Below are 128910 nucleotides of genomic sequence, written 5' to 3' on the forward strand. Positions count from 1 at the left end.
GAATGCCTCTGGGATCTGTTTGGGCCAATTGGTGTTCTTTTTTGTGGGGGGCTGCTTTCATGTCAGTTGACTATATTGCTCCCCATCTCAGTAGAGCTTCTTCCCTCATCACATAGTTTTTTGCACGTCAATTGAAAATCCTACATATCTCTCAGAAGTTAGAGAACTTCTGGAATAACCTGTAGACTGATGCAAAAATGGGCCAAAATGAATGTAGATTCACAAAATGAGAAAGAATATCTGGGAGCAACTACATTGATACAACTGTATTTTCCAATGCTTAAATTATTTTTTTATTGCATACTGTATTTCTCACGTATTCCAGAGCTTGCAGCTTCCCTTTCATACCAAATAGTAACTTTCCCTTTTAGTCTTTGACACATCTTTGACAAATCTGTAATTATTGAATGGGGCTCTGAAGGTCAGGTTCTCTGTTCTAAGATTTAAGAACTAAAATGAAATTTAAGACAATTCTGTAAGACGCAAATCAGGAGCTCATGCCACTAGCAAAGGTCCAAAATTTAAATAGTCTGTGTGGTGCAGCCTCGTAAAAATTTTAGTTGGATAATATCCTCTGCCCAACCGGAGGAACTGAAACAGCTGTTTATTTTTCTTTTCTAAAATGCAGGAACTCCTATTGCACTTTTAATTTCATGTTAAGTTTGCAGACCTAAATACCCTTGATAATAATACTAGTTAAAATAAGTAGGACGAACTTATGAACAAATATTTTAGCAAGTCTGTGGACTGGATTGAAAATTATCTATAATCAGATTCCAGAGAAAGGAAAAGGTACATGGACAAGGTGCTGAAAACAAAAAGGCACTGTTGTTTTCTGTTTTAATATAACAATCCTTAGTGCTGAAGAGAAAAAACACTACTCTTCAGTTTTAAAAATAGTTTGGAAACAGCTGGAAGAAAATTAGCAGGAAAAGCTTTATGTGTACATATAATTCTCTCCCACATCAACTAAGGGAAAATCCACAATGGTAATTCATCAGAAAAAAATTAAGATAGTTTACAAGCTTAACTTGTAAAATACATTAATCTTTTTTTTTAATAAGACAAAAGCTGCAGAACTGCCTGTGTTCAGTTTTATCTAACTGAATTAATCTGTCTAAGCCTGCATCTATAAGCAAGCAAGTCCTCCATGTCAATTGTTTTTCAATTGGATTGCTTTAATTCTTACCACAGCACTGCAGTTTAAAATTATTGTTTGAAATTTTCTAGCCCATGAGTTCTTAAACTTTGCTGTAGTGTGACCCCATGAAATGAAAAATGAAATCGCGTGAAACTAAATGCTGTTGGCCAAAAGGCCCGTGACTCGGTGCGAGTTGTCACCCAATAAACCACACCGAGGCAGGAAGGTCCTTTTATTTCTGTGCACAGCAAAAAGAGAGGTCTCTTGCTAAAGTGCAAGAGCCCTGAACCACACACTTGGCTTTTCTTTTATACATGTTCTAGAGAGGAGATAAAGGCAATAAATCTCTTTATTGGCTGATTCTTCTAGCACTTGCACAGTAACTCTACATGCTGCATGCTATCCCATAATATCCCTATGTTTTCTAAAACCCCCACCTTAGGGGTGTGTGTTTTACTATGCTAATTAGCCCTTAGGTCGCAGCTAGGTCAGCTAGTGATTTCATATCTCCCCTCTTTCCAGGTTCAACAGTTCAGCAGTGGGGGGGGAGCAGGCTGCCTGAAAAATCACCAGCACCTGTGCTGCCTCCCTCCCTCCTACTTTAAACCTCCTCTCAGCATCAAGAGGGCAGAGCAATTGATAAGAAGCTTCAGCTTTGTAACAGCTGGGGAGAGAGGAGGGGGAGAGGCCTTGTTAGCAAGCATTAAACAATAATTTCCTTCAGGATGCCCAGGCCCTCACTGATAAAGAAACAACTAAATAATAAATAAAAGTGCTGAGACTGATGGACATTTTGGACAGATAGCTGTCCCATGGATTTAGCCATCTCTCAAAACTCATCTAGACTTTGCTTTACCTGCACAAACTGCTGGGGGCTTGACCAAGCAAAGCAGGCATGCGTTCTAAGTTTAGAGAGGGCATGATCCAGATCCCTTCATACAGTGTCATCTTGTTGGACCCCAGAGCCTTCTCAGTGGCCAAGCCTGCCTTATGGAACAGCATCCCCCAGGGATAGCCCAACCGTGTTAGCCTTTCCTAAGGCACCAAAGGCCTGGCTGTTTCCTGAGGAATTTGGTGTTGATGATGCACATTTTTCTTTTTTCTGGGAGTGGGGTTATTGCTTATCCTTGGGTGCCTGGGGTAATATGTTGTGGGAGTTTTGTGTGCTTCTAATCCTTGTATGCCACTCAGAGTCACTTGTGTGAGATTGGCAGTTCTATCAATCTTGTAATTAAATAAATAATAAAAGTTTTAAGCACTATCCCCAGTTTCTTCTTTTTTTAAAAGGTATGGTCCCATTTGCTTGTGATCCCCTTGAAGTTGCAACCCCAACCCACAGAGAATCTCTTTTCTTGATGTTGTTCCCCTGCAATGTCTTAGTCATAGCCTTTGCCACCATCTGGTGGTTGATTGGACGTTTACAAGTCAGGTATGTAGCTGGCCTGTACGTTTCTTCTTCCATTCACGTTATTTTCCATTATTTTTTCTCCATTAAGTCATTAGCATGCCATGACTGCTAAGCATATTCGGTCCCTATCGGTCTCTTGGGATTTCCTTCGTCTTCATTGTTCCTCTTCCCTTAAAGATCTGGGGTTACCTCAGGCCTGCTAGTATCGTCTGAGTTCCTAAGTGCCATAAAGGAACAAATGGGAGCTACAATATGATGTTACACTCTGGTGAACTCTTCTCAATTATTTATTCTCACAAAAAAGAAAAGGTGCCAGTTTTCATCTAATTCAGCATACTGGGTCCTCACTTTCATTTTCCCCCTATCCAATGGAGAGGCAGGGTTCTGTGTCTCAGAAAACTGGAGCGAAAGGGATCATAGTTGGTTTGGGGAAAAGCTGAAAAGGGGAAGTTCAGGTCTAAAAAAGGAGCTGAGGTGAAAATGTCCATTAAATATCCTCCCATGTATCCTCATGAGCAAGGCAGCTGGGCAGTGGCTCCCAAGGATGCTGACTCCTCCATTCTAAGCATCCTCTCCCTGATCACATGACCTACAATGAGAGCCTACGCAGACTGCCCTGAGTTTCCCAGGGCACAAGCCAGTACATACACAGGCACAAAGCATGGGGGAAAGGAGAAAGGTAGAGATGTTCTGCATGCCTTCCTGACCTCCTTTAATAAAGCAGGCTCACCCCTTGATTTTTTAAATATATATTATTTTTTAGTAACATCGTTTGTACTGTACTGCTGTCTCTTACCAAAGAGTAATGGACACAAGATGGATTATTCCCCATCACTGAGAACTCGCACAATCAGCCTACTCTTCCTGTATGCAGAAAATTAGCCTTTCACGGAGCAAAGCTGGGCAAACCTTCTCTAGATACATGGCTAGGCTGATGAACCAATCAAGGCGAGACCCTCCCCCCCACAGCGTCGTCCAGGAGACCCGCGGAACCCCGCCCAGCTCCCTGGGCGGCGGTCGCCTTTCCCTCCGGATGGGCCCCGCCCACCAGGGGCCCCGCCCTTTGTTCGCGCCGCCGTAGTGGCTGCTCTGGCTATTAGCCATTCCGTTACCCGGCCAGCTCCTCCCTCGCGATCCGTCTAGGCCTCGAGGCGGCGTGTTGCCGTTGCCAGCCCAGGCCGTGCCCTTGGCCCGCCCGCGAGAAAAGCCAGAGCAGTGCGTCCCGGTAAGAGCTTCACCCCTCGGGTTTGAGAGCCGTCGCTCTCCCGGGGCCTTTTGAAGGCCCTCGGCTGGTCGTGGGCCCGGCTCCCGCTGCACTCCATGCCTGCTGGCCTTTTTCCTCTTCTTCTCGCTGCATCACGTAATTCAGCAGTAGGAAGTGGAGGGGGGGCCATTCTGACAGCCTTCCTCTGCCCTCTCTCCCTGGGCGGCTCGGAGGGAACTTGAAAGGCTGCTGGAGAGGCCGCAGAGCCTTCCTCGCTGCCTCTCGCCCCCTTTGCCTCTCCGGCCCCTCCCCGTGGAAAGCCGCCGCCGGGCAGTAAGAGGGTGGCATCCGGTGGGCCTCGCTTGCGTCCGATGCAGATGCTTCCTGGCTTTCCCCAGTGCGCCCGGGGTTGGCGGCTATCCAGAGCGGAAGGGTCTGGCTTACTTCGCGGAATGGGGAGGGGGAAGAGCAAGAGGCTCGTCTCCTGTTGCGTCCGGTAGTGGCTGCTGGGCTACAAGCTTTTTTAAGGGGGTGAAAGGCTGCTCTCGAGAAGATGGGAAGCCTCTGGTGTTTTTTCTTGAACCAGTCGCTGAACTCTTTGAGTTTCTTCAGCGGGCAGTTCTGACGACTTAGAATATCTTCACTGGATGGAAGGAAACTTGTTTCCAAATGTCTGTCTGTGTGTATTATGTGCACACGCTTGATAGGAAGCTGAAACCAAGAATATATTTCATTCAGTGGTACCCCTTTGTTTTTATTTGCTAGACTAAAGCTTTCCTTTTATAACTGGACATCTAAACATCTAATACTGCAAAAGATTAAGGACTTACATCTAAACTTTTTACATTAAATTGCTGTGAAGTTTGGATCACAAAACTAACAGTACAGGTGTTGCCCCAAAGATGTCAGAATACAGTTGTAAGGAAGCTCTTCTTAAGGAAGATAAATATGTATGTAACACAATTTCAAGGCAGTCTTCATCCTAAAATTAATGGTATACATAAATTCTGACTTTCTTTGTGAAACAAGCAGGCCAACAAATCAAATTATTTTCTCATATTTATATAGTTACGTTTAATGAGAACACCATAATTTAGGCCTGCAAAACTTTAATATGCTTTCTGCCTATCAGTTGTTTGTTTGAGAGATGGATAGAAATAAATAATGACTTCGTGAGGATAGGCTACTACTTTAGTGGGTATAAAAGAATATTTTTTGCAGTACCACAGAGGCAGCAATGAGGCAGCACTCATTACCAAAAAGCCTGCTGTCCCCTAGATAATATTAATAAAATCACCAAATCTCATGATATTTCAAGTGAGAATGCCTGAGAGTTCTTGAAATTTGGTTGCCAACTTATGTAGTAGCCTTTGCTATTTGTACAGTACAATGAGATCTAGCAAAGGTTTCCCATAGTCAACTTTGAAATTGAAATTTATTTATTTACTTATTTATTGTAGTGTTAAAAATTAACCCAAATTTACTACTGGGGTATATCAAGTTTGTGGATGGGCTGTTATCTAGTGACAGTCTTGGGGAGAGCAGAGTCTGATGCTATGGATGTATAGGCTCTGAGCTGTAATCAGAAGGGACATATTTGTAGATTTCTAGGTAATTCAGTTTATCAGCCAGAATTGTCATCTTTTGACAATAAAAAGTGATTCATTTCCCAAATAACACTTCTGCAATAAAGAATGTTTAGTGAGGTCCACAGATCAGAAGTGGGTTTTTGTGTGGAAGGGCTGTTAAGAACTGGGTGATTTTAAAAAAAAATGGAACAAATTCCTGATCTCAGAGTTCTTTGAATTTGATTGCATATCTTTTGTAACTGACTCTGGTCCATCTTGGAGTTCTAATAAGCTTGCTTTCTGCATATTTAATCCCCTGCCTACTTAGCTAGGGTCAATCATGAAAAAGGAGTTTCCTTCTGAATAGACAAATATAGGTTTGTGTTTTATTAAGTCTTAAATTTATACTACTGTAGTTATTATATGCAAAATATGATTAATTACTCTTTTAAAAAAACAACGTTTAGCAGCTCAGGAGTAAACATTTTTCTGTGAACAAGATTAACCATACTACTGTAATACTAGCTTATGCCTTAAAGTTAGTAGAGAAGTAACTTTGATAGGATGCAACCTCAATCTATAGTCCTTTGTATTCTTTTCTAGTACATCTCACAGCCATAGTGGAATGTATGGCTAAATAAATAAGCTTATGTGGATAGCTCATGTAAACTCTCTGTTGTTTGGGAAGAGAGGTTATTGATTTTATTTTTAAATACCGAAAATGAACTAACTTGCCAATATCACAGTTGGGATTTAGACTTGAACATTAGAGATAGGAAAACAACTTAAAGTAAATTATTGATACTGGCAATCAAAGTACAGGTTTGGAATTTCTGTATATTAAACCTTCCTATATATATATCGTGTTTGCTGTCTTTGGTTTGAGAAAAGAAATGAGTTCAGCGCTCTTTACTTAGGATGATAACAGCACTATTGGTCACATCCATTGTGGTGGATTAGTAGTGTTTGATTTACTAGTGCTTCCAGTATTAATTCTTGGTTGTTTTTTTAAATGTATGTTCTGTCTTTTCCAATTGTGAATAGCAGATTGAAGACGTGAAGAAGTATACTATCTAGCACTATTAAATGCAGAATGCCAGGTGGGGTTAGTTTTAGTTTCAGTTGTAGTTATCTATTAGACTATTCTGTTGATTTTAAGAAATAAGACTGTGGCAGGAATCAATGGTGTTTTGATGTTTGCTTTCAGTAGTTCAAGAAACTATAATATTGCAACCTGAATTTTTATCTTCATCTCTAGTTGGTTAATTCAGAACATTGGATCCAGGTTTTGGTCTATGCAGTTGAGTTGGCAGCTTTAACTGCTCTTCTGTCTTTGATACAAAGGATCAGAAGGTCTTCCTAAAAAGGATAAGATGGGGTACAAGAGAAATGGGAGATTCTCCTAAATGGAGCAAGGAATATTACAAGGGCAACTTTCATTCTTAGAAGGTGTTCCCACTCAGTTTTCCAGGAGTTGTTATTTCCTTTCAGTCTTTCATATTATAACCTATTCTTTTTATTAGAGTCACAGATTTCTGTATAACATTTTTAGGTTTTAAGCATTGCTGTGGGAAAAAAGAGGAAAAAGAAGCCTGTTTCAATCCACTGGCCTACTTGTGAATGCCTAAATTCTGATCCAGTCTTGATGTCAAAAGGATTGTTAAATAATTTTTTGTTTGTTTTAATAGTGGAAGAACTATGACATGAAAATTGTCTAAAATGAGTCACTGAAATAATATGTTACAATTACTGATTTTGTACTCATGACATATTCACTGCATTCATGAGTGTCACTTGCAACAGTGATAGTATGTATTCATAGGAATTGTACATTTGCAGTTCCTTGCAACATAAAGGGATATCACAAGTAGCTATCAGTTTGCTGTGTAATGAGAACTTATGGACAACTCCACAGTTGGTAATGATTACAAAATATTAAGTACTGTTATATTATCTTTGAGAATGCACATCCTGTATGCTACCCAAAGTTGTCAAGAAGTTGGGTGGCTTTAGAAATGTGAAAAATAAATAAATGAAGCAGGCTAACTTACTACTTGCACATCAGCAGTTATGGTGTGATAAGAATCATATTGTGCCATTAGATTTTATGTCTCTATTGAAAAATGATACCTATTTCAACTACATTTTTAATATTTTAATGGGTCCGGTTTTATGAGATTTTAACATTTCTGATTGGAGTTTGATTTTATTGTAAACCGCCCAGAGTCCCTCTTTTGGGGGAGATGGGCAGTAATTAAATTTGAATAATAATAATAATAATGACAGAAGTCAAAACTGGCTGTGGCTTCAGGTTGAGTTTAGTTAGAAATACGTATTATTCATTGGATAGTACGTTATTTCTACAATACTTAGCTCTTTTCCAGATGTCTTAGAATATCCTCTGGACTAATGAATTCTGCATGACACAACAAGGATTAATATGAATATGTTGTAAGAAGGATGAACATGAATGCTGACTGGTAGTTTAAAGCAGATGAAAGCTTTGACAAAATACCTATTTCTAGAATGGTTCTGTAGGCTGTATAGAATATGTAGAGAACATATTTACATGAATGCAAATTGCATTCAGTATATGTCACAAACCATGTGTGACTTGTATTTGAAAATAAATAATAGAATATTGAGTACATGGATGTATTGGCTATACTCTTAGTTCACATATTGGAGTCATCTGATAGAGAAGCTTTCTGCCCATTAAAAAGGGAGACTATGCATTCTGTTGGACACTTTGGGGAATTTTATTATGCTTTTTTCCTGCATTTTGGAGGTATTTTGTACTTCTGAACCTGAGTTTCAAAAGCTTTCTAATATCTTATTGTGCATTTATTTATCAGTTTAGTTTTGCTGCAAATATTGTAACAGAAGCTGATGATCTAATAATCTTTTAGAGGAGATCAATTTGTGCCCATCTTCCTTTCAGTCAAATATGATGACTGTGATTCCTTGAAAAGAAGGGAAAATGTGCAGTTGAATACAATTTTCAGTTGCTAAGTACTTTCTGCTTGAATATGAATCTTTATGGCTGGGCAGGCTATTGTTACAGCATTCTATGGAAACAAGCAATCAAGTTATAATAGCGTGTGAAGAACATCTTCCATGTTTTTTTAATGAAATCTGTAAAATCTGTTTCTACTCTAGATTTGAGTGGTTGCAGTTGAAAAGAGATTATTTTCTGCTTCTCAATTGACACAGAAAATTAACTTTTTTGTGGGAATAGTTAATGTAAGAAAACCTACGTTGTTGTAAATGTTTCATTGTGTCATCTCTTGCTTAAATGCTTCTGAGAGAGCTAGTTGAAAAGCATTGCTTTAGTAATAAGTGGAAGAAATTTAACATGCAGAAATTTGCTCTATCCTTCAATCTGAATGTGCTACTTTGGCTTGTTGGTATATTGTTCTAGTGGTACTTGCTAATAAAAAAATGAATGAATAATGTATACCACATTTCCTTTCTTGTATTCCATTTGAGAAGACTTTTTAAAAAAAATAATTTCCATTATTTTTAATGTAAATGTTCTACCCATTTGCCAGTTACATTATTCAGATTTTCTACTGTATTAATTTCCTGACAGCTGGTAATACTGTTATTCAGAAATTCTGGGTTGTTGGATAGAAGAGGAATTAGAGAACTATTGGACAGATGTGTGTTGCTCATCTTCTCCCTTGCTCTGTTATTTCAAACCAAATAAGATGCCATACTGGGGAACAGAAATGGTGTTGGTGAGATAAAAGGTAGTGGAAAATGGAGAGAAGCAACTTCAACAATCCAGTCTTTTCCTTTGTAATAGTTTGCACTCTGTTTTGCCCTGGGAGAGAAGACATGATTACATAGTAGAGTAGATTTGAACAAGAAATTTGGCTATCCTGATTTTTCAGTCTGTTTGATTTCTGTTTTCTTAGACCTCCCTTTTGTCTAACTTTTAATCTGTAATTATTTACATTATTTATATCATTACATTGCCGTTCTCACTTACCCACAGTTTTTCTAGCCTACAGTATGAGATTGTATTGCCATTAGCTGGGCAATTTTTAAGATGTTTATAAACACCAAAATGAAAGCAAAAAACAACTGTTCTCACGTGAACTTGCCTTGTAGATCAATATCCACATAAAATCCTAATGTTTGCTTTTTTTTTTTTTTATGTGTAATTCTGTCCTGGAGACTCAAAAATTGTATTGATTTAGATCTAGAATGCCTTTTCAAGACAATGTTACTCTAGAACTTTCTAGGCTATGCTCTTAATATTATCTAGGTATTTGATTTCTTCTCTCTGTTTTCTAGATTCAGAGATAAAATATTCCATTTATTGAAGTAATCCCCTCTACCTCTGCCATCTCTGGCAATATGAGCTGCTACTTTATTTTTTGATTCCTTCATTTCATTTCTATACAGATAAGAACCTGGTTATGTAGATATATCACATCAGATAATTCTCAACAAAGTGCCATCGACATTTACTTGTCATGGTGCCTGAGAAAATTGAGGGGCATAGTCCAAACAGCTAGAAGACATTGGTTTGGGGGTTGTTATATTGCATGATTAAGTTTTAATAGCAAAGAATAGACTAACATGATTAATTATGGAATTTCTTTTGTAGAGAAATCTTCAAAATGGATTAATCGAGTAGTAATGTTGAAGCTGAAACAAAGCTGCTGTAACCAAAGACAGGATGAGTTGGATGTCAGGCGATCAAGAAAATGCCCAGGGCAGCAGTCTGGGCTCTCATCCTTCTTTAAGGGATGTTCATTCCATCAACCCGGCACAGCTAATGGCAAGAATTGAGTCCTATGAAACCAGGGAGAAAAAAGGCATCTCTGATGTTCGAAGGACTTTCTGTTTATTTGTCACATTTGACTTGCTGTTTATAACCTTGCTGTGGATAATAGAATTAAATGTGAGTTCCTTTTAAAGTATATTTTGCTTTAAGAGTTTGTAGTACCAGAATAGTGAACACTGTTTCTTTCATTAAATTAGACTACAATCCTGTGCCTACTGAATGTGAACATAATTTGGGGCACTCTTCCAAGAACACATACAGCATCGAGCTATTCAGAACAGTTTATAGATAACTACCTGTGTAACAGAATGAACCAGTTAGTTTAGCAGTGTTTGCATCATGTAAAAATATTAAGAAAAGATAGCACTGAGATAGCAATTTGATTTTTTGTAGATACTTGAATCTCAGTCCAGATCAGATATCCATACAAAGAAAAGTTTATATTCACCTATTAAGATAATTGGAAAAAAAAGTGATTTATATTATTATTTTACAAATCAGCTGCAGTTTTAGACTGGAGACTTCTGACTCTGAAAATGGAGCTGTCACTTTAAACCTCATAAAATAATCTCATACAATTGTTCCTCTTAAGGAGGAACTATGCAGTAGAAAAAAAAGCAATACTAGCCAGTTTGGTCTAGTGGTTAAGGCACCAGGCTAGAGACCAGGAGACTGAGGGTTTTAGTCCCGCCTTAGGCATGAAAGCCAGCTGGGTGACCTCTCTCAGCCCAACTCACCTCACAGGGTTGTTGTCCTGGGGAAAATAGGAGGAGGAAGGAGTATTAGGTATGATTGCTGCCTTGAGTTATTTATAAAAATAATAAAGGCAGGTAGAAAATAAATAATAGTAGCAATATAATTGCAAAACAAATGTAGGTACTGTTCAAAGTCTGCTTGGAAAGAGGCTTTGCTTGTAGGTTTTGTTGGTATAGTATAATGCTGATTGAGTGATCTGGAGAACTAGTTTGGATGCAAAAAAAACCCCAACTGAATCAGTGGTTACTTGTCACCTCTACTGTTGTTCCATGAAAAGCTGATTTGGGGGTTGGGAATTCTGGAAAAATTGATTTGAGGTTTGATTGGGGATTCTGGGAATAATTTTGTTGTGTACAGATTAGATGAATTCTTGGGACTTGTACTTATATATGCTTTGCACACACTCACATACGCACACAAACATACATTGTAAACATAAAGGGAGCTAAAATAATGAAAATTCCATTGTAGATCACTCTCATCCTCACATTTCAGTGTTACACAGCTTCAACTGAGAAGACTTTTCCTTCCCCATTATTCAGATTTATTTGCTTAATTGTCTTTTAAGGATTAGTTGACTATAAATTCACAAAAATCATAAATAAGGTAATTAAAATAAGTTGAGTCATTCATGCAAAAATGATGACATGAATTATTGGAAAATCTGCTCTGTTAATTTCTTAAAATTATATGCAAGAAAAAGATACTGATTTTGGTGAAAGATACTGATTTTGTTCATTTGGAGGATGAATTAGTAGAATAACTTGTGAGGAAGAAATATCAATAGTCATAGTAGCATATTCATAGTTTGTGACTAGTGATTAATTGTGGCATTTAATAAGATGTGCAAAGAAGGAACTTCTTTATGTTAATTAAGGCTTACTATAAATATACACTATAAATATTTATTTGGGAAAACAACCCATTGAATTACTCATGTGCTTTGAGTAACTAAGATCATCATGCAGGTAGTTATTTAAATTACACTTCTGTACTAAAGATTAACTAAATGCATTTATTTGCTTTTTTAAAACAAAACAATTGGATAATTTGTTATCTTCTATATATGCACATTTTCCCTAATGAAGGAAATAATAGGAAGAAGATTATCCTTCCCACTTTATCTCCAACTCTATAGTTTGTTTTTACAAGCATGTATAGAAATAGGAATTCTGATCCTTGGATCCAGCATCTCATCCAGCTTGGTTCTAGTTCATAAAATTTCAGCAAGTTTTTTTTTGTGTAAGTAAAGTTCAGGAAGCATAGTTCTTCTTTAGTAATGCTTAACATGTTTGTGGTGTTTTAGAATGTTTGAAGTGCTTCTTAAGTATACTTTGCATTGTAATAATTAACAGGTTCATAGAACTGTTGTGTCATTACTATATTGTAGAAGTGGCTGAAGGTGTGACTTGCCCAGAGATGTGAAGATATGGAAAAAAATTAAGGATTGGGTTTTTCAAAAGTCTTTTTTTCATGAAGAAATTGGAAGAAAGGATTATGGATGATTTCCTAATAACTTAATTTGAAATTATACATTAGACAGTTAATAAAATGTTACGTATTGCTACTCAGCTGTTACTGCCAGAAATGCTTTCTAAAAGCAGATTTAGTATCAAATCATTAAAGTGTTGTACAGTGAGGAAGAGCTATATAAGAAAATTCCCAAATGCAAGGGCATGAGTGCATTTCTTCCTTCAGAGAGGAATTTTCACAAGAGGAAGAGGGGCTCATTCCTTTTGTGCTGGTATCTTGCTTTTGCATGTTGATTTTTGACCTAGAGTTTGGTGGTTATTATATACAGTACTTGATTTATATGGTCACCCAACTCACAACAACTCCACTGTTTGTGACTCTGGACAGATAACATTGGGTTAAAACAAATTTTAAAAAATAACCAAGAATAAAACAAGAATACATCCAAGGCCAACCACAATCTTTTCTAAAAACCATCACAAAACAGGCTCATCTAGCACTCTGGCCCAATGCCTGGGTGAAGAGCCAGGTTTTCAAGGCCTTATGAAAGGTCATTCAAATCTCAAGGGTATACTGGTCTGTAAGGCAGGCACCACAGCAGAGAAGGCATATCTCCTAGGTGCCCTACATGATACTGTTTCATAGAGGGGACCCAGAGCATGCCCAGCCTGTTGGATCTTATGGGACATGCAGAAATAATCAGAGATAATTCAGCCAGTGTAGCTCATGAAGTAGTGGTGTTGTATGAGTATACCGTGGGGGCGTGCTGCTCTATCCAGAACTAAAGATGGTAAATCTTTATATCCAGGGGTTGCTAAAATCTACAGCCACTTCATCTTGCTAGGGTTAGTCCTTTCCGATCCAGACTCCCATGGCCTCCAGACACTTCAAAAGCACCTTGAAGGCATCATTTGGTTGGCCCAAAGTAGAGATGTATAGCTGGACATCATCAGTGTTATGATGGAATTTACCCGGTAACTTACCCAACTTACCCAGTGGATTCATGTACATGTTAAATAGGAATGAAAAGAATAGAAAGCCCCGAGGAACCCACAAAGCACAGTTCTATGGTCAGCCCTCACTCCCCACCACCCCAGTGCCAGCTAGAACCAGCCCTGTAGGGTGAAGAAGGATCACTGCTAGTCTGCGTCTCATGAAGCTGCCCCTAACTTCTGAAGCTGGTTCAGAAGGATACCATGATTGATGGTATTGAAGGTCACTGAGAAAGCAAGGAGAGCCAGTATGGATGTACCACCTCCATGATGGTCCTGCCAGAGATCATCAAGTACAATTAATGCTGTCTCAGTACTGTACCCCAGTCTGAAACTTGACTGACAAGGGTCTAGATAATCCACATCTTCGAGGGCCATCTGAAGCTGTACCCTGACCATCTTCTCAATAATCTTACATAAAAATGGAAAGTTTTTATCTAGTACTGTTGGATCCGGTGATAGTTTCTTGAGGAAGACTACCCTTTCTCTCCAGAATGTGTCTTCCATCACCTGGATCCAACCATGTATCATTTCCCAAGAGGCCTTAACCAACCAGGTGTTACACAAATCTAATGCACAGGTGGCCACTCTTATACTTCAGAGTACTCTAACCTCTTCCTCAGACTCTTCCCAGATAACCAAGCCAGAGGCCTTATACTGTACTTTAAAAATCAAAAAGTTATACACACTGTATTTTGTAAAGTAGTGAACTGTCTGTGGGGTATTAAAAAAGTTGCATATATTTCTATTTTCCCCAAAATGTTGTTACATTCTGCCACTCCCCCAGTAATCTATTTTTTCCATCTGTGGTGCTTCAAAATTTCTGAAGACTACTTTTATAGGCTTACTAGTAGATACCTGAATTTATAGAGATGGCTTAGAAGTTGTTTGATTGGAGAAGTCTCACTTGGGTTTTTACTATGTTGTTTACAGTTCTGATATTTGAATATTTGCATATATTTTCTATTGAATATTATCAGAGCTTCATGGAAGTTCTGTTGATACATTAAAAATTGTGAGGGAACAGATAATACCATTTGGTACATGTTTTATTTATTTCATAAAGTCATGCAACATGCAGTGTGCCATCCAACATGCCCAAAAAAGTAATCACTCTCCTAGTTCAGTCAATTCAATTAACCAAGGCCAATTGTGAGAGTAGTTCATTAAATAATTAGGGCTGATTGGAACCAACTTCACCCTATTTAAATCTTACAAACTTTGGCTCACCTCATCATAATGAAGCTTTCACTATACAAGTTTGAGACATGCACATGCCCCACTGGAAAGAAATCTCTGAAGACCTCCATAAAAAAGTCATTGATGTCTTTCATTCTAGAAAAGTTACAGCACCATTTCTTAAATGGAGTACCATTGATCCACAGTTAGAAACATAATCTTGAAATGGAGAAGATTTAAGACAATAGTGAATCTTCCTAAGGGCACCGTCCTGTCAGAATCACTTCAAGAGCACAGCATAAAAACATCCAAGAACTCAAACCCAGAACAACATCCAGGGATCTTCAGGCCTCACTCAAAAGAAATCTCTGAAGACCTCCACAAATTCTGTGTGGTATTAAGTATTAATTACTTTGCACTCTATTTTTAGAATTATGTAATAACTATTTTAAATCAAATTTCAACTTACTACTGTAAAACAAAACACATTACTAATATGTGGCTGGACAGATATAATGTTAATGACTAGTATAATTATTTCTTTAGGTAAATGGTGGCATTGAGAAAACACTAGAAAAAGAAGTTCTGCATTATGACTACCATTATTCATATTTTGATATATTTGTAAGTATTTGTTTCTTGTATTTTCTTTTTGTTGCTTGACCCACATTAAATTAAATATAACAAATCTTAAAATAGATAATTACTGTAAATTTTAAAAAACTGATTTTCAGAAGTATAGGCACAGAAACTCATACTCAAAATTTCTATGTCTGCTGTATATAGAGGACTCTTAACTGCATTTTGTTGGCAATTTACCATTAAGGTTTTATTTTGAGTGAGCAAAACCTGGTATCTAACAAAGCTTTCCATTCATTCCAAACACTTAAAAAAATCCTATGAAGGATTTTTTTCCCCCCAGATTTCCAGTACTGGACAAATTAAAAATAAAAGTGAGGGAGAACAAGCGTGGAAGAGATGGGATCTGAATCTCCTTCCACCTCCCATGGGTTTTCAGTTCTAGGAGATCTATAGTATTTTAACAAGATTTTCTGACTGCTAGTTAATTAAGTAAAAGAAAATACTCCTTTGAGTCAAACTTGACTTTTGGGGACTTCATGGGTATGTCCATATAGTTTTCTTGGCAACAGTGCAAAAGTGGATTGGCGTTGCCTAACTCCAGGATTTTCTTGACATCCCTACAGCCTTGTGATAAATTAATAACATCAGAATTACTCCTTCTCTAAATTATGTTGCTGAAAAGAAGACTTCAAAGTTGAATCAAGAGGACTTGAAGTAATCAAGAGCAGATTTTATTTGAATATGGAGGAAAACCTGAATTTTGTTTGGTTTTCATATTCACAACACAGCACAGAAACTGTCATTTTAAGCATCTCTTTTGTGTCAGCGTCTGATTGATAGATCAGAAGTTTTAGTAAAAAAAAAAACCCTAAGCTTGTGGTGCACAATTTGAGAACATAGAGCTAGGAAACCTGGTGGCTGACAGAAGGATAAGCATTGAACTTAACATTAACAATGCCAAGTTAATGGACAAAAGGAAGGGAAATATGGACAACAGGCTAGTGAAAGAAGAAAACATCCAAGGGCCTAGGGCATGGAGAAGTAAATCAGGGCAGCAAATGTTAATGTACACTGGGGATAATAGAAGTTGTAGTACAATGCATCTGAAGGGCTGATGAAAGCTGCTCCAAAATATGTCATTCATTAATAATGAAAAATATGCAATGTGTGTTGTATAATTAAAATAGCTTACCTAAGTGAATAAAATAGTTTTAGAGATATTATCAGAATTTTTATTATACCTTTCTTCCTGGTTTGAAGAAGTTGTGCTGTCAACGTTATTCAAATTTAATCATTGACTATATAGAATACAAAATTGAATATGCCTATATCAAGAGATCATGCAGAAAACTTTTCAGACAGGCTAGATTGTGAAGACATGGAAGTAATTATAAGTTGACATGGAAGACTTTTTCAGAGGAAGTAGTTGCCTTAAGTTGCAGCAAGGAAGCAGCTAGTGTAGAAAGCTGGCAAGAGTATGCCTTGGAAAAAAGCAGAGTGGGGCCATCAAAGAGTAAAGAGGACACATATATAATCTTAGTTGCCTGAATTACTACTTCATTTTTTCTTGCTTTTCAAAGAAAATACTGTAATGCCTTTTCTTCCTGCTCTTCTCTTTATTTCATCCCATAGCTCCTGGCAGTTTTTCGGTTCAAGATTTTGATACTTGCATATGCGCTGTGCAGACTGCGACACTGGTGGGCAATAGCAGTAAGTTGCAAACTGATTAACTGAATTTTGGGATGAAGAAAATGGAGTTCATGCATGTTTATGTAATGGATATGAAGCAGTAATATCCTTAGGTTCACAATAGATAAAGCTAAAGATTTCCTTTTGGATAGTTAGAGATTTTAAAAAATCCTTCAGGTGTTTTTTTTTCAAATGACATGAGTAGCCACAATCAAACCACTTTGCAGAGCAGTTAAATGTATAATTTAAAGTCTTCTACTGTTTATCTTAAAACATATCTCAAATAAAAAATTGTCTGCCAAAAGAAAGTTGTGTACAAAAAATGTACGTATTTGAGAAAGTCAACATCCAACAATTCCAGAGCTGCTTGTTTGTTTTATTTAAAAATAATTCACAAAAAGGTTGATGAGTAGAGCAATGCCCAAATATTACATTCAGTATTGATTCTAATTATATTTGGAATGTTTTACAAATCTTTAACTATTATTAGGGTAGGTAAATCGTTATAGGATAATTTGTCTCTTGTTTACTTTTTTATTTTAGTAATCAGAGCAGTTGACCAAATTATCTTTACATTTCAACAAGTACAGAACTTTTTTGCACTTACGGTTTTAGGACTTGGAGGAAGAATTGGGCAATTTTTTTCCTTTCACAAATGCTGCTGCTGCTGCTGCTATTCCCCCTCCTCCTCCAATTTATATCCCACCTTTATTCTGTACAACTCAAGGTGCTTTGCATGTTTCTGCTTCCTATTTTCCTCACAGCAACAATTCTGTGAGGTGCATCTTTAATGTAGACTCAAAAAACCACTGTAGCGAAGAGGCTTTTTAAAATGGGGAGGAAAATTTTCTGGGTGTATAAGCAGAGAAGTATGGGACATTGTTTAGAAAATACTTTGGCTGTTTACATAAGTCCATAATTTTAAAATTTAAGATTGGTGTTGCCCAAGCTTTATGAGAATCACTATACTTGAATGATTACCTGTTTCTGGTTATGTATTTTGGTGAGAAAAATCTTTATATATTCATATTTCTTTCAGTTTACAACTGCTGTAACCAGTGCCTTCTTATTAATAAAAGTAATTGTTTCAAAGGTATGGATTACAATAGTGTATGTCTGTTTATATTATTTAAATCACATAACTGTTTTACTGCAATTGCTTTTTGCATAACTTGTTTTTTCTCTTTTTTTCCTCCTTGTTCCTCCTTAAGCTATTATCTCAGGGTGCTTTTGGCTATGTATTGCCTATCATATCTTTCCTTCTTGCCTGGATAGAAACATGGTTCTTGGATTTCAAAGTTTTACCACAAGAAGCAGAAGAAGAAACCAGTAAGGCTTTTTTTTTCCCCTTTTTTCCCCCCAGGAACATATGCAAGCAGAAGAAACTTCAAAGTACGCAGCATTACACGTAAATGCTGCTTTAGTATTCATGAGATGTAATTGTAATTTGAATGTAATGTTAAAGTGAATTAAATCAAGTTATATTAAAATGATGACTATTTATAATATTTGTTTTGAAAGATACAATAATAAAGGAACACTATTTTGATTATTTGCCTTTAGGACTATTATTAGTACAGGATGCCTCTGAACGAGCTGCCCTTATTCAACCTGGGCTCCTTTCGGATGGGCAATTTTATTCCCCTCCTGAATCTGAAGCAGGTAATTAAGATTAGATCAAGTAGACTGGTGGGTACATTTGGAATTTTGAGAATGCATGTTCATAAAATACTTGTCACCAAGTTGCCTGTATACAAAATGACTGTCTTAGGGGTGTGACCATTCACAAAATGCCATTTACCAGAAGGCACTCCTTCTAACACCTTCGAGGTGTTCTGTACCACCACAATAATTTTTTTTTTTCCAGGCCAGGTGAATGGTTGTAGCACTAGACAAATATGTATTCCAGATAGTTTTTGAAATATTCTTTGGTCTTTTGCTTTACAACTTGCCATTATTTATTTAATGATTAAAATTTATTTAATGATTTTTTAATAAAATTCAGGTAGTGCATGATATCTGATAGGCATCAAATGATATGCCAACTGATTAGTTGTCTACCCTTTGATAAACCATTTGAACTGAGTTTTGTTCCCATTGTTCTCAGTTTTCTTTTTCCTATTTGTACACTCCTCAGTTCCAGCACAATTACCCAGAAATATCCACAGCTGATCACATTGCTTTCTCAGTGGGGTAAGCAGGAAGGTATCAAGGTCTTCATTACGGTTCTTAGGCATGTGCCTAGTGTCCTCCTGTTCTAGATTAGTGTTAGTACAGGAAGATGTAAGCACAGAAAGTTAAGCCAGAATAACAAATGGAACAGAATTATTTAATTACATGAGTCATCATTCAGTCATTCATACCTTCCCTCCACATAGTGTCCCTGATTCCGTGGTGCTTTTGTGAATGTAATTTCCCATTGGATGGAGGGGCCACAAGATCAATCCTGCCCTTGGATAATTACACTGCAGAGCCAAGGTAGCAGGCTACAATTGATATCTGAGCAGAACTGAAATTGATCCTCTGGCATATAGCAGCATGACTTTCCCCAATCCAATTCAGTTTATTGTGCCCAATTTCTGTTTGGGTCCTAACATTCAGAACGTACGCATATGTCTCATTAATTCATTGTTATGTCGATGAAATTCATTTTCTTTTCCTTGGCTCTCTTTCATGCCTCATATGTATCAATCACACTAGTCCAACACAGGTTACAGTAGTTATTTTATTTATTTAACCATTTTTCTGTTGCAGATTACACATTTGTCTGTACAAGACAAATCAGGTGTATAACATGCCTTGATTGTTCCTACTGAAAAATAATTAAAATAGACTCTGTAATATGATATAGAAGGGATAAATAATATTCCTTAATGCAACTGTAACAAGTAGATGGCCATTCAGAATGAAAGCTAATGGGAACTATGTTATTGGAGAGAAGACTGATTGAAAAGCTGAATAAAGAGCTGAATTAATTAGCTTCTTTTTTCTCTCTCTATAGTACTAAACAGAACAGTGTAATTAGACTCAGACCATCAGTTTTCAATTAGTCAAATTCGGCATTATTACAGTTTTGCTCTTTTTGGAAGGGAGATATTGGGACATGTTTTCTTAACATCTCAGGAACATTATCTTTGGATACCGGCCTTCCCCAATAACTTTTCTTGCATCAGAATGAGCAGTTTGACTATTGATCTCTGAGTTTCATCGCGCATGTCCTTTTGACCATTCTCTGCTCCTCCTTAATACAATAGGGCTGCCTAGAACAGAATGTCTACCTGTTCATTAGTCATGTTAACAAATGAACAGATCATTCCGGCATGACTTGTTGTTTAACTGCAACGTGCACTGAATATGCTCACACAGGTTACTTTTTGTTCAAATATAGATGTTGTTAGGTTTAGTCAAGTTCTGCGTGTTCTTCAGTGGTTTATCTTGTGATAGTCCAGGTATCATCCATATACAATTTTGAATTCTGTTTGCTGGAGAACAGTAGCAATAATGAATTGTTTAATTTATAACAGTATAAAGCAGAGTTGAGTACTTTGTGGGCTGCATATACATAGCCCCTAGATGGAACTGTCGAAATTTGGTAGCAAAACTGATTTTCAGGAGTACAACTTCCCATCGTTTTATGTTTAAAATGTGCAAGATAAATGTGCTATACCTATTCAAAGCTTAATACACCCGATCTGGACAGATGTGCTGAGCTTCAGTGGAGTGTTTGGCTCAGTGAAGCTTTGTAGTACACCTTTGAAGTGTTCTAATGAAATGAAATGGCTCCTTTTCTGTTTCTTGAGACAAGGTAGCCAGTTGAGGCAGAGCACCTCAGTGTATCTAGGTGTATCTAGGTGGGTGTCAGGGCAGAACATACATGCCTCCGTTTTGCACTTTAGCCCTTCCCCCTAATCCCCTCAAAAATATAGGAGGAACATTTCTGGTGGCCATCCTCGGTGGTGCTTGGATCCTGATAATCTAAAAAGGAAAGTTGTCCACTGGTGATATCAATGAACAATAGAAATAATAAACACCAAAACACAAAACAGGTGAAATATGTACAATGAATCTTGTGCTGATGTCCTCCAAGGAATCTAGTGGGCCGTTGTAGGAATGTATTATTCATCAGGATGGTGGTTGTGTGACTTATATAGCTCTGTTGTTGGTGGTAACAAAAGGCTGGATAGATGAAAATGTCATCTGATCTTCATCTACTCAAAACATTTTTGCTGAGCCAGTAGTCTCTAGTACTTCGTGCAATTTAAAATACTTCTTACTCTCATGAACTTGAGAAGTAATTCTGTGTAGATGATAATGTACTGTTTTTCTCTTGTAAGTTTACAGTGGTTAAAACAAAAAATAACTGCACTAAATAATTTAGGATATAACAATACTGTCGTAGCAGTATTTTATTCTATATTGTATTGATTATATAAAAGAATACACTATAGTATTGACTCTTCGAATAGATACTTTGTAAACAAAAGGCTGTATAAAAGAAACTCATGTGTTTAATCTCACAAGAAAATGTTTTGTTTGTGGGGGTTTTAATGTTTCAAGTTTACAGGGCAATAACTAAACTATGCTGGTGTTTGTTTTTTTGCTGGAGCATATGTGTGCTAACTGCTACTGGCACAGAAGTATTAAAGGGTTTTATACTAGTTGGTGAATACCACACAGTAAAACAACAGTGAGTTTTGGGCTGGTTTTATAATAAAGAATTTTGGGGAAATAGTTAAGTCACTAGAAGTGGAATTACTTCCCTTTTACTGCCATCTAGTGGTCTTGAAGGCAAATATTGACCATTCATTGTTTAGTATTTATATATTGGAGCTCAAATTTCAGGATACAGATCTTCCTAAGAAAGCTTAGAAAAAAATAAATACATTTAACAATATCTACCAATAACAAATCATTAATATCCTTCCCATAGGGCAGTTGCTAATATATGACTATGTCATGGGAAAAGAACACTGTAGTTGGAATTGTATCAGATACCTGGGGGTGGTGTGCTATTTTTTGAGTTGAAGTGGTGTACAAAATATTTAGTGCCCAAAAGTAAAAGAATTCACTTTTGCTGTGTTATTTGATTATATATTGCATATGAATGAAGTTTTAGTTTTAAACCAGAAAATGGAGCCAGGATCTATTTCCCTGATACTGAACCACACATTTTTCTTGCTGCTAGTAAGATTCTTCCAGGCTGTATTCATGCATTTAAGTAGGTTTCACTGTTAGATTGAAGAAATTATCCATGTGCCAAAAGATAGATTCTCACTTCTGCATGTTTGGTATCTTTTTGTTGTGGTGCTATGGTATTACGATTGAAAAACATATCTATATAGGTACTATCTAGATTAATTTTAATAAAGAGCAGGAAAATTGTAGAAACAGTTGCAATCTGTTTCTGCATTACATTAATTAAAAGTAAATAATTTTAGGTTCAGAGAGCCAGTTTGGTGTAGTGGTTAAAGCACTAGGCTAGAAACTGGGAGAGTTTGAGTTCTTCTTCAGCCTTAGGCACAAAGCCAGTTTGGTGACCTTGAGCCAGTCACTCTCTCTCAGCCCTTGGAAGAAAGCAATGGAAAGCCACTTCTGAAATCTTGCTAAGAAAACTGCAGGGACTAGTCCAGGCAGTTGCTAGGAGTCAATACTGACTCGAAGACACACACACACACACACACACATACACAGTTCACTATTCTTATGCAACTAGAATAAGGTACTTAGTAAAATTTAATGGCTGCATTGTTTTCAATTTTTTTTTTCATAGGATCTGATGAAGAATCTGAAGAAAAGCAGGACAGTGAAAAACCAGTTGTATAACAAATACAGCAATTACAGGTAAGTTCTTTTATGAAATTGAATATTTCAAACTTGAGGCTTGGACAGAAATAAGCAACTATGACACAGACTTTATGTTCTGCTGTCAGATGTTTTACTGTTATACCAACCAACTTTCCAAGGTATTTGAGCATTAAATATAAATTGTTGAACATTTCACCAATCTTTGAAATGCTGCTGGGAAAGGGCCAAAATACTGGTACAGAATGAGCTTTTTCTCTCCAGCCTTTTGTTTCTCTGTGTTTTCCTAACAATTTAGTTTAGTAAGAAAATAATTTTATCCTGTATTGATTTAGTTGTATATGAAGTCTCCTGACTATGTGTATAATAAGTACTTTTCACAAAAAACAGTGGTGAATCTATTACTTGGCTGTAGTATTTATCTAGTATAAATAAATTCTACAGCCAAGTAATAGATTCACCACTGTTTTGTGTGAAATAATAGTATTTCATGGTAATAGATTATACCATGGACTATATTTCAATTTTAGTTGGGGTTCATGTGGTTGATTGCTTTACACAAAGAAGCAATCTTAGGCACAGAGAGAATTGGTGAGACTTAAATTAAAATCCTTTTCCCTTAACTCTGAATCCTATATGTAGGGATGTGTAAATTGTAATATTGCATTAAGTATATTGTTTTCTTTTTCAGAATGAAAACTTGACTGCATAATAGCTTGAAGATTGCCACTCATGAAACTATTATGATGATGCTAGCAGTTCACTTACTGTTGAAACTCCTAGTAGCATCATTAATTCAATTATTTATTGATCAAGGGAATTTATCCTCCTGCTCTGTAATACCTCATCGAAACTGTATTGCATCTGCATACATCTACACATATATATGCAGATACTATATATATATATATGTGCATGTGTATATGTGTTTCTGTACATATATATATATATATGTATATATGGGACTAAATCATGTCTAATATGAAGAAATACTTGTCCATACTGTATTAAATTATGTTTGAAATACATCTAATCTACTGAGATGTGCTTGAGAATCTAACCAGTAGGTCTTACAACTTTACAGTGATCAGCTAATAATTTAGATTTGCTATAATTTGTGACATTAATTTTAAATTTTATTTTTAACAATGTATCTTTTTTTAAATGAAGTACACACTCTTTGTATATTAAAGGAACACATTAATAAAATGTGATATCATAGGTTTCTGTGTAAATTCTCAGTTCTGTGAAGAGGGCCTTATGTCTTTTAACTTTACATCAATACTTTTATTTTTATTTTATTTTTATCCAATTTTGATGCCGCCTGACTCCAACTGACTATATGTAAGGTTTTGATACCATACTATTTAATAGAAACTGAAAATCAGGGTTACTTTTGCTAGATCGTTAGAATGTATAAGTGTTACTTTTGAACATGTTTTATATACACTTTATAATAGTGTCCTTAATTCATGTAGGTGTTTTATATGCTATTTAAAAAAACCCATGGTTGCTCATATCTGATCTTAATGCATGCACATTGTCTGCATACAGAGAGGCTTCAACTGAGTATGTAAGATTACATATTTAATATGTAATTTACAATTTATTTATTGAGAGTGTTTGTACACCACTGACTTCTGAAGACTCCTGGCAGTTTATAAAATACAGACACAAAATAGTCCTGCCCCACCTAAACCTATCAACCTCCTCCTCCTCAACAGTTAACAGCTTTACAAAGGATTTAGTTTTCAAGGGCCTCCAGAAAATTGTACAAGAGGTGCTGGTAGAATCTCAGGAAGGAAGGGTGTTTCAAAGCACAGGAACCTATGCTGAGAAGTATGTCCTTGCTTCTCTGGGGTAGGACTCTAAACATCCACCAACTGGCTAAATATATTGGATGGGTCATTTCTGCTTGGAGTAGAAAGTCCTATGAGGTGCCAAGCTATAAAATGCTTTATAGGTTATGACCAACTGGTTTTGCATGACTTTGCAATGTTACTTCAAACTTTGGGTGAAAATTTCCCCAAATACATTCGTTTTAAGTTTCTGATTGTTAGAATGGACAGTAAAATCCAAATTCCCTGAAATAACTTCCAGTAAAAAAGGTGCTAATACCTCAAAGTCAAATACACTGCTTGCATTAGTTCTCCAATAGGAACTCCTATTGTCACAGGCAGAAAATAAAGCCTTATATGTTAACATTGCAATTCTCAGTCACCTAGTAATAATTCTATTTCTATTGGTCTTTTGAGTAGATATGTATAGGTTTCTGGTCTCTACAAGCCCAGTTCATTAATATAATGAAATAAACCTTGGGTAGAAATTAATTTCAGTGGGGCTTGATAAACAGACAAGCTATAGCAATGACAAGGTTGCAAGGTTAGCCACTGAGCACCACATGCCCAACTGGGATAACATTTCATTCCTGCTTATTGAACCATAGAGTTCGTGCCTTGGTATAGTGAACCCGGCATGGTGGACAGCAATAATTTAGTTTCTTGCCAACAGGATGTGTCATAGCAGAATTTAAAAGATGTCTGCTGATATACGTAGTAGAGCATATATAAAAATTGAGCTTGTGGAGTTGATCATAGATTTATTTTAAATGACGCAACACTGAAAAACATAGTTACAGATGACTTTTTGATACACGATACATGGTATTTGGGGGGATTGTTGAAAGTATGTTGCATAAATACATATTGTGAAAATATATTGTCTTAATCTTCCCTTAAATCAGAAATGTATTTATTCACCCAGCCACTTTAAAAATACAAAACTACTACTATAGCCGCCTCAATCAGTATAATTTCATCCTCAAGCTTTAGTAATGTGGAGGTGGCTGAGCCATGCCTTCTGTTGTGTTTCAGTGGCTTTGAAAGTAGGTTTGGTAACTTTTGTCTAATCCTTTGGAATGATAATTTTGCATTAATATGCAGATTCGACTACTTAATATTTTGGTAATGGAGCAGCTAGTTTCTTGTAACAGTATTCTTTACTGTAATGCCTGACAATAAGAGCAAATGTCTGAATGGACAAGTCTACATGACCAAATGACTATAAGTAGGTAAGGTACTTGCTAATGCATAAAATCAGTGGTAGCCAACCTTTTGACAAGTGCACCTCAAACCAAGGGCAAAGAATGATATGGTGACTCTAATGCACATTACACTCCCTCTGTAAAAGGCTCCTGTTAGTCTCCTAAGCTGAACAATTCTACATGTTCTCCAGGTTTTGTCCAATTTCAGTTCAAATGCTTGCTGTTTATGTCACCAATAACTTGTGCTGCAGGTTGGTTTCCTAGGGTTTTTATGTGCTATATATGCATACAACACATAGGCATCTCTTTGTGTGTATATGTACGTATGTATGTAAGAAAATAACATGGAAAAACTTTGCGGCAATTTTTTCCCCAAACACATCGAAATTAGAATAGTTTGACTTCAGTACTACAGGATTACTAATGAAGTCTTCTGCAGTGCAGCAACTCAGTACAATACAGTTAGTGCAGAAAAGTTAAGGTTTTGGTATTGAGGAGGCTACTCATATTTGCATGGGGAAAAGATCAAGTTACAGGATCACCATAGCTCTGACAAAGTACAAACAAACCTGTTGCCATGTATATGTGAACAAATAAGTACTTTTTTCCACATACTGTTTCAGAATATGCTAGCTTTAAGTTCTTGCAATCATGCTGATTTGATAAGCTTCAGCCAAGTTTTGTCTGGAATCAGTCTGTAAACCGTGATGGCTCAACTATAAACCCCTGTACGTTGGAGAGGTTCAAAATGTAGGGACTGAGCTTCCTACAAGATGGCCTTGCCTCTGGAGCTGGGAATTACTCAAAACGGCAGGTAAAGTTTTCAGGGAAGAGTCCCTTACATGTGGATGCATCTTTGCATTGAAGCCAGTCACATTCCTTAATGCCTGTTAGCCAACCTGCTTCCTGCAAGGAAAGAAAACTTTAGTTTTGTAATTATATTTCCATAAGAGCTGCTCATACACTGTTTATGCATGTAAAAATGATCTCTAGACACCTTTTTTAAAAAAAGCAGCTTTTAGCAATGCATAACTCCATCTGTGTTATAAGGCGAAATAATCAGCTCTTGCAGTATGGTCTTCAGTAATTTTAAGCTACTTCATTCTTTACCACATAGCCCTTCTAAAATACTCTTATGAATGAAAGTGTTGCTGAAAGCATTTCAGTCTAAGTAAAAAGCAAATTTACTTAAAAACTGTTAGTACAAGAAAAGCCCCTCTGCTGTTACCTGATCTGCTTCTGCTGCTGATGGGATTACCAGTACAATATCTCCCCGTTGCAAAGTCAGTTCATCACTGTTGGCTGCCTCAAAATCATGCAGCGCTTCAACCTAAAAACAAATAGATGTCTATGGACATTTTATTTCCTGTATTGTTAAAAGGCACAATATACCTAAGTAATGGCTAAGTAAAATAAATTATTTTGTTTCCTTTTTCCTAATATAACAATGTACATTCCATAGAATGGACAAATATTAAAAGCAACTAAGAATGGCTGTTAATAAGTCTCCATATTGGTCCTTTCAATATGTTTCTTTGCAACATCTTTGCAGATCTACAACTCCTCATGCGAGAGGAAGTGCTGAAAAACAAGACTTACATCAAAGTGTTGTGGCTACTTAATGAACTGAGTAAAGGCTATACTATAATAATAGGCTAACTAGTTTTGAGCGTGCTACTGAAAATTACAAAATTTGAAGACAGGAATGACTAGTTATAATTGCACATTTAATCAATAACTATCTATTGGTATACTTAATGCTGTATTATGCTATTTCTATAGAAGGACTGTAGAGACGAATGACATCCCTGCACTTCTTCATCTACATTCAGTGCTATAGCGCTCATGGTCTAGTGGTTAAGGCAACGGGCTAGAAACCAGGAGACGGTGGGTTCTAGTCCTGCCTTAGGCATGAAAGCTGGCTGGGTGACCTTGGGCCAGTCACACACACTCAGCCCAACCCACCTCACAGGGTTGCTGTAGTGGGAAAAATAGGAGGAAGGAGTATTGGGTATGTTCCCTGCTTTGAGTTGTTTAACAAAGGTGGGAAAATAAATAAATAAATGCTCAAATAAACCTTAAAGAGGAAGCCAGGTGGCATGTCGTCTGCTGATGCAGGCTGCACTTCTGTTATATTTGTTGGCTCACTTATAACATCTGAAGATTCACCAGTGGGTACTTCAGTTCTCTGACTACCAACTTCTTCCACAGAATCTTTAGATGCATTAACTTGTATCTCATGATCATCTCCATCTTCATTGTTTGATGCAGGCTCTATGACTACTGAAGGGATGTTACTAAAGTTGTCCTTAGAAAAAAGGAAGGTGAAGGGAGGAAGGAAGGAAGCAATATTTTGAGTAAAAACATCAATTACTGATACTTAAAAAATATTCAAGTCCTTTAGAGCAATTAACTGACTCAAAACAGCTAGAATGTAAAAAGATGAATTCAATGTGCTTTCTCTATACAATCAGGGAAATACTGTAATGGTATGTGGGGATGACCTTGGAAGACAGGAGGAAGAGCCACAACCTAGACAGTGGTCTGATAAATGAAATTTGAGTGTGAAGGAAGAGGGGTGGCAAAAGTGTTTCAGAAGGGATCTTCCCTAGTTTTTGGGAGAGTAAAAGTGAGGGATGGGAGAGGTACTGTAATGGTATATGGGAAAGACCTGAGAGGCTGGGCGAAGAGACACTGCCAAGGGAGACATAGCCCGCAGCTAGATAGTGGGTGGGGCGAGAGGCTCAGAAGAGAGCCTCCCTAGTTTCTTGGGCTGTAAAGGAGACGGGGTGTGGGGGGTTATACTTTCATACTTGCTAGATTCTGTCAATGTAGCTTTACAATAAAGTAGAATTAGCTCATTTGGTTGTGATTCCTATCTGGTTTACCCCACAAGGCCAACAGGTACTTTCAGACCTGCAAGATTGATGTTAGGCTTGCAAGGTCAAGAAGCAGACCCAGGAGTACTAGCTCTATCTCTTGTAATGTTACATTAACAGAATCTTGCAAGTCTGAAAGTACTCCTCCCTTCCTTCACTTTTACTCTCCTGAAAACTAGGGAGGGTCCCTTCTGAGACGCTTTCAGCATCCCTCGTCCTTCAGACTCAAACTTCAGTTATCAGACCATTGTCTAGGTTGCAGCTCTTCTTCCTGTCTCCCAAGGTCATCCCCACATACCATTACAAATACTTAACTCAGTATAATAAATATAATAAGATCTAATAATATAGGTGCCCACAGGAACTTACTAGCATGTGACTGAAACCCCACATATCTGTTTAATAAAGATTATTTTAGTATTTGCCATCCAAACACAAACACTTTAACTGTGGCTAACATGTGGCCTTAATTTTTGGCATTTCTTTATGTGCAAGGTTATATAGTAACTTCAAGGAAGAGGGAGCTCCATTTCTTATACATTAAATTAGGTAATCGTTGAGAGTAGAGAACTCATAAAAGTGGTGGCAACTCAGCTTGGGATAAGGCTTGGTTCTCCACAGTTTGGCTGTTGGGTATTTCATAGATTGAAATGGTAGAACATAATAAATGAATTACTTCCAGGGGAAATGCACTACCAAATATGAAGATGAGCAGTATTTTATTAACTAGTCTATGCTGGTCTTTGACCATAATAAAGATTTGATACGATTTGTTAACTGGTAAGTTTTAAATAGTACATTATGTTTGCTGCTTTGAAGATTTTGTTAGAATGTGAATGGAAATATTGAAGATAGAAAAGTAATATTAAAATTCTGGTTCTTAAAATAATATTGCTGTGACATGCGTTTATACCACAATCATTACAGATAGCAGTTTTTGTAAATTAATCTGAAATACTTTACTTTATAGATATGGTACCTTATACTGTTGATTTTTTTTAAAAAAAATCAGCCCTTATGACTTTGTTACCTTGTTAAAAGAGCATCATGTTGGGCTTGAAAATCATTCTGAAATCTAAGCAACACAATTTGAAATAACACAGGCTATAAACCTCATTTTAAAAATCACAGTATTAGCTAATTCAATTTTTTAAAAACCTTCAATTTTGGAACAAATGATTATACCATCATGCTGCATAAATTCACACTTTAACCAGTTTAACAATCACTAATTGCCCAATTATCCTAAAAACTACTGGAGCGATTACAGAGGAATGTCAAAGCGAATTCTCAACACCTCACTCAACAGTTCCCAGAATTCTTGGGCCAAGTCATGACCATTCAAGTATGACAAAACTTCATAGAGTTAAGACCATGAATTTCCAAAATCATACTGAAAGGGAAAAAGAAAAAAAGACTTGTGCTTTGGTTGTACCTGGATGTCGTCTGCTTTCCCTTCAGTGTGATCTGTGCTGCTTTCAACAACTGCTGTTTCATCAGTAACAGCAACTTCATTTATAGAAGTGGCATCAGCACACACAGTTTCAGTAGGACCTTCAACTACTGAGTCCATCTGCAACTAATAGGAAAGGTAAAACCCCAAAGTTATTGACATACTGTAGATCCTTTTTGATATGTCCAATCCTGTAATTTATAAAAGACCTTTTAAAAGAAAGAGTTTTTTATGGCTGTGAGAGCTGAACCATAAGGAAGGCTGAGCGAAGGAAGATCGATGCTTTTGAACTGTGGTGTTGGAGGAAAATTCTGAGAGTGCCTTGGACTGCAAGATCAAACCAGCCCATACTCCAGGAAATAAAGCCAGACTGCTCACTTGAGGGAATGATTGTCATGAGTGCCGTTGAGCTGAAGACATCAGCACAACGGCACACATGACAATAACGAGGAAGCAGAGGAAGGGGCTCAAGATAAGCATAGCACGCACAACAACAGCCACAGACTCTAGCCGGAGGAAGCAGCCATCAGCTCACAAAGGAGAAAGAAGAAAAGACAAAGGCTAAGCGGATCGCGAGGCACACCCAAGCTGTTAGCACAAGCGCAACGGAGATCGCCCAGCTGACAGCAATCACCGGCTGAATGAGGAAACCGATGATGGGCGATCCCGGGGCACCAGCTGGGGCCTCGCAACCCTTCACCTACCGGCAAGACAGCATGCAGGACAAAGGGGGGATGACGTAACCCAGGGTGAGGGGGCGCTGACCGGCGCGGGGTATTTAAACCCCACACCGGTGCGCTCCACTCACTCTCAGCTTTTTTCGTAACTGACGCTACGCATGAAATAAACCGGAACCTGCTTTCATATGAATCAGCGTCTGCGTTTTACTCTGCAGTAGGCAGTGCATGACAATGATATTAAAGGCAAAACTGAAATACTTTGGCCACATAATGAGAAGGCAGGACACCCTGGAGAAGATGCTGATGCTAGGGAGAGTGGAAGGCAAAAGGAAGAGGGGCCAACCAAGGACAAGATGGATGGATAACATCTAGAGGTGACGGATTTGACTTGGGGGAGCTGGGGGTGGCGACAACCGACAGGAAGCTCTGGCGTGGGCTGATCCATGAAGTCACGAAGAGTCGGAAGCGACTGAATGAATAAAGAGTTTTAGGCAAAATCATGAGGGAAACGTCTACCTATGGTTATCAGTCCAGGTGTGTATGCTGCCTTCAGTACACGAAGCAGGATGCCTCTCAATGCCAGTTGCTGGAAAGCTATAACATATTTCTTCTTAGCAACAATACAGATGTGATTTGCTAATCTTATGGTGATTTATTTATCCATTTATTTACACACACACACCAATTTATCCTACAACCCTGGTATTTCCTGGAGCTTTCTTATTCAAGTACTAACCACATCCAACCCTGCTTATCTTTTTGAAATCAATCAGGTGCTACTTTCTAGTATGACATGAAAAGGAGATATTGAATGCAGTTATCATAAGCAACTGATGTTGAATTGTAACATACTATGGAAGCAAGTTCAAACAGTATCAGATTAAAAGCAAAAGAATAGTGAGCAATGCAGAGAGCAAGGGGGATTTCCTATTGTAACATAATTGTGATCATTTATGATCATGCAAGAAAAAAACATATCTTTTAATTTCCAGAGTTGCTATTGGTATATTCTCTTGCAAAGAATACTAAGGCATCCATCTGTCTTTCAGTGCAGCATAAATCCCAGCAATTGTGAAGTATAAAACAAAATTAAAAGCAAAACTTTACACACACATGTAAAGAGGGATGGGTTTTGATCATGTGGTTTGGTTTTGCCCACCATCTTGACTTCTTTACCGGGCGCCCCTGATGCTTATAGTATGGGATTTGAACACAGGTCTTGCTGGGCCAGGTTCAACCCTCTCATCATAGAGTAAAGGCCCAAATGAAGATTTTGTCTGCTGATTACATCTATAACAATTGGTGATAATCAATTTTAAAGTTACTTCAAGATGACAGTGGACCAAGTAGATGAAGTGTGATGTGTATATAAATGAAAACAACTGCGTGGATTAGCATGAGTACCAATCACTCACCACAGTTTCTGCTGTTGATTCATCAGCTTCCAAAGCCTGTGCTTCTGGCTTGGTAGCAGAGCCAACCACATCAATGCCTTCCTCTTCCTGTAGTTCAAGAGATGGAGCTTCTGCCTCAGCCTTTAATTACCAGGAAAAGCAGACAAATAAAACTCAATGCCTGGTTCATACAACCTGCTAAACCCTAAATCTGGAATAATAAAACACAGTTGCAGCGCTCATCTAGTATGTTCTGTTCAAACAAATCATTGTAGAGTACAGAGATGTTTCTAAAGAAAATACACAACAGTTAGTTAAACACGAGCTTAGCCTGGGAAAACAGGAAAACACAAGAAAGAAATTCAATATTGCCCCACCTTGATTCTGTTTGGTACAGATTTTGTCAGCTTTTATCAATAGAGTTCTAGCATTTCTTGTGGTATCTATTTCCTACCTCAAAGAGCTGACAACCATATTGTGATTGAAAGTGAGAGCTTGGTTCCCCGAAACAGAAAACTACCAAGATTACTTCAAAGCTAAAATTTGGTGTGGAGTCCTGACCTCCCTGAGATGTATATTTAAAAGAGAGGGCCATTCTCCTCACTTCAGCAAGCAGTGTGGTATTGTCATGTATGTACTAAGTTGTCACATGCATTCTACCTGATGTGGAATGGATTAAAATATTGGGTAGATCAATGATGGCAATTCCAAGAACCAGTTACAGGTCAATAGGCAGTTCTTCCCTGTGATTCACACATATGGGCAACCAATTGGCTATCAACCTGAAAGTGGGATGGGTGGCTAGAAAACAGTAGACCATCCTGCTTTGCCAAGAGCTGCAGGAATCATGTTTGTGGGATGTAATACAACAATGCAGTATTTTGGATTTGAAGGCAAAAAAATGCTTGGAGCATGTGGGAGTGTATAAAGTAGTTGTCAACTCCTGAAAAAGGGACAGTTGATTTGTGGGAGATGCAGACAGACTACATTTGCTCCGAAGCACTTTTCTGCCTTTCCTTTGAATCGTAAGTGCTGTACAGCCCTAGCAAGTAGTGAATGTTGAAGGTAGCAACTGGACAGGTTCTTTGGTATTAGTACAACTGCCTTGTCAGATGTTCTAGAATAAAAGTGAGTGTGGCTTATATGCCAATTTGAAGCAGAACTTAATGGCTACTCTGAACTCTTAATAACTGGTTAATCTTTGTGAGGATTCTGAAAGCATATAAAGAAGTAAAGGTCCTTGTGGAATGGTGCAGTAGAGCCCAAATAAAATAGCAAGGGAATGCAATATCTATTTCAATGAAGAGGTTGGGTTCAGAGAGAAAGCTGGTAGGATGACATCCTAGTTAAGGTGAAACTGGCTTTGAAAGGAAGTTGTTTTGATATGAAACAACCTTTTCTCTGTGAAACACCAGATAACATTAGAGTCTTCTTAGATTGAAACATTATAGAAATTTAAATAAAGTTCAATGGAGCATAAAGCTCACTGGAGTTGCACTTTGATGTGATTACAATTAAGAAGCAATATTCCTTGACTGCGAGGATGGCTCAAAAGCTTTTGGATTACTAAAGTCAATGCAGAGACCCCATAGGGGAGTGACACAAGACAAGGGTAGAAAAACATTCAACAACCTTTTCAAAAAAACATTTAATCAGCAGGTGAGAAAAATGTGAAGCTCCTTCAATGAAAAGATGAAAAAGAGAAATCATTGCTAAGTAAATCAAGGATTTGATTTCCAACAGGAAAGGATTTGTACCTGTAAGGAAAATTGAAAACCTCACATATGCAGATAGCATATTGATGAAAATCTACATTTCTTGCTGAAGCAAAAACAAAAATTCTACACCATTTACAATTATTCATCTTCAGTATAGAAACTTATTGGCTGCAAAATTTCTGACAATTCACCCTTCGGTAGATTCTCCAAATGGTCAGCGTGTTTGGAGATTAAGGTGCTGGATTTCTCCCAATATATCATGAGATGATCTGGCCAAGATAGAAGATGGTGAAGTTCTTGGGCTCAAAGAAAGAGGAACACAAACCAAGGGTTAGCTGGCAGGGCTACCAGGGAGAATTAGAATGCCATCCATACTGGTTGCCAAAACCATGATGAGCAGTAAAAAACAATGAAAACAAGTATAGAATGATGGGGCAGCACAGAAATTAGAAGAAATCTACTGCCCCAGCTGCATTAGAAGAAAACTGTTGATGGCCCAAGTTGCAAAGAGATTCAGCCTCAGCTGATCCTCTCAATGTCTGGAAACTACTGCTGAATGTAACTCCCATTCACGGGGCAATGAGCCTATGCGACTTAGAGCATCTGCTAGGAAGTTAACCAGAATAGACAGATATACAATTGCCAGATGGATGTTTCAAGATGTATACCAATTCCACAGTCATATGATAGATGTGACCAAGAAGGAGAGATTTGGTAATACACTGCTTATTCAAATAGCAGAAAATATTGGTGTACTCTGACATGAATCACTCAATTCTGGAGGAAGTGGCCAAAAGCTCACTATCTTGAATACTGCTGAAAGTTCCAATTTGCTAATGGGGGACGAACATTCCAGGTCCTGAATTGCCTTGAATTGAAAGGGAACCACAGTGGGAATCTCTATCTCAAGTTCAGTGCATTAGTTGTCAGCATAACTGAATGTGTGGGTGCACGAATAGAGTTCCTCTCAACAAATTGGATCCTGCTGTCCATTAGTAGAATGAAATGCATATCTTCCAGGAAAGGGGATGTTTAAGATGGTGAACACAGGAATGGTTTGGGACCAAAAGGCAGAACCAAGCCTGTGGTGGACACATCCAAAATCTGGCAGAAGGAATTACTCCTGTGGTGGATACCACATGCCCCCCAAATCAGTGAACAAATGAAGGGTCAATGGGATGAGGAGCATAATGGCTGTAAGCAGATCTTCTGGCAGGAACTCCCTGCATGCATCCAAATGCATTCCAATGAATTAGTGTATCTAAGTAGGGGACTGCTAAGACTTCTAAATTGACAAAAAGGCCCAAATCTTTCTATAGATGGGGTCTCAAATGAGCAACAAACAATGTTCAATATGGGTAAAGAGAAATGCCCCAATTGTTTAAAGTATGCCATCACTGCTGCCATGGAATTAAAGTCAGGGGGTGGTACCACTGTTAAGGCTAATCAACAGAATTTAGGATTGCTTCAAGCCCATTTGCTTTGCTGGAGAATGCAACTTTTGAATCTGAGTCTTACACCACTGAGCTCAAATCTCCTGGGTTAAAGCTGTATAGTGGACCCACACTAATCTGTGAAAGATAGTGGAGTTTACAAAATTGATTTCTTGCTTTGCAACACTTGCAGCTTCAGCTTGGAAAATCTTAATGATTTCTTTTTTATCTTCCAGAGGGGAAGAGTGCCCCCCCCATGCTGGTATTTAATTGGACAAACATGGTGATGGGCAATACACAGATCCAAAACGCCCAAAGAATAAAATGTTATGCCAATATTCTTCAACTTCCTATCCATTGGTATTGAATGTTGTGCTATAGCTAGAGTGTGGAATGGGAAGCTGCTGCGATACAGAATTCAGAGGAAGGGAATGAATAAGAAATGAACATCTCTTCACCTGGATGTCATGTTCACTGTTTCAATGTGCACTGTACATCGTAATGTTTCACATGCCATGGCGCTGACGCGCGTTTCTGTTTGGGAGGGAGCTGCTGTGAAACCTTGTGCCAAGCTCTGTATCTATGTTCATTTCAATGGAATGTGTTTGGGTTATGTGCTCTCTTCAAGGACTATTCCCGCAGACCATCAGAAGCCGTTAGGAGCACCTGGGATTGTGAACTTGGGAAGATTCTACGGGGGGAGGGATCTCATTTGCACCAGGGGTTTTTAGTTTGAATTTGGCGCGCTTTTTCCATTCTCAGCTTTCTTTGTGATCCTGCATACTATTCTTTAATAAATCAGATATCTTTGCATTGCTGCTCATGAGTCTGAGAGTGTTTTAGAATAGGCATTCATTACACTGGACATGCTAAATGTTATCGTTCCTTTTTGAGGATCACGTTGACCAAGAGTCTTCACCATTTGGAGGAATGTATGAAGTATTTGTATCTCCCAAGACATCATTATTTCATTCATTAATTCAATTTATATAGCCACCCATCTCACTTACAGGATTTGGGGTGGCTCTCAAGTTAAAACAAAGACAAACTCGGATAAATAAATTAAAACTACCAAAAACATAAAAGTGTGGGAAAGTGCAACCTACAACTCATGGACAATACAACCATCTGGTAGGCTCTCCACAGCCATTTAATCTAACCAAGATTAAAACTAACCAAGTATAGCACATTGTGTGAATACAGTGGTTAGACATGTGTGACAACAGCTGGAGAGTCTCCTAGTTTTGTCCACTGGTCACCTGTCATATGCCAGCAGTAGTGAAGGATGGGGCAAATGGCAGAATATGGTACAAAAAGCAACAACTTACCATGCTATCTGTAACATCCTGACTTGGCTGCAATGAAAACAGGGAGGTGCCCTGGGAATGTGCATATATATTTACATATATAGAATATAATTTTTATTAAGAATTTTAATTACAATAGTTAAAATACAAACTAAACTTAGAGAAAGAGAATGGGGAAAAAGAATATAAAGTGCAGGAAAAAAAAGAAAAAGAAAGAAGAAAATAAAGAAAAAGAAAAATATATAAAATGACTTCCAACCTTCATCACAACAAGTATAAACAAATTTAATAACTCTTCACCCCATATAAAGTTACAAATATCTCTTATCTCTTCATCCCATATCCCATTCCTTATCTATAAACAAATCCATAAAACAGCTTTTCAATCCTGGTATCAGCAAAAAGTCCATAAAGGGTTGCCAGAACTTTCCAAAAAAACCTCTTATTTTAACCTTGATCAAATAAACCAACTTTATATTCCTTCCTTTTACTTCTAACAATCTTTAATTCAGTCAAATATTGTTGTAGGATTTGATTTCTCTTCAATTCTTCTTTATCCCATCGTACAAAGTTCATCAAGGCTTTAATAAGCCTCTTTTGTAGATCCAGTAAGAAAACATTTTCCAGGTCATTCTCTTGGTTTATCATTTGTATTTCCTTTTTAATTTTTAAAACTTCAGCCAGTTTCTTTTGTATATCCAGTAAAGCAACCTTTTCCAAATCATTCTCTTGGCCTGTAATTTGTAGTTCCACTTTCAGTACTTTCTCTGTCTTGTCAGATAAAATTTGTTCCACATCTGTCACTCTTTCATTAACATCTTTTAGGCAGTCTATCCATAGAAACAGACATCATTACTGACAGTGTTGATATTGTAGTTACTAATTTCTGGCTCCATTCTTCGAATATCTGCTTTAATATTTCCAATGTCACAATGTTTTGTGTCATTTTGTAAGTCCCAGCATTAACAGACATCAACAACAGGTTTTTCTTTTGCTTAGAAACTTTAGTCTCCTCAAGTTTCTAAAATCATCACTTATCTTTGTTATGACCCAGGATAGCCAAAATAAATCTGTTTCCCACAAGGCGCTGTTTATTTTTTATAGTTATTTCCAAAACCTTATAGTAAAAGTCAATATTCCAAATTTATCTGCACCCTTAACCTGTTTATAACTTTCTTAGATCAAAAACTTATTTAGCTTTTTGCTGTTTCTTTAAGTTCTTTTAGTTCTTAAGCTTATAATTAATTTTTCTTTGTTCAGAGTTAAAGATAAACTCACCTGATGAAGACTTTTCAAACTTGTCCTTCCGAAGCTCTCTAATAGCTTTAAGACAGTTAATAGGCAATTTCCAAAAGTGATTAGAAAGAGAGGTTGACACAATATGATACAAAAAGCAACAACTTACCATGCCATCTGTAACATCCTGACTTGGCTGCAGTGAAAACAGGGAGGTGTCCTGGGAATGTACATATAGAAAGGATACATCCAGGGCATTATTTAAGCATCAACATTTAATAACCTACTAAAGATTAATTATGTACAATATAGCAAAATTATTATCTCATATTCGTGTGTTTAATCAACAGTGTTTCTAACCAATGGCTTCCAAAAAACATGCAACTCTTTTATTTTGTCTATTTAATTTAATATTTTCCCAACATTTGGGAAAATATCATTTTTGTTCACAGTTCTTAGTGAGTTAAGCAAGCTGCTAGTAATGGAGTCTGGGGGCTGGGATTTGCAAAATATTATCTCAGGAAACAAATAGACTTTTGCAATGAAATGTGGCACTCTTTAAACTACAAAAGCTTGTTTGTAGACATTAAAACATTTCTATTATTTTTGCTTAGTAAACAGTGGATTTGATTCAGTGTCATTTATTATTACAGCAGCTTTACACTAACACTTTTTGGGTAGTACTTTGAGTTGCATTTTCATTTATAAGGATCTATTAAATATAATGTAGGATTTCACATGTCATTTGTTACTGACTTCAGTGGAGTCATCATACTATCCTAGGCTGAGTACGTTTAATCAAGTTGCATTTTTTATCAGTTTTATGGATGATGTCTTCGCAGCTAATAGCTACCTGGTTTATGTAACCTGAAAGACCATGCACTATAGTTTACAACAGCAGCATCTTAGCTAAGGTTTGGAACTGAGGTAATCCAATTTGGAGGGATTTGATTTAAAAGTGTGATATACAGCTTGAAATACACAAGCCCACAAGACTCAAATTATTCAGAGGGCCAAACTTTTGTTTGACAAGACACCAAGCTTCACACCTTTCAGCTTGACTGCAATCACCAACTAATTCATTTCCCACAGGAAAGAACAACGATGTTAAAAATGGTGGAACACATTAAATACATGTCCTTCCAATTTTTTTTTAATGAAAGCGAGTTTAAAGCAAAGCATACATTCAACCACATCAGAGGTATGCAATATTGGATCTGGTGTGGGCATTTGCACTGGTCCTACAGGCATTTCCTTAAAGAAGTGGTGACTTTTCCTGGACTGGCATGGTAGCCACACAGACTCAGGGAAATAGATATTTAGGCTGAGGCACTGGCAAGCAGGCATACTACTGTTGCTTCTCTACTGCCACTTTAATCCAGACAAGATATTTCTGACACTGAGTCCAGGAAAAGGCATGGCCTGAAGGAACTGCTAACAGGTCCAGTGAGGGAGCCTACTTTGGATCCAAAATCTGCACACCTCTAAACATAACAAATCTACTAACACATGTGCATGTATTCTACTACATTTGCCATTACATTGTGGATTTGATAGGAGTAAATTGTTTATCCTTTTCAACCCTTCTGGTGAAGTTGGCCTACAACTCTGTCATCATTAGGTCCCACTTGCGGGGGATGATGAAATGTAATTCAATACTTCTGAGTGGCACCAGATCAGAAAATCTGCTTTACTGTATCATACCCAAACACTGGCCTTTGGGAGCTTTAATGATCTGTCTCAAATAAAATGCCCTTATTGCATCTGCAGATAGACATCCAGCTGCCGTGTTTTGTGTGACCAGATCCTTCCCGGGTAAGGAGGAGCTGGGGTTGTTCACAGGGCCACTGTGAGGAATATTCTTGGCATCTGTCCAAGTTTATCAGATTCTGACTGGGCAGATCCTTTGGAAGTGACTGAGATACATCTGAGCCCTGTTATCTGGGAAGAGTTGAGCTGGTTGATCCTGAGGAAGTGGACAGGGCCCTCATGGCTGTCGGTGACTTCAGCTACCTTTGTGCTGGACCATCCTGGTTGGTTAAGTCCTTCTGGGAGGTGGCATGTGGTTGGGTCCAAGCAGTGGTTAATGCCTCTTTATGGGAGGGGGTAGTATGACCTGCCTTGAAGGAGGCAGTGGTGTACCCCTTTCTCAAGAGGCCATCCTTGGACCCAATTGTGTAAGATAACTTTTGTTTAGTCTCCAACCTTGCCTTTTTGGGGAAGGTTGTTGAGAGGGTAGTTGGCACTCAGCTTCAGAGGACCCTGGATGAAGTGGATTATCTATAGCCTTTTCAGTCTACGCTTAGGTCAGGGTACCATACTGACATGGCATGGATTATGCTTGCTGATGACCTTTGGAGGGCTCAGGAAGATGGGGGGGGGGGAATGCAACCATCCAGGCTCTCCTGGATCTCTCAGAAGTTTTCAGTGCCATCAACCATGGTATCCTTCTGGACTGGCTTTGGGAGTTGGAAGTGGGAGGCACTGTTTTGTAGTGGTTCTCCTCCTTTCTCCACGTCTGGTTCCAGTCAGTGTTGGTGGTCGGGGAGAGGTCAAGCCCAAGGCCCCTGTAGTGTGTGGTTCCTCAGGGCTCGGGTCTCTGGTCTTTCCTCTTTAACATCTACATGAAACTGCTTGGTGAGGTCATTAGATGGCACAGGGTACAGCATCATCAGTACACTGATGACACCTAGCTATACATCTCTACCCCGGGCTGGGTAGGTGATTCTGCTGCAGTGCTGATCAAGTGCCTGGAGGCTCTGTAGGGCTGGATGGGGAGGAACTGACTTCAACTCAGTCCTGGCAAGATGGAGTGGCTTTGGGTTGTTGGCCCTCCCAGGGTTTGGTGATATGTCATGTTTGACTCTAGATAGGGTTGCACTTCCCTGGACTGAGCTGGTGTGTAATTTGGGGGTCCTTCTAGACTCACAGCTCCTGCTCAATGAGTAGATGGCAGCTGTGGCTAGGGTGGGCCTGTGCACAGATTCATGTTGAGTGCAAACTGCACCCTTTCCTGGACTGGGATGCCTTACTCACTGTCATGCACACCTTAAGTTACTTCATGTTTGTATTACTGCAATACACTTTGCATGGGGCTGCCCTTGAAGACCACTTGGGAGCTACAACTGGTCCAGAACACAGTGGTGTGCACAATGCTGGGTTTGCCCACATTACACCTGTGTTGCACAAGCGGCACTGGCTCCTAGTTTCCTTCCACATGGAATTAAAGGTGCTGGTTATCACATCTAAACCCCTACATGACACAGGACCAGGTTATTTGTGGGACTGCTTCTCCCTGAGAGTATCTGTGCATTCTACCAGATTGGATAGGGAGGCATGCTCCAGATCATTTCACTGAAATTTGCCATCTAGTAAGACTTCGAAAGGGTGCCTTTTCTGTGGTGGCCCCTATTTTATGATATATCCTCCCCACAGTGATCCGGGAGGCCCCACCCTTTTAGACCTCCGGAAGGCCATCAAGATCTGATTTTCTCCCAGGTGCTGGGGTGGAATGAGAGTGTTTTGGGCTGGTTGTTGGGGCATCCCAACGGGATGACTGAGGAGCTGGGGTTTTTGTTGTTGTTGTTGTTTTGTTTTATAGGGTTTTTTTAATGGTTCTGAGGTTTTATTGTTGTTGTGAGTCCCCAGAGTTGTGTTTTAAGATGGATGGGTATGCAAATCTTTTAAATAAATACATACATACATGCATACATACATAAAACAACTCCTTACCTGAGTGAATCCATTAAAAGCAGTGCTGGATGCCTAAGCCAAATTAGAAATCAGAATGAAGATTTTAATATCAAAGTCCTGTTTGTACATAGCCCAAACATATACGTTTTTTAAAGTAAAAGGAAAGAATGACAACGCTGACAAGAAGTGTGAAGCTAATGGGTAATGTTTTCAGTGGGTAAAAAATAAAAAAGAAAAAGAAAGAACAATGATACACATTCAGAATTCAGAGAGGCTACAGGAACATAAACCTTATCAGAAAGCAAAATTCCAAAACAAGATGTGGTACAAAATAAGATGGCATATTCAACAGTCAACCTCTTTGTGGTCAACCTAGCATAATTACATGGTTGAACTGTGCCATGAATGCATGACTACACAGATTAGCAAAGGAGGGATAAGGAAGGACTGTTCATAAAATACAAGGTTATATAATAGGTAAGTATGACCCAGGGAACTCCCTTTTCTAGACTATGCTACATAGTAGGGTAGGTACCTCTTCTTTATCAGCCTCAATTTCTTGGTACAACAATCCATATCTCCGGTTAGCAATTTCATCTTCAGATAAATCTGAGCTGTTGGTCTCATTTTCTTTGGGGCTACTGAAGCTCTCGGTGCTAGTCTTTCCAGAGTTTCCCATTTGGAACAGAACCAATGGCCTACTTATCTTGTTTGATCCACAGGTGCTAATGTTCGTCTGTTCCCCAGATGATCCTTGCTGTAAAGATGCTTCCTGATTCTGCTGCCTGGACATTACACATGTAGTTCCCCAGCTATTGTTTAATCCTCCTAAATCTTGCATAAAACCTGGCCATAGGTTCTCCAAGTTTCCATCTACAGAGTCTTGTGTGGGAGGAAAGGGACAGTTATCATAGTTATCTGACTGACTAGAAAACCCCCAGGAATCAGAACTAAATGTAGGATCCCAGCTGTCATCCCAGGGTTCTGTCTCCAACACTTTGGGGAAACTAATGTCAAGTTCTTCAGGCACACAAAACACTTTCCTATCTACCAATTCACCTTCCACATTATCTAGCTCAGAACTACTGAAATATGCATTAGTTGTGTTCTCAGACCCAGGCTGTAGGGCCACATCTCTGTCAAAGGATATAAAGGTAGCTTGACTTTCATTATCTTTATTCTCTTGAGAGATGTTGAAGCGACAGTCTTCAAATTCTTTGCCAAGCTCTTCTGCCTCTTCTGCCTCAGCATCACACCCAAGATTTCCAACCTCTGTAGAAAATTTGTCTCTGACTTGGAGGTCAGCAGTTCCTGTAATACTTGCCATATCACTTTCCTGTGTGCATTTTAGGGCCACTTTACTAGCAAAGGGTACTTCATCCACACACATTTCTTCAGGATCCTGACCCCAGGAACACAAAGCATTCTCTGTTTCAAGCCTACTATGTTCTAGAGCTGTAGAGCTGCTCGTATTCTCAAAATGGCTTCCATCTGTCTCCTTATCCGTAGCAACCCTATTAAATTCTACATCAAATTTCTGGGGGCATCTATCAGTTATTGTTTCTTGTTGCCCATTTGTACATTCTAAATCTTGTCTAATTTCTACCTCAGTGCTTTTTACAGTTCCATTATCTGGTTGTGCTAAGGCCTTAAGACATTCAACCTCACTGAAGGCTTCACTGAACTCGAGGTTAGCACCTCTGGTTTCTACCTTTTCACATGGCTCCGTATTTGTCCAGAAAGAGTCTTCTAAGCCCCGATTCTCCTCTTTTGTCTTTTCCACACTAAATGGCTCTCCACACAAAAAGCCAACAGTTTTCACTGCAGACCTCTCAGCCAAAGTTTCACTCACTAAAAGCTGGTTACTCTCCATCAGATCAATGCCATCATCTGCACTATGGCTAATGTCCAGGTATGGTTTAAGGAAAGTGGTTTCATGTTCATTTGCGTAAGTTGTCCATGATGCACCATCCTCATGCTTGCCTACAGCAGGCAGAGTAGGAGTAGCCAATGCATCAGATGGTTCTGCTGAGCTTTCCTCTGCCTGAAGGAAAGGCACAGGAACACCAGCAGTTCTTTCCTGGCTCTCACTGGCTGCCCCCTTGAGTGAATCTGGCTCTAGGTCGAAGTCGAGTGAACCTAGATCACTTTGGGACTTGTTAACCTCTTCTGCTGACCCACTGTCTGGATTTTCCTCCAGGTTACACAGGGAAAGACTTTTTGGAGAGTCAGGCTTTAAGCAGGCAGGCAGGAAAGTAAAGAAAAAAACAAGATGAGCAAGATAAAGATGGTCTTGGGGAGGAAAAAAAATACAGAACTCAAAATGTGACTAAATTAAGGAATTAATACAGTTTATAATATTTGTAAGGGTAATCTATGTTTGAAGAAAGCAACTGTCTAAACAACTGTTTTGGTAGGTGAAATAGAGGAAATCTGCTTACCGGCTGTGCCAGCTCATTGTTGGTCTGTGAGGAAAGAAAATATTAAAAAAAAAAAGATCAAGCTCAGAGAAAATGGGGAGAATATTTCATTGTGTTACTGAAAAGAAAAAAGAGGTTCTTGGCAAGAGTTTATCACATTACTGAAGGATTAGGAACTAGCTGATTACATGATGCTGAATCTCTTCCATTCCTACAGATTGCTTCACTCCACTTAGCAATTTAGAAAGGATTTAGAATGTTCATTGTTATTTTGATAATCTATATGGTACAGAAATGATTGGAACTGGGATCATAACACCAATTATTCAGTTTCCAGATAGACTGTGGTTAAAGTTTGTAGTCATTCCCAAAAATCACTGCGTAACCTGCCTGATCTTTATCTTTTTGCCACATGACCTCTGTGACAATACGATGGAATGGCTCTAATTTGTTGGTATATGTGGAAGAAGGCAAAATAAAAATATGAGCCCAGATTCTGAATTTGACAGGTTAACTTAATCCTGACACTCATTCTAGTCAATGCCTTGATATGGATAAAAAAGAAAAGCAAGCTGAAACTTGTAATGAAAATGATGTTGTATAAATAATCCAGAATTTCTATCTTGAAAACCTCAATTGCAGTTTGTGCTTTCATATTTAGCTACACTAGATCCCACTGAAATCACTGGCAATTAATTTGATCATGATTGATCTACTGTAAGTATGATTAACCTGAAAGCAACCCAATATATTGAAGAGAAGTTGAAAATAATTTGAGAGAGAGATTTAATCTCCATGATGCTTGTACTGGCACATGTACATGGTGGCATCTGGTGGAATAGATTCTGCAAGTGTTTTGAAGCAATGCAAAGCCTTGCAAAATTTATTTTCAAGAAGTAAAAATGGGATGTGACATTAGTAGCAATCAACTTCATTTTCTGAAAGAACTGTCATCCATCTTCAGTTTTAAACCACAGCTTCAGAAGCTGTTCAGAGTGATCTCACTAACAGATTTAAATAACCCAATTACAATTTAGCATATTCAAATCTGCAGTCATTTAATTCTTTGTGCTGGCTGCCAAAAATAACCAGATATAAAGCAACAATTTTTCCTAGTCTTCTTCCAAAGCCACAAGAAAGGCAACAATTCTATATCAAGATTCCCCAATGGAACTTGTACCTGAGCAGAAATAGGTAGGATAATGCTTATCTTCAACACACTCAAAGTTATAAAAAACATACTGCCATAACAAGCGGTAATGTAGATATGAAGCATTGTACTTCCTGAAATAAGGAAAATTAGCCAATGATGTAATTCCAGTCATGTTTATTGGCAAGTAAGGACTGCTTTGCTTGGATACGGAAGAAAACCATTTCCAGGCAGAACTAGTTCAGAGGGAGGTAAGAGTGAGAAAAAGGATATGGCACACTGGGACCTCAGCAGTGGCTGAGAGGAGGCAGAGAAGAGAAGGAAATGTTCCAGCCAGCAAAGGGGAGGGAAGGAAGGCATTGAGGACTGAGACGATGGGGCAGCCAAGCCAGTGCACAGGCTGTGTGGGGGTGCGGGGTGGGGTAATCAGCATCAACCTTGCTCTACTCAACCAGTACAATGACTTTAAGACGCCTCCCAGTTTCGGGGTGGGGGTGGCATAACGAGAACTATCAAAATACTTCAAGCTTTTGTTTCACAGTCAATCTGAAATGCAGATGCCGTTATTCCGATGACATGACCTCTTACAATGACATATGTGTCTCTGGATTATGCTTGTTTAATGTCCATTTACAAATTTATGGTACAGACATAGTATTTGTAGCAGGAATTTTTGGATTAACATTAAAATAACCAAAGACGCTAGGTAATCTTTCCATCAGGGTAGGATTCTTTAAACTGTTCTCTGTAATTCAAAAGCAACAATTCTGAGTATTTCTTTCCATATCAGCATAATTACGTAAAGCAGCATTTGATTTAACATTTAAATATTACCTATTCCTTTCCCTCACTCTCCTATCAAAATTTAGACAAGTTTTTTTGTGAGTGGCATATTCTGCACATTGATGATACCATTGAAATACAAAACAAGAACAAAATAGAAAGAAATAAAGGCCAGCCATACCGTCCACAGATCCCAGGGTAGCGTCTGAGAAGAGGGGAAAGAAGGACAGTGTTCAAAACCTCATACAGCATTTTTATGTGCTGTAAAGCATAATTAGATAGTAATGTCATTATATATGTGCTCAACAAAAGTCCGTGATATTGGCTAAGCAGATAGTTAGTGTTTCTCAACCTTGGCAACTTGAAGATGTGTGGACTGGCTGGCTGGGGAATTCTGGAAGTTGAAGTCCACGTTGCCAAGGTTGAAAAACATTGGGTTAGAACAATGGGTCTGGGTGCATCCATTTGATTATCTCCCCCACCACACACAATATTTTAAACATCTCTATTTGTTTTGTCCACTGAAATCACTAGGGAAAAAGGAATTCCACTAACTAGGGAAAAAGAATTCCAGCTTTTTCTCTTAAGGCATAATCCTCCAGGAATTTTGTCGCTAAGCCCCCAATTGTTGTGAATGAGTAGCTCGCAAGAGCATTATTGAGGGCCTTAATGTCCCTGCCTGAACAATCACATTCCCTTATTTTTAATCATTTTTTAATTAAGTAAAGCAAAGAACAGCAAAACCAAAGCAAAAAGAAAAGAATACATATACATATATAAAAATGAACTTTATACTACAATGAAAGTTGAAATGAAAATATGATGGTTAAAAATAGATTTTTTAAAAGTTTTAAAAAACACACAAAAAAAGATAAAGAAAAAAACATTGTAAGAAAAAGCATTCTAGTCAGCCCCTCTTCCTTTCTCTCTCCCTGCTCCCCCAGCTCTAATTGCGACTTAAATATTTTTATACTATACTTTGGTCATCTGTGATTATTGCTCATTTGGATTTAAAAAAAAAACAGTTTCTCTTTTGCTTCAAAAACCATATTCTAAGTGTCTTAGCTTGTTTTGCAGTATGATATGTTGTATATAAGGAAACTATTCCTGCTTGAATTTATTAGACCTCTGCTGTGAATGTATAGTAATTTTTTTACTACCACATATTCTTCAATTTTAGTCTCCCAGTCCTGTCACAATTTCATTTCTAGGTGTATTTCAATAAATAGCTACAGAGTATAGTATAAGTGTATGTAATCAAGGACTTCTATCATAAAAGCAGCCTTTTTAAGAAGTAGATTTAACAGCTGTTCCTACTGGGGATCATGCCAGGGTAAAGCATTCTTTGCCTGGATAATATGACAAGGGTATCAAACTGAAAAAGTTTTCCAAATACAGATTTTAATGGTCATGGTCTTTCTTCCACATTTAGTACATTTCATGTACTAAAAATCAATTTGTCCATGCAAATGAATGATGTAAATGACTGCTTCTTTTTGTGGCCTGCTTTAACTCTGCCAGGATGCCTTTAAACTTCTTAGATACTCCTTTATTGACCTCAAGTAAAAAGGCAGCTTTGACAATATCAGACCACTTACTACAATAAGCCTCAGCTTATTTATAGTGCCAGTTCAAATTGCACCACAAGGTTTCTCCTCTCTGTCCCATATATCATGTTTGAATGCCTTCTCTAAATGACCTGAGCATTGCGCACCTCAAGGTCAGCCTTGTCACTTCATTCTGCATGGCCTGTTTGCTCCTCAAGGTCTTCAGGGGAGACTGTTTACATCTTCATAGAAATAGAAAAATGGGTGGTTGCAAAATGGAAGAGGTCTTATTGCATTGAACCCTTTTTAATGGGATTATCTGTTAGGTCTATGGTTGCTTTTTAATGATTTGTGGTGTTACAGTACTTAATTTGGAAAATGATGTTGTACTGTTTAATTTGCTGTAAGCTATCTTCTCCTTCATTTTATACCAAAGTTTAGAATATAACATCTCAAATCAATAAACTATTAAAAAGTATTTTAAAATAGTTATTGGCCAGAGGGGAAATCACCATTCAATATCACCTTTTATATGCAGAGATGACTTTTTAAAAAATGCGTATCATTCTTAACCCTTAATCTATTGCTCCTCATGTGTACAAACAGTACATCTTGTTTCAGTTCTCTACAAATGTTTCTACTACAGAAATTTGCATAAGCAAAGATGGCATTATAGAATAGAAAGCAAGTCTGGTGTAGTGGTTAAGGCACCAGGCTAGAAACCAGGAGACTGTGAGTTCTAGTCCTGCCTTAGGCACAAAGCCAGATGGGCGATCTCTGACCAGTCACTCTCTCTCAGCCCTAGGAAGCAGGCAATGGCAAACCACTCCTGAAATCTTGCCAAGACAACTGCAAAGACTTTCTCCAGGCAGTTGTCAGGAGTCAAAAACTGACGTGAAGGTGCACACACACACACACACACACACACACAGAGTACAAGCATCAGAATTTGCAATTATCTTTTGAAATATCAGATTTACAGATGTAGGTAGGCAATCATGATTTTGGCACCCTAGGCCAAAATTACATGATTTGTGATGCAATGTAGTGAAATTTTAAGTGGCTACTATCAGTAGCTCCAGGTCCCTGGAACAGATATTTAATTTAAATGTACTGTCAAGTACAATCAGCATACATTTTGCATACTGAATAGAATTTTGCTTATTTTGCATTATTAATTTTAAACCTATTTTGCGTAATTTGTTCTGCTTCTGCAAGACATACTCACCTAGCCCATATCCAATCACTGCAAATTATATTGGCCAACCACTTCAAAAACCTCTTTTTAATTATTGTAACTCTTTATCACCCTTATAATTTGCTTTTATTAAATGAAAGCCACATTTGTATGTTCCCACAGGATTGTGGTATAAAACAACCCTGATTATGGGACACACAGTGTCATAATCACATACATATTTTAAAAAATACCTGAGACATTGGTGAATGGGTTACCACAGTAGATGCAGCATCAGGCTTGAAAGGATCAAAGTCCAAATCTAACAAAGACTCTTCTTTTTTAGCATCAGGAACTTCATTCTGTTGGAATTATAACCTCTTTTAAACATCATGTTTAATATAAATGTACAAATCATTTTCCTCATGGAATAACATCAGTGCAAATAATAAGGAAAGAGGTTGGAATCCAGTGGAGCTAGTCCATTCAGAATATGTGAATAGGTAGTCATGGATATAATAGGAAATGGATAATGCAGCAGATTTTTTCTAAATTAGCTTTCGGTTGTTTTATGCAAGCCATTTCATTAAGAATTTCACTAGCCTCAAGCTTTAGAGCCGGTTAGCATTTCATCATGAGTGTATTTTCCTATTAGTAAACACAGTCAGGTAGGACTAAGACTGTAGGAACCATGGACATTTGCTTAACAGAGGGCTCATCCTGAACAAATTTCAGCCATCCTCATCCAAACACAGAGTGTTTGTGGGATTCACTACCAAACCTCATCAAGATTTGTGAGAATTAACTAGAGCTTTTACCACTAAATCATTCTAAGTATATAAAATAGCCTCAAATGGAAAATATTTTGTCTGTGACTAGAAAAACTTATTCTAGGCTTTCCCAGCTTATATGTGGATCATTCCTATCATCTCCACCCAAAAAGGGTTTCCAGCCTTCCCAGCCAACACTGCCAAGGCCTTTTTGGCTTGGGATGATCAAGCTGTACCATTATCCATCCGAATACATCAGGCTGGGGAAGACTGATACATTCAGTCTTAACTCACCTGTGAAGGAGTTGTCACATTTATTTCTGGAACAAAGTTATCATCAAATAAACTGATGATATTTTCTTGTTGCAAGTCTTTTGTTGGTGTGAGTTTAGGCAGTGGTGGGACAGGAGGGCCTTTCCTCAGCTGAAGAAAAAAAAAAGCATGTTGGAAAGATAACATGATATATCAAAAGTACACTAAAACAATAATGATTTTTTCAGTGTTTCAGAACTAGGACTGGCAGTTTCTGTACCATTTTGTTGTAAGACATTACTGTCTTCAAGCTTTCTTCAAGTAATAGTGTTCCTTAGGTCGAAGAATGTCACAACCAGTCAAGTAAAATGTATTTTATTATTTTTTTCTTCCAACAGTCATAAGTGGGTACTTTAATACATGGTACAATTTTTACCTTCCTTTTATTTCCCAATCTGAGAAGTACAAAAATGTAGGGTTTTCTTGCAATAAATAAATTATCTATTTGAAGGACTGATGCACAGTCTCTTTATGTTTTATTTATTTAGTTTTTGTTATTCTGCCATACACCTAATGGAGTCCATGTGGTATACAGCATAAAAGACATCATTAAATTACACAACAAATACTTTAGAACAATGTTTCTCAACCTTGGCGACTTCAAGCTGTGTGGGCTTCAACTTCAAACAGTTGAAGTCCACACAGCTTGAAGTTGCCAAGGCTGAGGAACATTGCTTTAGAATAACAAAATTGTATTCGCATAGTTATTTCCCAGTGACTGGAAGCTCTGCTGAACAGCTCCATTTCCACCACGCCCCTCAAAATTGGGAGAAAGGTTTATGCTGCTGGCTGGGGAACTCTGGAAGTTGAAGTCTACACATCTTAAAGTTCCCAAGTTTGAAAAACACTGCTCTGTTCATTGTCAGGAACAAATCTGGGCAAAGGCAGGTGGCTGCAGAGGAAAAAGGGAGTGAAAGAGAACTCTTAGAGTCTGAGACAGAAAACTGAGTTTTTCAAAATATGGCAAACAAGAAGCAGATGATGGTCATTTCAGTCTTATTTCTTAGGGGGGCCTTCAGTTAAGGAATCTGGGAGTAAGAAGCTCAAACAACTCACAGAGACCTCATCTTAATGTAGCCACTAACAAATGATGGCTGGAATTTTATTTATCCAGTTTCCAAGATTCTGTATCTTAACCCCCTTTTTCCTGGCATTAAACTTGATTAATAAGACTCTGTGTGAATCATGCTTCCTCAGTCATGTGCTGATGATTAGGGGCTTGATACAAGCTCATAGAAAGAAAATTAGGATCAAAAGTACTATATTGTAGAAAACTACAGCATATTGTTAGATATTGAGGGTTTTGTTATTTGACCACTATTTTATTTATTCATTTTTTTCTTGCTCTACTACTTAAATTTATTATTTATTCAAATTAATTCCATCTTTATTCAAATTAATTCAATATTCTGAGCTGTCTTTGACTTTGCTGCTGCCTCATCTATAGAAATGCAGTGGTGATAAGCATTGCTTCAGAGACCTATGAGTGCAATTCTGCTCAGAAGATAGGGGGATTTTAGCTCCCATAACTGGAGGGGAAAGGCAATGTTCTCCGAGTCTCCTTACAAACTGGTGGACTCATGCACATAGCCTGCTTGCCACAGCACAAAAATGGCCCACTAACTGTTTGCCAAGGAACATATCCTCACAAAGGGGCTTTCATCTTGTACCCACTCCACTGCTGAAGCAGGCTGAATTTGGGCTACAGTCAGGGACAGTGTTTTCCATCTTATACCACCACCGGACCTCCCATCTGGCCAATTCATGGCACATGGACGAGTCAGCAATCTGCTGAATTCCTACTGGTCTGCCGAAGGACTACCCCCTTCTGTCTGGCTGCAGGGCACTACATCTTCACGGCAGGGCTGGTTTTAGGCTAAAGCCAAGCAGGCACGGCTTAGGGTGCCAAAATTTAAGGGCACCCATGCTGCCATGAATCATTCTAAAAATGCAAATCTTTACATTGGCAGAAGGTGGTGCCATTAGTCAGTGCAGGTGCCATATACCCTTGAGCCAGTCATCTTTCTTGTGAAGGTATTTTCTTCTGTTTTTTGTGGGTGAGGTTTGCTCAGAAGAATAGAACCCTCTTGGAAGACCAAATGTGAGTCTTCCGTGAAGTTAATGTTGCTGTTGGTAAACAGAAAGCAGAACCTCACCCAACAATGTGGAATGGGGAGGAACAGCTGCAGAGTGCCTTTCCCCTTGGACACCGTGCCATTGATACTTTATCCATCCTGGAATGGCTAAATCCTTAGCAAGTCAACTTGTACACACTTTCTAGATCAGTTTTTGGATCATGAAATCTTTGAAGACTAGTTTAGGCTCTCTTTTAAGCACTGACTTTTGCCTTTTGTCAGAACACCATGGTTCTTTAGTATTCTATCATGTATATGTACAGCCAGGTATTCTGTCTAACTGAGAAGTAGAAGCTGAGCAGAAGACAGATAGCCCTGGCTCTCATAATGTTCCCATAGGTGGTATTTTCCTATAGGAAAAGGAGGCCACAGCTGGGCTGGCAAGGAAGAGGAGATGGGAAGACATAAAAGAAAAAGAACTCTGGGAAGAAGAGGGGAGGAGTATAATGGCTGGCAATCAAGATGAATCTAGATAGCATTGGCTATTAAAGTTCTGTTGATCCCAGGAGAGCTTGAGTCAAGGTACTTGAAGTGATCATAGGTGGGGAAGGGTCCACAGATCCACTGAAGGAAGAGGTACCTGCCCTGGGACATTTCTATCCAACACAGATAACTTTTGTGGAAAGCTGAGGAAGACCACATCCCACCAGCCAAAGAAAGAGACTTGACATCCGAGAGAGAGAGAACATCAGCCAACATAATTTCCCTTTCCTTATCTCTAAGTAGGAAACAGGAATATAATATAGGAATAACAATACTCATAATCTAGCTAACACTCTAGCCTACACACAACAAGATAGACTTTGGAGTCCTTGGTGCTTTCTGAGCCTTGTTGTTTTCTTGCAGATGTTTCATTGTCAGACTAGGCAACATCTTCAGTGCGAAGAGGGAGTAGGCCTTGCTCTCAGTTTATAGCCACAGTACATAAACTGAGAGCAAGGCCTACTCTCTCTTCGCACTGAAGGTGTTGCTTAGTCTGGCAATGAAACGTCTGCAAGAAAACAACAACTCAGAGAGCACCAAGGACTCCATAGTTCAACCCTGAGCTACAAATATTCGCTTCGAAGACAGACTTTACAGGGAGCATTTTTGCCTGTAGGAAAAGAACTCATTACAATGCCTAGGCATCACTTTTAGCACAAGCTGATGATCACTGATTTATTGCTGCTGTTATCTGTGCCAGCACTGGGAAAGCTATAAAGGAATGTTGCCTAGATTTGAAATTAAAGGTTTGAATTATTTTGTTTGCTGAATAAAAAGAGAAAAAAATAACAAGCAGTATCACATGTGCTGGGTCTTAGGTCAAAATCCCAAGGCCCACAAAAGCTTGTAACAGTCCAATTTTTTTTTTTTATGAGACATCAAATGAGTTAAAAGCAAAGCACTCTTGGTAGGTGGGTTTACTGTGTAGGCTGTGGTTTTTACACTAGCATACTTTCTTCCCAACTCAAAGATGGGAGGGAAGCATATTAATGTGGCGGTGTGATTGAGCGCTGTAACCTAGCTAAAAAATCAGGGGAAAATGTATATGGTCTTTAATAAGGTCTTTTAAAGATAAAATTTAGAAGGAACAGGTGTGAACTAGTCCCCTGCTTCACTGCAGGTTTTATCCTCTTGTCCCTTGAAACTCTTCTGGCACTTGAAAATCATTCTCAAGGTTTCAGAAGCTTTGAAACAACAACAATATGGAAGATTAAGAGGGAGGTTGGCAATATGATCTCACTCTTTTTGATTACAGAATTGCCTGCTGAACTAAGGCCCATCTGTTGTTGGAGAGGCATCTCAGAACAGCCCTTGGATTTTTGATACATTTCTTTGTTGGGCTAATAAGACTAAGAAAAATTGAATGGTCTATGAGTAATACAGCAGCTGCAATGACCACATGCTTATTTGAAGCACATGTCAGTGAACCAAAAGCTTGCAGAAACTTCTATTGTGGACAGTAACAGACTTCTGTACTGAAGAATTTTGAAAGCAATTTAGTGTTTGTGTACTTTGGATATTCCACATCTGTACAGGGTGTTTTAGTTGGTCACCGGTAGCCCAGCCAGAATCTCTCCAACTGCCACAAGCAAGCAGAGATGACACATCCTTACAGATTAGTAGACCATCAATGGCAAAAGAAATCAAATCATATTTACCCGTAGGAAAAGAAATTTTGTTCCTTTTATATCAGAGGATAAAAATAGCTATGCTAAGTTTGCTGCTTGGACTGATACCAGAGGCAACTGGCAGCTTTTAACTCAAAAGATTTCACCATAGCAACCCTGAATTGTGATGTAGGAGTGCCAGAACATTATCTGCATTATGTTACCTGTGAAGGAGATTTAGGGCGTGCAGGTGCTGGAGAACTCGGGGTCGCCAATGTATGATTTGCAGTAGCTTCAGGACTAGGTGGCGGGGAGGCCTCTTCAGGTGGTGATGGAGTTTTTGCAATGCGGAGTGGACCAGAGTCGCTAGGGAAATGCAAAATGATAATGTCTATTAAGTGTACTTTAACATTGTCAAGGAACATCTGGGGACATTTCTAAACCTATGGATTTCCACTTACAAAAGAGAATAAAAACATTTAGCTCATTAATGTTATATAGAAAATGCAATAAATCCTGGAAGCCAATCAAGTATTTGCTTAGATTTTGATTTGATAGGCTCCCTGCTTTCCTGAATTCTGAAAATTTTTATTTTCTACAACTGACATAATAACTTTGTACTAGATAACTTTTCTACCACTATGCAAAATGAGGTTTATGTGAGCCTTTGTAATGGTCTTAGATTAATTTTATGAACATCCCCAGAGATACACATTCAACACTACATTTCTGAGCTTTCTTATATGGCATTGGTAGCTTTCGCTTTCACTTCTGAATATCAATACTCACCAGATTTTATTAGAAAGTATCACTGCTGTATATCTCTATATTATCATATATATTTCATGTGCTATTTATAATATACATTTCATTATGGAGCACATATTATAGCCCTGAGCTTTTAAGCTAATAATAAGGAATATCTTTGAAAATTAAAACCTTTGAGCTAGATACTTAATTACTATAGTTTCACTGTTGCTGTTAAATAATGTCAGAGAACCAAACATCTAAGTATTGTTTTGCTGTCTAAAAAAAACTCCTAAGATTTATAATTCATAAAAATGCTAGTGTTATAGTTTGAAGATGCATGCAGCTATTGTACTCTAAAAGCATCACACTCAACAAGAAATGTGGCCTTCAACATCTTTGTGAAGCACTAAAGTTATACATGATTGTTGAAACTTCAATCATGTTTTCTATACTAAAGCAGAGCAACACCATTCTTAAAACAGGAAAAGCCTTGGTGTTCACTCACCACCTCTTTCTATGGAAAGATAAGAAATATAAAAGAGCAAGTTTTAATAAAAGAAAGGAGGAAATGTTATTTTCTATTTCTATTTTTTTCAAGGAAGGTTCACCTATAAGAGGCTTCATAGGATTCATAAATATTTCTTGTGCAAGCATTTCTGGTGCAAAAGAGACATGCTTTTAGAGAGTACAACACATTTTTGTACCCGGTCATCCACCTTCAAGCCTTGTAAGATCTACTTACTGTAGATGATGCTTTAATATTTTTTTCTTGTTAAGAAATATTTGTCTGGCTCCCCAATCGCAGTCAATCAAGATTTATACAGTCCACTCTTTACCTAGCCTGGTACTCTTCAGATAAAATAGACTTCACCTCCCATAATCGCAAACCAGCCTGAACAATCCCAATAGTCATGCTGGTAGGCATTAAAGTAGATGAAGTCCAACATATCTCGGGTGCACTAGGTTGAGGAAATGTGATGCAGCCAGTTAAACAGTATCAATACAGTATCATTCAGCAAATCAGACATGACAGAAAACAAATCCAGAATGAAGGCATCTTGAATGGCTACTGGGGAGATAGGTACAGTTCAAGTATGTCTGCTAGCTCCGAAAACACTTTCCTTGGGGGAAATTTGCAAAATATTTCCCACTTTGACCCCACTTAACCTTTTCAAATATTCTATCGCTCCTTGTCTGTCATATGTTATTTAAGAATATCATATTTAGAGATATAAAGAAACAGAAAACCAAATAATTAAGAAAATGGTTTTTTTTCCATTTTCCATCTTTTTTTCTCTTTTTTTTTAATGAATTAATTTCCTTTTTTTCCCCTTGAGATCTTTTCATCCACCCCCCATTAGCAAATTTGAAGGGAGAAGGAGGAGGATTAACTATTTACTTTTTTTTCCCTTTTAAATGAAATATAAAATAGTTATGATGTGTAAGAAACTGGTCTAACTTTAGAGATGCTCACAGCATACCAAGAAATAGAATAACATGTGAAAGGATAAATTGCCTCAGTTTGTCTCAGTACAGGCAAACCTTCAGTGAGGAAATAAAAGCTTGCTCCAGCTAGGACCTGCAATCATTACATTTTGCTTTTAGTAGTTAGACACACTACATTCTTTTTGAACCTTATCCAGTATAGACCAGTAATGTCAAGTTTCTTCTGATCCAACTTTGGTTCCTGGTGATTGCGTGGACACATTCATCCAGTTTTCTTGGCAGCATTACCAAAATGCCATTTTTCGGATGATTTCTGGCTTTCCAACTGAGAGCTGTTGTTGATCAGAGCCTGGATAACAACCCCCCCCCCCATATCATATGACTAGCCACAGTTCTTGCCATGCTCCTTCAGTCCTTAAGACTAACTGAGCAAACTGAAGGAACCATGAAATTACCTGATACCATCTTAGTTAGGAGGCTAGGTTGTATGAATGAACAAATTACCATCTCGAGGACTGCACTTACAGGTAAGTAACTAGTTCTTTTTCATCATGGATGAGTTTTATACCTGAGGAGCATCTGGTTGCTATAAGATGACCAAAGGGAGGACAGTCCTTCTAAAGGCAGCATCTCTCTGAGAAGTCCAGATTGTAGTGCTGGATTAGGGTGAAAGACTGAGTCTCCATTGCCAAAATAACTTGGACAGAAGAAGACCTCAAAGGAAGTTTGCTGAAGCTGCTGTTGATAGGAGCCACATCTAGTATTTGGGGGTGTGATTCCCACCAAACTCTAGAAACTTCTCTGTGCAAGCGCAAAACCCACATTTGGAAATCAGAGATCACAATCAGGAGAAGATACAATCTGCTTGAAGGAAAGCAATAATTGAAATGCTCCCTCTGCCTCTAGGCCATGTTAACTGCTCATTTCCCAGATGAATGCATTCCATCCATTTTGCATTCATTTACATTTGTTACAAAAAGGAATATGAAAAATTGCATTTGAATATGCATAGCATTATTTTCTCACATAATAATGCATTATTAATAATTTCTCTCCAAATACAGTACACATAGAAAGGTAAAGGTTTCCCTTGACGTAAAGTCCAGTCGAATCCGACTCTAGGGGGCGGTGCTCATCTCCGTTTCTAAGCCTTGGAGCCGGCGTTGTCATAGACACTTCCGGGTCATGTGGCCAGCATGACGACTCGGAACGCCGTTACCTTCCCGCCGAAGCGGTACCTATTGATCTACTCACATTTGCATGTTTTCGAACTGCTAGGTGAGCAGGAGCTGGGATTAACAACGGGAGCTCACCCCGCCGCGCGGTTTCGAACCGCCGACCTTCCGATCGACAGCTCAGCGGTTTAACCCGCAGTGCCACCGCGTCCCTATAGCTTTATATTTCTTTTGATTGTTTTGAGCTGCCAAAATTTGTGGAAATGAGAAATCCAAAAGATAATTGCATACTGAACTGCACATGAATTGGAAAAGTACCAACCAAGTCAGTTTGCACTGGAATTTACAAAGAATGGGTCCCGTAATCATCTCTAATAAATACGCAACCTGTTTCTTGCCTAAATATTATAATTTACTTCTGCAAAATTATATTTAATTTCCAACAACTAAAGTCTCCTTTTAATGCATAGAAGTGGACTGATAACAAACAAGATGAGTGGACACATTCAATGAACAAGTTATTTCTTACCAGCTGATTTATTTTACTAAGTCCAAAGTAACATGCCATATTATTGGTATGTTTAGCTACAGTTTGATAAAAGATTTTTACCTGGGTGCCCCAAGGATTGTGAAGGCCTTGTCAGCATGCTGCTCTCCCAGTTTAGTCATCACCTCATAAAGTTTGTGGCAGAGCTGAGGAGAACAACCACCACAAGAAAGCTGTCATTTAAAAAAGCTATTTTAGGGGGGAAAAAAACCTTAAAACTGTTCATTTTTCACACAATGGAACTAAGATTAAACATACTTTTAAAAGTGGGACATTATCACAGCCACACAAATCACAATGCAAAGTTTCACACTTAATACTTATCATGTACTAAATGAGGGCTTGCTTTTTGCTGGGATGATTCAGTGAAAAAATGGAGGAGGAAAATGGTTTATAAAAATGCAATTTATGTTCAGTGTCATTTATGTAAATCAGAATAAAGACAAGATCCTTTTCAGCTTTAGGGCCTTAGGGTTATGAATCTCAAGTTATAGTCAGACAGGGTTGCTTTAATCAACTCTAACAAAATCAGTTACCATTTTGTTATCTACAATATATAGGGAAGGCTGGGAAGGTAGCTGTCTTGGGGCCCACAAGCACAGGGGATCCACTGGGCTCCCCCTTGCTGTCTATTTCCCGCTCCACATCTTCAACAGATTTGATTGTATGGAGTAAGGCTATCATGTCAAAATGCCAAAATCAAGACAACCACTAGATCACATTAAAGGGTTACAAATTTCTACTTCTCTTCGCTGCCACATCTAATGGTTGTTCAAATGTTTGCAGCCCAGACACAGTAGCCCAAGCATGGACTTGGAGCTTTCTCAGAATAGCAGCAGCACAGATGAAAGGAGGGAATGAGAGGGAATGAAAGGGAATGAGAGCGTGCTGGTACTACCACTTCCTCTTCTTCTAGTACTAAATCTGTTGTTGCATTAGCAGCCTGAATATGCACTAGAAGTAGAGCCCTTGTAGGTCTGGGCACCTTTTTAGGAAACTGCTACCAATCCTCTACCCATTCTCCTCCTCCTTCCTTGTAAAATAACAAGAGGGGAAAAAATGGGCCTAACAAATTTGAGCAGCAACTCCAGATGATCAGCAGATGGCAGCAAAGTAGACCACTCAATTACTGCTGCCATCTAGTGGTCATCAAAATGTTTGTGGCATTAAAACATTTAAAAAGCCTAGGAGATTTCATGCAGCTGAAGTGGGATGATAGCCTGTACTGTGCTCATCCATGGATGTGTTCTAATGAGAGGAGAAGGAGGAGGTAGGAATACCTGGGGTGACTGATGAGGAGAGGAAAGATCTTTGTGGGTTCAGTCCTGCTGGTGCAGCATAGAAGAAACAGCCTCATAGCACCCCAATCCCCTTTCTCCCACCCACCCTGAATTGCCATGGCCCAGAGGGAGCTTGTTGCCTGAGTTTTTTCACCATTGGGAAGCTCCATCAAAGAGATGTGCTTTTGGGGAACAGAGCCCAGAAAGCTCTACTTACACTTTTGGGCATGTGCCAATTTCAATCTCATATGAAGACACACATTTAATTTGAAGAAAAAATTAAGGCCAACACAATAATGTTACAGCACTGGAGTTTATTTGGAAAGATCTTCCTCACTGCATCAGATCTAAACATGCCTTCATCTCCAGGGTCAAAATCTAAAGACACAAAATTTAAATCGGTAGCAGAAATCAACTATGGTCCCTGCTTTGCAGCTATTAATAGTTTGCAATATATCTGGGGTCACTCTGTAAGTGAGAATGAGTCCAGTTCAATACTGAATGAAATCAATCCTGAATCCACTAAGGTAAAAAACAGATGTACTGATAAAACTACCATAATCTGATCTGAAAAATCTGGATGACCACGAGATGGCAGGAAAGAATTCAAGTTTTCTGTACTGCCATGCTGCCATCTAGTGGACACCCCAAATTTTGCAGCCTAGATATAATAGCCCTAAGTAATGGAAAAACATTAACAATGATTAAAAAACATTATTCCCCCCCCCATGATATATGTCTTTATCTTATTGGATACAATACTTTAAAAATTATGGGAAAGAGAGGATGTATCCAAGTCTATCACTGTGTCTGTATACTTCCTGGCTAAAAGCATTGTCTGTGCATTTTAAACCAGGGAACTTCATTTCACCAACTGCATTAGTCAGAAACAAGTTTATAAAGTGATTAATTTATTATGTGCCATCAAATCTGTGTCAGCTCTTAGCAAACACATAGATTGTCTCTATGATGATTTGTCCCCAAACCTATCCTTGAGGCCTTCTAATGGTGTACCCATTGCCGCAGTAACTAAGTCCATCCACCTTGCTCTTGGTTACCTTCTTCTCTTTTCTTCCATCTTTCCTAGCATTAGAACCTTCTCCAGAGAACTACAATGTGTCCAAAGTAGAATAATCTAAGTCTGCTCATTTGTGCCTTGACTGAGAACTCTGGATTGATTTGTTCAATTATTCATTTGTTTGTTTTCTTGGCTAACCATGGTATTCTCAGGAGTCTTCTCCAACGTCATAGTTCAATACTCATTCTATCCTGCTTCTTTAAAGTCCAACTTTTGCTCCCACAGTGTCACAGGGAACACCACTGCTTGCACTATTCTGATCTTTGTAGGTCTAGACACATCATAGCATCTGAATATCTTTTCTAAGGCCTTCGTGGCTTCTCTACTGAGTGCTAGTCTGTGGTATATTTATTGATTGTTGTTTCTTTACTACTGATGGTTGATCCTAAAAAGCAAAAGCTATCTACCACTTCAATAACTTCACTGATAGTTCTAAGGTTGGCTGTTGTCATTAGTTTGGTCTTCTTAATATTTAAGTGTAGTCCCATTTTTTTTCATTGTACTCCTTGACTTTTATTACTAGAGCTTTGCATTTTCAGCGGTCACAGAAGTGTTATCAGCATAGGTCAGGTTATTCATGTTTCTTCCTCCAATTTTAAAACCATGCTCATCTTCTTCCAATCTAGCCTCCCCCAATATATATATTCACCATATAGGCTGAATAAATAAGGTGGTAGTATAAAGCCATTTCTCACTCTTTTGCTGACCTGGAGCCAGTCTGTTTCACCCCGTTCTGTCCAGATTGTGGCTTCCTGATCTGTGTATAGGTTTTGCATGAGGACAATCAGATGTTCTGGGATTCCCATTTTCATAAGGATATTCCACAATTTGACATGATCAAGATCAAAGTGAATAGTGCTGTAAGCAGAACTGTCAGGTTCTCTTGTGTCTTATCTCCATCACCATAACAATTGCAATGTGTATGTGTAAGTGGAAATAGTTTGGGTACAGACGAACCTAGCATACAGCGTTGGCATCTACGCAAAAGTCAGCCCTAATGAATTCAGCAGAATTTACTTTTAGGTACAAATGTATAGGATGGGTTCAGATGGTAGAGCCATGCACAGAACCCAAACTACTACACATCTTCTACTATGGAAAGAAACATCTAAAAGGTCTATATGGTTCCCAAGCAGGGTTAGTATTTCGTATCAGATCTGATTATGTGGCATTATTGAAACTTGCATTAAATCCACAATCCTGCAGGTTATATCTATTGTGAAAAAAGTACTAATCTAGGCTGATTTTTGCAATCATGGTGATATGCTCTGTTTGCTCTACTGTATAGAGTAAATTCATAGTCATTCATAGTATGCATAGTTTTCTTGGCTTGAGAAGCGTAAGTATCTTAAACTCCAATTGCAGAAAGCTTACTTGTTTCATTATTATCATACCACCCAGTAAGTTCTCATTCATTCATCCATTCATCCATTCATCCATCCATTCATTCATTCATTCATTCATTCATTCATTCATTCATTCTATATGGCTGCTCATCTCAAGCATACAGTGGCTAACAGAAAATTTAAAAAGAACAAGATAAAACATTATAAAAAAAAACAATTAATAACAAATATAGGAGCTGAGATAAAAAAAACAACCAGCATAGACAAGATACAGGCTTAACTACACAACCTGGGCCCCAGGCTCAGCAACAAAGCTGAGAAACCAGCTCAACAGATGATGGGTATTTCTATAATAATTTTAGCAATCCACTTTTCTTCAATAATTATAAATTATCACAAACATCTCTTTATACATTAATATAATTTATATTTATAGATTATATATCATCACAAAAAGAGACTGCTGCAGCTACAGATTAAATAGGTATTTCTTGTCAGCTCTGTTTTTTAATCATAGTTTTCATAGCTTTCTCCTACCTTACCTCTACAATGAATATATATTTTTACTCACCAATGCTATTTCTTTGTGAAATTTGGCTTCAAGGCTGGAGATATTTTTAAATGTGTTCACATAAAAGCCCACTCGCCTAAGTGGAAATGACAGGTAAAGATGAAAAGTTTGCAAAAAAAAAGAAAAGAAAGAAAAAGAATGAAAAAAAGCTTATTGTATAGGAACATACCATGTTTTATTCTTATTCAAAGAATCCTGAAAATGTAAAAGACCTTACACATAGCACTTGAATGGGCAAACAACCTCCCTCTTCCCAAATTTCTAGAACAGTACTGGCCCAGGTTAAGCTTTTTTTAGACACATTTATCTCCATAGTGCAGATCCCTACGGCTTGGGCCTATCCTACAGAATGGGTGTCAATGAAGCAACTATGGAAGCACAAGGCTTGCCCGTTTGTCTTCATTACTTTTGTTTGTTCCATTAGTGAATTAGATCTAAGATGACTTCAACAGCCCTAATGAGAATAAAATCAAGATTCAGTTCCTCAGCTAGCTCCACTTTTGAATCAAATATTACATGGTTCCTTGTCTTAATAAGAAAATGACTGCTACAACAGCCAAGTGAATTTTTCTAAAGATACCATTGAAAGATCACAGAGAAACAGCAACTTAACTTTTTAAAGCTTTTGGAAAATAAAAAGATGAAGTACATGAACTTTCCAGACAATATACCTTGACCATAAAGATGGTAGTTCTTCCTGCAAATCAGTGTTAAAATCTTCAAATACCTTCTGTGCTTTCTGAAACTCTTCTTCTGCCTAGAACAAAGTGAAATATCTAGCAAGCTTTTCTGGGGGGAAAACAAACAGTTCTGAACAATGCAACGTATTATTTCCGGTGGGATTTCTTTGGGTTTTTACACCTTTAAAGGACCGCTGGAATTTTTGACAAAAAGGCAGTCTGAGAGTTTAATCCAAGGGTTAACTATTTTTTTTCAAGTGCCAGGGACAAAAAAAGAAAGAAAAAGAAAGAAAAGAAATTAAAGAATCCCCCAATGTCATGACAGCATTAAACTTTTTGAGATTTTGTTAATCTCACCCCTGAGATTTAATAAGATTCCAGCTTTTTGCTTTCAACCTGAACAAATTTAAGACTTGTTCGTCATGGAAGATGTCGGCCATTCTTAATTTTTCTTAAATTGCTGGTAATCATTATCATGCTGGGGAACATTGGAAGCCATCTGAAGGTGGCTCAGAATGTGAGTGGCATGTTACTGACTCTGGCTTGGGTTACGCTTAAATAAAGTTGCTTAGCTCTAGAGCCAAACCTACACAGGCATATCATACAACCAAGTCTCTTAAAAAAAATAAATAAAAAGTTACTGTCATAAAAGATCCCAATTCAGAATCACAACAAAAGTGTGTTTGTGTGTATATGTGTGTGTGTTAATAACTTATCCCTTCTTTCTCCAACTCCGATCCCTTAAAATAACTTTGCATGGCAATAAAGCTTTAATGAGAAAATGTCCTTTAATGCCTATGGGAACTTTTTAAAATGAGGCTTACAGCTTACCAAATGTGATTTTTTTTTTTTGCAGGCAGAAATCATAGCTGCAAAGGGAACCATTAAGCCTCTTCTTCCTACATGCTACCATCCTTATAAAGCTATTCTCCCCATAACTGTAATTATTTAAAACAGGGTCAGTTCAAGATATTTTGCCTCCTAAGGCTGCTCAGCAAGTGATGCTTTCTCTTCCATTATCAAAGTGAAGAGCATCCAAGACCAATAATTTTGAGCTCTGATACATAATTCTTGAAGCACATCTCTATCCCTCCAAGGCAGTAAACCAACAACTTTAATTAATTAATCACTTAGTAGGAAATGTTAAAGCAGAGCAAAAATAAGGTGACACCTTTTCTGTAAGGAGAACCAGCCTTCTGTAATTTTATCTGAAAACTGCAAAAAACATTTGCCTATCTGACTAGTACCCATGCTAAGGTTTTCTGTCTTTATTCTGAATAGGTTTTGTGAAATCATCACAGCTATATCTGATGATATTTTGAGATCACTCCATGGGCTTTATCAGCTTTCCCTAACATGCTGTCTTTCGGAAGTGTTGGATTGTGACTGTCATAATTCCCCAAAACTAAGCAGAGCCTCGGCTAGTTAGCACTTAGGTAGAAGACCACAAAGGGATTTCAGCAGTGAAGGCTGGGCTGAGAAGTTGACAAAATATGTGTGTGTGTGTGTTTGTGTGTATATAGGTAAAGGTTTCCCTTGACATTAAGTCCAGTCGTGTCCGACTCTAGGGGGCGGTGCTCATCTCCGTTTCAAAGCCGAAGAGCCAGCGTTTGTCCGTAGACACTTCCGTGGTCATGTGGCCGGCATGACTAAACGGAACGCTGTTACCTGCCCGCCGAAGTGGTACCTATTAATCTACTCACATTGGCATGTTTTCAAACTGCTAGGTTGGCAGGAGCTGGGACTAGCAACGGGAGCTCACCCCATCACGCAGATTTGAACTGGCGACCTTCTGATCGGCAAGCTCAGCAGCTCAGCAGTTTAACCTGCAGCACCACCGCGTCCCTGTGTGTGTGTGTGTGTATGTATGTGTGTATGTATGTATGTATGTATGTATATGTATGTGTGTATGTATGTGTATGTATGTGTATGTGTGTGTGTGTGTGTATGTGTGTGTGTGTGTGTGTGTGTATATATATATATATATATATATATATATATATATCAGAAGACAGTGACAAGCCACTTCTATACTGTTGCCAAGGAAATGCACGGATTTATCAGGAGTAAAGCTCCTTTAAAAGGAAAAAACAGTCTAACACATCTGGGAAGGACCTCCCGCAAAATTACATTTGAATCTGTCTGAACCCATAAGACAGGGATGTGTCATCCACATACCCACTTCCAAAGCAACGTTGAAGAGAAAATGCTATTTCACTTGGAAACACTAAGGCCAGAGGCATGATCTAGATAGCTATCTGTGGTATGCCATCAATGTACTGCAACTAGTGATATTTAACAAGTTTATCACAGGCATGATTGGCTCTCACTAATCCCTTATTCAGGCTTACTCAAGTGAAGGCTTGCAGATACAACACTGTTAGATTAGTCTCTTTACTACAAACAAGAATGAAGCCATACACACTTTATTTGCAGTACAGTGGCTAAACTATATATATATATATATGTACTTCCAAGTTTAATCCTAGACTTTTCCTCCTTCCTTTCTGATCAACAGATGCAGGACCTGTCTTTTGGCTTTGACAAGCACCTGCCCAATGCTAACACAATGGTTCTTTCTAGCATGGGAATTGCTGGTTCATACCTCACCAGCATCATTCCTCACAATATTGGTGGCCAATACCAAGCAAATGGTAAAACACAACTCAGCAGCACTTAGCAGAGATTAATTTCATTCACACCTTGCATCTCTTATAAGGATTATAACATAGTTACAATTCTTTCTGTCTCTCACCTTGGAAATTCTCCCTTCATCTTTTCTTTTTGAACTTTGCAAGGCTTCCAGATGATGTCTTGCACTGTCATAGTCTACTAGCTTTCTGCTCCGTTTTGCAATGCGAATCTGTAAACAGTGATGTCCAAGTCAAAAATCACAATCACAATGCATACAAGGTATCTGAAAAGAACTTTTCTGCCTTAAAAAAGTATTCTGACTTTCTTCCATCACTTAAAAACTAAGCCTGTGTGGTATATGTTTGACTGGAACCAAGGAGACCCAGATTCAAGTCCCTTTTAGTCATCCAGCCACTTGAACTATCATTTTCTCTCCCTAATCTACCTTTCAAAATTGTTGTTATGAGAATAAAATGATAGAAGGCCCACAAAAATTATTTCAAATTCGGGAAACTTCACATTAAAGAGGTGAGTTTCATTGTTTATTTTCAGTTTAAGAATATTGTTAATGCATATAGACAGGCCTACACAGGAAACGAATATAATAATTTTGTAACTTGTGGCCTATATTTGAGCCTGAACATGCAGGGGTTCCCTGAGGCCTGAAAAATATTTCAAAGGTTCCTCCAGGGTCAAAAGTTTGAGAAAGGCTAATCAAGAGGGTACTTTACTCTTAAAAAGTAGCATTGTTATTGCCATTCACTGATCTGTTAAAAGCATTAAAATATTATTACACATAAAATATACAAGAAATAGAAACAATACAATATTCAGAATATTCAAAATTAAATATTTAATCCAAAGATTATACTCAAACAGAGCAGCAGAATGTTTTAAGATCATTCAGCAAAGGAAGGGCTAGGTGTAATGGTATGTGGGAATGACCTTGGGAGACAGGAGGAAGAGCCACAGACCAGACAACGGTCAGATAAGAGGCAGCTGAGCCTGTGGAAGGAATGGGGGTGTGGCAAACATCTCAGAAGGGACCCTCTCTAGTTTCTTGGACTGTAAAGGTGAGGGGGGAAGAGATGTACTTTCAGACTTGCAAGATTCTGTTAATGTAATCTTGCAATAAAGATAGAGTTAGTACTCCTGGGTGTACTTCTTGTCTGGACTACCTCAAAGGGCTGACATGACAGACAACCTTTTACTTATCAGATAAAAAAACCAAAGATGTTTAACACAAAACTAATTGGCCAGTCTCTGTGGTCTTGAGTCAGGTTGGCAAGTATATCCAGAAACCACATAGCTAAAAGAAAAGATGGTGAAATAAAATTCTATATGCACTATTCAAGATGTTAGAACATACTTCCCAGCACTGCCATAGCTGACACAATGCCTTGACGGAGATTTTGTTAACACACGAAAGATTCAAAGTAATCCCACCATGAGAAACATATAGCAAATCCCTTTTCTATTATCAATTTTAGTTCCATGAATGTTCTTCAGGAAAGCATGATGTCAATCTAGACAGCTACTACACAAAATATTATTGGATAAATCAGACAAATTGTATAGCCAGCACATAGCAAATGGTTATTTGGACCTTTCCACATATTAAAATAAGGCATCTTCCATTTACAACCCACCTGTCCTGAAAGAGATAAATTGTATATAAATCAGATTATAGTATGCCATAAAGAAGCTCAGATGGTTTCAACTTTGATCTGACTCAAGAGATAAATGTGACACACTTGGGACTGGTACATGGGCCCAGAAATGTAAGACTGCTGTGTGAGTGGGGCAGAATCTCTCTTGCAATTTTCCACCCTTTTCAGTGGAAAAGGGTCACAGAAATTGAGCAAACAGCAGGCGCATTAGTAGTCTTATTTAAGCATTTCAAAACTTAGTCACACCTTGTAGGAAGACAAAACAAAACAAAACAAAACAAAACAAAAAAGCCCTTTGTCTCCATCCTACCTAGTATCCCCAGTCTTATCAATGTTTTAAGGTTGAAGGTAAATTTCTAAAGGGAGCTTCTTCTAGCCAAGGGGGTTGATACAGAACTCTTCTTGTTTGTCTTCTTGTAATTAAATTTAAGCTGCTGGAAGAAAGCTTTTGCTGAGCATTAGGATGCATGAACAGTGGCTGGCAAGTGTAAGTCTCAAATGGTCTTCTTCCCAAAAAGAATACTTCTGTTTCTATTGCTAACTATTTGGCCTAAGACACACAGAGGCATGATACTACCTTTATATCAGGAAACTGTCCCAAATATGTATCCAGAGTTAGCAGTGACCCATCTACCAGCTTTTGGTGAAAATCTTCCCAAAGCACATCACATTTCTGTAGAGAAAGATAAAATACACTGAAAATACAGATTAAAAACAAAAAAAACTATTAACACTCACAAACCCAAATAGGCATTTTTTATGGACCCCAAAGTAGGAAATGTAAAGAGAAACTCCAGTTATTTGAATTTTAATAACAGTTATTCCCACATAAGTGCCCCTAACATTCTCAAAACAGCAATATGTTTCACACATTAGGACTGACCATATGTTACTTCAACTTACCATCGAGACAGTGAAAAAAAGGGGGAAAATATTTGGACATTGCTCATAAATTTCCACACTCATTCTTTGCCTTGTGCAAAACCAAGCAGTCATGGTTGCCTAGAGTATATTATTTATAGTTGGAAAAAATCCACTCCCATTATTTTCTGATGGAGATCAGGGTCTATCTCCAGTGTCACTTGTTCAAGCAACAAGAGGAACACTGGAGGATGCCTAAAAGCTAGTAAGTTTCACTAGCTATTGTTGCATCAATTCTTTTTTCAGTAAAAATAAGACCAGTTAAAGAGGTTGTCACCTGAAGAAGTCCAAAATTAGAAACACATTGTGAAGCTGAAAGGAAATGACATTTTATATTTGTCAGAACATTAGAACATGCTGCATCCAGGATGTATCTTAACTTGTGGTGCATTGAATTGTCCTCAGCAACTGCCCAATGAAAAAGACATTTTAGCACTAGATAAGGAATGTATATTGAAATAAGGAATAGGTGTCAGGTCTTGTAACCAATCCTTGGTAGTAGAATGATAGTTCATGCCTGTGAAAACTGTCACAATTGAACCTATTAGAAAGCTGATACAAACCTGGCTAGAGTGCCAAACTAAACTTGATACCATTTCTTATAAAACAGAGGAAGGGATAGTGAAGTCTCAGTAGAGACGTACCACAGATTCTCCTTCAAAATACAGTAAAGCCTTGAGGACTGGGAGAACCTGAAGGAGAGTGGACGGTTCAAATCAACAAATCTATTGTGAGCCACTGTGAAGAGTGGTGCATACCTGCAGAGATATGGATAGATAGCAGGACCATAGCAACACTCTTATCTCTTTTGCTCTAGTCAGGACAGAGTGGGACAGACCTTTCAGAGAGCTCTGACATTTACTCAGTGATATGCCAGGTGCTGATAGCAATGTGGCAGAGGCCTGGAGATGTCCAGCAGGAGATGAAGATCTTGAACTAGCAGAGATGAGATACAAGGATCATCAGGCAACTTTGGAGACAAGGGAAGACCACTGGAAACAGATGCAAGAGAATCAGCTGCAGATTCTGATGTTTTAAAAATACGCTCCAAAAAATGACTCACAAATAGGATGAGTGATTGCATCAAACCTATTTAGTAAACACCTGGCAGTGTTTACATGAGTCTAATGCATGGTCTTCCCCAAGGCATAAAAAGCAAATATTCTGTCCATCCATTTTGCACCTGCAGAATAGGGCTTCTGCGGCTAGAAGCTGTGCATTCATGTACGAGGATAAGTGAAATAAAATGAAGAAAATCTAAATAAATGGAAGAAGTCAACATGAAGCTCAGAGAATGGACATCCAATCACTGTGGCAGTTGCAGAGTGTGATTAATACTGTTCCTAGTAATGCATGCTGCATTACTAGGCTCCTGCCCAGAAATTGGTATGCTGTAGAAGATTTCAGTGGGCTCTGTGCAGGCATATATTCCCAGTGCAAGAAGGTAACCATGTAAGCCACCAGGAGTTGAGCTGCGTGGGGCGACGAGTCATATAGCTCCCCACTTCAGAACCCCGAGTTAAGAAAGATTCCATTATAATATGAGACTAAAAGTAAGAAAACAAATGCAAATTATTACTCAGCCATGAAGTTTGTGTTGCATCTTTGGGCCTAATCTCTGCTTGAGCTGTGTTTGTTTGTGCACTATGGTTTCCTTAACCACAATTTCCCTATTTAACCCAATTGTCCGAGTTCACACAATACATTGAACTAATATCTAGTCAATCACATTTTAGCTTCACTTATTACAGTTAGAATAAAATAGGATAAAATGTGAAAATAATGGTTGAAGGAGAAACTATGATGCTATCTTGAGCTCTTTGGAATTAAGGCTGGATAAAAATGTCATAAATTGTACTAAATAAAGTGTGAACAGAATAATTCCTAGTTTATCTTCTTGGTCACTACAGTAGCTTGTGGTAAGATTATGATATGCCCTGTATTCTAGAATAACCAGAGGTCCTAGGTAGACAAGAAATACAGCAGTACTGATCCTGTTCTCCTTGTCCCCGTGCAAATAGTACTTGGAAGTATATTTCTGCAATTGAGAAGCTGTTTATTTTGTAAGCAAAGCATCTGGTGAATGCCATAAAGTTCATATTTGAAGTATGTAAACATTGAATGTGGATTATGAGTAATTATTGCACTCTCTTAACTGCTGTTGAGGAAATAAATTCTGCTTTTGGTAGCACCATGTTTAATCACAGCAGTGCTCAGAGTGACAAGGGCTACTAGATCAGAACACACTTTGTCATCAATTTAGAGATTAGTTCTAGATAAATCAAAATCTTGGAAGTTTCCTATAAATTAGCAGGGCTGAATGTCTTTTCCTGAATTAATGAGGAACATTTCCTGAGGCAAACATCAAGGTCACTTGACTCAAGCCATATAATACCAAGAGTCTACAGAATGCTTAAAACCTGAAAAATCTGCTCTTCTTATGGAATAGCCTTGGTTATTAGTTATGTCATTCTTCTTTTTTTTTAAACTTTTAAAAAAAAACTATTCATCTGTTTCACCTTAGTTCCAAAATTCATGGAATTTTCAACTAGTCATGTTGTCTTCATAAAAACAAAAGTATGGTTTTTTGCTTTCTGTATTTTGGGCAAAAACAATAGTTTACACCCAAGTTGTTTCTCTACTCAGCTACTGCATTTTTCTCCTCCTTTGGCTGATATTATCTCATTTCAATCCCCTTCTTCTCTGTCCATCAGCTGTCAAAATAATTCTCCTCTCCTCACTTTGATTATGCAGTGTCCCTCCTTATAGCACTATGCTTATTTGGGTTCTTGAATCCAGCACAACCTTCAGATAGCTTTGCACACCCCTCCCCAGTCTTCCTCCTCTGCTCCAGTGTCCCAGTACCTGCCCATGGCTTTGCTCTTCCAGCTTCACCATGCTTAGCCACTGGAAGGTCTGCTGCTTCCTGGAAATATCCATACCTCCTTCCTTTTAGCAACTTACTTTGGAAGGGAGAACTATGATGCCAATTCTTTTATTTCCCCTCAAATCTTCCCCCTAAATCCACTTTTGCCTTGAAAACTTTGGCACAATGCCCTATAATTGCTAAGCCCATAACTAAACCAAAGCATTAGAAACCCAAACAACAATGTCTTTTTTCTCTGTTCACCCTCGCTTACATACTAATAGTGAGCTTCTTGTCTGAATACAGATCATTATGTAGCCAAAATGGGATTACTGTTACTCAGTACAAGAAAAAAGATTCATGGAAATTTCAAGATTTCAAGAAATACAAAACAGATTTGAAAGGGGAAACCTGTTTTAGAGATATAGGAGCAAGATCTAAAAGAAGCCCAGTGATCAGTGTGTGACTGCATGATGGGAACACTTGCACAGAAGCACACTGCAACATATTGTTGCAGGTTCCATTTGTTCTATCTACTTAGCTTGGCTTTAAGTGGATTGATAAAGAATATAGAGAAAAAAGATCATAAAGCCACCAATTTTATTCCTAGACAATCCTGTGTTATGAATAAGAACAAGCATGCCATTAGAACAAATGATGTTGTTGTGACTATACATGGCTTAGAGATACAACATACGTTTTACGTGCAAGAGGCCCCAACTTCAGTTTGTAGCATCTCCAGTCAGACAATGTTAGGTAGACATGCTGGGAAACAAACCACCTGAGCCTGTGGATAGCTAATAACAGTAACGGGATGATTTCATATAAGATGATATCATAGTATAGATGGAATTATACTACATCCTATTAGCCAATGCAAATGTAAAACATAACCTGTCCCAAGCAAAACCTATTAGGGCTGTCCTAGGTAAAGGTAAAGGTTTCCCTTGACGTAAAGTCCAGTCGAATCCGACTCTAGGGGGCGGTGCTCATCTCCGTTTCTAAGCCTTGGAGCCGGCGTTGTCATAGACACTTCCGGGTCATGTGGCCAGCATGACGACTCGGAACGCCGTTACCTTTCCGCCGAAGCGGTACCTATTGATCTACTCACATTTGCATGTTTTCGAACTGCTAGGTGAGCAGGAGCTGGGATTAACAATGGGAGCTCACCCCGCTGCGCGGTTTCGAACCGCCGACCTTCCAATCGACAGCTCAGCGGTTTAACCCGCAGCGCCACCGCGTCCCTAGTGTTAGCTATATTCTTCCTCACATATTTTATCACCTCCAAGCATCTTCAGAATGATGTTTCCTGTTTATCCTGTATAACAACATTTAAGAAGATAGTATATTTCAAATCCCAAATGAAAGAAAAGGACCACAGCTATGAAGTAGCTATGAAATGCCTTCTTCTGAAGAAAGGGATGGATGAGTCTATACACTACTATCTATGCATATCACGTTACTCGAATGAGTTTGATGTAGAACTGCCTTTGTGGAGTGGAGAAATGCAGCTACTGGAAAAAATGGGTTGTATGGACCATAATTCAAATAATGTGACATCTTCAGTGGCACCAGATTGATATACAAGCCTAACTCATGCTGTTATTTTCAACCAAAACCACCAAAAAGATGAAGGATCAGATGGTCTTCAGGAATAATATCCCCAGTTGCTTCAGTCATTTTATAGCTCTGAATTGTGTCTCCTTACCCAAAATTGATTGAGGTGGAATAATAAACTAAGCTTTTTCAGTAGCAGCTTCTAGGAACTTTCTGTCCTGCAGGAAGTCAGTTCAGTTGATAAAAAGCTCAATTTTAGACACTGGTTAAAACTCTTTTTTTCAGAGGATTCAAGGATGGGACTAGTGGAAAGCAAATATGATTGTATTAACCAATAATTTGTTGTCTGGTGCTTTATCATTTGGTTTTATATTTTTCTTAGATACCTTGCATTCCTTGTTACATAAATGAATGTTTGGTCTGCGCAGACTCACTGAAATTAATGAGATTTAAGTTAGTCATTGTTTATCTATCACATGAATGTCAGTATGTCTATTTGAAGCACAATTAAGTCCAAATCCACAATTTCTTCAATAAATAAAATAAATTCTTACCTCACCAACCATTTTTACATCTTCCCGGCCATACCAATCAGGTTCATACACTTCATGAAGAGACTCTGTAAGCTTTTTTGAAGCATCTTGCATGCCTAGAATTTTTGAGCACAAAGAGTCTGTTGTTGACATCTATTATCTCATAGTTGGATTACCATTTGATCTGCCTTTATCAGTGTCATCTCTGAAGTTGATAAACATGTAAATAAGGCCAAGGAACAGGCTTTGATTAAAATTCATTATTTTAAACATTAGTTCAAAAGTAATAGAATGGATACAAAAATGAGTAGTGATCAAGATATCAATAACAAATGTGAATACTAAAAAATGAATGTGTTTGATTTGTATTTTTTGTATAAAACTGTAATCACTTCTTATTATCTGTTCTATCTTAACTATATTGTCAATGTAAATGGAGTTATGCTTGGCAGAGCATTTATTTCCATAGTATTCTTTTTTTTTCTTTTGCATATTTTCTGCTGACCCCAAGTTTGTCTGGACCCCGTCAGGCAAAGAGACTTCAGATCTAGTTACACGGAATGGATAGACAAAGGGAAGTAGGTCAAAACAACAGCTCTGCTGTTTGCTATCATTTACAGTAGCATAAAATACCAGCTGAAAACAGCCAGCTCAGACCTACCTGCTTTCTTTCATATGGCACTTAATGAAAAATGGCTCTTATGGAATAGAAATAGAGTGGAGCTAGATTTTCAGTGATGCAACCCAAGTAGAAATAATAAAATTCTAAGCCACAGTTTGTTACAGAACAATTGTCATATGAAAAATAGGGTCATTTTCATAGTTCCTTTAATCTGTTGTTTCAGAAGGATCAGAAGGATCCTCAGCTGAAGGATCAGAAGGATCCTCATCTGAAGGATCATTTTTTCAAACATTTTTGCCACTCTAATCCTCCTCTTGATTTTCTGCTCATCTGCTACTCTTCACTCCTTGAGCTTCTCCTTCAGCAGCCTCTCTCTTCTAAACCTCTCTCCCTGCCTTTCTAAAACCAATTCCATTCTTTTCTTTCACTCCATACCCCACCAATTTTTTTATAATTTGCTTTCTCAAGTCTATAAAAGTAACATCTAGCTGACTTTGGCTCACCTCAAAAAAGGTAACCAGGGTTGGACCTGATGAGAGATCATCAAGAAATACCAGGGCTGTAGGCTAGACTACAACATTAAATGACAACAACAACAATGGCAGTGGCCAACCACTTCCATATTGTTGCCACCATCACAAGAGTTAAGCTCAACTCAAGGCAGACCTGACCACCGTAATATCATAGAGCGGCATTTGTAATCACAGACCTGCCAGCATTTCAGAATCACAAAGAAGGATTTCAATGTGCCTTTCACAGTGCAAGCTTTGCTTCCATCACCACCCTTTTTTTCCCTGGCCAATTCAAACCATTTATGGAGGTACCTTTTTCTTTTTTAAGAATATTTGAATATGCTGTTATTGGCACAATGCGATTTTATACCTGCCTATTCAAATGTGAATCCATTTGGGTTCAAATGAGCATTTTTCCAGTGTAAAAGGATATTAGGGTTTGTTTGTTCGTTTGTTTATTTATTTATATTTCAGATTTCACCATCCATCTCTCCCGAGAAGGGGACTCTGGGCGGTTGCCCCTCTTGAATAATAATTAACCAATAAAGACAGAATCAGATATAGTACTGAGGTAATTTCTGGGGGAAAAAGACAAATAAAGATAAAAATGTCCTTCCATTCCACTTCTATTTCTGACCCCTGATTATAATGTGTAAACAAAGTATCATCAAGACTACTTTTGTAACTTTTGCCTCATGTTTGTTTGTATGTGTGTGTGTGTTTGTGTATGTGTATATGTATATGTGTTTGCATGTGTGTGTGTGTGTGTGTACATAAATATAAATAAATAAATAAATAAAAAGCTAGGCTCATTTATTAAATTCTGCTGGGCTTCCAGCCATTGTGAAGTGAGTAACAAACTCCATGGTTCCTGGAAGGAATGTAAACTGCAGATTAAATGCAACCCATATTAGGTTGCTTTACATGTAATTAGCTGAAAGAAGATCATGTTTCTAAAAAGGGAAGGAAGATAAATCCTTTGTTAACAAAATGGGCATTAAGACAGCATGCCAGAAAAAAGAAAAAACCCTAATGGGAGGCAAAAAAATCCCCAAAAGCAAACCAACCCTATCCCACACTGAGGAACCGCAAGAACCTTTTCAACGAAGTTTGTCCATTTCAGCTCTTTGGGGCCTATGATATTTATAGGCAGAGTTCTGCTGTGGAATCACGCTTTCTGAAAAAAGCAGTCCCAGGAAATCTTTGATGGTATCACCTATGCCTGCTCAATCTGCTGACTGTTCATGGCTGATCTCAAGACCCTCCTCCTTGTGATTCTGTAACTTTACACCAGCCTTGTGCTGGTTAGACCTTCTTATAGAACAGAAAGTGTAACCTTTGGGAGGATGATGGTCAACAATGCATGATGTTCTGGATACAAGCTGGTAAAAAGATGGCAGGGCAAAGACAAGATGAAAGTTGGTTCAACTTAAATACAATATTTCATTAATTTGAATTAATTCAGCGAAGTTCATATGATTATTCCCTGTGTATTTATCAATTAACCACTTCTGATTTGTTTAATATTACAGTTCAGAGTATCTCAGCTTGTGGAAGTACAGAAATGTGATTTAAAAAAATGAATTATGCAACAACGTTTGGTGGAAGGACTGGTACTCCGCCCGTTTATTTCGGATGGCTTCATGCATCTACAAATGTAACCAAGGTATCAAAAAATGGGTAAATATTTATTGTATGTATTTATTAGATTTTATTAGATATTTTATCCCATGTTTATTATTTTTATAAATAACTCAAGGTGGTGAGCATACCTAATACTCCTTCCTCCTGTTTTCCCCACAACAACAACAACCTTGTGAGGTGAACTGGGCTTAGAGAGAGGGACGGGCCCAAAGTCACCTGGTCAGCTTTCATGCCTAAGGAGGGACTAGAACTCTCAGTCTCCTGGTTTCTAGCCCATTGCCTTAACCACTAGACCAAACTGGCTCTTCTCTATTCTCCATGTTTTCTTCAAAGAGGGGATAGCTCTCTGTGAAGTAAGGGTATGAATGCATATTTTATAATTTGGAAGAGAAGAGAATGTTAGCTCAGGTTATTTGCTCAAAAATATTAAACATTTTATATAAACTATTAAGTAAATTAGGAAGAATATAAAAGGGGGCCTCATCTTAGAGACAGTACAGTTATCTCAAATAGTCCAGTTCTTTCTTGCAGACGAGTCATATAGTCTGATTTATAGCTGGCCATGCTAAACTAACTATGTACTTTTCTGATACGATTTAGCCTGTTTTAACCTGAAATAGAATTGGGTTAGTGAGAAAGGTACCTTGTGTTCAATTGTGATGTTACCAAATCATGGTACACATGATTTACACAGCTCCCAGAAAATGTGGCCTTGAATGCAATTATATCATCTGTAAGTGTGGGCTACCCAATAACAGGGGGGAAAAGAGAACAGATCCAAGAGGAAACACAAAGGCTCGGGGGTAGGCAACCTGTTGTCCTCCAGACCTTTTGTACTTTTAAATCCCATCAGGCCCACCCAGCACGGCCCATGGAAAATGATAAGGGATTGCGGAACTGTAGGTCAATTTCTGGAGGGTACAAGCAGCCTATCCCTTGCAAATAATTGCACATTCAGTAGAGTTCCATCTTTATGTGATGTTATGGTCAGATGTTATATTTGTAACAAATAAGTGATTGAATACTTCTAGTTTTCAGGCAAAAGTCTATCTGAACTTTGTTGTTTCCTGCCCTGTCCACTTGGCAAAGAAGAATCTCCACAAGCTCTTTTGTAAATGAAATATATCTATTTACTGGACTGATGAAAATTATGCTGTTCATCTTAACCAACACTTGGGGAAAGTTCAGGGGAATTAATATGTTTATATATATTTCTGAATAATGCCAATTCAGTTGCTGGTTATACTTCATCCAACAAGCAGTTAAATGTGTGATTTAACTGATGCTGCTAAGTGCAAAATTAGAAAGTCAGGGATCTTCCCATTAGGAAGTATTTATATGTGGGTATTTGGGGACACTGCTAAAGTTTAGTAACAATAATGACCTTTCTCACTGAGCTGATTCTTACAGTATATCTCATGTGGACTAGCAATCTCATTCTTTTATTTGTCTCAGTGGCTTGACAGGCCATTGATGACACCTGGAAAAAGCAAGTTCACAAGCTTCACAAACAGCTAATTAAATTTTACCTTTAAAATTTGAAGCAAAAGTCTAAAATGTGTCAATTTCATTGCAATTACCTTTGATTGCAGCTAAATATCCTCGGAGTTCTTTCTGAAGTCTGGAACCTTCTGCCTGAAATACAAAATAGAAATAAATCCTGTATGCAACTCAGATCCATGAAGGAAAGAACGAAATTCCCATATGTGATTATTACTGTATATATACTGTATGCAGTGTATGGTTGTATTAATATAGTCTATCAATTTAGACAAATTTAATCTATTAAAAAACTAAAACAACAAAAAAGTGTTCTCTAGCAAGCAGCTAAAAAAAATCACCAGATATTTGCTGAGTCAAGCAATTGTGTAGCTAGTTTCTATAGTACAAAAACAATTTTCTGCAGTTTACTTGGACTGAGTGCAGGTCATTTGATGTATCTGTCTCTGCTCCTTGAAGCTGTGAAGCAGCCACTTGAAAGCTATCCTGACACTTCCAGAAAACCCAGAATGATCTGCAGAGGCCTATTTATTGTTGGGTCAATCCCTCTCTGTCAGCCCTAGACTAGGAAGTCAAAAAAATCTAACTACCGACTCATACTGGACCAGCATGGTAGACTATGGTTCCTACACTTCAACGAAGAGGGCTTCATAGCATGGCCAGTGTGGAATTTTGCAATTAGTTTTCTTTACCGTATTTCTGGAGTTAAACATATAATTGTAAGCCATGCAAAGACATGAACTGTGTAAAAATAGTATTCAACATAGCTGTGAGACCTGTGGGATTGTGTAAGGCAAATAAGAGTCCCCCTTCTTGGGGGAGATGGGCGGTAATAGAAGTTTGAAAAATACATAAATAAATCTACATATGTTTGTCCAATCCAATACCATTTTCTTTCTCCCAGCCAGTAGAGAGGCTTTGTTAATCAAAGTTTATTTAAAGCAAACCCAGACTTATTTAAAAAGGGGGGGGAAATAAACATCAAAGCATGGTTCTGCCGCCTCACTTGGGATGGGAAGGGCAATAGCTCTTCCTGGGGGTGGCTGGTGATGTAGAGTTCTCCCAACGGAATGGAAATCTCCCACTTGGATTTTATATTTATATTTATTTATTATTTTAGTATTGTAGGTGTTGACTTGGTGATTTTATGATGTTGAGGTTTTAAGGTGAATTTTACTGTAAACCGCCCAGAGTCCCCCTTTTGGGGGTAGATGGGCGGTGATAGAAATGTGAATAATAAATAAATAAATGAGTTACTATAGTATCATTCTGAGTATGTTATGAGCAAACATTTCAAGAACCTACCTGAGTACAGACCAAAATGACAATGTACTTTTTAGGTAAGTTAAAACATTGAGTTATTATGGAAGATTCAAAACTTTTGGGCAAAGGCCAACTGTAAGTTTACCTTGTAACAACAGAAAGCTACAACATATCTGGAATTGACAGCAAACTTACTCTATGTGTATGGATCCTATCTCACTCATTATTTAGTCACATTTCTTAGTTCATGCTTAAGGGGAGACTGCCCCCATTGTATCAAACACAACTTCAATCTCAATTACTGATATCTTGTTTGGTTGGATCTATCGCTTTTGGTCCTAAAATCCAGAAAGTATACTGGATGGCTAACAAATAAATAAGAAAAATCTGCAACACAGAGCACATTGCACATTCTACTTGTTGGGTAAGTTAATCACAAACGTTTGGAGTTAAGTAACATTGCCCAGTTTTACTCTCAGTTAGCTACAAGAAGGCAGTTACTTTGCTGTAGCATAATACAGTTTGAGAATTTCACCATCAGCTAAAGATCTTGACCTAACCCTTGAAGGTCTATTGTTATGTCTACAGTGTCTATTTTCTAATTTAATAATCCTTAGAATTGCAAACTGGCCAAACTGTACACTCTATCCTCATAATAATTTTGCATGGTACTCCATGACACTGAGGTCTAAGATTCAAAGAACGGAATCTTGCTTAGGGTTTCCAAAGGAAATAACATTTGAGCCAGGGTCTTCTTAGTTCACAGCAAACATTAAGCCATGTGTCTTCACCAGGATTTCTTGCTAATCATTAGTGATACATTTAAGTTTGATCTGAGTGAAGCCTTCAGACTACTGAACTTTGCATCTCTTGTCGTAATATTTAAAATAATGCCATGAAAGGCGGACAACAGAAGTAGCTGCTAAAAAGGCCCACAATTAATCTTTTTCAAGTGTTGACTGAACAGATATTTCCACTGAAATGGTTCGGCTGGCCTGAATCATGCAAGGGATTCTGGGAACTGCAGAAGAGCCTAGCCAGTCCCTTTCCTTCAACAATTTGTTTTACAGACACTAACAAATCAAGTATATTTGGTTGACTGAAGAGAAACAATTGAAACAAAATACAATTAGTACAGGCTGTGAAACACAGATAGGCTCCAAGAGCTTTTTTAAAGGAAAAAAGGAAGCCATCAAATTAAGCTATTTGGCAGTTCTGTCATCTGTTGGATTAAATACAAGTATGACAGTTTGATTAATGTACTTAATAACTTCTTGAAGAAAAAAAGGGACTGCTTTTGTTTGCTACCAAATTCTAATATGTAATATATTCCAGTCATTATCATTACAGATGAATGTTTATGGTTACAACTTGTTCTTTCCTTAAAAGCCATGGCAACTGTTTCACTGTTCACTGAAAAAAATGAATGTCAAACATAGTAAGACAGGAAAAATCTTTTTAGTAACAGTAAAGATCCTTACTACACAATTGCAACTCAAGAAGTCATGCAGTTAGACCAATACTGAGAACAAACACTTTGGTCGTCAATTTGAAAATACATGATGATGATGATGATGATGATGATGATGATGATGATGATGATGAGACAAAAGGCCACATCTAGTCTAAACATCTGGCTGACTGTGTGACCAACCATAACAACAATTCAAAAAACAACCTTAGAAGGCTAAATATATGAAACATGTCTTACCCAGATTATCTCCATTATAACTTTCCAACAGAACAAACTAATATATTTTGCATTGGCTCATTAATACAAATTCATGGTAAAGCACCTGGTTTGAATGCCAATGGTTCCAAATAAGCAGATGGTAGGAAGTAGGCAAGTAGTAGAGATCAGGGAGGAATGGCTGTCATTTATTCACTAACTCTGGCTGACAACCAGGAGTATGAACCAGTCAAAGAACAGGTTCATGTCTCTCATGATCTCTGGCCAACTACATTCAGACTGATCCTGGTTTATTTAATGCAGCATTAGGAAACTTCTTAAGGATTGGGACCTACAACTCTTGCAATATTTTGGAGAGCCACAAGATTTTTACAATGTTTTTTTTTTAATTTTAAATATGGGAATGGGAACAGGCAGCCTTTGGAACTCAAGGAGCTCCACGCCCCCCTTTAACATACTCAAATGCCACCTAAATCATCAAAAGTGCACTGTCAACATTGAGTGACAAAAGGGCCAAATGTGGATGGCACAATTTTGATGCGGGGGTGGGGGGTTAACAGTGGGAACTGGGGTGATTTGCTTCCTCAAGGCTTCTTGCTGCTGTTTATACTCTTGTTTGAAAAAAAGAATGAAACACTGACATAATTATCTGGAGATTTGGATTAATTACTGTATGTCACCATTATACCGATGACACACAGCTCTATTTTCTACTTAAGTAACCCAAGAAGACTATGAAGCTCCTGAATATGTGAGGATGAATAGGCTGGGATTTAGTCTAGAGAAAATGTGGATTTCTACACCAGTTTATCTGCATTTATTTGATAGAATTCAGTCTAAAGGATTAACTTGGTAGTTTACTGGTAAAATATGCCACGCTGGAATATCAGTGATGGCTGCTGGGGGAAGGGTAGATGCTGTGAAGAATGGAGGCGGGGAGGTTGTTGATTGGATATGCCATGCCCAGAACAGCTGGGGGCAGGGGGAACAGAGGGTGTGTGACATGTACCAGCCTTGCCCTACTTATTCTGTAAAATCCTTTGGGATCCCTGGGGATTTTGTTTATCCAAAATCCAGAACAACCAAAATGTTCTGGGGTTTGTTGCTGCTGAACCATGGCTGAGCTGAAAGGTTTGGCAGAACTTCTGAAATGTGAGGGTTTAATCCAGATTTGAAACCACATGTATTTTCTGTTTTGTGCACACTTCTCAGCCATAGTCACAAGTTGTCCTGAAAATGCATGAAGTACATAAACATAGAATAAATTACATACAAACTTACCCAAATAACTTACTTGTAAGCCTTTGGGCTAAGATCTACTGAATTAATATCTTATGTGATAGTCCAACCAACCAAATCTTCTTACCTCTTGCCGTTTGAAGTTCTGAACATACTCTTCAAACTGTTCATCTTTTGTTTCATCAGCTTTGCCTAGCTTCTGAAGCACCTATAAGTGAATAATAGGGAAACTCAGTGTTACCTCAAGCAGATCCCATCAAATATCAGTGGAGGGACTGTATTGTTTTGACATTATCAGTTCTTCATCTCATTCTGGTAATTCTCCCTGGCATGCATTGTAATATAAAACTAATCATGGATCCACAGCCATGATGCTACTGTTGAAAAACACTCTGTAAGGAGAGAGTGTCGTTTCAAAGCAAAGAACCATTTTATCTGCCTGCGTGGGCGGCCTGGCCATGTTTCCAGAACTAGCAAGGGTCTCGTCATGTTGTTATGAAGCAATAGATCTTCCTGTCAATGAATGGTCCCAAAGGCTTCACTGCAGCACAGTAGAGAAAGATCTGGCAGAATAATAAGCCGCTATGCCAGCCCATGGTGTTCAAAACCAAACTTCATTAAGCTTTCTCCTACATGTTATGGTTCATTATACATGACAGTAATCAACATTGTTCCAATCTGTCTCTAATTTTAAACACACAGCAACAGAGAAACAGTGAAATAAATTGGCCTGCCAGTTAATGAGGTGTGAAATCTTAAACATGAACTGACAAGTGAGCTTTGGGGTTTATCATCAACATTAAGCTGCAAGTAGATTTAGTGCCATACAAATATATACAAAACCATTATGGTGAATATTCGCATTGCTCAAAAGTCTGCTGAAGGGAGCAGGATGCATGATCTCAATTAGGTACTGCATAACATCTGTGGGTGGATTTCCAACACAGTGATAATAGAAGCACTGCATTAATGAACAAGTTAATATGAAAGGGAATGGGATTTGAAACAAGTGCAATGCAGAACACATACACACATCTTTCCCCAGAAAAAGACTTCAGACCACCTTTTGATTGAGTTCTTTTTGTATATAAACAAATGTAAATTAATGCCTGTTCTTAAGGTTGTCTGTCTAAAAAATTTCCTTATTCCTGGACATCCCAGCAAACTCAACACTGCTCCCATGTGATACTATCTAGACAATATTACTCTTTAAAGGTAATGGAAATGGGAAGATGACAGCAGCATGTGAGTAATGTGACTGTAAATCTGCCCAGGAAAAACAGTTTACCGATTTAGCAACAGATGCAAGAAAAAGAACAGAAGAGAATACAGTGGGATGAAAAAGGCACTTTAAATATATATATAAGCAGCTGCAGCCAATAAGTTTGAGTGCTGGTGGAGCAAGTCACATGATTATGCCATCTTTTGTTTTTATGTTTCTAGATTGTGCAGGAGAGAAAAAGGAGTTTGGGGCAGCAGCCAGCTATGCATTACAGCTTCTGTCTGATTTGGTCTTCCCATATGCACTCAGCTGACTGTGAATACACACACACTCCAATTGTCAGGCCAGGGTCATACGGGATATCTTCTCCAAGGGAGGATGTTTGAAGGTGAAGTCACATATAGAACTCCTTGAAAGAGACAGAGGATGTCGTGGCCCAGAGCCCTGACACCTCATCAGATAAAACAGCCCTGAGTCATCCTCGAGCCTCCGACAGTGCCTCTTCCCTGCCTAGAAAAACAAAGGCTGGAGTGGCAGGGCTCAAGATTAAAGAGGAGGTCTCCCAAGAGAGATAGCAGCCTTGGCTATAATAAGAGCCAGCCGGACTACACAGAAGCCAGCTGCAGCAGCCTTGAAAAGGAAGCAGAGGCTTTTTGCTAGAGGCAACAAGTCCCGTCTGCTCTCTGTGCCAGCATCCTATTGGATCAGCTTCACTCTTCGCCTTTTTTCTCTGTGGTACATGCTTACAGTGACCATATTTTCTTGGAAAAAATAAAGGAGAGACCTGAAAAAGGGGCAAAGCTGGTTCCTAAGGATAAAAAAATTGTTTATGATTTTGCTTTACAAAGGCAAATTCAAGAGCAAAACCAAGAAAAACTTTATAAAATGCATATTCCAATAAAGATATCTAAAATCAAACAGTATATGTAAATGCACTTTAAAAAGACAGTTCAGTGTCCATAGTTTTCACATGAATGTGAAAGACATTAAGTAACATTAAGTGTTACCATTTGTACAGTAGAAGTTAAATGACAAAAATAAAGGACAAAAACGAGTTTTTGAAAAACAAGTAAATCTAAAGGACAGTCCTTTATAATAGAGGACATGTGGTCACTGTATCTATGCTCCTCTCTTTTCTAGGGATATTACATTGTATTACAGGCTGTAAACATCTAGACAATCCCTACTGTCTGCAAAAACATACAGAAAACTGACTCTTGGCTAACATCCACTGATTGTCAGGATTTATGCCCTAGTCTTGCTCTACTATTACTATTGTAAGCTCTGGTTCTGGCTGGCTAATGTTCTTCTTGAAAACTAGCATCTGTGTCACTTGGCCAGAGGACATGACAAAGAGGCAGAGTAAACTCCCCCTTATAGTCTGCATTTCAGGTGCAAAAGTAAGAAGGCTAGTTCAGTTGCCTTTCTGAGCCAGGATATCTTCCTTGTAAACATTCAAGCTGCTCTTAGGCTCTAGGGTTTTTGAGATATACTGAAACTCCCAAGAATAGGATGGAGAAGGAATACTTAAAGCCATTCAGATATAAGAAGCCCTTAAAGACAATTAATTAAATTAAAAAATTAAATTAAATTAAATTATGGTTAGAACAGAGAACATGACAAATATTGGACAGAAAAAGCATAAACTATGAAGAGGCATTCATTTCATGAAAAGTTGGGACCTGAAAATATTAACCTTTAGAGGAGTTTTGAATAAAATTAAGTTGACAGACCATCATGTCTTCTCCAATCAGGGTAGTAAATGATATATTCAACCATACTGATCCATATTTTCTGCAAATAGTCCCAGCTCCATTTCTACCCAAAGCTATTAAAATGTCCTTTCTGGCTAAACAAGAGCTATACATCTAAGGGCATGTGGTGACTTCATTAATGAATCTTTTGACAGGCAGTAATTGCTCAGGCATCAACAACCACACACCTAACACTAAATGCTCAAATATGCCCCATATCCATTATTTTATGGGTTGGTACATGTCAGTGTGGTGACAAAGAAGCCACTTTTGCTTGTGACATCAAGATGTGAGAAGACCTAGACCTGGTTTCACAACATTAGTGTTTGACCTTGGAAACATAAATTCCAGAGTGATACAAGTTTCCCATGACACTGTGGGAACCTTTTTCTATTTTCTATTTCTGTTTCTACATGCACTTCAGGTGCTAGTACAGGCATGGAAACATCTGGCCCTTAGGATGGGAATCCTTGCCTCTTATCTTGAAACCTTGTCCCTCATCCAGTCCTTAGAATCTCCTATCCCCAGGATGAAGGGAACACACAGTTCAACATGATTGATGGAGGGAAGGTAATGCCCTCTGAAAACAAAGTCTTTATGAATGGAAACAATAAAGCTTCTATTCTGAGGGGGCTTTTTTAAAAAAATGGGAGGGAAGTGTAATTAGGGCTTAGTGTGGAAGTAAGTGACCTTTTATTTTATTTTATTTTATTTGCCAACTTGTATGCTGCCTCAATCACAGAGAGACTCTAAGTGGCTCACACATAAGGCCAAATAGCACACATTTTGATTCATCTGATTCTGAATTTTTGTCAAGAAGGGATCTCCATTTTCCCCCCACAAGGGGGATTTAAGCTCACATGCAGCTCTGGAGACTTGGTCTGCCCATGCTTGTATGTATGTGCAGTATATTTATATACACACAAACATCTTCTGTGTATTGTAAAGACAGCTAATCATGCTGCTTCTTCTCTTTCCTTCATCCTAATGTCTGTCTCAAAGACCTTGAATAAAAATGTTAAATGTGTGAATGGAGGGCAAGGTGGGGCAGAGGGGGATGATAAATGTCTAATGCAAATTCCAAATTCCTTAGTACTTGCATGCAACATTGCTACACAAATTTGAAAGGGCAATGTTTATATCATGGCATTACAACACACGTTCTGTCTTTTTGGCATCATTGTGGACAACTATGGGAGACATGCCATGGAAAGCCACTCAGAAGAGTGCTTCTGTTCCAGTTTCTAAAAACTAGCTTAATAACATCTGTCAACTCAGCCTTTGAAATAGCTTTGTCCTGACCACAGCCCTCCACATGGCCAATCCTTGACACAGGCATCCAAGCTGCCACTTGATCTTGCACAGGAACAAGCAGTTCTGTCAATGCTGACTTCAAAGTGCTTGTGGTAACTCTGGGAGACCATATTCGTTGTTAGATTACCTACATATCACTGTAGAGTATCTCTATCCCAGATAAGAATTTGGGTCATGCCTTGGCTAGCTATTAGTACCTTTAATGTGGGAAGGCTTAAATGCTGAATGAGAGCCGTTAGAATATAGAATAATTGGGATATTCTAATGTGGACTCTTATCTCCGTGGGGCAAAGCAACTGACAGCCTCCCTGTTAATAAAGCAGAGGTTCACATTCGAAGCTACAGATGGAATTCTGAACTGCACAGCAAACACATTTCCACTGATATCTTATGCATCAAAGCCATGCAGTTATTTTTTAATATATATGAATTTAAGTGCAGACTTTCTTTCTTAAATATAAAGAACTGATGACTTATTACCTTACCAATGTTTAGTAAATGTCATCCAATAACTCTCTATGCATTTCCTCTATTAATCTATCCAGGGTGAAGCATACAGATATACAGTACACATGGATCATGCATGTTAAATTCTATGAGCACTCATCAGATTCCATCTGTGCCAAACAACTGCAATGACTGAATCTAGCTGAGTTAATTTAGGTTGCCATTTGGACTAACTGGCTAAGGATTAACAAAAGTCATATTTCAAAAAGATTGTGTCACAGACTTAAGACATTATTGCCTGTTCTCACTTCACCCATTTTAAGTTCCAAATATTCAACAGCATCCTTGGTTAAAAATAAATTGCTTCTTTACCTTTGGATTTCATGTTTTGTGTTTTGTGTTTTTGTTTTTAAACAGAAAACATGTTTAACGTCTGCTGCTGTTTACAAAATGTAAAGTTGTTTACATCTGGTAGCTACATCAATAAACTGTGGTACTGCCTGGATGCATGCTAGAGCAGAGAAAAGAAACCGACAGCTTCACCAATATTATTAGTTCAATTTATATCTTACCTTTCTACCAGAATGACATTAGGGCTCAGTCTAAATATAATGCATGCACAGAGCATTCAAAGGGGATGCTTTGCATAGGGCTCCTCTTCAAAGTAGTGTAGCAGCTGTATCTTCTGGAAGGCAAGTGTGTATGTGGACACAGAAACAATACTTCTGCTGGGTCTCAAACTCAAAGTTCAGATGCTTGCCTATTTTTTATAAATCCAGATTGAGATGGATGAATAATAGATGGTGTTACTATCTGTAGCCTCCTAGCTAGTGTTGCAGTTAATATTTTAGCATCCACATTAATCGAAGATATTGGTCTATAACTAGCACATCTTCTTTTTAAATGTTTTCATCTGTTCATTCTTTTGCTTAAATTGCTGCATGCCATATTTTAACACAAAATATTATCAGGAGAAAACATGAAGAATCGATCAGGCTCTTATCTGCTATGTGACACCTCTTGAGGAATATCTACAATCTGATAAAAATTAAAAATAGGGCATGAAGGATTGTTCTGATAGCAGAGATTATCACTCAGGATTATAACCCAATTCATCAAAGATCACCACAGATGAAGAAAGTTGGTCCACATTGCTTCCTCTGGTTTACGGGCATCAATGATTAATACAAGACATTCAGGAAAGCTTGTAAGGCGTGTCACACACAGAGCAATACATTCATTGGGCCCCTCTTTTAGGTGACCCACAAAAAGGCTGTGACTATATTGCATCTGGTTTTTCCATCATTCATGTTACAGATCAGTTTCTCAAGTCATGCTTTTCTGCCCACTACTGGCCTTTAAGTTCAAACTACATTCATCTGTCACAGGGCTCATCTGTAAACAATGTGCAATATACTATCCAGAAGCTCCCAGGCTTCAGCTGCAAGAACTTCTGCAGTTTATAATTTCCCTTCATTGTTATTTAGGTGCAACAAATCATGAGCTGGTATTACTAAATTAAGCAGCAAGTAGCCAGTGGTGGAACTACCATGATCTGCCTTCCAAATCTTGCTTCTAAAGATTTTTGGTGAATGCTGGCTAGAAACGTGGAGTGATGCTAAGTATACCAAGACCAAGCCTTAGGAAGAAAGACTGATATGCAACTCAGCTTCATCCAGTGCAACCATCAGCAATTCAATTTCTCCCATCAGAAGGATTTAAAAAAAAACACAAGCTCATGCATGTTTATACAGTTTGTAAGTATCCTATTTGTCGCAGCAGGATAGTTTTTCAATGTTTAACCTAGGTTTAATCTATTTTTCACAGGCTTGTGTGTGTGTGTGTGTGTGTGTGTGTGTGTGTGTGGTGGCTCCACAACTTTGTTTTCTGAGAAGAACATGTGTGGCCATTTCTTTATTGGCCAACAGTAGAATCTAAAAGATTTTCCAGTTTTCTTGTAGAAAAAAAGTTGTGTTCTTTTCATAATTATATGCCACTGCTGCAGCTACTACTAATAGGAACATTGCGGTATTGGTGCTCTTATTTTTCTGTTTTAAAACTCTATAAAGTTTTAGTATGCTATCATCCTTGTGTTTACCTTGAACTGCAGTGTTCCCAGTGATAAGATTTAGCATTTAGGTAGCACTTTTTTTTGCTGTCAATCCAGAGTGAAGACAAGATTTAGAGCAAATCTAGACCTCTGAACTGTCAAATAATCCATTTCAACTGCTCTCCCCACGAGAGGACGGTTGGAAGGTACAGTATATGGAAACAATACATCCCTTTCCGTATCTCTGTTAACAGAGATTCCCATTTATCTTCCTTTTGCAGCACTTTGGTTTATAATTATGCTGACAGTTTTCACAGGCAGATGACCATTCACTGCAATTTGGGATGGGGAGGGGAAGAGAAAGCAAGTTTAGAAAGGAACTATCCATCCCCAAAAAGTAAGGCTTTTTTTGTTTGTTTCATTACCTAAAATATTATTTAAAAAATGAATGGAGTCCATGGAACAATTCAAAAAAACTGCCAGGATTGTAAATAACCAATTGCTTGACATTTGTGATAAATAATTACAACCAAGTTGAGAAATTTTTCAAAAGCTTCACCACTTTTTACATCATAAATAACTAATAAAAATCAGGATGGGTAGCTAGACTAATAAAGAATTAGTGAGCCTAGCCACTGGATTCTTCTGAAACAGTTTTTCAACCTCTTCAGTCGATAGCCCTTGGCTTTCCTGCTGATCTTCCATCCATGTACTTAACAGATCCGATTGTTCAGCTTTTTTGAGAACTGCCAAGGTCTGTGAGGTGCTGTTCCTTGCTGGATGCTAACATCTGCAGAAACATGTATAAGTTTGTATTTTGGGGTTACATTACTACAAATCCCATTGAGATCAATGGGATTCCTTCAGAATAAACATACATAGGACTAATTCTATTATTGATTAGATTTATATCTCACTTCTTCCAGAAGCACAAGGCATCCTATAGAGTATTCCCTCTTCTGATTTTTCTCCACAATAACGTGTCTATGAAGAAGGTTTGGCTGAGAGATAACAATTCCCTTAAACTTCTGTACTTGGGAATGGACTTGAACCTGATTCTCTCCTTCTTTAATCCAATATTTAAATCACTGCCCCACATGGGCAGTTTCAGTTAGATGGCATTAGAGTTGGAAGGCATATAAATTTAAATTATTGTAATCATTATCATTATTGTTATCGTTATCATTGTCATTATCAAAACACTAATTGCAAAATGAAACATAATAAAACTGAATAACAGCAACATATAAATAACTTTGCCTTACTGTGTCCTTTCCATTGTATGTAAAGGTACACTTTCTTCTGAGCTGAGCTCTTCTCATGGTGATTTCATGTCCATGCAGTTATCTTAGCAACAGTATGAAAGTGGTCTGATACTGCCATCTTTCAAGATGTCTTTTTACTTACAGACTAGTCTAGTGCTATCCAAATACTGACCAGACTTGACTCTGCATAACTTCAGTCAGTGCTGCCATCTGCTGTATGAAGTTAGCTCTTTATACTATTTACATGATGCATATTTTTGGTTCAGGCTATTCATTGCGTGTGTAACCAGCTACTCTGAGAAATGGAAGCATGGCCTGGACTTCAAACTTTTTGAATGAAGGGGGCTATAACTTATTCCCCAACTTGTTGGTCAGATCCATTACTGAAATAAACTCTGCCAATAAATTGAAAAAGATTGTCAAGACACCAACGTAAACATCAATGCTTTCTTTTCATATCAATCCCTTAAAATGGTAAGGAGAGCTTTAACTGAAGGCAAAGCCTTTTGTTCAGGTTGGCATGGAGCAGAATGATAAACCTGATATTTATTTTACAAGTAATAACTAATGAAAGTATGGAAAATATGACAGTTTCAGGGATTTGGATGCTTCTTTACCCTAAAAACATGTCAGATGGATTATTAATGATCATAGGTAATAAACATGGATTCCTATTTATTTTAGAGAGGAAACTATAAATTAGTAACTCACAATTGCCTTCCAATCTATCCAGTAACTATGAAGATCTTTCTCTTCAATGCATGCACACCAGTGGGTGTACAAGAGATTAAAGTGAACATAGAAGCAGATTCTTCAGTTAAGATACTTACTTGTGAAGTGTCCATACTTAGTACTGATGAAAGCCTCAGGTCACAATTCTACATTCATTTATTTAGGGGTAGGGTGGCCCCAAGCAGGTGTGCAAGTTGTGCACTGCACAAAGGTGCCATGACATGGGGTGTGTCTGTGCCAAATTAAGTTTTAAAAATCAGTCCTCTGTTTCAAACACCAACCGTGTGTACTCTCTGACATCAGACCTCACTTTTCCGAAAGGAGTGCTGTGTATCAATTCAGAGAAACTGCACATATTGTGCAATCTGAAACTATTAGCACCGCTAACAACTTCTGGTGTGCATATTGTTGCAGTTCCAAGAAACTCAGCCTAACAAACATGAGCTGTACCAAGCCTCCATCTTCTTTTGCTTGGGGTGACAAAAGACATTTTGCACAAAGGTGCCTGCCTTACAGGTCAGTGGTGGCCCTGTCTAGGGGTAACCCACAGAGAACTCAGTGGGGTAACCATTAAGTGAGGTTTTCCATTTATATTAATTCTCAGTGAGTGTAAGATCAAAAATGACCCAGGAAACCATAATAAAAATAAATATTTTATCCAAACAAATTCAGGACAGTTTTAAAATGACCAAACCTGACAACCAATTAAATGACAGGTTAAAAAAAGAACACTTCAAGTTTAAATGCCAGACGTAATGGATCCCAGCAACATCTGGTTGGCTACAGATTCCCCAGCTCTGCAGTCTTTTCAGGGTAAATCAAAGAAATCCCTACTGCAACCATTTCCAAATTTCTCCCTCATACTGTTCAAAACTCCTTCAGGTTTTTGTAAGATGCTTCCTCTTTGGACACCCATTCTTTAAATTCTAATTCCTGCCTACCTATTTTGGATGTAAACTTAAGCTTCCATTGTTGCAAGATCTATCAGCTTCCTATCAGCCAATCTTCCTCTTCTGATCCTCAACTCTTGCATATTACTTATATGTTGGCAGAATGCTGGGAAAGCCTTTAGCCCAGGAGAGATCAGAAAAGTCACACACCAGGCATTTCTATAAAAATAATTTATTTACAAAAAGCAAAACATATTTAAAGGACTTAGCTCTCATTGAGAGCAAGCCTGGCTTGCTACATATGGGCAGAGAGAAAAAAGAGGAAGTAAGAAACAAGTCCGGGCAGGTTTCCTCCCCCCAGGCAATTTGCATGAAGCACGTGAGAGGAGACAATCAATTGCAACCTCTTCACCTGGCCAAAATGATTAGGTACAATAGCAGTCTTAATCGTTAGTAGGAAAACCTCATTATATTCTTATGCCTGGTTTATAATCTAAAATGAATTATTTTTAGCCCATTCCTATGCCTGGTTCCCTGCAAAATACAAAAAGCAGTGGACATTCCCAGTGAATATGTGGCAAGAGAAGTCCATGGATACTAGCTATAAATGTACAATGTTTTGGTAAACCCTCCAAGAACAGCTTTCCTGTCCCCAGTGCCTTAAAACTGAAGAGCACCGTCTGGGAGTCTGGCTACATTTTTAAACATAATGAGCTTACTGAAACAGAACTTGAGATAATTTCCCATGGGCTTTCCAGGGCAACAACATTAGCTTTGGTGGTTCAGTTCAGTTCTTTAGATTTATTCTGGATGATTGCTTTCGGCAATCCCTTCCTCCTTAGAGAAGAACAAATGGCCTTCTGCTGCTGGTTTCATTGAGATACAAAAAGGGAACAACTTAGTTTCTTTCCTATACTGAATTCTTACATAAACTGCATATCAGAAAAGTTATATAGATATTAGAAATGCATGTTTTTACAATTCTAGGCTGTATTACACTGCTGCTGTTCTTTTTTATTCTCTTAGAAATGGTCTTGTTCGTGCACATTCTGATTCTCTGGCTTTTCCACGGTATTGTGGACTTCTCTGGGATTTTATGTGGAAAGTGCAAGTTATAAGGACACTGAACAAAAGAAGCAGAACAGACAGCTTTTCACTTTCATAGATAAAAGCCACAGGCCTGTTAACACTTCAGCTGATGATCATAATCATGTCTCTAGCAAAAATTTGATAAATAAGACATAATCAGATAGCAAGAGCCCCATTTAGACCAGTTAATTTTTAGATTCTTTTGCTTGGACTTTTTATCTTTACTCTTATTTATATTATTTATTATTGTAATTTTATACTGTATATTTTATGGCTGTTGTTTTAATTGATTGTTGTAAACCGCGCAGAGTCCCCTGATGGGAGGGGACAAATTGGGCGAATAAATAAATAAATAATTCACAGTAAACCAAACCATGTGGATGGAGAGAATGGAGTCCTAGTCTCTATCCCTAGTCCTTCCACTCTGCTAGCATTGGGTTCACCCCATGCTGTTCACATGGTACAATGGTCTGAGGAGAGAATGTAAGAAGAGACCATTCTACCTTTTTGAGTAGGCCAAAATGTGGGCTAAACCAAGTTCTATATCCATCTAGTAATAACATAGCTTCTACAGGAGCAAAGCCAGAACAGGAGGCTCTCTGGAGGCAGCTGTCTTCTTTCCCTGTAAGGAAAGTGGGTTAAGGGGATGTTCCTTTCATTGCTTTTTGTTGCCTTAGCTACAGTACTTTATGGTGGTTTCCTTCCTCCAGTTTGAGCCCATTTGTAACAGAGCATCAGGTTTACAGCTGGACATGTGGAACTGTCCATAAGGTTCTGCTGCTTCTCAGAAGACGGCGAATTCTAAGCCCATCCTTTCCTGTATACATGCAACAGAGGAACCAAAATATTAAAAGAGTTACTGTAGCAAGATTGTTTTCTTCTCTGAAACATGTGTTTTGTACATTGATCCTTGCTTTCAATCTGTAGAACTGGCCTTTTAACATAACGACATCCCAAAACACACTAACAATTCAAAAAGTGATACTGTGTTACAAGGCTGGTTGTGCAGATTGTAAACAAGGGCTTGCTTGAGCTTTGAAGGTAAGCAAGATCAAGCGTGGTTAGGATTTTGATGGGTGACCACCAGGGATTCCTGAAGCTGGAGGCTACACTAGAAAAATGTCCTTTAAGAAGGCAATTGTTTATTTATTTATTAATCATCCCGCCTGTATTATTTTTTTTTATAAATAACTCAAGGCAGCGAACATACCTAGTACTCCTTCCTCCTCCTATTTTCCCCACAACAACAACCCTGTGAAGTGAGTTGGGCTGAGAGAGAGTGACTGGCCCAACGTCACCTAGCCGGCTTTCATGCCTAAGGCAGGACTAGAACTCACAGCCTTCTGGTTTCTAGCCCAGCACCTTAACCACTAGACCAAACTGGCAAACCATTTCCATATTGTTGACAAGAACATGTCATGGTCATGTCTATGAAGACTACCTTTATGACAAGATTCTAGTAATTTCTTTCTTACAGACCATCTCCATGATATCTTACTCACAACTCTGCATAGTGAGTTTGGAGGAATATTGTCCTGACTAAGCAAGAACCACACCGAGACAAGGAGAAAGTCTCTAGTGTTTTATTACTGCTGTTGTAGACAGAAAATCCTACCAAACTGAAGCATGGGAAAACCCAAACAGATAAACCTCAAAAGTCAAGGCGGGTCTGTTCTGGGTTTCTTTGAATGACAGTTCAAAGCCTCTAAACTGCGCATGCATTCCCCCCCCTGGATAGGGGCCCCCTCCTGCTCACCATCAGTACTCATGACAAATATGAGGCATGCATGTTCCAAACTGGCCAGGACAATGTGCTCAACAGGAATTGGTTACAACGGAATACTTCAGTGGATTTTGGGTGCAGTTGTTTCTCAATGAAAACGTGTGTCCTGTGTCCTAAGGAAGTGCTGTAGTGTTCTGCTCCTACTAGAACAGAACTAGAAAGAATCAGTTTTTCACTCACTTATTCTTAATGGCTCAATTTGAATTTATATTAGATTGTATTTGATTAAACAATCCATAAAGATATTCCAACAAATGATAATGTATGATCTATTGTGTCACTTATTCATTCCAGATCAGCCTTCTTCAACCAGGAAAATTACTGTGAATTATCACTTGGGTGAAAAGCAAACATAATATATTTTCTTTTAAAAAGAAAATGTAAAACATGGAAACTTTTGCCTCCAGTTGTGTTGATTTTAAAATTTACATTATCATTAGCACCACAAAGGCATTTCAGAAATACTAGTAGAACCCAAATTATATAAAAACCCGCACTGCAGTCAGCAGGGCAGAGAAGCAAATGCACAAATAAGTAGACCCATGTTTCTCAATCTGGGCGACTGGAAGATGGGTGGACTTCAACTCCCAGAATTCACCAGCCAGCAAGGTGGCTGGAGAATTCTGGGACTTAAAGTCCACCCATCTTCCAGTCGCCCAAGTTGAAAAACACTGAGGCAGACAGAGCTTACTTACTGAACCAAGCTACATCCTACCCTGCCCTTCAGCCAGCTCCTTTTACTCCAGTAGCTGCTCCAAAAGGCAAAAGTCTGCCATGTGTACTATGTGAAAAAACTGGGGCTTCTTCCAGCTGACTTACCAGACTGTTGAATGAGACAACTACAGCAGGAACAACCTGGCCAATTCAGAGCATAAGTTCCAAACACACCTTCCCTTCCCCACTGGGCCTCAGAAGAAGAAACCTGCCACAGCAGCTGGAGTGGAATGGATTCTTGCCATTAGTCATGGTCTTGCCAGGCCACGGCCTCGAGTGCAAGACCCTCAGGGAGGGAGAGTTTGTTTCCAGGATATGTGAACCAAACCAAACCATAGAAATTAAGGTTTTGTGGCACTTGGGATGCATGGTGGTTTTCAGTGTCATCATTTCCTGCTTTCAGAGGGCTAAAATGTTGCAGAATAAGCACATAACACTTCATCCAGTCTTAATGCATTATTTTGCACTTTAAACCCCTAACTTCTCCAAAGGGGGGGGAGAGAAGCAGCTGCCCCTTCCCTTTAGCCCTTGGAGACTGAAATAATGTATTTCTTCAAAAGGAAAATAAAGTCCCTCCCATACATATATAGCTCCTGGTTAAAAGCTTAGTGTTTGAATGTGTGAATCCAGTTGATGCCTAGCCTGGTTGATGTACAACCTGTCAGAATGGACTCATATACAGGTAGCACTCGCTTAACAGCCATTCATTTAGTGATGGTTTGGACTTATGATAGTGCTGAAAAAACCAACTTTGACCAGTCCTCACACTTACAATCATCGCAGCATCCCCGTGGTCACGTGATCAAGATTTGGGCACTTGATAACCAGTTCACATTTATGACCATCACAGTGACCCGTGATCGCCATTTTTTACCTTCGTGGCTAGCTTCCAGCATGATTCACTTAATGACCATGTGGTTCACTTAACACCCACAGTGATTCGCATAACAGCTGCCACAAAAAAAGGCCATAAAATTGGGTCAGATTCACTTAATGACCACTTTGCTTAGTTACCAAAATTCCTGTCCCAATTGGGTCATTAACTGAGGACTACTCTTTGTCTCGTTCCAGCTCTGTTCTCTTTCATTAAGGATACGATGCATTTTCCCAATTAGTGAGGAAGATCAAAACTCCCCAGGGCCACTTCTTCCTACTGTAGCCTTCTTCATAGTTCACATCCCTCAAAGCTGTTGGACTATAGTCCCTAACATTCCTGGTCAGCATGCCCCAGCTGATGAGGAATGACTTGAGCAAGATGTCCTTCCCTAATTTGGTGCACAAACTACCTTTAGGGCACCAAATTAGGGAAGGACAACTCACCAGATACATGAACACCATGAGTTCCGCAAGAGAAATGCAGCATATTGATTTTCTTTCCAAAATGGAAAAGCAAGCATTCTCTTTCATGAGCAAAAATAGAGAGGTGAGATTTGCCTGGATGCTAAACCTGCTCTCGGTCCCTAATACAGGATTATCCAATCTGGTTAAAATTCCTGTATGTTTCTGCTAGCATCTAGTAGTCATCCAAATTTTTGCAGCCTAGATCTGATAGCTGGACCATTCTGAGCACTGATAGGCCTCCTCCAAACTCTATAGGCCTATTTTGTTTCTTGTTCATCCTACCACAGCATGAGAAAATATTTCAAGATGACTTTTCTATGGCCCAGATTGCACAACATGCTGGATGCAGTCAACTGAAAACTAAGCAGTTGTATTGGTATAGCAGCCTAAGCCTAGTTAGTTTTAACTGTGTGTTTTGGTGGTTTAGCATTTGTGCAAATCCATTTTGTTTGCTTAACCTATGGATCAATATTTTGGACAAATTTCAAAAATGGGTTAATTCAATAAGCAGGTTAAATTCGTTGCATGAACACAGACAGACACTAGCCCTTTGAAGCAGACAAACTTAGGAAAAGGGCATGCTAAGACCCTTGTGATTTACTTTATTACAGTTAGGGTATTATAACAGAATCTTGAATATCTGTCAAAGCCTCTCCCTATTCCAACTTATACCTAACAAAATTAAGACAGAGCTGGTCTGAGTTTCTTTCTCACACTTTCTACTTTCCCAGGACTGAGATATCTTTTCTGTAAAAAAAAGATTGCATGTGGCAGATAAAATACCTCAACGTGGGCCATGAGGTAGACTACTGCATGCCCTACAAGAACAACTGCATCACAGAGACCCTGCTCAGTTTTTGCTTGGATGAGGTCCTGTTGCAAGAGATGATGTCAGACTTGCTGCTGTGGCAGTATGGGGTAGTGGTGCTCTTAAAAATCCTGTAGGACAAGAGATGACTGTGTCTGCAAAGGTAAAGGGGAGAAAAGTAATTGGCCTAATAGACACTGGGAACAGGAACATGCCTCTACTTTCTCCTGACATTCCATCATGACAGATTATTCAGTATCTTAAGTTTCAAGGGGCATTATTTATGGTAAACTTTCCTACTGAGGAACACAGAACCTGTCTCACAATAGCTCAACTTATTTGTCTGCCTGGCTTAGCCCTGTCTGCTCTGATTGGCTAATGCTCTCAAGCCCCCAAAGTCCTTCATGCTGTGCTCTACCAGACAAATCCAGGTGTTGGACCTGGAGGCTTCTGCATGAAAAACATGACCTCTCTCCTGATAAGCTATGGCCCTTATTCTTTATTAATTGTTCAGATTTGGACTCAATATGAAAAAAAAGTGATTACAAATAACATTTAAAATGTTAAACTTAGTCTGTACATCGAATGCTGGTAACAGTGCATCAAGATATAATGATACTAAATGCTGTTGGGTCTGAAACCCTCATTCATTAAAAAATGTAAGGACAGAACATGTTATGTGTACTGTACAAAAGAAGGGAAGAAAAATTAGCAAGATTAAATGCGGCAGCTGTAGCAGACAGCTTGGAGCAGATGTATTAAGCTTTCTGGATGTTTGTGTGGGTGTCTGTTTAGGGAACAGGAAGCAAGTCTGAGGCAAGTGAACGTCCATACTGCCCTTGTAAATATTAGCAATAGAGATGGCCTGGGCATTTTGCTGCACTGTATAGAGCAGTAGAACGGGCTGTCATTGCTTTGTTGGCACAGATACAACCCACTGAGCATCTTGTGGAATCAGCAAAACTGCTAATGGGCAAAAACTGCAGCCTGACTCACTGTCATTCTGCAAACCAAAGGTCACAAATATTTTAGGAAGGGCTGCTTATGTAGAACAGTTACAGTGCAGGGCCCTGGGGACCTTTTCACCAAATTAATTTTTTTAAATTTGTAAACAGGGAACCCCAATCCTTATCTGAAAAAACAATACAGTATGAAGTTCCTAGTCCTCAGGAAGGTAACAGTCAGTTTAAAAAATATAAGACTGGTGAGGACAAATATTAAAGTTGCTGGCAGAATTCAGCTGCAGTCATCTCCTGTATGCATACCACATGGAGCTCTGCCTTCTGTCTTATCACCTAATCCAAGGAGGTGGTGGAAACTCTGAGCAGGCGTCTCAGGTAATTTGAGATGAGCAAACAGCCTGATGCAGAATTCTAGCAAGATGGAGATGCACCCTGAATTGGATGAGGTTACACTCACACACACTGAATGGTCAGATGCACAGTAAGGGATTTGTGCCCCAATGGCCACGGGCAACTCCTTGGCCTACTTCCTGTCATTGCTGTAGATTTGATAGCAGGAACAGTGGGAGAACATTACTGTCGTACAGTGTTGCAAAGCTCACCTACATTTGACTGTGGCTCCACCCACGACTGAAATGAAGATGGCAGGACCACCTTCCAGAAGATAGAAAATACTTTCTTTGTTAGACCTTCCTTCTTCTTGGCCATTTTCTTCATCAAATTGCTCTTTCAATATTATTTTTTTTAATTGCTCTTATTGTGTTCTTCTGTGGCTTTTTGATGTTTTCTATTTCTGAGTTCTATTATTGTGAGCTGCCTATAATCAGTGAGGGATAGGTAATTTAGATTCAATAACCATTAGAGGTGACAGGCTAGATATATAGTCATACGCATATACATACTGTTATGCTCCTCCCCAGAAGGGTCTGAATCATTAGGAAGGAAGATACCTCTGCTCAGCTTTGAACCAGAGTCCTGGAAACTCTCTCCTGACTAAGAAAAATCTAAATTTCCACCAAGCAACAGAGAGCACAAATGATGGAGCACTCAATATCAGTGACATATCTGCCTGTTCAGATCTGCATTGTATCCCATGACCTCTGGCTTTATAAGTCCTCCGGAGCCAGTATAGGAACAATATTTCCTGACCAGCCTCTGAATCAGACTTGTGATCTGGTTTTCTTTGTTTTTCTGAAATCTTGCAAATTTTTCCTTTGACTGATTCTGAACTGGATACCCACTCCTGACCTTTGACTTGTGCTGAAACATTGAAACAATACTAGATTGAAACAGCAGCTTTATACAGATCAAAAAACATGCTTAGTTCCCCAAGGTCCCTCTTCTAGAATCAAACTAGGTTAGTTACAGAACACTGTGATTCCTGCACTACTGCCCTTGGGCAATCAAGATTATGAGTTGGCAGTTTTTTAGCATGGGGACTTGTTCCCTGCAAAAAGTATGGCTGGTGACCCAAAAGCATCAGCAAAGTGGGAGGAGCTGAAATTCTTGGTCCCCTTTTGGGGGCCATTCTTAAGGGGGTTATGGGACAAATCAGACTCTACAAAGCTTAATGCTACCCATCTGCCACTCAACCATCCAAACCTCCCCTCTCCCATGGATCCAAATTGTTCAGCTCCACCCTTTCTGGGTGAGGGTGAGATACTGTGGATTGTCCATCCCTTTAATAGTAAATAAACTATTATCATGTATTTTTGGTTCATAGACTACTTACTCTAAACAAAAACTAGTTTAAAGATACTCCTTATAGGAAGCTTGGTGGTAGCACTAAATTCAAGAGTTAATTGGATTTCTCTTTTATTATTTTTTTAAATATTTTTTTTATTTCTCTTTTCTTTAACACAACTAAGTGCTGTCACCAGTAACTGACTGGAGCTGATCACCAACAGAGTTTCCCCAACTATCTCATCATGATTCACTGTTCACACATCATCTCAATCTTGCTTTCAAAGTCCCTCTTCCAGAAAACATGTTGATAAATAAAAGACTTTGGTCTTCAAGATGCCATATACTGTATAATCTTGAGATGGGATATTTAAAATTCTTTTTCCCTATGCATATTCATATGCAAACAAAATGCTATTTTTAGCCAAATGGTTGAGTCATTAAACTCTACAGTACTATAAGTCACAAGAAAAGAAGCTTGATTATAGCTTTGTGACTGCAGAAAAGGAAACAATGATTTCTTATTGTCTATAAGAACATCCAGTAAGATGACAAGGGAAAGAAATAGCTTGGATAATACAACAAATAGAAGAAAAATATGGCTAAGACAATAAACAGATGGAAAGGAAGTCCAAGGTAAATAATCATGGCTCATGCAGCCATTATCTTTCTTGGGTAATTATCTCACAATCTAGACACTGGGTGCGCTTTAACCCAATGGAAGACTGAATTTGTCAGTTGGTGTATAGTCATGCCTGGTGAATTTCTTCTAGAAGTACAGTTAACAAACATGGCTCTTTATTCTGGCTTGTTAGAAGAACTTTCTAGTTTGCATCCCACCATGATAGCTAAAAAACACGGGCAGAGCTATCCAGGTTTATTACTTATACCTGCTCATTGGAGAACAAGTGGGAGTAATGCATAGGGAGCACCAGCTCATCCTCTCACTCCTGCTAAGTCACAATTCAGAATTGTTGTTGTGCGTGATCACATTTCCTGATTGAAGGTACTCTGCCACTGGCATCCCCATAAAATATACAGGACTCTTAGCCCCATGTTAATTCCTTATCAAAAGAGACATGCAAAAACCCACATGGAAGGAAAAGATGGCGACTGTTCTGTGGGGGAAAACACCTTTAAATACTGTAGCACTGAAATCAGTTGTTTGGGTCTGGATGCTCTGGAGCAACAGAATTAAGGCTGCATGTGGCTGGCAGGCTCCCTACCCTTGTTCTACAGTATATTATGCAGCTTTCAGAATATTGATACAGGATTGTTGCTGTGGAAAAAATAGGAGGCAGAAGCATTAGGTACAGTTGCCTCCTTTAATAATAGTAATGATAATATTAATAGAAACAATATAGAAACATTCATCCAAATTAATAAACTTCATCCAAATTAGTAAACTAAATTAAAGGCCTACATGGCATGGGTCCAGGTTACCTGAGGGACCGCCTCATCCCAGTTACATCAACCCGTCCCACCCGGTCAGGCAAAGAGGGCGTGTTACGGACCCTGTCCATGAGGGATTGCCAATTGGCAGGGTCCAGGAAGAAGGCCTTCTTTGCTGTAGCATCCGCCCTTTGGAACAAGCTACCCCTGGGAGTAAGACAGGCCCCCACTCTCCCAGCCTTTCTGAAGGAAGTAAAAACATGGCTATACCATCTGGCCTGGGATGGGAGAGGGGATAGCTACTCATGGGGGTGGTTGGCCCTGTGAGGGTGCCAAGGTTAAGATCTTCCCATCTTGAATTTTATATTTTATATGTTGTACTTGTATTTGTAATTTTATGTATTTATATTGAATTGCTACCATTATTATTATTTTTAGGCCTCCCAGAGTCGTTGTGCACAAGATGGGCAGCAGAGAAATTTAATAAACAAACAAACAAACAAACAAACCAAGCTAATTCATACAACTCACAATTCACACCAGTAATTTAATATAGATTGGTGTACAAAGTTAGCATTTATAAACCACCTTTGGAAAAGTGTGAAGAAACTCCTGGATTGTGCTTAATCCCCACACAGGTTCACTAGTCCACTTTCAAAATGCTAAATTCTAGCTCAAACTGATTTTTTTAAAAAAAAATATTTACAGTATTTGATTTACAATTACAATTTGCAACTCCTGTTTGAGTTCTCATACCATTGGCCAATCTCTGAATACCAGTCTACTGAACTGAGAAATTCAGTGCTATTTTTTTCCAGATCTGTTAAGAAGGCTCAGCATAATGCCAGCCTTCTCAACTGTTCTTTCCTGATATAATGAAAATTTGAAATTTCTATTGTGCCTCATCCACAGCACTTGAGACAGCTAGTAACACCAAAACCAAAGTTCAACAAAAATAATATCAGCATTAACATTTACTTACTTAATACTACTCATTAAAGTTAATGCAAGTCATAAGCATTTTAACACTTGTTCAGCTCAGATTCTGGCTAGTTTTCAAAAGGAAAAAGGCCTACTTAGAGTGCTGATTTAGGTCTAGCTATTGTGGTTGTTACTTGTTCAGTGAACATTAATGATTTGATGGACATCATTTCACCAAGTTTGTCTCTTAGCCTGCTGCTTTGAGTTCTTGTAAATTCATCCTCGTGTCATGATGTTATCTAGCTACCTTTATCTTCTGCCAACCTCTTTTTTGCCTTCCATATTTCCAGGTATCAGGTTCTTCTCTTCTTTGCCTTCACATTATACTCCAAAATATTTAAGCTTGAGTTTCATTATTAGTGCTTCCAGTAAACAGTTTGGTTTTATTTATTTTATTTATTTATCACATTTATCACTGCCCATCTCCCCCACAAGGAGGGACTCTGGGCAGTTCACAATAAAAACATTTAACCATAATATAATATCAATAATATACAAAAAATATCAATAATACAAAAATATAAATACGTTAAACTATAATAAAATCCAGATGGCTAAAATATTCTCTCTATCCGCAAGCAAACAGGGCAATTCTATGGAGCTAACCATCCCCAAGAACTATTCCCTTTCCCACCCAGGCATGTTCACAGAGCTAGGTTTTCAATTTTTTTCAGAAGTCCAGGACTGAGGGGACCTGCCTCAACTCGGGGGAGAATGTTCCAAAGGGCAGGCACTATTGCAGAGAAGGCATGCTTCCGTGATCCCACCATATGAAACTCTTTAACAGATTGGATCCATAGCATGCCCTCTCTGCCTGCCCAGGTGGGATGGGTCAATGTAATGGGGACAAGACGGTCCCGCAGGTAGCCTGGTCCCATGCCATGTAGGGCTTTAAAGGTCATAACTAACACCTTGAATTGGACCTGGAAGTAAACTGGCACACAGTGCAGCTCGTGCAGTAAAGGTGTTACACATGCCACCCTAGGGGCACCTAAAATTACCCATGCAGCTGCATTCTGGACCAGCTGTAGCTTCCAGATACTCTTCAAGGGTAACCCCATGTAGAACGCATTACAGTAGTCTGTATGGGAGATAACCAGGGCATGAGTTGACTGTTTTATTTCATCTAGTATTGAATTATTCTTCTTGTGGTCCAAGGTATTCTCAACCATTTTCTCCAGAACTGCAATACAGAGGGAACAGGTTCTTTTGTTCAGGTTTTCTCATAGCACATTTTTCACAGCCATGTTAACAACTAAAAAAAGATGGTTTGACAATATGTACATTTGTTGTCAGTGTGGCATTTATACATCTTAATATTTTGTCTAGGTCTGTCATAGCCTGTCTCCCAAGCAGGAGATGTCTCCTTATTTTCATGTCACCATCCCTATAAATTTGTGTTCCTAGGAATATGAAGTATGTTAACACTTCAACTGTTCCTCTATCTCAGTGTTTCTCAACCTCAGCAACTTTAAGATATGTAGACTTCATGCTTCATGCTGGCTGGGGAATTATGGGAGTTGAAGTCCACATGTATTAAAAAAGCCAGGGTTAAGAAACACCACTCTATATATTTGCATTGGGTTGAGCTACTGCACTCTGTTCTTTCACTTTGAGTAAGAGATTCTTCACTTCTAGCCTCAAAGTGATATCATAAAAATATCTCCCACCAAATTTAGTTCCAATGCCTATTTCTTTCTAATCCAGTACTTCTCCTGAAATATTCTGCATACAGGATAAATTAGATGAATAAGGGAACAGTATACAACCTTGGCACATTCCCCAATTCGGAACCACTTAATTGTTCTATACAGTATACGATTCTAACTGTTGCTTCCTGGTCATCATACAAATTCTTAAATAGGCAGATGAGGCAGCCTGGTACCACCATGTTTTTAAGGATGATCCACAAGTTGTTGTAGTCTACACAGACAAAAGATTTAGTATGGTCAATGAAACAAAAACAGATCTTTTTGGAACTCAGTTGCCTTTTCTATTATCCATCAGACATTAGCGATGTGATCTCGGGTGCCTCTTTCTCTTCTGAATCCAGCTTGCATATCTGACATTCCATTTACAGAATTGTTAAAGTCTGAATGCAAAATCCTGAGCATTAACTTACTAAAACATGAAATAAATGCAATTATTTGGTAGTCTGAACATTCATTAGCACTGCCCTTTTAGGTATTGGAATGTAAATTGATATTTCCCAGTTCCTCGGCCATAGTACCTCTTTATAAACCGCAAGTGCCGCTTGAGCTGCATCATCTTATAAGATTTTGAAACAGTTCTACTAGCATTTCATCAGCTCCTGCAGCTTTGTTGCTAGAATATTTTCTATGGCTCATTTAACTTCATTTGTCAGAATATCTGCCTCTAGTTTAATTATCAAACTTCATATAATCCATTCTGGGATCATTTTTGTATAGCTCTTCTATAGACTTGCACCGTTTCTTCTTTATATTTTCTTTATCTGGTAGATCTTTGCCTTTTACCATGCCCACTTTTTGCATATAAGTTTCACTTGATTTCTGTAGTTTTAGTAAGTAAATATTTTGTGCTTCCTGATTCAACCTATTCTTCATTTTCATGAGAAAATCTTATGGAAGTTGCTGAGGTCGTATCTTGGTACAATGACTTTATTTACTGCTTTTAACTTATCATTTTGCAAGGCCTTCAAATTTTTGCATTATTCCAGATGCAATGCTACTTTAGCATGTTGTTGTTGTTGTTAGTTGCCGTTGAGTCATTTATGACTCATGGCATAACATCTCCTTAATTGGCATGACTCTTTTTTTGATGTTGTGTTGACTAGGTATTGCAAGTTGCCACAGAACTGTTCTACTTCCTTTCCCTCTGTATTTGGACTTGGATCACCATAATATTGCTCGGCTTGTCAGGAACCTGAATTGTTGTAATATTCTAACATTTTCTAGATTGTATCCAAGCACTGACTGATTCCCCTTTTAAAGCAATAATTGTTACTCCATTTCTTGTATGATTTTTTTTTGTCCTCAGTAGATGTGGTGCTCCTGTGATGTGAAGCAACCCATACTAGTCCATTTCAGATTGCTGATTTCCAGAATATCAATATTTAATCTTAACATTTCTGTTCTGACAATATTAACTCTGCCTTGTTTCATGATTCTGATATTCCACATACCAATGGTATACAAATCTTTTTAGCATCAACATTTCCTTCTTCCTCTGGCTATATCAGCTCTGGACATCCTTTCAGCTTTCATCCAATCACATCATAAGCACTGAACTTATACTTGCCTTCTACTCTTTCTTAGTAGCTTGTGAGATACTTTCCAATCTAAAGTGTTCATCTTCCAGTGCTATGTTGACATTGTCCTGGTTATGAATATCCATTTTGTTTTCTTGGCAGAACACTGGAGTGGATTGCCATATTAGTCTCCAGTCAACTAGCTCTGCTTAGGTTTAATTTCCCTTCTCTACATCTATTACTGGCACTGCAACCCTGTGTGTCTACTCAGAAGTAAATCCCTTCTTTTTCAATCCAGCATACTCCCAAATTCATTTATTAACCTTCATATTAATTCATATAAGGTCTGATGTCCTCCAAATGTTCTGGATAACAACACCTAGATTCCCATGATTGAAGTCACCGGATTAGCAAAGTCCCATATTCAAGATTGAAGTCTAATGATTTCATGCAATCCTTTTGCATTTATCTTCAACTAATTCATAGCTTATTATGTGAATGTGTTATTAGAACTTGAGTCCACCAATAGTAGCCAGATACAAATTGGTGGATTAGTGTGAAGAGCCAATTGCTTACTATACTGCACAGGGGGATTTGCATATATAAATACAAATTTAGGTCTCTTGCTCTCTCCGTTTTCTCTTTCTCCTTTGTTACTCAATCATGTTATACAATGATCTGATTTTCCTGATGAAAGAGACAGGATATCAATAATATAGACACTAATAAGTAAAAGGTAATAATAATTTACAAGCTGGGCAATCCATATTGAAAAACCAAATTGATAAATTTTGAAATGTAATGTGCAGTCTTAGAGTATTTATATAATATCTAGCTGGCTTTACTAAAGATCCAGCTGTTTTTAAAATATGCATGGTATTTCAACCCTACATAACAAAAGATTAAGTGAATCTGGTACTATATGAGGATGTCAGTCATATGTGATAGTCAGTTGTTTGCACACTTGAAGTTCCTCAGGATAATTTGTTACATGCAGCAAGAGAGGGAAGATGAGTCTTCTTCAGATACTGTTGTAGAAGGAGCAGTGCAGCAGCATGTGGAGAATAGATTCAACTGAACCATCACCATAAGGGCAGGTTCAGCCAATCATTTTAATCATTATGAAAACTCCTGTATAAAAGTGCTGAGGGTAGACTATTATATCTTTGTTCGGCTGGAGAGATGAGTGAGTTGATGTAATTGGCTGGGTTTCCACCTAACATGGTTAAACTGAGTTTGGACAGAATTTGGGATGACTCCTCTTTCATTCTGATCTTCAATGTCTAAAGTCTTTCTTTAATAACTCTCCTAGCTTGAGTAAAATGAGAATATAGAGAGTCAAGGGAGAGGCCACATGTATACATACACTGTTTTACATAACAGCTTCAGTAAAGGATGACCATATTTCATTTTGAATGTCCACATATAGTCTGTGTCTGCAAGCAACTCATTCATAAGTTGCAAGTATCAGGTCTTCAACCCACAGAGTAATTTGGGCCATAAATATATCTTTTAAATGTTAAAAACTACTCTTTATAGTAAGAGCGGCACACAGAATCCATTTAAACTGACCAGTTGTCAATTGCCATGTAATATGTATGTCATGCCAAAGACTATGAATGTCCAAATTTATTGAAGCCTCTCTCCAAGTCAGAGTAATTCACTTAATTACTTCTTCCATGAACATAACCGTTTTAGAACACTACCCCCCACCCTCATGGCTGCAATGAATCCATTTATTTTAGCAAATGTATATTTGTAGTTTTACAAGCACGTGCACAACTTAAGCAATAAAAGATTGTCTACTTGCTCCACCTCACAGTTTTTCTAAGAGCCAAAGAGAAACATGCAGCAAAGAAAGGAAGAAGGGCAATTAAGAGATAGCAGAATAAATATAAAAAATAATGTCTTTGTGTGAGAAATTCCAGAATAATCTCCAATGAACAGAAAATCACCATAACATTTTAATATAATGTCACCTTTTCAGGCTGAATACAAAGGCTTTGGATCAAGCAAAAAACTGCAGTTTCAAGAACCATATGGACAAGAGGCCCCAATAGAAAACACCACTATTAAAATTATTATTTTTATTATTATTTGTAATTAATAATATTGTATGTCTTATGAGCCAGCCAGTTCTAACATACAGCCCAAACACTGCAGATTCCCAGTGACCACTGAGTACATACTCCCTAAACCTGCTACATTTCTGATCATTAAGAACCATAAAAGGTTATGTGACACAATTTGGTTAAAGTGCCACAACACTCTCTTTGTTTTAAAAAAAATGCACAGCTGCCTTTCAGCTTTTTATATTTTGGGAAGTAGCCATCGGTGCTGCCTACAATTTTAAATAAAAATTATGTTTTCTACCTTTGTTCTATTGACAGTATTGCTCTGCATATTACGTTTAATATGAAGGATCAGCATCTCTATGGCTAGTATCTCATATTAACTGTCTGGTAATGCTATGTACAGTTCTGAATGAATGATTTGATTCAAGGAAATTTTGACCCAAACAGCCCTTCATATCAGATCTTCAAACGGTTTTGAAGCATTGAGTCAAATCAGGGGGCTTCAAATTGCTTTAGAGAGATTTACAGGTGATTCAGAGGATAATTGGATTTTCTGGTTTTACAGTCTCTAATATTTCTGCAGATGTCATTCCATACAGTATATGGACTATTTATTTATATCATAGTGTATGTTATATATGTAACAGTGATAGCTTAACAACATTTGCATAATTAGTAGATAATATATCATTCCCAGATGAGACTAACCTTGCCAATGAGCCGTGCTATAACAAGCTTGCCAGCACAGAAAAGCAAGTAGTCAGAGAGTGTAGCAAGCTCCTGTTGTATAAGCAGTTTGATAACATTTATTTTAAAATTTGAAAGACCACTTTTTCTGCATTGTTTTAGCATAAATTCTTTCATAACTCTTTGCTGGACAATTTGAAGGTTAGTGTTCTGTCCTTTCCACCTTGCTACCTGTGTCTTAAATGAGAAGCACAAGGAATATTTCCAGATTTACTACAGTGAAACCCTTTGGGTTATCTGGCTGAAACACTGCAGGGTTAATGTCTTCTAAAGGGACTATCATTCCTGATATTTTTATCTGAGCTTTAGAAAAAAGAAGCAACGGTAGGCATTTTGACATTTCTTTATCATAGCCCATGGATAAACCAAATCTTGAATGGGTTCAAACTGAATTCCTGGTTTGCTGACAACTCCTTCTGTTGTAGACTCTAGAAGGTTTTGGGGAAAACCCTGCTAACTGGGAATTCCTGGAATTGAAGACGAACATATTTGGTGGAGAACAGGTTGAGGAAATCTTTCTAAAACAATAAAGCTACAAGATGGGAAAGGAAATTTATCCATGCTGCCCTCAATTCATACATATCAGATCTTACATTGATATATAATATACTGCTATGGGGATAAAATTGTATTTATTTATTTATTTATTTATCAAATTTATCACTGCCCATCTCCCAAAAGGGACTCTGGGCGGTTTACAATAAAACATAAATAAAAATATAAAACTGTAAAACACTATAATACACAATAAAATAAATATAATAAAAACCTCAATGGCTGGAAGATCTTTCTGATTTGCAAGCAGAGCACTGTCCTTCTAAGAAACTAACCATCCCCAGGAATGGCTACTCTCTCTATGAGAGAGACCTCTATGTAAGTTGTCTTGACTTGGAGAAAGGACACAGTATAAATCTAGATAGTGAGAATGAGATGATGATAATGTAATGCAAATCTTGTTTTCTGAATTCCTCATGAATAGGAATTGATAGAATAGAAATACAACAATCTAATTTCACTTGTAGTGTCTAAATGGGGCTTAATCTCATCAATATATTTAATTATTGAGTCAATTGAATCAGCGGGCAACTTCTGTCCTCTACATCATATTTCAGAATGTTAACTGAATTTAAAATCACCATGATTTTCCAATAGATCATAATGAAAGCTGGAAACTTATAATAATATTATCCCTGAACATGGTCTTGATTGGGTAAGAAGGGAAGAAATGTTAGCAATATTATAACAACCCTTAGAGGCCTTAATGCCCATACTGCTTAACAGTAATACAAATACAGTCCGTACTGATTAGTAAGGCTGGTATTACTTTTAAAAAAGAAGGATTATTTCCCTGGCAATTTGAGTACTGCCAACTAATAAGCATAAAATAAATTAGTATAATCAGAGGTAGCACCTTGAATGCATATGCCAAGCATAAATGGGAAAATGGCAACCAAATACAGCCTTGGAAGTCCTCTGTGGAAATCGGTGGGAGCAAAGACAACAAGGAGAATGGAACTTGGAATTAATGGGTGGATCCCATTCTAATAAATGAGTACCTACAGAGCAAGATACCTTTTAACCTAGGAGTGTATCACTTCAGTTAACTCAACAGCCACACCGATCCTTACACAGCATTCCAAAAGTGGGCAGGCATAAGGTACCCATTTTGTTCCATAACTTTTCAATTCCCCTCCCAAAATACTAAAAAATAAGCCAATATTTTTAGCCCATCCTTTTCTGGGGCCATGCCACATGTAGCTCCCCAACCGTATTTTTTATACCTTTGCTTCTCATTTCTGAGAATGAAGATCAGAAGAAGAGAAAAGTAGACTTTCAGGAGGCCAAAAGCAGTAGGTTTGACAACACACCCCATGACTTCCTCTGTTCCATCAATGTCTCAACAGAAAAAAATATAAAACTGTTCCTGGGGAAGGACCTCTGATTATCGCATTTAGACAAATAGCTGCTTTCTGGGGAAGTAGATCTAAGTGTCTGCTGAGGCAAATCTTTTCCTTTGGAGTGCATAAGAGCCTACAAACATATCAAACCTTGAGGACAATAATTAAAACTAGTCGAGCACAATCTGATTTTCCTGGAAGTAAAACTCATTTAACCCAATGAGCTTTAAATTTAAAGTGATATGCATGGTTCAGAATAACTGGCTCAAATCAGAGTAGGCAGCAAAGATCACCAACATGTGAAGGAGACAGTAAACAGTTGCTGGGATCTGGAAAGTACCATTGCTATACTGGTTGGTGCTGATTCTACTTTATTAAGTATATAAAGAGTTGCTTATATTAATCAGCTCTGTTAGTCAACATAAATCAACTGGTGGTTCTTAAACCTTATTCTGGCACTCTTGCTTCTTTCTTATATCACACTTTTTCTACTTATTCTGCTTTAGAGTTTTTGGTATTTATGTTTTTAATACTGACACTGAAATCCATAAGATAATTTAGTCATAGCTAGATTTATATTCCATAGGTCTGAACTAGAAATAAGTGCACCTAATTTAGCCTGGTTTCCACCCTTAATATTTGACTTGGATTGTTGTTCTGTCTCATGATCCCTGTGTGGACCACACTGGATATAACTTTATGGAAATGCAGCATATAAATAAAGAAAAGGAGCTTACTTTTATGCTGGTAGGCTAGAACTATGCTGCATTTACATAAAGTTTGATATCTACTATTACATTACTAAACAACAGATGAACAGCTATAAATAATTGCAATGTAGAATCTCTTGAGAAATTAAGCATTTGTTGCAGTAGTTCCTTAAGTAATCAAGAAACAGATGGATGTAACATACAGATTCGTCCTACTAAGCGCCAGAATGAAACCATTTTGTGTCTTTTCTTCACAAAATTTACCTGGGAACCATTTTGGGCCAATGGTCTTCATAAAGTGTACTCTTTGCTTCACTCACATCCATTTAGGAATGCTCATGTTGCCAAAATGCAACCAACTCAACCAAACATGCTTGCAGTTCTTCCTGGAAATGAGCAAAGATCTCTAAGGGACCTGGAGAGAGAGTACTTTAGGATGAGCTTGAAGGTGCAGCGCTTCCTCTTCTACGTATGCAGGCAAACCTCTGCATAAGCTCCTTTTACTTGCTCTAAAGGACAGGGGAGAACTAGTTTGGTGTAATGGTTAACACATCAGGCTAGAAGCCAGGAGACTGCGTTCTCGTCCTGCCTTAGGCATGAAGCCAGCTGGGTGACCTTGGGCCTGTACCTCTCTCTCAGCCTTAGGAAGAAAAAGGCAATGGCAACCCACTTCTGAAATCTTGGCAAGAACACAGCAGGGACTAGTCCAGGCAATCACCAGAAGTCAACCCTGACTCAAAGGCACACACACACAAGACAGAGGAGCACATAAATACCATTGTTCTCTTCTTACCTGCCAGATGAAACAATTGAAAATAACAACAGTAAACTATATTACAAATTATAGTTTGGCCCACCATTCAAGGTTGCAGCATGGTAATGCTCTTACTGATGTCCTAGTCAAGCAGTCCCACCCTGCTCTAGGATACTCCTTCCCATTCCTCTTTCCACCCAGTTGTCTAGGGAGGAAGGTCTGTCATCAGCACTTCATGTCCACATGTGTTCAGGCTCCCTTTTTGAAAAACTCCAGCTTTTTCTAAGATGGTTTGTACTTCTGCATATCCTAACTCTGATTATGGTTTTCTGTGTGGAGGGAGTCATTTTGGCTATATAAGCTATGCCACTCATGACTGAACACTAGAAACAGACAGAATGAGACCTTATGTCTGTTTACAAGTATAGGAAAAGGAGTGTTGGCAGGGTCTTCTAGACTTGGCATTTGACGCTTGTGAAAACAAAGTCTTTAACATAGAAATACTGGATTTATGGTGCAAAAGGGGATGGATGGCCTTTTAATGTTGTAAAGAACAGTGCCAGTAAAAAGCATGTTTTCCAATCATTTCACACACTCCTTTGTCCCCATACAAGAATAATTTCCAGGTAAGGGTGGAGGAGGGCAGGGGAGAATCAGTTTGTACTTGGTCTGACTTTCTGGTGCTCTGGCTTTCTCCTGTTGCTGTGTTGTATTTGTTCAAAGAGTTTGCTGGTCTGGGCTTTTTAAAAAATTGGCATGTTAATACTTGGTTTGGATTTGTTTTGATGCTATAAACCACTTTGAAGATGCTAAGGTCTATAGCCACAAATACATCATTGATTTGGAAGGGACTGTGATGTTCATCTGGCTTAACTCCCAGACAATGCAGGATCTGAACACAGGATGCAGCTTCAGCATCTCAGCTGATAGACTGTTTCTCAAGCCATGTTTGCTATTAGGAAGGAGCTAAACATTTAACCAAAATCTGGTTTCAATCAATGATCACCTGTTTGCCTGGTGCAATGAGAACTCTATTCCAATTTCTACATAACAGTTCTTCAGATCTTTGAAGACTGAAATAATTGCTTCTCTTGATGTCCTCTTCCCCTAGGTAAATCCTCCTAGCCCTTCCTTCCTCCCTCCCCCCCTCCACTCCACTCCCTTCCAGGCATTGCCAGATTCCCAAATGACTCTGGGCAGCTCACAATATAGCAAAACAGAACAAAAATCAAATAACACAACAGAAAATGAATAAATAAGTTGGAAATCCAACCACTGAACCAAAAAAAAAAATCTACAAAACACATCCTACAAGAGGCTCCATCCATTTTAACCCAAGGTCTGGAGGACAGCCAGGTCTTTAAAGCCTTCTGGAATACCATGAGAGTGGAGTCACATGGATCTCAGGAAGGACCTCAGTGACTTAATTTCTGGACATCTCATTCATAACAACACACACACACACACACACCATCATAATGTGGTTTGGTTTTAGCTTAGCATATCACAGTTTAGGATTATGTGGGAACCTGTTATGGTTCAGTCAACAAACCATGAGTAAAAACATAATTTAGCCTGAGGTATAAAACCAGCCAAAAGGTCGCATTCTGACTTAGGCATGCTATTAACAGACCACTGCAAACAATAGGACAAGTCTGTCACAACTAATTTTTCCACTGATTTCAGTAGATCTCTAAACACGTTTAAGTCTGGATCCAACCAACTGTCATGTGAGTAGGACACATGAGTGTTTATATGTATTTATTTATTTATTTATATACTGGCAGCAGCCCTCCAGTGTTTGGAATTAAGAGCACTGATCAGACCTAAATAAAGATGCCAAGGACTGAATGTGGGTGCTATATGGTTGAAGTACACCAAGCGTTCACATGCAAGAACATGGTTCACAGATGCCAATATAGACTGTATGTGGGCGATGGCTTGATTTTCTTTGTTAATGGGGTATCTTTGCCTAAATCAAATTGCAGATACAATATGAAATGGGTTAGCATAAAATATTTATTAATATTTAAGCATTTGGAGTTAAAGAGGATTAAGTTGTGGAGCCCACACAAGAATTCAAATAACCTATTTGAAGGTTAATCTAAATAGTCTTGGTGACAACTGTGAGGCAAGGAGAGGATTTAACACTCTCCATTTTGTGGTTTGATAGCTTTTAAAGCAAACACCATTTTTTAAAGGTGTGTATTTGACAGATTTCAATCAAGTGCATTCCAAGAATCCAACAGAGAAATATTCAGTTATCAGATACCTGAACAATTTAATTCAGACCTCTGGGAAACTATCCTGTCTGACATAGAGAAAAAGCACTGCCTTTAAATATGGCAAAACATGAAAACTTGATTTCCCTGAACTTGAGCCTGAAGAGATCCCATCCATTCTTCCATCTCATGTTGCTACCTGAGTGAACCTTCCACCCCATCTTGTATCATCTCTCATTTGTCTCAGTTGGTCCTTCCTTCCTGAGATTTAGAAAAGACCTCTCAGATTCAGCCCTAAATCATCAGGAACCCAAGCAGTATGGACCTTTGTTACTGTTACCTTATAACATATTTTAATCAGGCAGAAGTCTGAACATTTAGCTACTGCTCGTGAAAAAAACTGGCAAGTGTTTCTAATAAAACACTGGGGGGAGGGGGGGCTCGATGGCCATTATGGATTAGTAACACAAGTCACTTGGAGAAAGCCACTCTGATCAATGCTGCTTTACTCTTCAGATGAACACAGCCAGGAGATAAAATAAATTCACACTAAGCTTGGGCAGTTATTAAAAGAAACACAATCCTCTTATAGTCTGGGGAAATGTGGGCGCATAAAGGTGGGGCTGAGGGAGAACCAAATCTTTATTTCTGCAAATAGAACTACGGTTCCAATCCTCCTTCCAGGCTGCAGGTTACCCAGAGGCTTATGATCTTTTGACAGTTGCTTGGGTGTTATCAAAGCCCCAGACTGCTGGAAGAGGGGAGAGGGAAGTAAATGACTGAGGAGCCCAACGTCTTTCCTAAATGAAGAGTGTAATGGTTATAATGGACAGTCTGGAAGGGCATAAAGAGAAATTATGGAACTACAGAATGTCTTCATTCAAGTAGGGCCTTTACAAAGTAAGAAAAATTGCCTTTGAGTCAAACTCATCTTCTAGTGTTTGATAAGACAAGAGTTTGTCAAAATGGGCAAGGTGATCTTTTTCCTGGACTAAGCTCTCTTAGCAAGGCCATCTTCAGAAAGTAGTGAAGTCACACAGCTGTAGGTGCCTCATGAGTCAATGAAAGGAACCAGAATCCCAGTGTTTTGCATGGGGTGCCCAAACAGCCCACAAGTGATGTGGAGAACCTGCTTCTTCCAGGGTAGATTTCACTAGGGCTACATTGTCCACGGGGCTGCAAATAAAATCCTGAAGCCACCATTTCCTGGCAAACTGTCTTTGACTCCAAATGAGCTAACCCCAAATGCACAACCCAGATGTTAAAGCCAGGCCCACCACCAGGCCCAGGAAAACCAGCACAGCACCCACAACCATGTGTCTTCTGGGTACATCATTCTTGGGTTAGTGATAGAAGAACAGGTACAAGCAGCCTGGATCCCGACTATGCCCTGCATTCTTCCTCTGATTAAAAGGGCTTCATTCAAGATGGTAACGATTCAATGGGCCAAGGGATATTACATAACACCACCGGTGAGGGCAGCTTGCCAACAGAAGGGGGAGGGAGAAATGTCTCAGTAATTATAGAGGAGCTATTAACCAAAAGTTCCTTGGGGAGAGAGACATCTTTCGTGCTCCAGACTTTTCACCAGGACTTATTTATGCTCCGATCACGAATAAAGGGCGCACTTCAGGTGCACAAACAGCACAAGGAATCAGATCCACGCTGGTATTTCGGGGCTGCCGCTCCCCAGCACCACCGAATCCAACCATTTTCCCAAAGGGCGCTTTTCTTTAACAAGCAGGGTGCCCGGGGATTCCTCTGATTTTTCGCGGAAGGAGACGCAACGTCTTTAACCGACCCTGCAGGTCATTAATGCAAGTGGGGCAACAAAGGGCAGGCAGCCCTGGATATGTTGCTAAGCCTTTCCTTTTCCTTCCCCCGGGGGTGAGGATTCGGTGCTCAAAATGCTCGCGCCCTTCTGATCAGTGCAGACACTTGGCCCTTCCTCGCCCTGTCGGCCTTCTACCCACCCCGGGAGAGCTCCAATCAATGCAGGTACAAATGCCCTCCCTGCAAGCCCGTCTACAGAAAGCGGGTCGGGCGGGGGACGCAGCTTAGCTATGGAAGGCCTGGCCCTTATCCATGCCGGCAGCCGCCGTCGTCGCCTTGCCCTGAAACCGCGGCAGAAGCGCTCGGCGTTTGCATTTGCAGCGCCGTTCCAGCGCTTCTTCGTTCAGCTGATTGGATGCTCCAGCAACAGCCCTTGCGCGTCTCCTGGCTCGGCGTGGATGTGCAGCTCTCTATACATCCCTTCTCAGCTGGATCCGCGGGGTGCTGATCTTCGTCCCCCGCATTAACTGAAGGATCTGCTGCAAGCTCCCCACCCCCCGCTCTCCCCGCGCACTGCTACGCTTCCTCCCCAGCGCCGTGGACTCGGAAATCCCAAAACGCAAAGACTCCGCTCTTTCCCTGGCAGCTGCTGCGTCCTCGCTTACCTTTTCCTGCGCCCGGTTGAGTCTCTTTTGGACATTTTTCGCAAAGATGCCCGTTTTCATGTCAGCCATGCTGGCTGGTTCAGAGAATCCTGCCGCGGAGGCAAATCAAACGCACAATTGCAAGGAGAGGGAGGGAGAGAAAGGAGGCCGATTCGCGGGGAGAGACAGAGAGAGAGAGAGAGGGAGATGGGGTGGGGGGAGAGAAAGAGGGAGGGGCATAGGGAAGAAAGGGAGGGGAACTTAAAGAGAGAGCTGATGCCGAGAGGACTCGGATATGGGATTCACACATGACACAATCCGATAAACTGAGAGAAGATTCCAGCGTTCATTGTAAATAAACTCGCAAAGGATCGAAGTGGAAGGCTACGGTTTTAAGCATATTTTGTTATTCTTCAGCGGTGTGGCAACATCTAGCCAATCTTGTTGGTTCCTTCACTCAAAAAAATAAAATAAAAATAAAAAAATAAAAAATTTTAAAACCTGCTTGGGAGACCACGAGGAAATCCAATGGATTACGGTTAGAGGCTAGGCTGACGGTGTATTTTTAAAAAGTCCTGGAAAGAGGCAGGAAGACAGTTATCTTCCATACTGCTGCCCAGAAAGCTAAATGCATATTAGCAATTAGCTTTACCTTTATTTTATTACAGAATTACACGGAAATTAGTTCCAAGAAAAAAGTTGGAACTGTTTGCACCCCTATAGAATTAAAGTCTTCAGCAAAGGATCGTTACCTTGTCATGGTGCTGGAGCTTGAGCACCTCAATGATGCCATGAGCTAAACCATGAAGGGCCACCCAAGACGGGAAGGTCATGACAGAGAGGTCAGACTAAATGCAATCCCTGGGGAAGGTAATGGCAACCCACCCCAGTATTCTTGCCGTGAAAACTAAATGGATCAGTACAACCAGAGATATGTCGGTATACCATCGGAAGATGAGACCCCCAGGTCGGAAGATGGTCAAAATGCTACTAGGGAGGAACAGAGGATGAGTTCAACTAGCCCCAGACGTGATGACGCAGCTAGCTCAAAGCCGAAAGGACGGCTAGCAGCCGACGGTGCTGGTGGTGAAGGGCGAATCCGATGTTCTAAGGATCAACACACCATTGGAACCTGGAATGTAAGATCTATGAGCCAGGGCAAATTGGATGTGGTTATTGGTGAGATGTCAAGATTAAAGATAGACATTCTGGGCGTCAGTGAACTGAAATGGACTGGAATGGGCCACTTCACATCAAATGACCACCAGATCTACTACTGTGGACAAGAGGACCACAGAAGAAATGGAGTAGCCTTCATAATTAATAGTAAAGTGGCTAAAGCAGTGCTCAGATACAATCCAAAAAACGATAGAATGATCTCAATTCGAATTCAGGGCAAGCCATCTAACATCACAGTGATCCAAATATACGCCCCAACCACAGATGCTGAAGAAGCTGAAGTAGAGCAGTTCTATGAGGATCTGCAGCACCTACTGGACAACACGCCTAAAAGAGATGTTATTTTCATCACAGGAGACTGGAATGCTAAGGTGGGCAGTCAAATGACACCTGGAATTACAGGTAAGCATGGCCTGGGTGAACAAAATGAAGCAGGATATAGGCTGATAGAATTTTGCCAAGACAACTCACTCTGCATAACAAACACTCTCTTCCAGCAACCTAAGAGACGGCTTTATACATGGACTTCCCCAGATGGACAACACCGAAACCAGATTGACTACATCCTTTGCAGCCAAAGGTGGCGGACATCTATACAGTTGGTAAAAACAAGACCTGGAGCTGACTGTAGTTCAGATCACGAACTTCTTATTGCACAATTTAGGATCAGACTAAAGAGATTAGGGAAGACCCACAGATCAGCTAGATATGAGCTCACTAATATTCCTAAGGAATATGAAGTGGAGGTGAAGAATAGATTTAAGGGACTGGACTTAGTAGATAGGGTCCCAGAAGAACTATGGACAGAAGTCTGCAACATTGTTCAAGAGGCGGCAACAAAATACATCCCAAAGAAAGAGAAAACCAAGAAGGCAAAATGGCTGTCTGCTGAGACACTAGAAGTAGCCCAAGAAAGAAGGAAAGCAAAAGGCAACAGTGACAGGGGGAGATATGCCCAATTAAATGCAAAATTCCAGAGGTTAGCCAGAAGAGATAAGGAATTGTTTTTAAACAAGCAATGCGCAGAAGTGGAAGAAGACAATGGAATAGGAAGGACAAGAGACCTCTTCCAGAAAATTAGAAACATCGGAGGTAAATTCCAGGCAAAAATGGGTATGATCAAAAACAAAGATGGCAAGGACCTAACAGAAGAAGAAGAGATCAAGAAAAGGTGGCAAGAATATATGGAAGACCTGTATAGGAAGGATAACAATATCGGGGATAGCTTTGACAGTGTGGTCAGTGAGCTAGAGCCAGACATCCTGAAGACTGAGGTTGAATGGGCCTTAAGAAGAATTGCTAATCACAAGGCAGTAGGAGATGACGGCATCCCAGCTGAACTGTTCAAAATCTTGCAAGATGATGCTGTCAAGGTAATGCATGCTATATGCCAGCAAATTTGGAAAACACAAGAAAGGTCATCAGATTGGAAAAAATCAACTTATATCCCATACCAAAAAAGGGAAACACTAAAGAATGTTCAAACTATCGAACAGTGGCACTCATTTCACATGCCAGTAAGGTAATGCTCAAGATCCTGCAAGGTAGACTTCAGCAATTCATGGAGCGAGAATTGCCAGATGTACAAGCTGGGTTTAGAAAAAGCAGAGGAACTAGGGACCAAATTGCCAATATCCGCTGGATCATGGAAAAAGCCAGGGAGTTTCAGAAAAACATCTATTTCTGTTTTATCGACTATTCTAAAGCCTTTGACTGTGTGGACCATAACAAATTGTGGCAAGTTCTTAGTGGTATGGGGATACCGAGTCATCTTGTCTGCCTCCTGAAGAATCTGTATAACGACCAAGTAGCAACAGTAAGAACAGACCACGGAACAACAGACTGGTTTAAGATTGGGAAAGGAGTATGGCAGGGCTGTATCCTATCACCCTACCTATTCAACTTGTATGCAGAACACATCATGCGACATGCTGGGCTTGAGGAATCCAAGGCTGGAGTTAAAATTGCTGGAAGAAACATTAACAATCTCAGATATGCAGATGATACCACTTTGATGGCTGAAAGCGAAGAGGAACTGAGGAGCCTTATGATGAAGGTGAAAGAAGAAAGTGCAAAAGCTGGCCTGCAGCTAAACCTCAAAAAAACCAAGGTTATGGCAACCAGCTTGATTGATAACTGGCAAATAGAGGGAGAAAATGTAGAAGCAGTGAAAGGCTTTGTATTTCTAGGTGCAAAGATTACTGCAGATGCTGACTGTAGTCAGGAAATCAGAAGACGCTTAATCCTTGGGAGAAGAGCAATGACCAATCTCGATCAAATAGTTAAGAGCAGAGACATCACAGTGACAACAAAGGTCCGCATAGTTAAAGCAATGGTGTTCCCCGTAGTAACATATGGCTGTGAGAGTTGGTGTAATGATTGCCTTATCCCAATGAAGTCAGTCTCACCAGAGTTTAGTGAATAAAACTGATTTATTGAAAGGATAGTATACAAATATGAAGAAAGCTGAGAATAAGCAAAAGCGCGCCAAATACAAACTAAAAACCCTCGCCTCCAAACCGATCCCACCCCCACCCTAACATCGCAACCACCACCTCCCAGCATCGGCAAGCGTCACACATCAGCCTGGGAAAGTAACCTTGAAAACATGTCATAACCCAAACACACATTCCTTCAGGGTAACGCAAAAATAACAACCTGGCAGGGCTGGAATTCCCCACCCCGCAGGCGATAGACACGGATCAGAAACATGACATGCGAAACGTTACGATGTATGCAAACCCTTGGAACGATGAACATGACAGCTGGACCATAAGGAAGGCTGAGAGAAGGAAGATCGATGCTTTGGAACTGTGGTGCTGGAGGAAAATTCTGAGAGTGCCTTGGACTGCAAGAAGATCAAACCAGTCCATCCTCCAGGAAATAAAGCCAGACTGCTCACTTGAGGGAATGATATTAAATGCAAAAATGAAATACTTTGGCCACATAATGAGAAGACAGGACACCCTGGAGAAGATGCTGATGCTAGGGAGAGTGGAGGGCAAAAGGAAGAGGGGCCGACCAAGGGCAAGGTGGATGGATGATATTCTAAAGGTGACGGACTCGTCCCTGGGGGAGCTGGGGGTGTTGACAACTGACAGGAAGCTCTGGCGTGGGCTGGTCCATGAAGTCACGAAGAGTCAGAAGCGACTAAGTGAATAAACAACAAAGAATTAAAGTGGGGAGGTGAGAAGCAATCTGCATTGGTTGAAATTGGGGTCTCCTTATCCATATGCTCAGTCTTGACTGGGATGCTGGGACTGAAGTCCAACAAAACTGAACAAACTCAGATTGCCCACTCCTGGACTAAAATAGCACAGCTTGTGTCTTTTTCTCCAGTCTTTATTAATTGTATTTACAAGTGAATGTTTAAAATCAGGTTAAGTCAAATCATTGAAATAGTATGTGACCAGAGACTATGGTTATGCAGGTTATGTCCCTGGATAACTGTCATTTTTTTTTTTTTTACAAAAACATGTATTTTGAACTGATGTTGGAGGTCACTGAAACCCCACAGAAAATTGGCACAGAAATCCTGCATCAGCTACAGCCGGCTGTAGGTGAATCAGTGTTTCTCAACACAGTGTTTCACAAGCTGTGCCACTTGAAGATGTGTGGACTTCATATGCTGGCTGGGGAATTTTGGTAGTTGAAGTCTACACATCTCAAGTGGCCAAGGTTGAGAAACACTGCTCCAGATGTTGATGAACTGAAATCCAATAGTGGTAGGCAGCCCTGGAGGTGGTTGATGGTTTGAAGATGCTGTCTCTGCCTTTTTAGTTTTTCTCTTTTAACTTTGTATTTTTTTTGTACTTTTTGTAATTGTTTCTATGATTTTTTTATTTGCAAACCAACCAGAGTCACTTCCATTGTGAGATGGGTGGTGTATAAATTTGATTGATAAATAAATAAATAAATAAATATCCCAGCTTCCCTCAGCACTGAATGTGTTGGCTAAGTCTGCTGAGTTCTAGTTCACAAACTTTGGAGTTCCTTTATGTCTCACCTTTGGCATTCTTCCAAGGCTTCTTTAAAAACTGGGTGATCAAGATGATAAACTTCATATAGTCATGAAGCTCTGGGTACTGTTGCAGTAAGAGTCTTCTGAAAAGAATGAGAGGAAAGCTGGAACTATATATATGCTTTAAACTGCTTGGAGAACAGTGCAAATATTAATCATCAAATATTCTACTCACTGGGAGTACTGCCAAAGCTGACCTAACAAGTTGTGAAGAGTATTGTGACATGTGGTTAAAGTGTTGGACTAAGACTGGGAGATCCAGGTGGCCCACCCTCAACCACAGAAGCTCACTGGGTGACTTTGGACCAGTCACTCTCTCCCAGCCCAGCCTACTTCACAAGGTTGCTACTGTGGGGTTAGAATGAAGAGCGGCCCCTTTGTAAGCTGCCTAGAGTTCCTGAAGAAAAGACAGGATATCAATATAACAATAGCCAAGCAGAGTCAAAGCTCCATCATCTCTTGTAGATTTCACAAGTGTTCTAAGAAATGTATCTTATTATGGTAAGTTATATAACATCATAGTGTGTTATATTGACACTGTCAGTGCAGAACATTGCAAAAGTAACTTGAGGGAATAATTTTGATTACTGGTCCAAGGAGCTTGCAGGCTACCTTTGGAAAGGGACAGAAGAGTAGACAACACAAGACCTTGCAATTTCTTATTGTGTCCTTTGCAGAATTGTTTCCTTCACAAGGTTTGGCCTAATCTGGTAAAAGTGGTGGGGTTATGCTAGCAATTCTGTGCATAAGCAAATATCCCTCAGTAGCCATTTTGCAAAACTGCCCATATTATGTTCTCAACATTTCAGATGTCCCCAGTATTGGGAATCCCCGCTCCACACAATTGACCAGAATAGCTGTCCGAGGTGCTGATCTATGATACTTGCAATAGGAAACACAGTTATGGCTCATTCTCAAATCTGTGGTGCCACAGTTACCTCGGTAGAGGTAAGGTGCCCTGACCTCTGTGGGATTTATTTATTAATAGGCATATAACAGGGTGCTGTCTGTTATTATAGGGTTTTCTTGTGCAACTTCTTTTCCTAGGAATCTTAGGCTGAACCCAGGGGTTTGAAGGAGTAAAAGAAGTTAGAAAGAGTAACAAAGGATGCAAGGTGATCCAATTAAAGTGGCAGAATGTGAACAGATGGCTAGGATGAATTTTTTAAGAGTTGATGCAAACATACTGTTGTCAGAACAGTATTAAATTATGCTGATGCTTCACTTCCCAGAAGAACAGTGCAGGATCATAATGTGAGAAATGAAGTGCTATTTTTATGTTTTATAATTAGACTATGTTTTGTCCAGTGAGGGTTATGTTCTTTTTTGTTTACCAGTTACAGAGGGCATAATACTAATACTAGATAAGAGTTGTTTATCTTGTAGGCTCATATATTCAGGTGAGTTTCCCTCTTGGGGTGACTCAGTGCTATGAGCAGCCTGATATTTTACCATAATATGTAAGGCTATTAGATTATAGAATTTTATAGCTCTGCTGAAACATTAATCATGGATGAAATATGATGCTTCAAACCATTATTTGTCTTGAGAGATGTCCTCTGTAATTTAGGATGGAGCAAAAGTACTGATCATTGACATAATTCCAAAAGTGACATGGCAAAAATATAAGAATTAAACAAGATTACTCTTTGTTCCTTTTAAGTTTATAGCAAATTCTAAACACTTCATTTCTTGAGGGATTAATATTATTTTTTGTGGATTTTCTAGTTAGTCTGTTGACATATAAAATAGTGATAGAAAGGGCATATATTGGCAGAGAACTTGGTGCTATGTACTGTATTTGAATTCCCTGTTGCATTAACACACCAGAATCTAAATAGTCTCCAGAAATAAATGTTTTTTTTTAACTCAGGCTCATCAGATAAAATGGGCCCCTAGTGATTAATCAATCCATCTTTTGTAGTAAATCAATCAATTAAACATGCATTCTTAAATGCTTCAAAAATAAAGGGGATAATTTTACATTCAAAAGGCATGATCACCCAGCCAAAGACTGCATGTTTTAATGAAAATAGTTAACTGTTCTGATTCAAGCATGTAAATAAGCTGCTGCTCAGTCCCATTTTTGCCCTTTCCATCTGGCACATCTTCACTGCTGCAGTGACTTCACTGCTTGAGGTGACTACGATGCTTTCTGTAGAATATCATTAATGCCAGCTTGCACTACAGCTACTGTTTAGGTGTGAGCAGGCATTGGTACTGTCATTTCAGAAGGATTTATACCAGCATGGGCAGCAATTCACGGTTTGCAATAGACTGGCATATATCATTCTTTAAAAGTGAAGAATCACACACTCATTTGTGAATGTTCATTCTATATTTGAGTCTGTGATAAACCTGTTATTACATCTCTAAGGATAATGGAGCATTTTAATTAGAAAATTATCTCTTAGTGACTCATCCTGCACTCAGTACAGTCTTGGCCAAAGTTTGAAATGCAGGATCCAATTCATAGGTATAGAAGGGCTGCAGCAGACAACATCCACGTTGCTGCCTAAAGGATCCCCCCCCCCCCACCAATAATCAGCTTTCCCCAACGGTGTTTTGCAGATGTGAATGACTTTACAATTCCCAGAACCCACAACGATGGTTATGCTGGATGGAGAGTTCTAGCAGTAATAGTCTCAACATACCTAGAGGTACCATGTTGGAGAAGACTGAAATAATGTACATGATCCCACACCACACTCAGAATAGTACTCTTTTCAACCCATTGAGCTCACTGTCCATTTTCCTGGGACTTCTTCCATTCTTTTAACCCTCAATTTTCAGTGGTCCACTGAAAAGGGGCTCTTACATCCTCACTATACAATTCCATTTTAGCAATTAATCCCAACGTTAAAAGTCTTTGATCGCCATAACCATCAAAACAGTGTGATTACTATCAACCAACCACCTCCTGTTTTGCACAAAAGGGTTTTTAAATAAAAAAGAGAAATATATTAGTGTGGCCTTATTTGCCAAGCTCCATGCTATATGTTCTTTGTCCTTTGTTGCCTAAATATTCCATGAACCATTTTTTTTTAATTTTACAGTGGAAGTGGTGGCAGTGTGGGTGGATATTTTACTAAAAACTTTTTCTTACTCCAAGTTGATTTAGCATCTTGTTTTTAAATTGGCCTTCTGAAGCCAGATTGACTTCAAAAGCAGGTAACAATTCAGGCTTCTCTCTCCCCAACAATAATGAAAGTAAAGTTAACATAACTGAAATATATTTAAAGGCAGTTTTAAAGTGGGAGAGAACTGAGTTTCTTATCTGGAGCAAGTTTCAATTTGCCTAAATGTGGGATGTTTGCAAATTTCAGTTGAAGAAGAATAGGAATAACATTTGGCACTGTGCAGCTCAGTCCTAGCTACATTGAACTGAATGGGACTTGTTGCCAGAGATTCAGAGGCAACCCCCCACTTCCCAAAGCACATTTAAAATAATGCTGGGATAGGGGTAAAGCAAAGTAGCAATACTTTTGTCCTCAAGGATCAAATGCAGCAATGGGTTAGGACTGCTGGTGATGGTTGTGTTGGAAGGTGATAATAGGCGAAGTCACCTCTGTTAAGACACAGTAAAATGAAGCAATGTGCTTTTCTTATATCTCTAAAACACATCCTTTCTCCTTGTTTCCCACTTTCAACCAGAATATAATGTACACAGTCATCTCTTTCCTACGCACACACATATTAATTTACTTTCCTCCTACCCACACACTTTCCACATAGCAATACCTCTGCCCTACCACCATTTTAAAAAGAGGAAATTGGGACCTTAAATTCCTTTTTGTTGCACACATCCACAACATGAAACCATTCCCATGCTGCACAGCTGTTGGTAGAGTCAATGTTGCTTAGATCAGAATTGGCAGCCATGGTGCAAAGATTCAGCAGGGATCTTCCTCAGAACTCTTTGAACCTGGAAACTTCTGCAGGCAAAACATGACTTCTGCCACTCAGAAGTCCTAAGGTTTTGAGCTGACTGCTCAGAAATCATCATCCTTGCTTTTTTTCAAGAAACAACTAATTCAAATGTTAACTGATAACAAAATAGACCAAATATATATATATAGTTTCAAAAATCAAGGGTATATTTCTTCTTCCATTTTTGAGAACTCTTTTAGTCAAGCTTCATGCCAAAATTACCCACAATCCTTGACATAGAACATAATTTTCCAGTCCTCTTTCCATTTTTCCTCTATCTTTATGTTTATTGTGATGATACATGGTGAAGTTATATTACTGTCTGGCATATTATTCTGCTCTTTTGTTAATCAGTTTAGCATAATATTTTAATAAGACTTCTGTGCTTCATCAAGTAAAAACAGAAAAGTATCAATTATGTGATGATCCAGTCAAAACTGGGAAATTCATTCTTGGGTCTTATTTATTTATTTACTACATTTATTCCATGAACCATGTCATCACTGAGGAGACTCTCAGTCATTACCCTAATTAAAGAGCAGAAAAAAAGCATTAAAAATTCAAATCACCACCATTCCACTAAAATTATAATTAAAACCATGAAACCCTAAACATAAAATAAAGAAAAATTACTGAGCATCCTATCATCCACTGTAAACCCTCTTGAATAGCTCAGTGTTCAAAAGCTTCTGGAAGGCTAAGACTGTGGTAGACAGCCTGATTTTTACCAGGAGGTTATTCCATAAAGTAGGCTCTGCCACCAAAAAGCAGTGCTTATGGGCCTTTGCACCACAGACTTTGTGGAAAGGGAGGATCACCAATAGCTTCCACCAGGATGCACAAGTTGAGATGGGAAAGGGTTGATTCCAGTTGGAGGAGGTGGTTCTGCAAGTACCATGGTAGCAAACCATGTTGGGCTTTATAGGTAACAATTAACTGCACATGGGTAAATGGTCAGCTTGGAGCATGGATGGAATATTTTTTAATTTATTTTTTCTTTCTATCCCACCCTTATTATTTTTATAAATAACTCAAGGCGGCAAACATAACCAATACTCCTTCCTCCTCCTGTTTTCCCCACAACCACCACCCTGTGAGGTGAGCTGGGCTGAGAGAGAGTGACTGGCCCAAAGTCACCCAGCCAGCTTCCATGCCTAAAGTGGGACTAGAACTCAGCCTCCTGGTTTCTAGCCTGGTGCCTTAACCACTAGACCAAATATCCCCAAAATGCAAAGTTCTTACTTTGGTTCTTTCAACATGCTGTAATTCCACCCTATTATTGTGAAGTGAGAGCAAAATCTAAACTGACTACTCTACTTAAAGAATGAATTGGGTGACTTTGAGAAGAATACATTTACTTGATCATGGCTGGATTAACCCATGAATATACAAAGCTGCAGTGCCACCTCCTCGCCTTTCTATTTAGCCCAGATTTCCAGCTTTGAAATAATGAGGAAAACCCAGTTCTTGTAGATCCTCATGAAAAAACTGCTTGGGCACTATGTGTTCAGCTGTTTTGAGAAAAATGCGTGATACTGTTTCATTATGTACCTAATGAGGTCAAAGCCATGACAAATGTGAGCAGTACTAATGAAAAGAGGTACACACTGAGTATTTGCAAAAAAGGATGTTCTAACTAATGTTACATCTTACCACTGCTGACCAGGTGAGAACCTGACAGTATTTAGCAGTTATGATCTGGTAGCAGTTTATCTAACCCTGGAAATAGATCCACCTTAAGTCTAATTTTATGCAATATATAGCTACAGCCATAAAAAAAGAAAAGGAGCCTGCCAACTACGCCATTACTCTTATATTGCGCATGGTGAAGACAGTGTGGCTGAGCAGTGCTTCAGATCTGATCTGCAAAAGTGGAGTGAGGATGCTGCACCTGTCTGCAACGCCTTAAAGCAGCAGAATCTTTTGGGGGATCATGTGATTGCTCTCTGCAGTTGTTACACAATCTCACAAGACAGAACCATTCCAGGTGCCACATATGTGCTTCTGTGCACTCTGAAGCACCCTTTGGAGACTGAATCCAAAGCACTACACAGCCCTTGTCACCTCTTAACTTTATTGTTTTTCAGATATACATATTTTTATTATTATAAGGGTAGACAACTTTATTTAGCTAGGATTTGCATTTAATTTGTAGATTTTGATGTGACATTTGAGGTCCACAGGACCTGTGCTGGCGACACCCCAGGGAAGAGGTGAACTTTTTATTTTTGAGGAAGGTTAAGGGATTTTTTAAAAGGGAAAATAGGCCTGTTATGCCTAAGGCAGGCTTGGTTTGGGTTTAATAGTCCAAATAGTTCCCTTACAAATTTTTGTGCTTTGTTACAAGAATTCAGCAGAGTGATCTCTGGAAAGCCAGGGGTATAGAAATGGGTTTGGTGGACTGCATGCAGCATGCAGATTGTGAACCCACCTTCTTTACCAGGAAGAAACAGCACTTCAGATCCGAGGCCAAAAAGAAGCTTGGAGCAGACGTGGATGTGATATTGTACCTGTCAGCGCCTCCTTTAAAAAGCTGCATCTTTTCCTGGGCTTGCATGGTAGCTGCATGATCCTAGGAAAATATTTTTTTGAGTTAGGGTGCCAATGATACATGACATGGTGCTTCTGAGTGCACACAGGGGCACTGCTGGTGCTTCCTTAACTGAAACATGTATGGTCCTGCCTGTGTGCAGTGACCATGCAATCTCTGGAAAAATCACAGCTTCTTTAAGGAGGTGCTGACAGATACGGTATGCACCACCCATGCTTGCTCTAGACTGCACCTCCTATTTTTTTCTCTTTATACTATACTTCCCTTTTCTATGTTATGCCTTTCCTCCAAATGTTCTCTCCCCCCTTTTATAACTATTTCAGTTAGATTAGTTTAAGATGTATCTTCAGCCCATGAAAAATGGCACAGAGTGATTTGTTGCACCAATCATTTGCTACCCTGTTTTTAGATCTGTGATCTTACCCTGCTTTATTATATTCAAGTTAGTGAGAGGGTCCCTAGTTATCTATAATATGCATGTAAATTGATGCATGTATGTGTGTGTATAATGGTTAGAGCTTGTTTGAGTTCTCACAGTAATCGTCTATATTCTGGGACTCACAATATATATATGTCTCTGGCCTCATCACCAAATGATGTGGAAGGCAGCACATTTAAAATTTGCCCAAGATGTCATCCTTGTGAAACACTATGGGTCTATCTGAAAAACCCTTCACATATAACCTAATATTGAAACAATTTCTTAAAAGATAATGGCTCATATTTGCAGCATGTTAAAGAATGTGCTCATTGTTATATGGTATTTATAAACAGACAAATTACAATATAGCAAAATAAACTGTATAAAAGAACTTTGTGACATCTAAGAACTATTTTAATGAGCACTGTATGTCTCTTCATACAGTTCTATATAGGAGCCATGTGGGTGCTATGGAAACAGATATTACTGGAGTCATACAGATTGTAGAAACAAAGATAAAGGATGCTTTGGGTAGATTAAAAAAAGCTGCAACTACATTATTGTATAGCACAATTTGCAAATTTAGGCATGACAGATAGGAACATGAAACAATCTTCAAACACCTGGGATGATGTAACCCAGATGACAGCATGGACGTGAAACAGCACATGGTTGTCCACAATTAAACCTTGCCAGTTTCTTTCAGCCCATTGATAGCTTTCACTTCACTAGGAGAATGCAAAATCTGATTAATGCAAATGAGATAAGATATTGCCACGTATCTCAGTAATTACTCCAGTGTGAACTGCCAAACTTGGGAAAAGACTGTTAAGTATTTAACTAAAATGGTTTGTTGTAGCACCATTATGAACAAAAAGTCAATTTATATGGCATGTTTTAAAGAGATGCAGCTTTCTCTAAAGAAATATACAGCAGACATCTAGTTCATTTGAATGGACAAACCAAGACCTATAAACACAAAAAATACAGTCT

At 38.7% G+C, this 128910-nt stretch overlaps 2 protein-coding genes across 3 annotated transcripts; one reads left to right on the plus strand and one right to left on the minus strand.

The window, feature by feature from the left end:
* Positions 1-3620: 3620 nt before the first annotated feature.
* Positions 3621-23816, plus strand: STARD3NL (STARD3 N-terminal like). Of its 2 annotated transcripts, none has more exons than XM_063304153.1 (9): positions 3621-3774; positions 9940-10236; positions 15066-15143; positions 16734-16811; positions 17830-17883; positions 18002-18119; positions 18354-18452; positions 22561-22631; positions 23284-23816. In XM_063304153.1, the coding sequence occupies exons 2-8, from the start codon at positions 10012-10014 to the stop codon at positions 22611-22613; spliced, it is 705 nt and encodes a 234-aa protein (XP_063160223.1). In that variant the 5' UTR covers positions 3621-3774; positions 9940-10011; the 3' UTR covers positions 22614-22631; positions 23284-23816. The 2 variants fall into 2 exon arrangements, with proteins under 2 accessions (XP_063160223.1, XP_063160224.1); XM_063304154.1 differs by lacking the exon at positions 3621-3774 and adding an exon at positions 8968-9061.
* A 1368-nt stretch (positions 23817-25184) lies between these two features.
* On the minus strand, positions 25185-115977 carry AMPH (amphiphysin). Its single transcript, XM_063302044.1, has 22 exons — positions 115837-115977; positions 81464-81544; positions 77225-77279; positions 72888-72982; positions 67567-67662; positions 65441-65548; positions 62677-62762; positions 62006-62081; positions 57794-57876; positions 54037-54178; positions 49570-49698; positions 48760-48867; positions 45963-45986; positions 43870-43893; positions 41468-41500; positions 37905-37955; positions 36521-36547; positions 32063-32182; positions 29950-30093; positions 27713-27943; positions 26864-26965; positions 25185-26541 (listed from the first exon to the last, which is right to left on the minus strand). The coding sequence occupies exons 1-22, from the start codon at positions 115903-115905 to the stop codon at positions 26434-26436; spliced, it is 1992 nt and encodes a 663-aa protein (XP_063158114.1). The 5' UTR covers positions 115906-115977; the 3' UTR covers positions 25185-26433.
* Between the last annotated feature and the right edge of the window lie 12933 nt (positions 115978-128910).

This window comes from Candoia aspera, chromosome 4 (genome assembly GCF_035149785.1).
Source record: "Candoia aspera isolate rCanAsp1 chromosome 4, rCanAsp1.hap2, whole genome shotgun sequence".
Classification (NCBI taxonomy): domain Eukaryota; kingdom Metazoa; phylum Chordata; class Lepidosauria; order Squamata; family Boidae; genus Candoia; species Candoia aspera.

What these genes read in the sequence shown, in the direction of transcription:
- STARD3NL (XM_063304153.1), top strand. Translation starts at nt 10,012, where the DNA reads ATGAGTTGGATGTCAGGCGATCAAGAAAATGCCCAGGGCAGCAGTCTG. An exon ending in ATTCATATTTTGATATATTT is followed by an intron (nt 15,144 to 16,733) that starts GTAAGTATTTGT and finishes TTCATCCCATAG; the next exon opens with CTCCTGGCAGTTTTTCGGTT. An exon ending in TAAAAGTAATTGTTTCAAAG is followed by an intron (nt 17,884 to 18,001) that starts GTATGGATTACA and finishes TTCCTCCTTAAG; the next exon opens with CTATTATCTCAGGGTGCTTT.
- AMPH (XM_063302044.1), bottom strand. Translation starts at nt 115,905, where the DNA reads ATGGCTGACATGAAAACGGGCATCTTTGCGAAAAATGTCCAAAAGAGA. An exon ending in ATGTAAAAATGGTTGGTGAG is followed by an intron (nt 67,663 to 72,887) that starts GTAAGAATTTAT and finishes CTTTCTCTACAG; the next exon opens with AAATGTGATGTGCTTTGGGA. An exon ending in GGAAAGCAGACGACATCCAG is followed by an intron (nt 27,944 to 29,949) that starts GTACAACCAAAG and finishes CTTTTTTCTAAG; the next exon opens with GACAACTTTAGTAACATCCC.